This window comes from Culicoides brevitarsis, chromosome 3, assembly GCF_036172545.1.
Source record: "Culicoides brevitarsis isolate CSIRO-B50_1 chromosome 3, AGI_CSIRO_Cbre_v1, whole genome shotgun sequence".
In the NCBI taxonomy this organism is placed as follows: domain Eukaryota; kingdom Metazoa; phylum Arthropoda; class Insecta; order Diptera; family Ceratopogonidae; genus Culicoides; species Culicoides brevitarsis.
This window is the reverse complement of record NC_087087.1, coordinates 5,140,992-5,255,791: the sequence shown is the minus strand read 5'-3', so window position 1 is coordinate 5,255,791 and position 114,800 is coordinate 5,140,992. Positions and strand designations below refer to the sequence as shown.

The following is a 114,800-nucleotide window of genomic DNA, read 5'->3' as shown; positions in this document are numbered from 1 at the left end:
AACCAATTTTTTATATTTAGAAAAAAAAATCAACAAGCGACATTTTCTTCCTCTCTCTCCTCTTTTCATGCTCTTCATATTTTTTTAACATGCACTTTTTACCTCAAATCATATTTAATTCCCAATTAAATAAAAAAAAGGTTAAATTGTCGTTCTACATTTTATCGAATGTACTTTATTTTTTTTTGCATTTTGTGTGATTTATTGCCGTCTCCCCGTATTTTTTCCCATTCCTCACAACTACTCGGGAACAATCAACAATGCCGTAATAGGATTAAAATTAATTTGAATATAATAAAGTTCATTTTTATTTATTTTTCGGGTGTTTAAAAAATAAATAAATAAAATAAAACTAAAACCCGAAAAGTACTTAAATACCGATAAAGACATTATTATTAAAAAATTATTAAGGAAAAAAATTACGATGTATAAAATTTATTATTTAGTGTGTCATAATTCCTTGACTTGCGTACTTTTTTTATGTAATACTTTGACATGAAAAAAAAAAAATATTTTTTAAAAATTTCGCATGCAAAACACCTGTTACCATTCAAAAGTCCTCAAAAAAGTGATCATCAACGTTCTTTGCACCTAATTAAACCGATAATTGCCACGTTTCATTCAAATAAAGTCAACCACATGATACTCTCGACGTTTTTTTTCGACGTCGTTTCCATTTCGCGTATGGTGTTTTATTTAATTTTTAATAAATTTCTTGACATGCAAGCCGTTTCGTGGTAAAAAATGACGAAAAAAACGTCTTTCATGAGTCAATCCATCATTTCGACGAAAAATTTCTCCTTCTGTTTGAAGAATCAACCGACAAATCAATCAAAATTTTATTACAACTCTATCCTCAAATATTTTTTTTATGAAAAAAAGGAGTTCACACACAATGCAACCTAATTACGAGTTGTCCTTGAATTTATTTGAAAACGACAAAAAAAGAGAGATCGCACTTCGTCGAACATTCAAAGTGCATTTTTGTGTGCAATTGATCGTATTTCTGGGAATTTTGCATTATTCGGGGATAATAAAAAAAGTGCAGTAAATTTCATTCATTCTCGCTTTTGTTCTCGGTTCGCAATGCATGCAGGACGAAAAAAGAGACGAAGGACGGGAGAGCAAAAAATAAACACGAAAATGCGTTTTTATCTATTCATTTCCGTACAAATTTCTAGTTAAAAAATTATTTTTGTGTGCACGCAGTGGTAGGTATAAATTACAGAGAAATCGTAATAAGCCGACAGTTTATATTTTTATTTTTTTTTATTGTTATGCAGGCACATTTTTTGTTGTCATGTTGTAAAATGGTGACATTGAAGTTTTTTTCATTTTTTTGATGGATTATGGATCCTTTTTTGGGCGAAATTTGCTTTGCATAACACGAAAAAGACGCTTTTTGTGAGTGAAAGACAGCGTGAGTCGGCAGTTTTTCGGTGATTGACGACCAAAACTAATGAAGAAATGTGCAAATGTGGGACAAAGAGTCAAGCTGTTGGCAAGAAATTTTGTCTCAAAGGACACTTTTTGATTGTTTAAATTTGGTAAAGTTGATTTTTTGGGCGAAAAAGTCTCTTGAGATATTAAAATCTATGAGAAAAGTTAAAATTTTTCATTTAAATTTAAAAAAAATTAATGAAAAATATTTTATTCTTGGTTTGGATTAAAAAAATAATTTTTAAAAATTAAAATTTCTTCTATTTGAACCTGAAAAATAAAAATAATAAATATTAAAAAAATAAAATATTAGAAAAATGTCAAGTTCATTTTTTAAAATTTATTTAAATTAACGTTAAAGTTTAATAAAAAAATAATAAACAAAAATAATAAAAAAAAATTATGGCTCTAAATAAATATGTATATTTAAATATTTACCAAATTAAAGTAAACTGAATTTTTTTTAACAAAAAAAAATTAATGCCATATTTTTATTAATATTGTTCAAATTTTTTTAATTAAAATTTAACGTGAATTTTCAATTCTATAAAATTTATTTATTTTTTATTAATTTAAACTTTTTTATTTTTATTTTTTATTTATTTAATTTTTAAATTAAAATTTTTTAATTTAAATTAAATTAATATTTTTATTTAAATTTAAATAAAATTTTATTTTAAATATTTTTTAATTTTTAATTAATTTTTTATTAAATTTAATTAAGCTTTTTTTGATAGAATTTCACAAAAAAAAAATACATTTAAAAAAAAAATTAAAAAAAAATTAAAATAAATAAATAAAAAAAAAAAAATAGAAAAATGTCAAGTACAGCAGTTATTTTTCTTTTAAAATAAATTATTTAAAACGTAATAAAAAAAATCTTACCAATAATTATCACTCCATCAAAATGTCTGAAGCTCCTTCATTAACCTGACACTTGAAGTGAAAATTTGCATCGATTTAATTTTTTCACTTTCCCATATAAAAACCCATCAACACTTCCAATATTCATCAGTTTCTATTAAAAAAGTGAATAAAAATGATAAAAATAAAGAAAAAAATAACTTTTTACCGCATTTCTGAAGTTCTCGAGGACTTCAGTAAATCCGCAGGAGTTTCTTCTCTCCTAAAATTATATCAAAATCGCAATTTTTCATCATTAACTCGTTCAGAGAAATTTCTCGCTTTAAAATTTCCAACTGTAGTTATTTTAATCGCACTTTTCTTCGTTTCAACTCTTATCGTGACGAACTTTAAACTAATTTACGTCATTTTTTCTTGCACAATTAGCATCAATGCTTGCATAATTTTCATCGGAGTTGGAAAATGTGCCTTAAAAATGGAAAATTTGCTGAATTGGTGTTCGGATTTTTACGACATCGAGGGAAAATATTTTGGCGATTTGATGGAAAGGAAAAGTTTGGTTCGTCGCAAAACGCTGAAGATGCTGAAATGGACCAAAAAATGTATTTCGTTACAACTTTTTGTTTGTTCCGTGGGATTTACTTTGATTGCAGCTTTTTTACCGGATAAAATTATTCCGAAATATACTTTGCCGATACCTTTATTGCTGCCATTTGAGGATCAACATGAACCTGTAGCTTTTTGGACAACTGCTGCTCTTCAAACTTTGCTCTTAGTTTGTGCCGCTCCTTTATTTATTTACTTTTTTGGATATTTTTTGGCGGTAATTTTTCATATTTTTGCATTTTTGGACCTAATTGCCGCAGCTGCGAACGAAATGAAGCAAGATTTGAAGAAAAATCCCGTGGATTGCGTGAAAATTCTCACCGACCTGATTTGTGAAGCGAGTTTTGTGGTTTTGGCAGTCAATGAAAAGTTTAAAGATTTTTTCTTGGATCTCGAAATCGCTACTTTGGGCACTTATTTTTCCTCTGGAATGATAATTTTGATATTAAAAGAGCAATATTTATTTGCAATCAGCATCAATATCATCGGAGGCACTCTTTTTTCGTGTTGCTTCATCAACGACAAGATTTTGGAAAAGTTTGAAAACATTCAAAGTGCAATTTATGACTTGCCATGGTACGAGTTGGAAGTTAAACATCAGAAAATGTTCCTGATTTTGTTGAATTGTGACAAAATTAATCGAGGATTTACCGCAGGAGGCTTTCATTCCTTGAGTTTGGCCCGATTTGCGACAATTTGTCACGCTGGATACTCGAATTTTTTGGTTTTGAGAGATTTGGTGTTGAAACAAAAATAATTTTTTTGCAGGTTATGGAAGAAAAATGGCGGGAAAAATAAAAAAAAATATTTCACTTAAATATTCAATGTAAAAAGCACCTTGATGTCTATTTTTAATCAATAAAAAAAATATATGTGAAAAAAAATTATTATTTTTTCTCACCTGTTAAATATCCCACGAAGTCTTCATTTTAATTTTTTTTCAAACCTGAAAAAAAATTTAAAAAAAATCAGTTAAAAAATAATTTAAAATAAAAACTGCTTACATACTGCTTTCACTTAAACTAAGCTGTAAGCAAATCCCTTAACGCATGTCTATCGAACGATCCTCTTCATACAACACACGAACGATCGCACAAAAGCAAAAAATTTACGCGCGACTTAAATCTTGTCAAAACATACAAAATAAAAGGCAAGAAGCGACAAAAAACATGAACTATGTTAAAAAGTGCATTCAAACAATGCAATAATGCAACCCTTTTTTAATTGTTTACATCAAATTGACTCGCGAATGTTTAACAACCGAAAAAATCACGAGGGGCGCTAAAACGTCAAAATCCATCGACCGAATTATGAAGAGGATCAAAATTAACATAAACTCTTTTTTTTTTGTTGTTACTTATAAAAAAATAATATTTAATAATAATAATCATAAAGAATGAATGAAAAAAAAGGTAAATCACAACAAACAATGATAATTACTGAAATCCATGAATGGGATTATTTTCTACAGGTTTAGAGTTCTTTTGTGAGAGAAAAGGAAAAAATCTTTAAATATTAACAAGATAATTGTAGTTTTGTTTTCAGGCAAAAATGAGATATCATTTAAGGGGTTTTGAGAGTTCAAGAATTTAATTTCGGAAATTTTATTTTTTTTATTTTCTTTAAATTTTAAAGTTTTAAAAAATATTTTTTTTATTTAATTTTTTAATATTAAATTTTATGCCATAAATAAAATGCAAAAAAAAATAATATAAAATTTTTAATAAAATTATTTTAAAAATTATATTTTTTAATTTTTTTAGAAAATTAATTATTTTTTTTAATTAATTATTTATTTTATTTTAATTAATTTAATTAATTTTAGAAAAAAAAATACTATTATTAAATAATTTTTTAATTTATAAAATTACAAATTAATAAATAAAATTAATTAAAAAAAAAAAAATAAAATTAAATAATTAATTAAAATAAATAAAATTAAATTAATTTTATTTATTAAATTTAAAAATTAAAAAAAAAATATTTTAATTATTATTTTGATAAATTTAATTTTTTTTATTTCTAAAAATTTATTTAATTAATAAAAATTAATTATTAATTTATTTTTTTTATTTTGAAAATAATTAATTTTAAATATCACAAAAAATGAACTAAAAAGTATGAAACAAGATATTTTGATCAAAGCTATTAAAATTTTATCTTTATAAAATTATATAAAAAAATTTATGAAATTTGAAGTTTATTTTTCATAATTAAGCACAAAAACTATAATTTTTGTATAAATTTTTGCCTTGTTTTATACTTTTTAGGTTAATTTCTTTTGAAATATTTTTAATTATTTTTTTTTTATTTAAAGTTAAAATAAAAATTATTTAAATTTTTAATTTATTTCAAAGGATTTTAATTTTATTTTTTTTTTACATTAATTATATTATTTATTTGATTTTTTTTCTATTTTTTTTAATTAATTGAAATTTCTTATACCATAAATTTTTTTCAATTTTTTAAAAAATAATAATTAATTTTAATTAAAATTTAATTAGAAAAAATTAAATATAAAAATATTTTTTTCTAAAACAAATTATTTTTTTAATTTTAATTTTTTAAAAATAAATTTAGAAGAGAAATTTAAAAAAATGTAAATCTTACAAAAAATTGGAAAAATAACTTAAACTTGATCTCGAAGTTCATTAAATCGATCTCCAACATTGGAAACTCTCATTTCAGGCAGAGGATCTCAAAAGTTTTGACATTTAAGAGAGATGAGAGAAAATGGAAATGACAACCATGATGGTCTACTTTTTCTGAGAACCAAATTGAAGCAGAAGAAGACGAAGAGGAACAAACAAAGACGATAGGTACATCACTTCTCCAGCATTTTGATAGGATATGACTTGGATAGGATGCTTTTTAAAAGGTAAGACAAGGATGATAGGTGGTCAGGTGGCATGTGTTCTCTCTCCCCTCGCCTTGCCTCATCCGCTCGGTACATAAGAAGAAAATTTGTATACTGCATGTCTTTTATCATTATTATTATATTTCGTTGTTGTTGTTGTTGTAGCAAAAGGGTCAGCTTATGTTTTGTTAGCGTAGCTACGAAAATTTTGGAGCGTCGTCGTCGTCATTTTCGTGATACATAGAAACTTTGTGAAAATCGCTTCTTCTGGCAGTCTTTATTGCGCTACGTGTTTGTCTTCTTGTACGACGCCGCCTGAACATTATTTCTATTCATTTCGTTTAAACAAACGCAAAATTTCTAAAATTGGACTATTTCTGTGTCCGGTTCGTCTCGTATCTACGTGCCGTGCAGAGAAACGGTCAAAAGTAGGCGAAATATTATTTTATCGAGAATTTGTGGAGTGGGAAAAACAGAATCCTTTTGGTTTTAAAATAAACGTAGCAACATCTCTCTACACAAAATTTCTCTCGTTTGCCTTGACGTTGCCTTGCCTTGCCTTGTGTTCTGCCAAACTGGACAACGACGTTCGATGCCCGGCTCGCTGCACGACTCGTATGCAGGTAGCACATAAATTTATCCTCTATCTTTGAAATTGAGGCAAGTAAGCGAGGCGAGCGTCGTCGTCGTCGTCGTAGATGTTGTTGCTAAAGTTATGAAGATGTGTGAATGCTAAATAGAAAATGTTGGATTTATTTGCATGGCGTTCGAGTACTTTTCTCTCCTCATGGCGGCGATGTGAATTTTTCGAAAGGGAATGGAGTGAGAGGATGAACGGTGAGTTGAACTAATTTTCATTATAATTGCTTTCAAAAGAGAATTAAAAAAATATTGAGTTTCGATTCAACAGAAGATTTTGTTAAAAAAAAATTTTTCTTAAAAAATTTACTAATTTAAAAAAAATAATTTAAAAAAAATTTTTTATAGTAAAAAAAATAATTTTTGCCATTTTGAAATAAATTCAAGACAAATTATACACAATTTTTATAAATTTAAATTTTTTTTTCAATTTTTTCTTTTTTATTTAAAAAATTTAAATTTATTATTTTATTTTAATTTATTTTTAAAATTGTCTTTTGAAGATAAAAAAAATTAATTAAAATCGTTGTTTTTAACAAAATTCTAAGATTTGAGAGCAAAAAAATTTTTTTTTGTTTTTTTTATGTTAAATCAATTTAGAATAAAATATTTAATAAAAAAGAATAGAAATAAAAAATAATTTTAAAAAAATTAATAAGCAGGTAATAAAATATTTTTAAAAAAATTTTCTGGATTTAATTTTTTTTATTCAAATGTTAATTTTTTAATGAAAACTGATAATTTTAAGACTAAAAAAAATATTTTTTGCTTTTTTCGAAGTAAAATTATTTGTAAAAATTATTCAAAAATTTTTATTCAAATTTTTATAAAAGTAAAAATTATTTTATTCAGAAAATCAATTTATCTGAAATTCAATTAATTGATAAATCAAGAGAAAAATTTTAATAAATTTAAATAATTAAATGAAAAAAAATTTATTCAATTTATTTTAAATAAAATAAAAATATTTTGAATAAATAACTAAAATATAATTTTTAAAATAATTTATTTCAAAAATTGTATAAAAATGTTTTAAAAAATTAAAATTGAAAAAATAAAAGAATTTATTAAAATTTTAATTTAAAAATTAATTGATATAAATTAATTTTATTTAATTATCAAAAAATTAAAATTTGAGAAAAATGGTAAAAATTTACTATAGAATAATATTTTTTAATTTGTTTTTGAATTTTTTTAAGTAAAAAAAATATTTCTATTTATTTTCAATAAAAATTTCTAAATTATGATTACAAAAGTAATAAAACATTAGAATAAATTAATTATCAATAAATATTAATGTAACTCTTTTTACTTAACAATTTTTCAAAAATCAAGTAAAAAAAATAAAAAAAAAATCAAGTAAAAATAATTTTTTGAATTTTTAACAATTACTTTTATTTTAATTTTTATTAATATTAATTTATTTTAATAATTATTTTTTTTTTCAGGAAAAGCTTCGAAACATCAAATTTAGCTGGATATCTTATCATTAGACAATATGGGAAAATATTAATAATTTTAAACTATATTTAAATTTTAAAATTTTAGAAAATTTTTCTTAATTAAAATAATTTAAAATTAATTTTTTATCGCTTAAAATTAAAATTCAACCAAATATTACAAAACATCTTAATATTAAATTCCTCTAATTCGCATCAATTAACTAATCAGCTTGAAATTAACCGCAATCCTGTTAATTTAAACAAACACTTTCATTACTCACAGTGACAAAATCTCGCAAAATCTAATTAAATCCCCAATTTTCATAAAATTCCTCTCATTTTATCCACAAATCAATTTCAAGTCAACTTACTTGATTGAAATGTGCGAAAAACGAAAGCAAGAGGAAAAAAAATCGAAGAAACCATCAATAAAGCCAAACTGCCACGACAAATAAAATCCATTTCGCATTTCTCACACCATTCGTCGTTCGTCCGCCAACAAACAACGGATCGCCGCCGAGGATGAGTGAAAATTTTGCCTGACCGGCAACAGCAGCAGCAGCAACATGACGGTGTCACCACCCTCCATTTCAACTCCTTGAAAATCCATTAACAATACAAAGAGAGAGCGAGAGCGTCGTCGCTCGTATGAAATTTTCTGATACGTTTGCGTCTTTCACGTCGTCGTCGTCGTCGTACGGCACATCTCCAAGAGTGGACATCCGCAATATTCTGAATAATATCTCGCTCTCGTATGTAGATGATAAGCAAAAGGAATAGCCAACAACAGGCACACATCTCACGTCACATGCGTTGTGTATGAATCTTCCTTTTGAGTTGTACGCAATATGTCGTCGTGCTTACTTGGCACAATAATAATAATAATAATAAAAGATGCCTAGCTAAATATAAACTGTGATGCCTTTATAATAAATTGTACATATTCATGGCGAAATAAGAGGCAAAGTATTGTACGTTCGACGCTCGTACACGGAAAATGTTGAATTATAAATTTGCTTTTCTCAAACAAATGAGAAAGTTTGTCTTTTTCAATTAATTCTACTGACCGTGCATATATTGTGGGATGACATGGGTTTATGTAAGTAAGATCTGAAATGTATATTATATTTTAAGCGTTCCTCCATTTAGAGCACTGTGCTGGAGGAGAGTGTGTTGCTTGGGTCAAGCAAGTGGGTTGAGGTTTTAAAGCCATGAGGGATGCATGGAACGGGGGATGGTAGTGTGCGTTCGTTGGAATGAGAAAAGTTATTATTTATTGTAATATAATGCGTGGTCACTACTTTATTTTACAAGGCATCTCTCTTTTCTACCGTACTCACTCGAAATTACTGCTCCAAGGCATTTTTTACCTTTTCCGAATAGAAAAGTTGGCTAAATTACGACGTATGGGTTTGTAAGTTTGAGTTGTTTGCTAAAAGTGCTTTTTACTTCGGTTTGGATTAAATGGAAAAGTTTTTCTTTGAGAGCTTTTGAATCAATTTATAATCAATTTCGAAAAATTTTAAGTCAACTTCGAAAAATTTTAATCAATTTCGAAAATTTTTAATTTAATTTCGAAAAAATTTGGAATTTTTAACTTCGAAAATTTTTGAATTAACTTCGAAAAATTTTAAGTTAACTTCGAAAAATTTTGAATTAACTTCGAAAATTTTTCAAATCAATTTAATGAAAAAATTGAAAAACTTTCGAAGATTGGGTTTAAATTTTTTTCTCATTCTCAAGAACTTTTTGTAAGACTTAAAATTTTCGAAATTTCATTAAAAAGTTCGAAGTTTCGAAAATTTTCCCAAAGATCCTTTAATTCATCAAAAAATTGTTTTTAAAAATCTTTCTCAAAAATCTCCGAATGTTTAAAATTATGAAAAATTTCGAAATTGTTCGAATTTAGACTTTTTAAATCAATTTTAGAAAATTAAAAAAAAAAAAATAAAAAAAAAACATTTTTTTTCATTTAAATAAATTTTTGACTTCAATTCAAATTCAAAAATTTGAAAGTCATTTTTAAGATTTTCGAAAATTAATTCTTAACATCTACAAATTTTCGAAAATTGATTTTTTTTTATGTTTAAGGATTTTGTTAGAAAATTTTCGAAAATTTGGAAATCTTCAAGTTATTTTCGAAAAATTTGAAGTTGTATGAGGTATATTTTGGAAATTTTAAAACTATTCGAAAATCTTATTATAAAATGCTAACTCTTTATTTCAAAAAAATTTATCAATTTTCGAAAATTCTTTTTTTAAAATTTTTTTCAAAATTTTATTTTCGAAAATTTCATTTTTAGAAAAGGTAATATTAGTAGATCATTAAAAGATCTGTAAGATTTTCAAACGTAAAAAATTTCAAAAAAATATTTTTTTACATCGATATGTTCGAAAAAATTCAATTTCGAAACGTGAAATTTTAAAAAAATTTATATTTTAAAATATCGAAGATGTTTATCAACATTTTCGAATTTTTCGAAAATTTGTATTTAATTTCGAATTTTCAAAAATTTTTAGATGTGAATCAATTTTCGATCTTAAATTTTCGAAAAAAAATAAAATTTGAAAAATTTTTTTTTAATATTTTTACAAAAAAAAAATTTCAATTTTTCGAATCGATTTTAAAAAGTTAAAATTTTCGAAAATTTGTGATGAAAAATAATTTAAAAAATTTCGAATTTTCGAAAATTTATTTATTTAAAAAAAATTGTTTAAAAAAAATTTAAAAATTGATAAAATTTTGATTTAAATTAAAATTTTAGATTAAATTTAAAGTTTTAAAAATTTTCTTATTTTCTACTTTTTAGGTCTTTTTCAACATAAAACCCAATTTTTCAAACAATTTCTTCCCATTTAACGAGACGACATGTAGCAGCAAGAAGAAAGAAAAAGAGATAGAATGGCGCAAATTTTCTATTTATTTAAAGCGTGCATACCTCTGTAACGACGAACCTCACGCTTGACCAAAGTAAAGTAGTTTACATGACGAGGCAAAGAAATATTCGATTCATTTACCCTTAAAAATGGTTTATATTACTTACATTTTATCCTAAATCCATCCCAAAAGCATACCAGTAACTTTTCTCCGCTCGCATGTACACATTATAAATCCCCAAACGCAAACACACACACACACACACAATGAAAATGTCAAAAGAAAAATGACCATTCGCTTATATTATATCAAACACACGTGTTACAATCGCCACTGTATATCTCCGTTTTTTTTTTGTGCGTTGCTCCCAACAACAAACTTTTTCTTCTTCGTCGCGGAAAAATTTCAATTTTTTTTTTCTTCTTCTTCCCTTCTACTTTTTTTTCGCCTCACACAGCGACACCCTCTCTTTTTGCCATGCATGCAAAACATCATCACGCTCCTCATATGTGTGCCATCATTCTTTTCTTTCTTAAATGTGCCCGTTGCTGGACAAATGACGACGACGTCGACGACGGTCTTGTTATTTTTCCTTCGGCGTGTGTGCGCGAGATTGCATTTATAATAAAAAAAGGACACGAACGACGTATTTTTCTACATATGGGAGGATGGTGTTTTTTAAATGTACAAAAAAAAATGTTGGAAAAGGAAAATTGACAACGAGGGGATAAAGTAATCGTCGCCGCGTTTAGCAAAAAAATAAAGAAAAATGGACAAGAGAGATTTTTTTTTGCTGTTGTTCGGTTTATTTGATAAGAAAGAATGAAGAGAGACGACAATGAACTGAAAATTTTGTTTTTTCTTAATTTTCTTGCGAAATTTCGATTTTTTTTATATGGAGATTCTATTTTTGTGTGAATCGAAGCAGATGTTGAGAAATAATTAATTAAGCGTTGACGTGTGTTTTTTCACACAATTTTTTATTGATTGCATTGATAATTTTTATAGTTTTAATAACTTTTATATTTTTTAAAATTTTTTTCTAATTTTTCTAATTTTTAAAATTTTTATAATTTTTATATTTTTTATATTTTTTATAATTTTTAAATTTTTTATTATTTTTTTTAAATTTTTATAAATTTTATATTTTTTATATTTTTATATTTTTATTATTTTTTTAAAATTTTTATAAATTTTATATTTTTTATATACATTTTCCTACAACTCACTACCGTAATTTTTGTCCGTAAATAGACATCGAAGTGCATTTTTTAACATTAATATTTTAATGATTTTACATTTTTTTTATATTTTTTAATTAAAATAATAATTTTATAATAATAATTTTAATAATTTTTATAATTTTTTAATTTTTTATAATTTAATTTTTATAATTTTTATATATAATTTTTAATAATTTTATATAAATTTTTATATTTTTTTTTATAATTTTTATAATTTTTATTTTTTTTTTTTAATTTTTATAATTTTTATAATTTTTATAATTTTTATTATAATTTTTTAAATTTTTATTTTTTTTAATTAATATTAATTTTTTTATTTTTTATAATTTTTATTATTTTTTTTAATTTTTATAATTTTTTTTTTTTATTTATTATTTTTTATATTTTTTATATTTTTATAATTTTTATATTTTTTTATATTTTTAAATAATTTTTTTTTTTTATATTTTTTTTTAATTTTTAAAAAAAATATATTTTTTTTTAAATTGTCAAAATCCTTCTATGAACTTCTTCCTAATTTTTTATAATTTTTTTTTTTATAATTTTTATATTTTTTATATTTTTTATATTTTATATTTTTATTATTTTTTTTTTAATTTTTATTTTTTATTTTTATATTTTTAATTTTTAATTTTTATAATTTTTATTTTTTTTATAATTTTTAATTTTTATAATTTTTATAATTTTTTATAATTTTTATAATTTTTATAATTTTTATATTTTTTTAATTTTTATATTTTTATATTTTTTATAATTTTTATAATTTTTATTTTAGCTTTTGGTAGAACGAAATTCACGGGTCCCTCAATTTACTTATATTTCAAAACCAAATCTCTCAAAACCAAAAAATTCGAGTATCCAGCGTGACAAATTGTCGCAAATCGGGCCAAACTCAAGGAATGAAAGCCTCCAGCGGTAAATCCTCGATTAATTTTGTCACAATTCAACAAAATCAGGAACATTTTCTGATGTTTAACTTCCAACTCGTACCATGGCAAGTCATAAATTGCACTTTGAATTTGTTCAAATTTGTTTAAAATCTTGTCGTTGACGTAACAGCATGAAAAATACATGAATCCAATGATGTTGATGCAAATTGCATAGAAATATTGCTCTTTCAAAATGAGAATTACCAATCCAGATAAAAAGAAAGTGCATAAAGTCCCGATTTCGAGATCCAAGAAAATGTCACGAAAAATCTTGTTGATAGCTGAAACGACGGAATTTACTTCGCAAATCATGTTGGTTAGAATTTTAATGCAATCCATGGGAGTTTTCTTCAAATCTTGCTTCATTTCGTGAGTTGAGTCTTTAATGAGATCCAAAAAGGCGAAAATATGCAAAATTAAGCATAAAAAGTGACCGAGAAAGTAAATGAGCAATGAACCGCCACAGCCTATCATCAACGTTTGAAGCGCCGCAGTTGTCCAAAAAGCTACAGGTTCATGTTGATCCTCAAAAGGCAACAATAACGGTATCGGTAAAGTATACTTCGGTACAATTTTGCCTGGAAAAAATGCTGTAATCAACGTGAATCCAGCAGTACAACCATAAGCTTGAAAAAATATGCTTATTCTCATCCAATTCAGCATTTTTAGAGTTTTGCGACGAACAAAACTTTTCCTTTTCATCAAATCGCCAAAATATTTTCCCTCGATGTCATAAAAATCTGAACACCAATTGAGCAAATTTTCGATTTTTAATGCTGTTTTTCCAACTCCGATGAAAATCATGCAAGCATCCATGCAAATTGTGCAAGAAAAGATGACGTAAATTAGCTTAAAATGCATCACAAAAAGGGTTGAAATGCAAAAAATCATAATAAAAGAAAATGCTATGGGAAATTTTAGAGCGAAAAATTTCTCTAAACGAGTAAGAGACGAAAAATTGCGAGTTTTCCAAAATTTGAGGAGTGAAGAAACTCCTGCAAGTTTACTGAAACCCTCAAGAATTTCAGCAATTTGGTAAAAAGTGATATTTTTCTTTAATTTTAACATTTTTATTCACTTTTTAATAGAAACTGATGAACATTCGAGGGTTTCAGAGGTTTTTATAGGAAAGAAAAAAAATATGGAATTTATGCTTCGATGGTCAGTTTAATGAAGGAGCTTCAGATATCGATGCAGCAGGTAAATTATTGGTAAGCATTTTATTTATTGCGTTTCAAAAAATTTTTTCAATAAAAAATGAACTGAAAAAATTTACATTTTAAAAAATGACATGAGATTTTTTTCCAAAAATAAAAAAAAATTAAATTAAATTAAATAAATAAAAAATTTCAAATAAATTCAAATAAAATATTAATTTTTTTTTTTAAATAACAAATTTCAAATAAATAAAAAAAAATATTAAATTTTTTTTTAAATAAAAAAATAATACATAATTAATAAACAATTTTTTTTTTTGAAAATTTAAATAAAAAATAATTCATTATATTTTTATTAAAAATTAATAATTATTTTTTTAATTTAAAAAAATGAATAAAAATTTTTAATTTAATTTATTTTGTTTTAAAAAATAAATAAAAATTTATAATTTAAAATTTATTTTGTTTAAACTACAAAAAACTTATTTTGTTTATTTTTTTATTTAATTTTTATTTAATTAATTTTTTATTTAACACAATTTATTTAAATATTTTTAATTCTTTAATTTTATTTCTACTTTTAAAAACCTATTTATTTTTTATTTTAATTTAAAAGTTTAAAAATTATATTTGTAATTTATTTAAAAATTTTTCATTATAAAAGTTTATTTTTTATAATTAATTAAAATTATTTTTTTTTTATTTTATGTAATTTTTTTTTTAAATTTCAATATTTTTCAGTTAATCCAAACCAAGCATAAAAATTTAACCAAATTACGTTTTTATTTTTAAACAAGGTCTTAATATTTTTATCATGAAAAAAAATCTTTCTTCGTGGTGAAAATATTTAGACCTCGTTCAAATTATCTTCAATTTGTGGGATTTTAAGCAGATGTTAAGACATAAGTAAGTAATTGTTGATGTGTTTTTTTTTCTCACATATTTTTATTGATCGATTAAAAAATAGACATCGAAGTGCATTTTTACATTAATATTTTAGTGATTTTACATTTCTTCATATTTTTTATGATTTTTTTTGCAATAATTTTCTATAAAAAAAATTAACAGGTAAATCCATACAAGCTTTGAAATGCAATAATTCAAATTCCGCTTCACGAATCTCTATACGAATTTTTAAAATTAATTTTTATGAACTTTAAGAAGGTTTCTGTGAAATAAAAATAAAAAAATTAAAGATAATTTTCTAAATAAAAAATTTCAAAGTCATTGCTTACCATTCAAAAGCTAAAATCAAATTTTTATTAAAAAATGTTAATTGCATAATTTTAGGACTCCAGCAAAAACATTTCTTTGGTAGAACGAAGTTCACGGGTCCCTAATTTACTTATATTTCAACACCAAATCTCTCAAAACCAAAAAATTCGAGTATCCCGAATGACAAATTGTTGTAAATCTCTCCAAACTCAAGGAATGAAAGCCTCCTGCGGTAAATCCTCGATTAATTTTGTCACAATTCAACAAAATCAGGAACATTTTCTGATGTTTAACTTCCAACTCGTACCATGGCAAGTCATAAATCGCTTCTTGAATGTTTTCAAATTTATCCAAAATTTTTTCGTTAATATAGCAGCACAATAATAAACAGACTCCGATGATATTGATACAAATTGCATAAAAATATTGTTCTCGCAAAATTAAAATAATCAATCCAGATGAAAAATAAGTTCCCAAAGTCCCAATTTCGAGATTCAAGAAAATGTCACTGAAAATCTTGTTGATCTCTGAAACGACAGAATTAACTTCACAAATCATGTCGTTGAGAATTTTCACGCAATCCACGGGATTTTTGACCAAATCTTTCTTCATTTCGTGGGCAGCGTCTTTGATGAGATCCAAAAATGCAAAAATATGCAAAATTAAGCACAAAAAATGCCCGCAAAAGTAGATGAACAAAGGAGCTGTTGTGAATAAGAATAAAGTTTGAAAGCTCATCGTTGTCCAAAAAGCAAACGTTTGACATTGATCCTCGAAAGGCAGAAATAAAGGCAAAGGCAAGGCATATCGCGGCAAAATACTTTCAGGTAAGAAAATTTTTGTTACTGTAAATCCCACGGAAATTAAAGAAGCTTCCAAATAAATTCCTTTTTGGAACCATTTTAGCATTTTAACAATTTTTCGTCGCAATTCAATTTTTCGATTTTTCAAGTCTCCAAAATATTTTCCTTCGATGTTGTAAAAGTCAGCACACCAATTTAGGAGATTTTTGATTTTTCGAGCGCATTTTTCGACTCCGACAAGAACGATACAAGCATCCAAGCAAATTGTTGAGCAAAAAATCACGTAAATTAACTTGAAGTTCGTCATGATGAGTGTTGAAACGAGAAAAAGTACCAATAAAATTATGAATATCGGTAAGTTGAAGGCGAAAAATTTCTCTGATCCAGTGAGAAATTTAAAATTTTTAGTTTTCCATAATTTTTGGAGGGAAAAAATTCCTGCTGTTTTGCTGAAGTTCTGAAGAATCTCAGCAATTTGGTAAAAAGTTATCTTTTTCTTTATTTTTATCATTTTTAATCACTTTTAAAGGTAAAACTAATGAACGTTCGAGAAGTTCGCGAGTTTTTATAGAAAAAATATTTTAAAAAAATGTAGAAAAAAAAGTGAAGTTATTAATTAAAAAAAAAGTGTTTGAAGTTTGTATTGATTGGTTGACGTGGCGATCAATTGACACTATTTAAATATTCAAAAAAGATGAGAAATTTTTTAAAATAGAAAATGACATTTTATTATTATGTGAAAAAGTAAAAAGTTAAAAAAAAATAAAATTGATCGAAAAAAAATCACAAAAATTCATGCATCGAAATTTATTTGAGATGAAATATCTTGGAGTTTTGATAGATGAGAAATTTTGCTTTTAAAATACTTTTGCAATAACAAAATAGCAAAAAGCAAAAATAAATTAACAAAAGTATAAAAAAAAGATAAAAAAAAAATTAAAATTTATTATTTAATTCAATAAGTCGCTTTTTTAATTCAAAATAATATGAAAGATAAATAAATAAAAATAAAAAAAAAAATTAAATTAAAAAAATTTTTTAAATAAAAAAAATTAAAGTAAATTTTAAAAAGTTTAAAAAAATGAAAAAAAAATAAAATATTAATTTTAAGTGAAAAAAATTATAAAAAATAATTATAACGGGTTTTAAAAAATTAATTTAATTTAATTTAATTACAGAAATAAATAAAAATTTAAAAAAGGAAAAAATATAAAAAATAAGAAAAATGTTCAAAGGTTATAAAAAAATTATAAATTTAAAGAAAATTAAAAATGAAAAAAATAAAAAAAAAACTAAGAAGAAAAATTAAAATAAATTTTAAAAAAATTTTTTTAAAAAAAATATTTAAAAAAAAACTAAAATAAAAAATTAAAAAAATTAAAAAAAATTAAAAAATAAAAAAATTAAAAATTTAAATAAATTAAAAATAAAAAAAAATTAAAAATATTAAAAAAAATTAAAAAAATTAAAAAAAAAATTTAAATAAATTAAAAAAATATATTTGAAAGAAATTAATAAAAAAAAATAAATTAAAAGGTTTAAAAAAAATGGAAAAAATTGAAAGAGAATTTTAAAGAAAATTTTAAAAAATTAATTTTAATTTTTAAAGAAAATTTAGAGCAAAAAATTTTAAAAGAATGTTTAAAATACAAAAAGGAAAATTTAATAAAAATAGAAAACAAAATTTATAGGTAATAAATTTAAAAAATAATTAACATAAAACATTATAATAAATTTACAAAAAAATATTTTAAAAAAATTAAAAGAAAATTAATAGAAGGTTAAAAAAATTTTTTAAAACAAAAAAGAATTTTATAAAAAATTTGAAAAAATAAAATATTTTTTTTTTCTTAAATTTTTTTAAAAGTATGATGAAAATTTTACAAATCACTTTGTACATTGAAAGTCAATATTTCAGGAGACAAAATTCACTTCCAATAATCCAAACCAAGCTAAAATTAAACGAACTCCCAAATTTTCTCCCCAAAACATCGCCCGATCCTCCGACAAGAAATTCCCATGTTTTCCATCAAAACATAACAAAATTTGAACAAACAATTAAGTAAGCATCGCATTGACTTTCTTCACAAAACAACGCGCTACTTCCACGCGTTTATAAAAGAACAAAAGCCGAGGCAGGAAAAAAACACGCTTTTCATCATGCTGACTTCGTTTAATGAAATGTAGCGAAGAAAAAGGGAAAACTCACACGAATTCACGGCTGAATAGAACAAAATTACAATAAATATCGCATGAATCTGATAGACAAAAGGATACGACACAAGAGGTACGCGGCATGCGGATATATTATTCGGCGAAGTCGCGTTGTTGTGGGCATTTCACATGTTTAATCCCGGCAGTATCACGTTACATGTCTGTGTGTGTCTTCTTGTCATCAACATTTGGAATGATGTCGCTGGCGAAAGAATGGAGAGGAGATTAGATGAGCAAACACGGCGACAGTGCGGTATATTAGAAAGGAAAACAAACTAAAATAATGAAATACATGAATATGATTGTCACGTACATTCGGTGTCTCTCTTTTGCGCGGCTTCGTCATCATCATTTTGCTCCGTTTATTAAAAGAAGGGGGGTTCGTAAGACAAGAATTGAAGGAAAAAAAAGAGTTAATCGCGGACCTTTTCTGATGACATGTGACGCCGTTTAAGGGTGAGTCGGACACAAAGGGGGAAGCAAAACTAATATCTTTCCGTCAATTCACGAAGAAGACGAAACATGAGTCCATACATGAAGAATTACATGAACGCGCGCGGAATGTGCCATTCGCCTCCCCACGTGAAAAACTGTGCGAGATGAGATCCATTTTAAGTAACAAATTATGTATATAAATGGGATATCATCCGGCAACAGCGACGCACGGAGCGAGAGATAATGAAATGGATATTACAGCGAGTTGTCATTATTATTTAACACACATGCGGACCGCAGTTCGTGTACTTAATCTTGTAACGTGAAGGCGAAGACGATTTAAAATTTTTCGGATCACCCAGAGGAAATTTAATTATAATGTATTGCGTAGCGTCGCTCGCTGCTCGATGAAATCTTTTAGCGAGTTGAGGCAAAAAAGGAGGAAATAATTGTCAAAACATTCGTTAATAATGATAGAATAAATGAAATGAGGAGCGGTTATGATTAGGGGTTTATTACAATCATAATTAAGAAATGTTGCAAATCTAATGGAAATGACGGGTTATTTATACGAATGATTTTATGAAAGGAGCAAATGTGGTCTCGAAGCAGTAGTAACAGCTTTATGAGCGACCAGAGTTGGGATAAATTTGATTTACGAAGCCTTTTGATGCTTTTTGGTTGTTAGCTGAGTGAGTAATAATTTTTTTTCTAAATTTATTTTAGTTCTTTTAATTAAATTTTTTCTATTAAAATTTTATGAAACGATATCATTTTTAAACATTTAAACCAAAAAATTGAAACTGAAAAAAAATTTTTCCTTTGACATAGTTTTGTTTTAAAAACTAAATCAAGAGCAAAAAAACTGTGTCAAAAACTGTGTCAAAGCAATTTTTGTCAAATTTTGCTCCAAATGGATAAAAATTTGTCAGGGGGCTCTAATTTATCATTTTTAATCATTTTATAACTCAAAACTGCCAAAAAATTGAAACTGAAAAAAAATTTTTCCTTTGACATAGTTTTGTTTTAAAAACTAAATCAAGAGCAAAAAAACTGTGTCAAAAACTGTGTCAAAGCAATTTTTGTCAAATTTTGCTCCAAATGGATAAAAATTTGTCAGAGGGCTCTAATTTATCATTTTTAATCATTTTATAACTCAAAACTGCCAAAAAATTGAAACTGAAAAAAAATTTTTTCTTTGACATAGTTTTGTTTTAAAAACTAAATCAAGAGCAAAAAAACTGTGTCAAAAACTGTGTCAAAGCAATTTTTGTCAAATTTTGCTCCAAATGGATAAAAATTTGTCAGAGGGCTCTAATTTATCATTTTTAATCATTTTATAACTCAAAACTGCCAAAAAATTGAAACTGAAAAAAAATTTTTCCTTTGACATAGTTTTGTTTTGAAAACTAAATCAAGAGAAAAACTAAATCAAAAACTGTGTCAAAAACTGTGTCAAAGCAATTTTTGTCAAATTTTGCTCCAAATGGATAAAAATTTGTCAGAGGGGCTCTAATTTATCATTTTTAATCATTTTATAACTCAAAACTGCCAAAAAATTGAAACTGAAAAAAAAACATAGTTTTGTTTTAAAAACTAAATCAAGAGCAAAAAAAAAAACTGTGTCAAAAACTGTGTCAAAGCAATTTTTGTCAAATTTTGCTCCAAATGGATAAAAATTTGTCAGAGGGGCTCTACTTTATCATTTTTAATCATTTTTAACTTTGAAAAAATTGAAACTGAAAAAAAAGAAATATAAATATTTTAAATTTAAATAAGGTTTAAAAAATTAAAATATTTAATTTTTTAAAAAATTTTAAATAATTAAATTAATTTTTTTTTACATATTTTTTTTTATCGTGAATTCTAAAAATATAATATTTTGAATAAAGAAATATAAAAAAAATTGAAAAAAAAAAAAAATATAAAAAAATAAAAAAAAAAATTACTAAAAATAAAAAAAAAATAAATAATTAAAACAATTAAAAAAATAAATTAATTAACTGTTAATTAAAGAGAATTAAAATTTAAAAAAATACTTAAGAAAAAATATTAATACTTTTCATAATTTACTGAAAAATTAAAGATTTTGTTTATTAAAACCTCTTTAAAAATATGTACAGAAAAATTATTTTTTTTAATAAAAAAAATTACTTTTTAATTAAAAATTGTTTACCAAATGAATTATTTTTAATCTTGAATGTATTTAAAAAATTTGGATTTTTTTTTTAAAAAAGTAAAAATTATTAGAAAACAAATTATCAATTTTATTCACTGAAATAAAAATTAATTTTTAATATTTAAAAGTTATTTTTTTTTATTTTATTTTTTTTTGACAAATAATAAAAAACTAAAATTAATTTAATAAATTATGATTTAAATTAAAATATTTAAAATAATTAAAAATTTCATTTAAATAATAAAAGAAAAATCATAAAAAATTACCTTATCAAATGAAACAAAATTAACTCACTTAATTTCCTTTTAACATTAAATCTCCATTCAAATCTCCCTCTCTGAAAGAAAAAAAAATTAAATGTACCTTCAATAAAACTTTTATTTTTTTTTACAAATACGATTAAAAACTTGAACTTGTCAACTTATTATTTATTATTTTTTCTGCTTCGCAACTTTTGATGTACATGCCTCCTCCTTTTTTGGTCTTAAACATCATAAAAGTCGAGGCACAGAGCAAAAAAAAAAAATCGGAGAACTGAAGGATGAAAGATGCGGTTAGTTATATAATATATTCTGGGACGAAAACTGGACTCGTTGTTATAAAATTATACAATTTTCTACAAAATCAAGTAGTACAAAGTAACACACGTACGAGAAATAATTTTGCATGGCAGCGTTTCTCTTGTCAGTGTTCTTCGAAGAGCTCTAGGTAACAACCACAAATCTATATGTACATATCTATCGAGCGTCGTCGTGTGTGCGAAAAAGGAAAATATATCGGACCAAGAGAAATTCTTGTGTACAACATCATGTTAAATATAAAGTATACAAAATAAATGCAAAGCAAAAGTTTAAGACGTGTATATATTATATTTTCATGTGCCATGATCATGTTAAAAAGGTGTACGAGAGGCGTACGGGAAAATTGTGAGATGACCGCAGCAGTAGAGCCATTTGAATATTGTTGCGATACTCTTCAATGGAGAAACGTTGGGAATATAATAATAAAAGTAGCAGAAATAACAACAACAACAACAACGTCGTACACTTCTTCTTCATCTTCTGCCTTGCTACTTGATATTATTTTGTTCACTGACCACACTGCCCTCCCATCTAACAATCCACCCAAATTTCAAAAGTAACTCCGACACACACACACATGAGAATGGACAATGTAAATTGGATGCGGCGGGGGGAGGGGGGGGGGGATGAGGTTGCATCGTCGTCGACGTCGTCCTCCGCTCCAGAGGACATAACAACGCGATTCTTATGTGCCAAGATGATATTTTATATTGGACGGTAAACGTGTCACATATGTGAATTTATATTACTTTAAAATTTGTCATCGTCGTTTTTCTTCTGCTCGTTGTTGTTTGTCGGAGGATGAAATGTGCAGGAGAAAGGGATTTATCGACCTAGATGGGCGACGTTGGAGCAATTGTTCGGTGGTTTAATGAAATTAATCAAGGAATAGCAGAAGATGAAGAAGGATTATGTCTTTGGCGAATGGAGACAATTTACTTTAACTTCGGAAATTGGTTACTGAAGATTTTTTTGGTTAAACGAGAATCAGAGCGAAAAATTTCAATTATAAAGAAGATTTATTGAGTTCTGAAAATTTTATGAAGGTATTTTAATTTTAAATTTTTTAATTGATTTTTATTATTTTTTCAAATTTTTTAAATAAATAATTATTTTAAATAAAATTTTATTTAAAAATTTAAATTAAATAAAAATTTATTTAAAATAATTATTAAAAATATTAAATAAGTCAAATTAAATTAAATAAAAAAATGGAGAGTTTCAAAAAAAAAAAAAAAAATTCATATCTTAACATATAAACGATTAAATTTTGTATTTGAAATTTTTCCATTATTTTTCATTTTTCAATAATTTTTTATTTATAATTAAATTTAATGTTTATATTTTAAATTTTAAAGTTTATTTTTTAACTTTAATTTTTTATTTTAATTTTAGAATTAATTTATTTTTAATATTTAATTGAAGATAATTAAACAAATTTTCAATCAAAATAAAAATAAAAATTTAAAAAATTAATTATATTTTTTTCATAATATTTTTTAATTAAAAATTAATATTCATTAAATTTAAATTTTATTATAATATTTAAAATTTTGAGCATTCTTTGTATAAAAATATTTTTAAATTAATTTTTACTTAGTTTACTTTTGAAAAATAATAAATTTGATTTTTTTAAAATAATTCGAATAAAAAAAAAATAGGTAGAATTATTTTTAAAAATATATATTAAAAATATCTTTTTAAACAAATTCATTTTTAGGTCGTTTTAACAAAATTTCTTTAAATTTTCATGTATTAACAATTTAACTTCACAAATTAAAAAAAAAATTTTAAAGAAATTTGAACAAAAATGAAATTAATTTTTTTAATTATCTTCACATTTGTTATATTTTTAAACTTTTGAATATTTTTCAGTTAATTTAATTTGAATTATTAAATTATTTTTTTATTGATAAATTATTCTAAATTCTTTTTATTAAATTAAATTCTTTTTTAACTTTTAATTTCTAAAGAATTTAATTTTTTAAAAGATTTTTTTAAAAAAAAAAAACAGAAAAATCAATTTAAAAAAGTAAAAAATTGTTTGAAAATAAAATTTAACGAAATACAATAAAAATTATTTTCGAACTATTAAATTAAATTAATTAAAATAAAATAAATAAAAAAAACAAAAAAATATTTTTTAAAAATTCCAACTGAAAAATTTTTAACTTTAATTAATTTTAAATAAAATATTAAAAGATTTATTTTAATTTAAATCTCCAATTAAAAACTCTTGATTCTAAAACCAATAAAATTTATAAAAAATCTTATTTTCCATCTCAAAAAAAAATTTAATAAATTTTCCTTCAAACCTTGACTTAAAAAAGTGTCATTGAACGCCATCTGTGTGTCCATTTTGCGATCGCCTGATGCGAGTTAGAAAATAATTTTAATATTTCTTGCAACAGTACACCTACGAAACTCATCAATTAGGGCTTGTCAAAAATCCTCCAAGCCAAGAAAAATTCTTCTTTCTTTCGTCACGTCGCTATTTCGATATCCTTAACTACCTCTGCGTACAGTTTCGTCGCATTTGAATGATATATTTAACAAAACGTGAAGTAATACAATGCACGAAGGCACGACATCTTGCTTCTTATGCATATTGAAAAGTACACGGGAAAGTAGCGAGCTACGGCTTGGTCATTCGTCGTCGTCGTCGTCGTGGAGAAGTAGATTCAGCGACAACGATATGCGAGAAGTGATGTGAGGTGACATGGAAAAAGGATGAGAAAATTTGTATATCTTCGTACGTAGGTCCATAGATACAGAGCGCCGTACGTTAGAAGCGAGCGCAGAAATTGAACGGAGAAGTTTGATATTCTTCCACGTTTTGTTTTCAGATATTCAACGAAACGGTCACTTGAGTGCACTAATATACCTACGTTTGTCGTCGTCGTCGTCCTCGTCGTGCGCTTGTACATTATCCTTTTTTGCCTATGGTCAACTAACTGTTTTCTCGAGCTGTATGCGTGCGAGAGTCCATTTGAAAGTTGCCTTACTTATAGCTCTTGCTTTATTTTAGAAAATTGGAGAATCGCACGTCGTCGTCGTACGATGCTTTTTGGGTACAAAAGATGGCTGCCGTCGCGCAAATACACAACACGCTGTGGGAGGATGGCGATATTTTGTACCTTTGGATATTTTATAATTCGCTTCTTCTTTCGTTTCATGCATAGAAAATATTTTTTGCTCTGAATATGGAAATGTACTTTTTTTTTGAACTGGACACACTTTGCGTAACAAAGACAACCATTTCTTCTTATTATTTGATATAGCAACGAACTTTCGTGTGACATGTGATGCTGATGTGAGTTTTTTGCTGCATGATATTTTTTATTGCCATGGGAATTTAAGTTTGGAGTGGATTTAAAAAGGAATTTTTGTTTTAATGAAGAGTCATTATTAACAAATTAACTGAAATTTTTAAATTTTAGTGCTTTGTGAATTTTTTAAATGTTCTTAACTGAAAAATATTTAAAAATTGAGAATAACGGAAATTTATCCTTATGAAATTTGAAATATTAAGCTTTTTGTATACAAGTTACTTGTACAAGTCGAATAAAGTTAGATAGGAAAAAAAGTTTGATATAAAAATTGCTTATTTATTTTTTTTTTAAGTTCACGTTGACAAACATTAAATTTTCGTTGATATTTAATATTTAAAAAAAAATAAATAAAAAATGCGAGTTTCAAAAAAATGGCGCCAAAATCATTAAACCCCAAGAAGAGGATTATTTTGAATAATTTTTCAAAAAATATTTTCTTACAACTATTTTTTTAAATATACAAATTTTTAAAATTCATTATATTTTTTTTTTATTTTAAATCTTTTGTATTTTAAAGAAGATCTTTATTTTGGCGCGAAAACTAAAAAATGGCGGATAAATATTTTTATTTTATTTTTATAAATTATTTAATTAAACATGAATAAATCAATAAAATCGAATTTGTTTTTAAAGTTATTTTTTTTTAATTTTTATTAATTTCGCTTACCATAATTAAAAAAATTATCCGCCAATTTTTAGTTTTTGCGCCAAAATAAAGATCTCCTTTAAAATACAAAAGATTTATAATCAAAAAAAAAATTATGAATTTTAAAAATTTATATTTTTATATAAATTTATATATTTTATGAAAAGTTATTCAAAATAAGCCTCTTTTTATTTTCCATCATTTTGGCGCCATTTTTGACAAAATCGCATAAATATGTAAATTTTATAAAAATTTTTACAATTTTTTTATGAGAATAATTGTTTTGAATATATTATATTAGATTTTTTTGTAAACTTTTTAAATTAAATTTAAAATTACAAATTTTTTTTTAAAAACAAAATAGTAAAAAATTGGCATCCAATTGTTTTGCAATTTTGTTGATATTGTATGGATTTCAAATTTTTGCAACAATATTGCAAATTTTTTTATTTAAAACATCCGTTGAAGCAAAATTAAAACATTTTTATTCATTTTTGTGTATTTTAAATTGCAAAAAAACCCCATTGTGATAAATTATTGCAAAAAATTTATTCTATTGAAAATATGCATTAAAATTTAATCAAATAATTTAAATGAAAATTTTCATATAATATTTATAAATTAATTTTTGAAAAGTAAAATATTTCATAAAAATTTTAAAAAAATGTTGAAAATATTTAAAATTCTTTAAAAATTAATTCAAATCTCAAATCAACTAAAAAAAAATATTTTTCCATCAAAATGTCACGAATGTTATTTATTTACGTTCTGCGACAATTTTTATCTAATACAAAACCCAAAAATAAAAACAAAATGTCAAAAAGGTTCACGTGAAGTGCTCCTTGTCTCACTCAATATTTCCCAATTCCCTTTACAGTCAAATACACTTAAAACTTTTTTTTTTTGGTTTTTTTTCTACTTCTCTTCAATTGATGCCATGAAGTGAAAATGTAACATTTTTCTTTAAAATAAATAAATAAAAAAAAATAGAAAATTTAAAGAAAAAATTTAAAGTTAATCCAAATTAATTACGATTCCCGTCAAAAAATAAATAAAGGATAAATAAACAAAAAAATACCCTTTAAAAATTTAACTGAAGAAATGATAACAAATTCTTTAAAAATTCATATAAAGACAAAAGCAGCTTAAAAATACGCTAATATTGCAATGCAGATATAAAATTTAATTTTCCTTCACAACTCATGTGCTGATGTTGCATTTTGCACTAAAAAGTCTGAAACACAACGCGAGCTATGAGAAAAGAAAGAACAGTAATAATAACTTTTGACGTGTTAGTCTACCCGGAGTCATTTATACGCCTCGAAAGTAGTTGTTTAAGAGTACATTTTGTTGATTAAACAAAAAGCTTTTGATGTGGTATATAGCTACTTTCTGAGCTCTTACATAACTGCCGCATGCACATTTGCATAACACGAGCTTATGGACATCGTCAACCGATGATGATGATCACGTTGTTGTTGCAGATAGATAAAAAGTCATGTCAGCACTTTAATAAACATCGCAATTGATTGAGCTGTTTCTTGCATTAGGCGCGCGCTAAAATTGACGTGCAGCGACCTAGATACGATGAGAAGAGGAACAGCTGCTGCATGAATGTCGAAAATTTCTCACCATTAACGCTTTTATTGCTGTTTCGCAGACGGAAAAGTTGTGTTGAAAAGAAAATGAGGCATGAAAAACCTTTTTTCACTAATTTTATCTTGTATTCACGTGATGCTTTTTTTTATAGGAAAATAGAAAATATCCGGAAATCGGGTCAAAAGTAACATAAATTTGCATTTGTTGGCTACTTACTGCCAATTTTTCGGTTCATCAGTTCGAATTTTTCTATAGAAATTTTTTTCTAAAGGAAAAATGTGTCATTTTCTCTTTTGTAAGTTCTTTATCTCATGAGATAATAATTTTTTGAAGTACTTTTTAAAGAGGCTTTTTATTGAATTTGGCATCAAAAAGTATTTGTGAGCTCTTGTTTGATTGTAAAACGTAATTTCCGTGAAAAGGCTGTTTTCGGTATTTTAGATGAAAATTCTAAGCTTTAGCTTAGTTTCGATAAATATTTATACTTACATATATTATTATTTTAATTTTTGATTCAAGTCAGATAACTGAAAAAAAATTAAATTTTAAGAATTTTTGAAAAATTAATTAAAAAAAAAAATTATTTAAAAAAAATAAAAAAAAAAAAAATAATAAAAAAAAAAAAAAAAAAAAAAAAAATAATTAAAATATATTTAATGAAAATTATTTTTTTTACATTTTTTTTTTTAATTTTTTTAAATATTTTTTTTTATTTTTATCTATCTAACATTTAAATTAAAAAATAAAGTTATACTTACTTTTCATCCTTTTTGATTTTTCTTTCTTTCGTTCAATTTTTTTTCTGCATTTTTTTCATTATTTTTTCAAAACCTGAAATTTTCTTGTTTCATAGTTTTTAGTTCGTTTTAAAAAAATGTTAATTTTTACTTTACTTACCTACTTTTTTTGTTTCTATTTTCTCCTAAAGTTGTTGTCTGTTGTTGTTTTATGTCCCTATAATTTTCCTTCCTTCTTTTTCCTCTTGCATTTCTTGTTTATTTTTACTCTTCGGCAGTTTTTCTTCGCACACACGAGCACGACGAGTCTTTCGAACAAAGGAGACACACAATAAAGTTTTTACTTTCTTCTGAGTGCTTCAGGAGACAGTGACATGACAAACGACAGACACAAACAATGCACTTTGGCAGTAAACAAAACAACAACCCGAGTTATTATGCAAAGACAATAACGATGCTCGAGGTGAGAAGGAAAAGGCTTGAAATATTAGTCACACATATTTCTCTCCGAGTTTTTGTTGTAAATAATTGTGACAATTTATTCCTTTTGTCATAACCTCGAAAGGATAAAAAGTTCATCCCAAAATCATTAATTTTCGTGGCTTCGATTCAATTTGCTGCCCATTGAAATGCATTGCCAGAGACAATAAGAGCATTCTCGTAATAGCTTTTTAATCGCCAGTTATTTCATTACACCGGAAACGTTTAAAGCCATTTATTTATCGGGAAAGCGAGAAGCGAAAGATAACAATGCATTGCTGAAATATCGCTGCGAAAAGGCTTCGATGCGCTATTATTGCTTGTTTATTTTGGCGTTTATTGTCGCAGCAATTGTTCGGTCGTTATCATCGGTAAACAAGCTAACCGTTCAATTTAGAAGCTATGTCGATGATGACAGGAGGAAAATAGTTTTGATCGAACAGTAATCGGATTATGAACCTCAACCAGTGGCTTTTTTGTATCAAATTTGAATTTTAGAGCTTTAGGTGAGTTTTGAATTATGAAACAATTTTAGCTATTTTTAGGATTTAATTAGCTTTCATAGACTTAATTTTTTTATTTTTAAAAGTTCTTTTGCATTTTTTTTTTTTTTTTAAAAATTTCTAAAAAAATTTTTTTAAAAAAAAAATTTTTAAAAAAAATCTTAAATATTTTAAATTTTATTAAAAAAAAATTTTTTATTTTTTAATTTTTTTTTTTATTTTTTTATTTTCTTCAAATTATTTAATTTTTTTTTTTATTTTTTTTTATTTAATTTAAATTTATTTTTTTTATTTTTTTTTCTTTAAATTTTTTTGATTTTTTTTAATTTTTTATTTTTTTAAATTTTATTTTTTAATTTTTTTTATTTAATTTTTTTTTTTTTTTTTATTAATTTTTAAATTAATTTTTATTTTTTTTAAAAATTTTTTTTTTTAATTTTTTTTATTTTTTAATTTTCTTTGAATTATGTTTTAATTAATTTTTTTTATTATTTTTTTTTTTAATTTACTTTAAACTAATTTTTTAATTTATTTTATTTTAATTTTTTTTAATTAAATTTATTTATTTATTTTAATTTTTTTAAATTTAATTAACTTCCAAAAACTTAATTACTTGAAAAATCATTAAAAATCCATTTTTTTTAGTATTTCAAAACCACTACTTGCCATATTTTCATTATTCCATCGTTTTACATTATTCACATCTAACACGCCATAAATCTGCGATAATGTAAAGTAAAACGATGTAACATGGTAATGTTCATGTTCTCTACTACCAATCGAGTTCACATTCATTTTTACAAAAATATCTGTGAAAATGTGCCGCCGCTACAAACCGCTTTGTTACAACATATTGGCAATGTACTGTCATTTGCAGCCTACGTAGTTAACGTGATTAATGTCGCTGTCGTGTAAAATTGCTAAAAGTGATATATTTTTGGATATTTTGTTGCGTTGTATTTATTTATTTTGCGAAAAGGTGTTTGCTGATTTATGCAAATTTTTGTAGTTTTCGAAAAATCATTAAAAATTGCTTTTCATGACCTATTTTTCAAGTAAGAAAAACAATAAGAAGAAGTTTTAAAGTTTTCGTCACATTTGCATCGTTTTACACGAAATTCTTTCATTTCACTTGATTTCACATGATTGCACTTTTCATTCATATATTATTTCTTTATTGCAGCATTCTTGGCATTTTAAACTACTTTTTTAAGTACTTTTGATGCTTTTCGTTACCAAAGCTCACCTTTTATATGTGCGAATTTTGCATATTTTTTCCGTTAAAATAAAGTTTTGTTTGTGCTCTCATGTGAAAGTTTAACTTTTTTTTACAAAATAAAAAAAAATTGCTACTTTGAAGTGTTTCATTGTCTGTCCGTGATTTCACATATTTTCATGGAAAAATAAAAAAAAATTTATTTTAATTATTTCTAAATAAATTATTTTTTTTATAATTAAATATTTTTAGTTAATTTTAATAAAATTTAATTTTAAAATATTTAAAAAAAAATTAAAAAATTAATTAAAAAAAGTAATATATAAAAAAAAAAAAAATATTTAAAAATATAAAAAAAAAAATTTAAAAAATTAAAGAAAATAATATTAAAAAAAAAAATATTAAATATTAAAAAATATTAAAAAAAAAATAAAAAATTAATTAAAATAAATAAAAAAAAAATAAAAAAAAAAAAAAAAAAAAAAAAAAAAAAAAAAAAAAATAAAATTTTTTAAAAAATTTGAAGATAATGAAAAAACAAAAATATTGTAAAAAAATAAATAAAAAATTAAAAAAAAATAATTTTATGAATATATATAAAAATAAATTAAAAAATTTAATTAAACAAAATTAAATAGAAAATTAAATAATTAATAAAAATTCATTAATTAAATAAAAAAATACACAAAATAATTTAAAAAAAAAATAGAAAATTTTCCATAATTTTTTCATTAGGTACAAAAAATACGCTTACGTTACAACGTCTAAAATTTATTTTGAAAAAAATCTTTCTTAATACAAATCATATAAAAGCATTTTCCCGGAAACGTGACAAAAGCAGATTAACTCAGTTAAGTATCTCCAAACTCTTCAGCTTTAAAACTTTCTGCGATACAAACAAAAACAAATACATGCAAATCCCCTTCTAAAAGTTATGTCACCTCTAAACTGCTCTAAATTAATGAAATCAATAATGTACCTGCGTCGACCTTTAATAAGGATAAACAACACTCTGACAAATGATCGGAGAGATAGTGCACGATGTTATCCGGCAGTGCGTTGACTATTCAACTCCTGTATCTCGTTTTATATCTCTCTTTTGCGCCTCTGAGTAAATGCAGACTAAACTAATTTCATTGCTCCCTTTAATCATCGAGCGTGGAGTGTTTTTGCAAAAATAGTCGAGTGCTTTGGAAACATCGTTAGCTTGGATAAATATTTTTTCTTTTTTTTTTAGAAAAAATAATTATTATTAGGCTTTTTTGTCGTCATTGTCGCAAATCGCCTTTTGTTTACTCTCGGTCTTTGGCAATTTTCCTCCGTTCTTTGTTATTAACGGATCCATGTGTAAACTAATGGATTTGTTTTTAGTCAAACTAACACTATTTGCCTGAAAGCTTATTTTTTTTTCTCTTTTTTAATTATTAAGCAGCAGTAATTTTTCTCTTTGCCTTCGTATTTGAGCCGAAACTCTGCCGTTGTATTTATAAATAATTACAAATATTTTATAGATAAATGGAAGTCATAAATTTACGTTTTGTAATAATAATAATAAAATAGTTGCTGAACCATATGGTTCTGAACTGAATGGACAAAGCAGTTTGATTAATTGTTATTTTCTTTTTCTTTTCAGATTTCCAAGCCTTGGAACAATATAATTTTTTATTTATGGGGTAAAAATATTTTCAACAATAATTTATTTTCCATAATTTTCTTAAACAACTATTTATTTACCATATTTTTTTTTAGAAAATTAGGCCGCTTCAAATGAAAATCAAAAATAAAGTCCGATGCCCCATTTTAAAAGTCGAAAATCCAATGGGGCAAAATAAAAAAAAAGTTAAAAATTTAACAAAAAATGACCGTTTTTCGGTGTATTTTCATAATTTTTCAAGATGTTTTTAGAAATTTTTTTAAAAAGTTTTAAATTTTTAAAAATTTTTGTTTAAAAAATCGTAATTTAACATAAATTTTCTTATTTAAATTTTTTTTTACAAAATTACTGAATTTTTTTGACAGATATTTTTTATGATTTTTTTTTTTATTTATAATATGAAATATTCTGAAATCTATTTTAAATTAGCAAATCTAAAATAAGATAATTAAAAAAAATAAATAAAAAATATTTAATACTCAAAAATAGTTAAAAATTTTGTCATTTTGTATGAAAATAGTATTTCAAATTTTTTTTTTTTATTTTGCCCCCCCCCCCATTTTATTTTCAAAAATTTTGACTTTATTTTTGATTTTCATTTGGAGCGGCCTTATTTATTTTCCATAATATTTTCGAATGAAAAATTATTTATTGCAATATATTGCAAAATATTGTCAATATTGAAATTTTTACTCGAATATTTTTTTAGAATTTTGATAAATTCAAAACATTTCTGGCAATTTTTAAGAAAATATTTGAAAAATATATGTGAAAGTGATTGAAAATTCAGTCAAATTTGCAGATTGACAACACAAAATATTTTTTCCATAATTGCCCCATAATTTTTCTCGACAATTATTTATTTTCCATAATTTTTTCGAACAATAATTTAATTATGGCAATAAATAGTATTGAACAATATTATTGTTCCAAGGCTTGCAGATTTCAATGGAGACGCCAGGTTCCTTTGATCTTTTTTTTTGTATCGTTTGGTAAGTATTCAAGCGTAATCGCAAGAAAAATCCAATTTGATCGGATTTACTGCCTTTTGCATACAATTCATTAAATTTCCACAAATCCGCGAGAAAATCGGCAAACATCATTATTTCCAATTTTTCAACAGTAAATTTGGCGGCGTTCAATTACTTTTTTTTTCGATACCAAATTCGATATTGTTCGATGACAATTTTTTTATCCGATACAGAAGACTTTTGCAAGTATATTTAAATTTATGCATCTTTTAATGCAATCCTTGTACCGAGTTTGATTTTCTATCGTTTGTCTTGCTTTCCGAGCTCGTTTCGCAGATGCGGATATAATTGTGCACACACGAATCAATTGGGTTGGAAAAGCAATATAAAAGGCATTCTTGCATAAAAAGGTAATACAAATATTCTTCTTCGTTTCTTTTCTTCTTTCTCTTTCATTTCAGGAGAAACTTTAATTCTTTTTTTAGCCTTTTTCATGTTTTACGTGTTTTGTGGTTGGAAATCTGATATTTATTTTCTATTTAAGTTATTTCGATACATCATGCTTTGGTAAAAGGAAAAATCCTTGTCCCATATAAAAGTTTGTATTGTAAGTGCATTTCTTCTTTATACAAAGACACGTTTTAAATAAGAATTTAGAGCTGAGGTGAATGACTTTCATGTTCAATAAATTTGAACACATTTGAATGAATTTTGTATAAAGGTAAAAAGAAAGAATTTTATCCTCAAATTAACATTTTTCAAAAAAAAAGGTCAAAATCGTGAGAAAATGTAAAAATAGAAAGGACCTTGATACTTTCTAGACTTGAAAATTTCGCAAGAAATTATTAAAAATAATCATTTTCAGCACGAAACAGCTAATTATAAAAAATTAATAAAACATACCTTTGTGTCCTTATATATAGAGCAGAATATATGCTACTGGATCATTATCACGATGCATTTCCAAAAGAACATTATCATTGGAATACTTGGAGCTATCGTTTTTATTTTCTTCAGTTATGCAATTTATCCTAAAATTGTGAAATTTATTTTAATCAGAGTAAGTTTAAATTTTCCAATGGAAAATCTTATCTTTTAGAATTTTTTGTTCAGAAAGTATGGCTCAAAAAAGGAAGCTTCATGAGACGAATTTACGATGATATGCCATTTCCCATAGACTTCAACGTTTACTTATTCAATATCACAAATCCAGATGAAGTTGCTTCAGGAGAACTTCCAAAGCTACAGGAAGTTGGACCTTATAGATTTAGAGAATGGAAAAAGCGAATCGATCAGTCAGAAGATAATGCTGAGGATTCTCTTACTTATACTTTGATCGATAGGTTTGAACTAATAGATTCAAATGGGTTGACAGGGCAGGAAACTATCGTGATGCCTCATATGATTATCATGAGCACCCTTGTCCTTATCAAAAAAGATCGTGAACCAATGTTACCTCTTGTATCGAAAGCATTGGAAACGATCTTCAAGGATCCCAATATGATCTTCATGACAGCGACAGCGATGGATATTATGTTCAATGGGCTACTGATCAAATGTGACAGTGAAGATTTTGGCGCGAAAGCGTTTTGTGTAGCTTTGGAGACAGAAGCTAAGGGTCTTGAAATGTTAGGCGATAGGAAGTTTGCTTTTTCATTATTTGGTTTGGTAAGTAGTTCCTTTACATTTTTTTTTTATCTTTTTATCGAAAAAAATATGGCATGAGATTTTTTGATGGTTTTGAGTTAGTTAAGCCTAAATTAATCGAAAAAACTTAAATTCAAAATTCTGGAACGAGATTTTAGACATTTTTTATTAGATTTTAGTAGAAATTGGCTAAAAATGTTGAAACTCGTTCCAGAAGTTTGAATTTAGGTTTTTCGATTACCGTAATGTAGATAATTCTTATGGAAAAAAATCCGTTACAAATTCAAAAAATGTTAATAATTAATGGAACATCAATTTTGAAGAACAATATTTTTTCATAAATTTTTTGATTTTTTTTAACAAATATTTAGAAAAAAATTAAATCATTTCTCATAAAATTAAAAAATAAATTAATTAATATTAATCAAAATTATAAAATCTCAAAAATTTTGTTAAAAATATTGAAAAATTTAAAATTTCGTTAAAAATTCGAAAGTTTAACGTAAAAATGTTAATAGAACGAATTTTAAAACCTATTTTCGTTAATAGAACGGATTATTTTTTTTCCATAAGAATTATCTACATTACGGTAGTTTAGGCTTAACTAACTCAAAACCATCAAAAAATCTCATGTCATATTTTTTTCGATGAAATGATGAAATCTCATATGTAATTCAAATTTTAAACCAAAAAATCCTTAAAGAAAAATCGAACTGATAGCGGAGTTTATAGCGTGAAACGTGGCATAAAAAACATTAAAGAATTGGGAAAAATTATAACCTATAATGAAGAGTCAGAAATGGATACTTACGATGGCGATAGTTGTAATGAGATTCGAGGAACTGATGCTACTATTTTCCCTCCGATGTTATCTAAAACTGATAAGTTATGGTCTTTTACTCCAGGTTTGAAATTCTTTACTAACATTCTATTTAGATGCTAACAACTTGTATGGTAATAGATATTTGTCGAAGTCTTGGACCTCATTACTTGAGAAAATCTAAAGTAACGGGAATACCAACAGGACTCTATTCTGTAGACTTTACAATTGATAAGGTAAGTTACTTTTTATTAAGAACTTAAGAAAAAAAATTAAAATTTTGTTTCAGAACAACTCTGAGGAATTGTGTTACTGTAGCGATCCTCCTGATGAATGCCCGGGTAATATATATTGAAATTATTTTTTAATATTAACTTTTGAACTTAATATCAAACTTCTATTTCAAAAAGAGGATGGAACAATGGATCTTCAACCATGTTTAAATGCTCCAATTGTAGCTACAAAACCTTACTTTTTGGGAGCTCCTGAGTCGTACAGTTCGAAGATGAATTTGAATCCATTGCCTCATAAACATGACATTATTGTTCATTTGGATCCAGTTTGTTTCTTTACAATCAATTTCAAACAAAAAATTTAATTTTAAAGTTTATTTTAGGTTTCAGGCATACCCTTAGATGCCATAAAACGCATCCAACTAAACCTTGAATTTTTACCGGTTGATACTTATGTTGGAGCAAATAACTTACAGGAAATGTTAGTTCCATTATTTTGGATCGAAGAAGGAATTGTGTTGAAGAAACCTTATACTAACATGTTGAAATATCAACTTCATTTGTAAGTTTATATTTTTTAATAAATTCATTAAAAATTATCAAATTTTTTTCAGGGGAATGAAATTCAACACTTTTTTGAAGATAGTATCAATTATGTCACTTATAGGTGCCATAATCTACGCTGCCTTTATTATAGGCATGCAAATGAAGAACAAATCTGAAGCTGATAAAAAATAATTCTATTTTTAGATTTTAAGTAATAATTTTAATCAGACTGTTTTTATTATTATTAATATTTGAGCAATAAAGAAAGAAAAAAAATCTATAAAAAGTATTTTTAGAAAAAAAATATTTTTTTATATATTTTTTTTTATTTAACACAACTAACAAACTCGTATTTTTATTGACAGATGAAAAAATTTTATACAGCGTTCATGGTTCCTTAATGATCATGATCGTGCTTTTTATGACCTCCCTTTCTGTGTTTGCGTTCAATGACTTCATATCCAGCTGCCTTTGTGCAGAAGAATCCCTTGAATGCCCACAAACAATGATCAGCTTTGTATTGTTCAACTTCCTCCGCACAATGAACAATCTTGGGACGAACAACTTCTTCAGTTTCGTGATTGGCAGCTACAACTTGAGCCACGTAGTTGTCAATTGCCATTCCGTGTTCATCATCAAAGACGCCCAACTTTTTGGCGACGCAATGAATATGGCAGTGCGTTTGATGATCATCTTCGTACTTTTGCTTCTTGTATTTCGCCAAAGTATCAGCTGGAATGTTATGTTCCGTAGCACATTCGTCGTGATAGTGCATCAAGTCATCGAAATGCTTGATTTTGTATTCAGCGGCGACCTATTGAAAAAAATTTGTCAGTTTTTGTTGAATTTTGTTAAAGAATGAAATACTTACGAAACCGACGACGAACAAAAGAATAAAAACTTTCATGGTAAGGCCTTGTTTCGATGAAATTTGAAACAAAAATGTCTCTGTTACGTCAAAATCTCTTATTTTTATACCTTTTGATAAGAGTTTATGACATAATTCTCATGTTTTTGTTTACACTTTTTTTCTTCTTGTTTGCTATGATAGCACAGTGACCCTAATTAGCAAAGTTAAAACACAAAAGTGATGAAATATATGCGAAGGAGATAATACGAGATTTGCATATTTTGTAGAATAAGGTGCCTGCCAAAATGTCGGGATGTTAGACGAACCACAACGAATATAATTATAAATCAGGATATAATTGAACAAAGCTTGCTTTACATTTTCATTTATCTCAACTCGATGGTTTAAAAAATGGTAAGATTTAAACTTTTTCTATCAATTTTTTTTACAAAAGCATTTTTAATGATTGAAATCGTACTCAAATACCGTAATGTAGATAATGCTAAGAGAAAAAAATAAACTGTTAATATTCAAATGAAACGAAAAAATTTAGATAAATTAAGAAAAGGATAATTTCGAAGTTAAAAATAATTTTTCTTAAATTTTTTACGCTTTTTTTTTAATTTTTTTTTAAATAAAATTAATTTTTTAAAAAAGTAAATAATTAGATAAATAATTAAAAAATTAAATAAAATTAAAATTAATTAAAATAAATTTTAAAAAATTAAATCAATTTAAAATATTAAAAATAAAAAAAAAAATGAAAATTTCAAAATAAAAATATGAGTAATATAACAAAATGAGTAAAATTTTCAATTAATTTTTAAAAAAATAATAATTAAATAAAATTAAAATTAATTAAAATAAATTTTAAAAAAATTAAATTAATTCAAAATATTTTTTAAAAAATGAAAATTTCAAAATTATTATTAAAAATACAAATGAGTAAAATTTTCTAAAGTTCAAAATTTTTAATAATTAAATAAATAATAAAAAAAAATTAAATAAAATTAAAATAAATTTTAAAAAAATTAAATTAATGTAAAATATTTTTTTAAAAAACAAAAATTTGAAAAATATATAAAATTGAAATAAAAAATATTAAAATAAAGAGTTTTGACATGTATTTTCGAAAAAATTTTTAAATATTCTTAAAATTATTTAAAATACGGTAATAAATTTAGTATCGAATTCGAACTCTAATTAAAAGAGTTAAAGACAAATTTAAAAAAAATTAAAAATATCAAAAAGTCAAATTTGGATTTGGGAAAATGTAAAAAAAACTTTAAATCCGAAAAGAAGCTTCAAAAATCTCATTTGCAAATTTTCAGTTTTCTTATAGAGGAAACCAAGGTCAATTCAAGGTCATTCGTTCAAATACATCGAAAAATGATTTAGAAGGAAGCAAATTTTCTGTGATGAAGAGTAATTAAGATTTCTTAAATAAAACAGAGCCTTCTATTGGATGTAGAATAAACTTTTAGTAAATTACCTAATAAAATTTAAACTTGTAAAAAAAATTAAAATTCATACAAATTAATCTTAAAAGCTTCTTTTGTTAAAAAAAATTAAAACTTGTCAATTTAATAAATTTTCTTACCACAGCAACTTTAAACCATCGCATCCAACCTATTTATCGTAGCCAATTATTAGACAGACAGATTCATGTAAGTTGTTCCATAGTTAGTTGGCGTGCATTCTGTTGACATCAGGATAAACCAAACAACTTTTACAAGTTACTCATGTTGTTTTCCCAAAATGTACTCAATATGCATAGAGGTACAGGAAACAACAACTAATGAATATTTGCTGCAGCAAAATATTTGTTGTCATCAGTTGGTTTACATCGCTTTCGATACGTGGCGATTCGACGTGGGAGAAACTTTTATCCCGATCCATCATCAGCAGCAAAGTTGCTCGGTCGAATAGTAATTAAATGTGTTAAAATTTCTCAAATAACGAATGAGCGGCGTAATGATAGAGAAAAACGTCGTACTTAGCGAGTAATAAATGACATTTTTTTCTCTTTCAAGGAAGTTTCTTTTTCGAGGAACGGGCGTGCGAGGAAGTAATCAATCAATGTCTCGAGGACTCGTTTGAATCTCAACAGATGTTTTGTGGCTTGTTTGACGCGTTTTTTTGTGTCTTGTACGAAAATTTGTCTCGAGTACAAGAAAAACTATTTTAATATATGTAACAGCTTGTTTATTTGTCCGCAAAAAGTTTAGTTGTTATTCTTCGTGTTTTGTCTCCCATTGTTCGTGAACCATAAGCTGAAAAGTCGTAATTAATGGTCAAGTGAGGAGGTTACGATCTGAGATGAAACTTTTATGTGACATTGAAACCTGGATCGATTTTTTTTTTCTTAAATTTTTTTCCTCAAACATTTTTTTTGTTATTTTTCTTTAGATGATAAAAAAGAAAAAAAATTCCCACGCATTTTTTTATCATCATTCGTCAACGTAATGTAAAAATATTTTTTTGTCACTTCTCCCAAAAAAAAATTTTTTTTTCTTTTCACAAATAAATGAGAGATTCAAAAAGATATTTTTCTTACCGCGACAGCAGAGAAAATGATATCCATTGTCATGATGTTTAGTTAAAATATTATGAAATTTCGGTCTTCGTTTATTTATCACCGACAATTATCCTTGTTCCTTTAGTGTCTTTTAATGTGCTTCTTAATTGCTTAACAAAAAATTCGTGAACTTGTTTGAAAGGCGGAATGACATCAAAAAGTTTGTCTTTTTAAGGAGATGATAATATCGGCGACGAGGTTTCTAGTCTGAAAAGGAATTAAAAAGAACTTTTAGGATAATTGTTCAGTATTGAGAGTGCAATTAAAATCATATTGGTTTTTATGGTTTTCCATTGTTGAAGCATTTTAATGGGGTTTGAGTTTTTTCTTATCACGCAATGTCGATATTAATTTTTTCTTGCTAAATATTTATTTATTGCCAAGTGTGTTCATTGATTTTTTTGTTGAAGGTTATATTTTTTATGATTTTCGAGAAAAATTAAATAATTAAGGTATGAATTAAAATTAAAAAAATCGGAGAATTTCAACTTAAAATTATTTTTTTTTAATTAAATTAAAATTTTCTTTAATATTTAAGACAAAAAATCCAAAAAAATTTTTAATTTGAAAAAAATTCAGAAAATTTTAAATAAAAATTAAAAAGAAAATAAAATATTTAAAAATTAAGAAAAAAAAAATATTTAATAAAAAAAAAATTATCAAAATTAATGAAAAAATTAAAATAATAATTTTACAAAAAAAAAAATTAATAAAAATATAAATTAAATTTATAAAAAAAAATTAAGATTTTCGTTGCTATTTAAGACAATAAATCCAAACATAAATTAAAATTTTTATTTTATAAAATTCAGAAAATATTGATTATAAATTAAAATAAAAAATTAAATGAAAAAAAAAATTTTTTAAAAAAAATTATAAAAATTATTTAAAAAATTTAAAATAATAAGTTTACAAAAAAAAATAAATTAAAAAAAAATAAAAAAAAAAATTTAATTAAAATAAAAAAATTAATTTAAAAAAAATATTTTTTTTAAAAATAAGATAAAAATTAAAAATAAATTTTAATAAAATTGAACACAAAAATAAATTTTAAATAAAAAGAAATTTCTTGACTTTTTGATACAAAATTCTAAACATTTTTGAAAATTTCTTTAAAAATAATTCATTTTTCAAAACTGAACTATTTTCTCGAGAAATCATAAAAATAAAAAAAAATAATTGGGTTACTTCAATTAGTTCATTAGTTTTTTTTCGCAACTGTTTTTGCTTCATTAAGTTTTTCTTATTGAAAGCTTTTAACATAAACTCTTTATTAACTATAAATACTTGTAAAGCCCTTACTAACGGCGTCATTTAATTCTTTTAAATCCGTGAAGTTACTCAAAAAAATTAAAAAATAAAAAATGGTTCCTTTAAAATTCTTTCCCGAAGAAACCTCCTCAATTTGTACCTATTTCAAAATTTTCGGCTTTTTTCCTCATGCCTCTTCTCGCGCTACTCAAACTTTCCTTTACATAACTTCTTTCCTTTCCATCCTTCTTGGACCCATCATTATCCTCAACCTCCTCTTGTACATCCGTGAAACCGAACACGAAAGTAACATCGACATAACCGCGGAATACTTCATGTTAGTTGGATACGTCGTTGGTCAACTAATCACAAATTGTCAAGCTCTCTTAACAAAAAAGGTTCAACGAAAGATCTTTAAAATTTTCAACGGGATCGATTACCTGATCTTACGTTTGGATAACTTACGGGACTATACCTCAGATCGATCTTGGATGATCTTCAAGATGGCGGTGATCTCAGTGATCAGTGTTGCTGTTCCAATTGTTCAACTTTTGATGTCAAAAAATCTGGATGTTGAGAAAATTATTTCGCTTCTGATCTTTTTGCCTCTTTTGAGGTTGAGATGCGCTCAATTCATTTTTTACACAGATAGCGTCAAGATCAAATTAAGTGCTTTGAATGAATATATTTCGAAGATCAATTTGAAGAACTCGGAAGCTGAAAGAACTGTCGTTACTTCGGATTACTTCAACGAGAAAAAGTCTGTGGATTATTTCTTGGGAAGGATGTACGTTATGAAGAGTATTCATTCGAAAATTTGGAAAGTAGCTTCGACCATCAATGATTGCTTTGGGTTATCTTTACTTTTCATCATTTCACATTGCTTTGCGACTTTAACTGTTGAAGCTTATTGGTGTTATTTTTCGTTCTTTGGCAATAATCCTATCAGCAAAGCGATTGGTAAGAAATATTTTCCTTTAAAAAAATTTTTTTACAAAATATCTTGAATTTCAGACTCTTTAAGTACTGCGATCCCGGATATTTTTATCTTGATCTTCATTGCTAATTCTTGTAGCGGTTGCAGTGATTTAGTAACTTTTCCATTTTTTCTTAATTTTATAATTTAATTCTAAAAAAAATCTTTCAGTGTACGACAATCAACTCGAGCATCCACAAAATCGAGAACAATTACGAAGATTTTCGTTTCAACGCAATGGTAAGAAAATCCTTCGAACAATTTAACGATAATAATTTAATTATATTTCAGATAAATGATTTTGCATCTCAAGTATTTCAACTGAAAGTTACGTACACGGCAAATGGCTTCTTTACAATTGATTATTCGCTTTTAGGTTCGGTGAGTATTAAATGACATTTAATTATTGCTTGGTTTGGATTAATTACGAATTGCTTCATTTCAGATGGTTATTGCTATAATTGGGTAATTATTTGATAAATTTATTGAAAGTTTTTGATATATTTTGAGAAATTTTTTTAGGTATATGGTTATTTTGGTGCAATTTCATCAGGAAATTTAAAATTAAAAAAAAAATTAAATTTAAAGAAAAAAATTTTTTTGTGGTTTGAAAAAATGCACTTGATGAATTTTTTCGAGTGTTAAAATTTGCACATCAAAAAATAATTTTGAAAAAAAAATTTTTAAAATAATTTTTAAAATATTTTTTTCAATATTTTTTTTAAATAATTTTTTTTTTTTTTTTTTTTTTTTTTTTTTTTAATGTTTTATTTTTAAAAAAAATTTATTTAATTTTGAATTAAAAATAAATTTTAATAATTTTTGATAATTAAAAATTTTTAAATTAAAATAAATTTTAATTATTTTTTTTTAATTAAAATATTTTTTAAATTAATTTCTTAAAATTTTTTTTATTAATTTAATGATTTTTTTTAATGAATTAAAAAAAAATAATTTAAATTTTAAAATTAATTAAATAAAAATAATTTAAATTTTTCAAAAATTATTTTTAAAAAATAAATTAATTTTAATTTTAAAAAAATTAATATTTTAAAAATTAAAATTAATATTTTTAAAATAAAAATTAATTATTAATAATTAAATAAAAATTTATTTTTAGATTAAAATAATTTTTTTAAAATTATTTTTTTTTTTATCATTTTTTTTTCTAAAACTTTATTTTATAATTTGTAAAAGAAATTTAAAATTTTTTTTAAATTAAGAAAATTTATGTACAATTTAAAACAAAAATTAAGGTAGTAAAAAAGCACTTAAAAAATTCAAGAATGCAGTAATTTTTGATATTTTTCAGAAATTCTCTAATAAAGTGTGGTTTGCTTACTAAAAATGTCTGTTCTATGTCTAACCAAAAACATCCATCATATCAAATCATCTCATCACAACAACAGCAGCAAAAAATCCTTCATATCCAATCCATTTCAATTTCATTTCACTCGCAACAGACGAAACCGCAATTCCATAAAAATCATCCTTTCACAGAAAAAAAAATCCGTTCATGACATTTGTTACCGTTTTTTTCCTGCCTGCCGTCGCGTTCTATTTACCTGCATCCCATATCTCATGTACCTTTTGTTAACTTCGCAACACAAAAGCCTGAAACTGACATTGAAACAAACGTTCGCATAAATCAAAATTGCTACATGATTCGTAATTAATTGATTCTAATACCGAGATACGGAAATACAGACAAACTTGTTCGAGATGAAATCTGTGGTTATGACAGAAACATTTTTGCTTCACGTGAGAGCTTAAAATAGGATTTTGTTCAAGCCAAATTTGCTTTTATGACGAAAATGATGAATTCCAGCCCTGAATTGATTCAATATTTACAAATTTATGGAGGGAAATCGGAAGTTTATGCCCTTCAACTTTATGAATTATTCGTTGTTTGGTTAGTAAATTGTGAGGATTTCGGATGTAAACCGATTAGAAATGGAATTTTTGTTCAATTGGTTAAACGAGAAATGATCCGATCCTATTATTTTATCGTAAAATGTTGGAATTTTTATCATGGGATTTGATTGGAATTCAATAAAATTTGCATAAGTACGGGTAAGTTCGTAAAAAATGTTTACAATAAAAAATTATTACAGTTCTATTTTTTTTATTTTCATAAAATATCAAATTTTCAATATTTTTAAAAATATTTTTTTATTAATTATTTTATTAATTAAATTAATTGTCAAAAAAATTATTTTAATAATATTTTTTTTAATTTTTTATAATTTTAAAAATAAAAATTAATAATTAATTTAAAAAAAATAATAATTTTTTTAAATTTTAAAATTATAATAATTTAATTAAAAAATTTTAATAAAAAAATAAATTTAAATTAAAATTAAAAATTAATTTAACAAAAATATTCTGAATTTTTTCAAAAATTTTTTTAACAATTTTAAAATTATTTTTTTAAATGTATTTAATTTTTTTTAAATAATTTTTTGATAATTTCAAAATTATTTTTTAAGTTATTCATACTTTTAGTAAAATAAAAACACAAAATTTAATAATAAAAAAATTAAATTAAAAAAAATTAATTAATTTAAAAAAATAATTTAAATTAAAAAACTTTTGTATTTTAAATATAAATTATAATTTTATTAAAATAAAACATAAATAATTAATAATTTAAAATTATATTTTATTTAAAATTTTTCAATTATTTATTTAAACATTATTTTTAATGTCAAAAAATTGTATTAAATATTTTTAAATTAAAAAAAAAATATTAAAAAAATAAAATTATTTTTTTATTTATAAAAATAAATTTTTATTGTACCAAAATAAAAAAATAAACATTTTAATTAATTTTTTTTTATTTTATGAATTTTCAATATAAAATTTTTTAAAATAATTTTTTAAATTATTTTATATTGTTTTTAACTTCATAAAAAGCAACTCAAATTAATTTTGAACAAATGTTAAATAACTCAACAACAAAACAAGCAAGTATCATTTCCATCTCTCCTCTTCATATTTGCACTAATTTAATCTCGCAACTTGTTAAAATTAAATTCAATTTGCACACAAGTTGCTCCTTCATCTAATTTACTTAGGATACAATGAAGGCACCTCTCCGGAGAACATTCTCGTATCGATTCGCTCAACATGGTCGGAGAACAATCCCAAAACAACTTATAAATTATTCCAACTCATAATTCCATGCGCTCGAGCAATTTTGACCCAAAAAATCCTCCGTGTACAACTTTTCATCATCATCGCAAAACAAACAGCTGCAACTCACAACCACAACACAGTGAATTTATAAATAGTTTTCATGCTTATTCAACTTGCATAAAACATTTGGCTTTTTTGATCAACTTCAACTGACAGCCGCTGATTTTCGCTCTGACGACGATGAAATGATGAAAATTTTCGGAATGAAATATTATTACAAAATAATAAAATTCCGAGCGAAATTTCGGTTTCAAAATGAAATGCAAGAGGGACATTAATCTTGTAAAACGTAAATTTAATTTATCATGTCGGTTTTTTGTGTGACGGCGGCATAAAAATGACTTTTTCCATACAAAAAAGATACAAACCGAACGTAACCACTCGAGATCAAGCAATTTTTGTAACCAAGAGAAAAAAATGAATGAGGATTACATCTCTGATTAGACAAAAATGGGCGGAAAAATTTACAAATTTGTCGCAATGCTGAGAACACGTGAGCTTTTTGATGGATGAAAGGACATGGAAATTAAGATAAATGGCGAAATTACTCATTAATGGACTCAGGTTTGGATTTTTTTTATGGAATTGAGTTGTAGAATGTATAATTACAGATAAATGCAAAAATTGACCTAATTTTGACATGCAGTTTGAAGTAGATGAATGTTTAATTCCAATTTACATCACATGAGGGGATTAGTTGGTTAGGTAAGTAAAATTTTGGAAAATATTTTACATAACTGAACGAAAAACTGATGATTAGAGGCTTTCTTGAAATTTTTCAAAATAAAAATTTCAGAAAAAAAAAAATTGAATTAGCAAAAATGCGATTTTCAAATTTTTTTAACGGTCATTTTTTGAATTGACATTTACAAATTTTTAATTCAAATAATTGAACTGAAAACTGAAGAGCATAACTTTTTTCTAAAAAATCATTTAAGAGCTTAATCATAAGAAAAAAGTTTTGACATTTAATTAAATTGACAGCTGTCATAAATTTGATTTTTTTTCAAAATGTCAAAATCTTTCGTAAAATTTTTATTTTAAATTCTATTTATAAAAATTATTTTATACCTAAATTAATTCTTTTCAGCTTTTTATTTATTTTGTGTAATTTATAATTTTATTTAATAATTTTTAAATGTCAATTCAAAAAATTTTTAAAAATTTGAAAATTGCATTTTCGCTAATTCAAACTTTTTTTTGTTAATTTTTTAAGAACGAATGTATTTGAAAAATTATATTAAAAATAATTAAAAAAAAAATTATTTTATAATTTTATTAAAATTATTTTAGAATTTTTTTAAATTTTTAAAAATTATTTTAAAATTATTTTGAAATTTTTTAAAATTTATTAAAATAATTTTTTTTTATTTAATTATCAAAAAAAATATTAAAAATTTAATTAATTTTTTTTTAATTTATTTATTTTTAATTAAATTTATTCAAAATTTTTTTGTTTATTTTAATTTTTTTATTTCTTTTTATTTTTTTGAATTAAAAAAAAATCTAAAATTTATCTCAAAAATTTTTTATAATGAAAATATTTTTTTCTGATCCTCTTAATAAAACATTTAAATCCAATCGATTCGAAACAGCATAAAATTTTAATATCTCAACCAACAATACATTTAAACACGTGTTTTATTTTATTGCTTTCCACAATTTGTCAGAAAAGTTCCATTTGACGGATTGCTAACATTTGATGTTGTCACAACAAATTGACTTTTTGATACTTTTTTCCGCATTTTTCTTCCTCATCTGCCTTCCGTGCTGTTTCCATGCCGTTTTTCTCACAATAAATTACCAGACTTAGGCAAAAAATTGTCTATTTCGCATTTTTATATTTATCTCTCTTTCTTGGTTTTCTTGTATCGCAAAAGTTTCGACAGAGACGATATCTTTATCATCGTTGTCTCGTGAAGCTCTGAGTTAGTCTATGACTTATGCATTAAACATGACCAAACATAGAATGTAATATTTTTCCGTTTTTTTTTGTCTTTCTTTTCCTTCTTCTTCTTCCTTTTGATAAATCAACATTTTACGTGAAGAGAAAGACAACAAAAAAAAATTGGGAGCTTTGAAACGAGTGACATGCATGAAATTTATCAAATGGAGTTGTCTGGTCACTTTCGAAAAATTTATTTGCATAATAATAACTCGGAATTTATTAAGTGAACATAACTTTCTCTGTTTGCGATATCATCTGGTCATATATTTCAATTTATTATCAGTACTTTAAAAGCAATTAGGATTCAATATAATTCGCAATAATTTGCATAAATATCGAAACTTTGTATCTCGATTCGGCATGCGGTTCAAATTATGACTCCACTCTGACAAATTAGTGAAATTGATTGTCGAATTTATGTTTTGACACAGATTGGAAATTATTGCGCTGTGAAATATTTTTCTTTTCTTTCGAATCTTTTGCTTGAACAAAAGGTAAATTCCTTCCATTTAATTTGAAGCAAAAATAGAAACAATATTTTTTTTTTGTAGGAAATTAAATAGAAAAATTTAATATGATGGAAAATTTTTGAAATAGTTCATAAAAATATTTTATTGAATGAAAGAATTTTTCGCATTGTTACAAAAATTATTAAAATGTTTCGAGTTCATTAAAGAAGATATTTCGATACCAAAAAAAAATGAAAGAAAATAAATAAGGAAGAAGAAAGATAAATATAAAAGTTAAAGTTGAGGTTAAGAAAGCCACAAAAATTTTTGTGTAAAATATTAATTTATGTAAGAATTGTTTTTGTTACAAAATTTATCTATAGCCAAAAATAGATAAGAAAAATATTTGTCTTTAAAATAATTTTCTTTTATTAGAAAATAATAAAAAAAAATATTATTAAAAAATAATTAATTAAATTTTTAAAAAATATTTGACTTTTTTGAATTTTAAAACTTTAAGTTATTTTTTTGTTAGAATAATTTTTTCGATTTTTTTATTAATTTTTTTTATCATATCTCTATTGAAAAAAAAAAATAAATTAAATAAATTAAAATAAAATTAAAAATAATATAAAAATTAATTTTAATTTATTTTTTTTATTATAAAAAAAAAATTTAATTTTTTTTCGTCAAGTCAAAATTTTTTTTTTGTTTGAAAAAATTGAAAAAAAAATTTATAAAACATTTAAGAATTTTTTTTATTTTTCTTTAAAGTTGAAGTTACTTTTTTGTTAGATTTATTTTTCAATTAAAAAGATTTTTTTAATTAATCAATATATATTATGTATATCAATAATAATAAAATTCAAAATATACTTTAAATATAAATTAATTTATTAATTTTAAATAATTTTTTATTTTAATTTTTCATTATTTAAGTTTGATTATTAATTATTTTTCTTAAAAAAATAAATTTTATTATTTAATTTGATTAAATAAAATTTTTAAATTATTTAGTTAATTTATTTAGATATTTATTTTATTTTATTTATTATTTTTTTGAATATTTAATATTATAATAATTTTTATGTAAAATATTTTTAATTATTTAATTGATTTAAATTTAAAAAAAAATTAAAATTAAACTTTTAAACAAAAATACAAAATATTATAAAAAATTCAAAAAAAAAAATTTTTAATATTTTCCGTTGTCAATTATTCAAAAAAATCCCTTTCATCCTTTTTCAAAAATTCCCTTCGCGATGTCCCCGTTTTCTCCTTTTTGATAAATTCCCCATAATAATTTATTTTCCGCCACAAAATGCTTTCTATTCCTATCGCAACTCGTCACTTGCGATAAAAACACATCCCATATTTTTTTTTAAATTCAGAGCGCCTCCAAAGTGAATAAACATGTAGAATTTTTACGAGTTATAGACACGATTATGATATATGGCAGCATGACATAATCTGTCTACTTCCATAAATTTCGTTTACCACACATTTTCAATGCGGAGGAAAAAGGGAGTAAAATATTGCTAAAAAGTATCTTTGACACATGAGTTGGAGGTGACATTGCAAGTCCTGCGGGAAATTCCGCTCATGCGAAAAAGGGTTTCCTTCGAAAATGGAATTTTTTTTACTACCAACTGTGAATTGCCCGAAATATCGAATAAAATTTGCAATTGGCAGTAATTTATCGATGAATGTTTTAGTTGTTCAATTTTTTCTATGTTGAGTAAGGTCAGTTGAAAAAAATTATCGAGATGTTGAAAAATTGTCTTTAAGAAGGCCTTGAATGAAGGACAAATCTTTAAATAAGAAGCTAATTGTTAATTTTCGTCACGTAAACCGATAAAAATTAATTACCATGCAAGTCGTTCTTTCGATATTTTTTCTTTCTCCTTCGCAAAATCTCTCGGGATTTATTTAAAAAAATATTTTCTTCATTTTTCTTATTTTTTTCCCATAGAATTTTCGCCTTGTCATGGTAAAAGTGCAGAAAAAGCCACATCCATATATTCGAAATTGGAATAAATGCACTTAATTCACATCTTTAATCCCATTAAACTGTCTGTAATTTTCAATTTCTATTCAATAAAAAATATTCTCCTCTTTTTATCTTTCAATAGATCTTCTTTCTATTTGTTTCACCGCATGAATTCACGTCTCTTCTCTTTTTTTATTTTTTTTTTTTTGCAATTTTGCAAGGCAAACAACGTTCGCTGATGATGAGACGATGAAGAGAAGATTGAAAATTCTAATTATTTTTTAAGTGGTTTTCTTCGAAAAAAAATTTCGCTGTCGCTGACGAACGATGACGAAAAAGTGTTCACTGAACTGTAATTAATGTAAATGGTCCCTTCAAAAAAATATTAATTATCATTTTTTTTGCATGTTTTCGCAATCAGATGCAGACCTGAGAGGAGAAATCCATCAAAATCATTTATTTTGAATTGACAATCAGTCAAAAATGGTGACATTTGTCATTCAATGGATTTCCGGAATGCATGAATGGATTGTTCAGAGTAATGTTTTTGAGATTTACAAGAGATACAGCAGTTTACAGCTGTTTGAGTGAACGAGTGGATATGTGAAGAGATTTGTTGGGACAAGGGTGACTGACAAATGTGATCTAAATGGATCAATTGTGACAAGTTTTGGAATTTTGTTGATAAATGCTTGGTTTGAAGTAATTGGAATAGATTTGCTTAAACTACTGAACTTACTGAAGCTACTTTTTTCAAACTACGATAGATGGCGCTTTAATAATCTTCATTTTGAAACTAATTTCTATCTTTTAAAGATAAAAATTAGAAAAACTCTCTTCAGAAGTTGTACAGCTTTAAAGTTTGACGTCCTTAAGTTGATATGCTTAATTTTAATTAATTAGATTCTTGAAATAAGATTCTTGAAATAAAATTCCCGCCATAAAGTTAAAGATGTCTTCCGTTAGATAGATGGCGCTTTAATTGATAATCTTCTTTCTAAAACTAATTTCTCTCTCTTGAAGATGAAAATATATAAAAAAAATCACTTCAAAAGAGATAAAAAAAATTAATTTATGACTTATTAAATGCTTGATTTAAATTAGTTAAATTGCTGAATTAAAAAAAAAATCGTTAGAGGGCGCTCTAATTTTAGAAAATTGAGATTTGATGTTTCAAAGTTATTAACTTGGTTTAAATCAATTGGCAAAATTAATTGGAGTCTTGAAAAAAATCCCGCCTTAAAGTAAAAGATTTCTTCCGATAGAGGGCGCTTCAGTTAAAAATTTTCTTTTTAACCCAAATCCATCCCTTGAAGATAATTTTCGATAAATCTCTTTAGAAAATATAAAAATTTGATTATTTGACGTCGTAATTTTTTTATATGCTTGGTTTGAATTATTAAAAATAATTAGGTTCCTGAAATAATAAAAAATCGTTAGATGGCGCTTTAATTGAAATTAAACTCCATCCTTTGATAATAAAAATTTGAGAAATTATTTTCGGAAAAGATATTTGATAATGAAATCTGGCTTGGTTGGAATAAGTTGAAATAATTCCTTAAATAAAAATTTTTAACTTAAAAGTTAATTAATTATTCCGCCAGAGGGCGCTTAAACATTTTATTTTTATTAAATTGAATTCTTTTAAGATCCAAATTAGAAAAAAAAGTTCGTATTTATTTTCTTTGAGTAAATATGCTTGGTTTGAACTAATTGAATTTTTGATAAAATAATAATGATTTTATCCGATAGATGGCGCTTCTTCTAAAAATCTTCTAAAATTTCAATCTTAAAAAAATAAAAATAAAAATAAAAATAAAAATAAAAATAAAAATAAAAATAAAAATAAAAATAAAAATAAAAATAAAAATAAAAATAAAAATAAAAATAAAAATAAAAATAAAAATAAAAATAAAAAAAATAAAAATAAAAATTCTGAAAAATTAAAAATAAAAAATAGAAAATATACATACCTCGAGTCACCTTATTCTTACTTCCATTCAAAAACCTTCGTACGAAAAATTTCTCTTTCAGAATTTAAAATAAATCAAATTCAAATACTTACCACGTTGCATCCCTAAAAACAACGAAGGACAATTTTACACATAAAATTGCCTATTGATGCAAAATTTCGCTCCCTTTATACAAAAAGCCAAACGATACAAAAATATATGTGTGACTTACTGACTTTTGTATCCTTTATTCTGTATTTTTTTGTTGCTTACAAAAATGTGCATCGTAAGTGGCTTTTCGCTTGTTTTCTGAAAAGAAAATGGAATTTATATGAAAAATTATCTCTTGTATTTTTGTAAATAAATTTACGTCCTGTAACATTTTTTTTAAATTTAATTGCTTACTGCAAGAAAAAAAAACAGTAAATAATCGAATGAAAGCCAAATTAAAGTTCGAAACTCCTGAGGCGTTAAATATCCTCTTTTCACTGTCTCACATCTCTGAACTGATTTTTTTTTTACTTTATGGGCTTTTGTATACGTAACCGGATGAGCAGCATAAATAAATATTTTTTGTGTCGTCTTTTTATCTGCGAATTTTGGTTGCACAATTTTTCTTGTGTGCAATTTTTTTTTTGCTCGTCTCTCTCTGTGGAAATAAATCGCAGCGAAGAAAGAAAAACGACAATCTGTAGTAAAAAAAAGGAGGGCAGAGCAGCTTCATAATGTGAATTTTAAATTATATTTTTCATGCATTGGCAAACGAACGAAGGGACGAAATTTAAATGGCATAGTTTTTCATTTTTCAATTTTAGATCTGTTCTTCGCACACAAATTGACGTTATTTTTTACGTTCAGCCAAACGTTAAACGGGCATAAACAAGGCATATATTGTTGAATAAACGAGTTTATTTTATTTTTTTCTCTCTCTCGCAGTGATTATGTTGTGTATGGTCGGAATATTATTTTATAAATAAACTGAGTTAAAATGTGTTTGTAACGGTAGGCAAAAAAAAGGGAAAGGAAGTCAAAAGGGAAATAGCAAGTGGATATTAAAGTTATGAATAGAGTGAACGTGAGATAATATTTATTTAAGATTTTTTTTGTGAGAATTTTTCTCACATTTTGAGTAATAAATGGCGATAATGGCTTATTAACGAGACTCGTGTTATGAATGGCTTCAATAATTTTGATTTTATGCTCGAACTGGTTAGCGTATCGGCGAATTTCGAACCATTGGAGAGAATATTTTGGTTCAATGAGCAGCAAGGACATTGCTTAGCGACGAAAATTTTTGAATTATTGGTAATTATTTTGACACTATATTTCATATTTTAGCTTTTTTCACGATAAAAATGACTTAAAAAGGTATTTTTGGAGAAAAAATTAAACATAACCTCAAATTTTCTTATAAAACGTTGAAAATTTGAGGTTATGTTTATTATTTTTTCAAACAAAACTATTTGGCGCCAAATTTTAAACAAAAATGGCGCGAAATTTTTATATTACATATTTTTGGATCTAATTTCACTCTTAAAAAATTTAAAATTGATCTTTAAAATTTCCCGCCATTTTTTGGCGCCAAATTCAAGATCTCTTTAATTTCCTTTGAAATCGCGCCATCCTCTTCAATTGTTCTCATAATCCGTGCAGTTCTATTTTTTAAGGATTTCCTCGTGAGATCGGACGAGAAAATCTTTTTTTGCATTTCCCTCGAACAATTTTATACCATTTTAACATGATAAACACACAATCTCTCTATTTTCTCTCTTACTCGTTAAGCAAACAAAAATACAGACACACACACAAACATGAGTCATAAACACTCATTCTTCGCCTCGTGGTATGTTAGTCAGGACAAAATAGAATGAAAAAAATAAACAAATTGCATGAGAGACCGAAAAATGTATTAAATAGCGAGACATATAGCAGCAGTCCTGAACAAATTTGTACCGAAAAACGGAACATTTAATTTATTTAGGTTATTTCCTATTTTTTGTAGTCCATTTGACGACAAATATTTGGGATTATTTGAGGAATTATTTAGAGACATTTAAAGTTGTTTATTTTATAAAAAAAAATCTGAGTAAAAAAATTATGGATGTTTCAAATAAAAAATTGACGGATAAAAAAATGTCAAAAATAATTTGTCATAAAAATTTTAAATTTAAATATTTAATTGATTAAATTAATTTTTTTAAAAATTAATTAATTTTTTCGAATTCATTTAAAAATTATCATTTGTTAAAATTTATTAATTTTTAAATTTATTTTTAAAGAAAAATTAATAAAAATTTTATTTAAAGATCAAACAAAAAATGGTTAAATTTTAAAAAATTCAATTGTCAAATTTTAGAAAAAAATTTTTACAGTTGACGTACGTCAAATTTTTTACAAAAATTTTATTTTATTAGTGAGATTTTATAATTTTTTTAGAACAATTAATTTAAATTCTAAAAATTTTAACTAAATTAAATTTTATAAAAATATATTTGACAGCTGTCATTATTTCAAATATCAATAAATAAAAAAATAAAAAAAAACAAATATAAAAAAATTAAAAATAAAATTTTAAAAATTTTAAAATAAAAAAAAGTTTTAAAATAAATAAATTTATAAATAAATAAATTTAAAAAAAAAATAAATAAAAAAAATAATTTAAAAAAATAAATAAATTTAAATTAAAAAAAAATAAAAAAATAAATAAAAAAAAAATAAAAATTTTAAAAAAAAAAAAAAAAATTAAATAAAAAAAAATAAAAATAAATAAATTCAAAAATGAATTCAAAAATTATTAAATTTTAAAAAATTAAAAAAATAATAATTAAATTAAATTTTTGACAAAATTTAAATTCCTCTATCTTTAAAATTCCTTTAAAATTGTCTCATGTTCGAACGAGCCAATGACATTTGTTCTTAAATCGATGTTTAAACAACTAAAATTTTACCACTTTTTGCTGTGAATAAAATGCAATTCAATTTCAAACAAAAATCAATAATAAATTGACCAAAAATTGTTTCCATGACATTTCAATTAAAAAAAAAATCTTCTTGAATTCTCATTTTCTCAACACTAACCCCGAGTGACGTCAGAAAATGCTCACACGTGCTTGTTATGCAAACCACGTGCATTGTTACAATCGCCAAATAAAACGTCATAGTAACCTATATTTTGTTTTTATGCTATTAACATGTTGCTTAAACAACGACGACGACGTGCACTTGGCGACGTGTATCACAATTTTCCCTTTGAATCGTTGTTTATTTGCGCTCGACGTGTGTTTGTGACGGTTGCTTAGGAGAACTAATTACCAAAACAAACCGAAACAACTGATTTTTACACAGAAACGTGATGACTTTTGTACTTTTCTAACAGACCTCGAGTGATGCAAGTGCAATAAAAACCCGAAAAATGGCTTTTCGTGATGTTAGAGGTGAGTTTTTAACCAAAAATTGAGAAAAATATTTAAAAAATTTTTTTTGTTAGATCTCACGGAACAATTAAAAATCCTCGGATTCACGGAAAATATCCCAATTTCGCTTTTAAACACGAGTTACGGCAGTTTAGAGAGCTTCAAGGCGTACGCAAACATCCTTCAATGGCTCGTGAGTCGTTTGGAGCCCGGAGCAACTGTTCCTTCAAATGTCAACACAGAACACGATCGCATAATTTTCATTCGATCCGTTTCAGAATTTTTAGTACGAGTTATCGATTTTTTTTTTCATATGACACAAAAAATTAAATTTTATTAATAATTCAGGTCATCAAGGCGGGCATCAAGGTGAATCCGAGAAAACTTTACGCAAGTTCAGCTGCGACAGCGAAGGAAATTTTGAAAATTACCTCAGTTCTTGTAATTTCGCCCGAAGATGGCGCAAAAGACGACGAGGAGATCCAAAGTTTGCAAGAAATTGATTTGTCGGATAAAATTGACGATTTGCGAAGAGCACGAGAATTGAGTTCGGAATTGACTAAGAGAGGCGCTGTGTTGTACGATTTGTTGTCAAAGGAGCAAATTAATAAGGAAATTAGAAGTACGCAAGCAAGTCGACCTTTGGAGTTGTCGTCTGTGGAAAGAACACTCAAAAATGCCATTACGAGTGTCGAGAATAAAGTTGCGAGTAGTCAAACGTATTTGGAGACGAGTCGAACGGAGAAAAATAATTTGAATGCCAAATTACAGAGGAAGTCGGCGGAATTGGATCGGTCGAAGCAAAGGTTGCAAGCGCTGCAAAAAGTTCGGTAAGAGTTGAAATTTTATTTTTTTGAACTGGAAAAAAAATAAATTGAAAAAATATTTGAATTTTGTAAATATTTTATTTATTTTTTTTTAAATTTTATTAATTATTTTTTTAATATAATTTATTTTTTTTATTATAAAATTTTCTATTTATTTTATTTTTTTTAATTATATAAAAAAAAATATTTAAATTTTTAAAAAATTATTATTAATTTCATTTAAAATTTTTTTAATTTTTTAAAAATTTTTTCTAATGTTTTAATTATTAAATATCCTATTTTTATTTCAATAAATTAAAAAATATTTAATTTATAATAATTTTTTTGTAATATTTAATTTTTTTTTTTTTATTTCAATATTTTTGTCGAAAAAAAATAATTTTAATTTTTTAATATTTTTTATTAATTGAAATTTGTTAATTTTATTCAATTTTTTTAATCTTTTAATTTACGTTTTACTTAAACTATATTTTTTGTATGTTTAAATTTTGTAATTTTTCATATCTTTTTATTTTTATTTGATTTTTTAAAAATAAAATTTATGAAAAATTAAAAAAAAAATAAATTCATTTTTAATTAATTATTAAATTTAAATTCTTATTTTATTTTTTTTTAATTCCGATATTTTTTTTAAATATAATTTATAATTTTTTTAATTTTTGGAATTTTTTTAAATCAAAAAAATAAAATTTATTTTTTTAATTTTTTATTTAAATTATTTAAATTTATTTTTTTAATTTTTTAATTAATTTTTTTTAAAAATTTTAAATTTAATTTCTTTAAAATTATTTTTTTCTAAATTTTTGAAGTTTATTTTTTTACGATTTTTGAAAAAATAAAATAAAAATATTTTTTTCATTAAAATTTTTTAATTTTATTTAAAATTATTTATTTAAAATAAAATTTTATTATTTTTTTTTAAATTTTAATTAAATCTATTTTTTTTATTGTAAAAATTTTGATAATTTTTTTTTATTAATTTTTTAAAATATTTTGAATTTAATTTATTTTTTATATATTTTTTTTTTAATTTTTAAAAAATTTCTTAAGTTTTAATTTTTTTAAATTTAAAAAAAAAATAAAAATATTAAAAAATAATTTTTAATCAAAATTTCCTTTTTCAGTCCCGCTTTCCTCGAAGAATTCGAAAAACTCGAGCAAGAACTAAAATCCCTGTACGAACAATACATCATCCGCATCCGTTGCGTCGACGCTCTCAAAGCCCAACTCGCAGCACGTGAATCTGCAGCAGCAGCTGGTCGAAATTCGCCAATCGCTAAAATAACCGACGGCTCAATGACAATGCTTCCAGAGGGTCTCATCGACTCTGATGACGACGAAGACGAAGATCAAATGGAGAACAACGCTTTAAACCTCAAGGAAGACCTCGAAACGAGCAAACCCGCAAATCGCGAAGAACTTTTACATCGAGCTCGATCTTCAACTCGCCTTCGAGGACGAACTGGAGTTGCTGTTCGAGGCGGCGATGCCCGCGTAATTGGCGGCATGACAGATAACGCGGATCTGGATAACTTGGATAGCTCGCTCGGGTCCGACGACAGCGAAAGTGAGTTGGATTTGAATGGCGGCGACTTGGGAAATCTCGGGAGTTTGCATTCCGACGACGAGAGTTTGGCGAAATTGTCGCGCGAGAATAATTTGAACATGAATCATCGCGGTTCGAAACTCGATTTGAGCGATGAGGACTTTTAAGGGAGTTTTTAGTGACATTTATTGAGAAATAAATCGAAAATAATTCAATTTGAGGGAAAAATTATCAATCAAAGCGCTGTTTGAACATTAAAAACGGAGATAAAATTTAATGGATCATAAAAAAATATCCAGAGAGACAATAAAATGGTCTCTTCCGACAGCTTTCAGTGCCATTTATTATTAATGGTGCGCAACATTTTATCTCACATACGATTTTTTTTGCTAAAAAATCCTCCTTGACCTTCGTTTTTGATGAAAAATTGAAAAAAAATGCAATTTTTCTCCCGCTGTTACTTTTATGAGCATTTCCAGCCATTTTTCATTAAAACTGCATCTCGAATTTATTTTTTTTTATTATCACAGCAAAAAACGCACACTTATTTACTCAATATAAATAGATACCGAACACCGTGACGATGCAAAATAACGACTGCGAATTAAAAGTAGCTGAGGTTTGGTTGTCCGTTTCCGAGTCCCAGCGACATCGAGCGATATATTTGGCGCCGGCGCCCGTTTGTTGCCCCAAAACCACTTGAACGACGTGCTTGTAGCGATCCATCGAGAGTTCTTTCACTTTGACGCCGACCGTATTGGAAATTGTTCGAGTCCATTCCTCCGCCAACTTTGGTTCGTATTGTTTCCCGGTCAGAGTTTGACTTAAAATGTTCTGAACAATGTCTTTAATTTCGCTCGTTTTGAAGGAATTATCCAAACTTGGCTTCATTTGGAATTGTTTGCCCGTGAAAAGGAGCGAAGAATCTTTTTCCGTCATTTTTTTTATTTAATTTTTAATTAAAATTATTTTTTTTATTTAATTTAATTTTTTTTTTAAAAAAGAACGAATTCTTTATTCGGCGCCTTGTTTTGTTTACAATTTTTTTTTGCTTAGCAACGATTTTTTTTCACGCTCCGGATGACTTTTGTTAATGCACTCCGCTTGGATGCTCAAAAAAATCGTTTTATGAATTTAAAAATTTTTTTTTTTTTAATATTTTTCAAAAAAAAAAAAGTTTTCGTGTGCTTTTTTAACTTTTGTCACACTTTTGATAAAAAATCATGAAATTATATAAGAAAATGTGTCGCATTTGTGACAACACAATTACCTAAAAATGAAAAGAAGATGAACAAAAAGTGCATAATAATGGATTTTTTCCTTAGTTGAGATGCAACGAAATTATTTTTGCTTGACGTGTTTTTCATGATGGCACAGATTTTTTGAAGCGATTTTGCATTTTTTTCTTTTTTTTTAATCAACTAATCGTAAAGTATCAGAGTCGCATACGGAAGAAGAGGAAAAGTTTTTAATGTCTTCCGTAAATTTGTGTCATATTAGAAATTTGTGCTGAAAAAGACGTTTGAGGTAAGATGTTCTTATAAGATTTTTTTTTCTTAATTTTTTTAATGTGTTGGTATTATTGGATTTTGTGTCAAAAGAATAAATTCGTTTATTTGGTAATTTTTTTAGATTAATTTTTTAAGAAAAAAAATATTAAAAATTAAATAATTTTAAAATTTATTCAATAAATTCATAAAAAAACAATTTAAATTGAAAAATATTTAATTTAAAAATTAAATTTAATTTTTTTTTAATTTTTAAATATGTGCTTTGATAAATTTAATTTTTTTATGATTAATTAAATTTATTTTAAATAATTAATTAATAAAATTATTTTTTAAAAATTTTATTTTTTTTAAATATTCTAAAATTAATGAAATAAATTCATAAAAAATAATTTTAAATAAAAATATAAATTTTTCTTAATTAATTTTTTTTTACATTTTTTAAATGTATTTAAATTAATTGATTTATTAATTAAATTTATTTTTAAAATTTAGTAATTAATTTAAAATTTAAGTTTTTTTTTTTCTAATTTTTTTTTAAATTTTAAAATTTTTAAAATTTATTTAATTTTGAAAAATATCATAAGAACCTAAAAAAATTATTATAAATTAAAAAAAAATACTATTTTATTTATTAAATATTATTTTAATATTATTGTTATAGTGAAATAACTAAATTAATTTTATTATGAATAATTATTGGTTAATAAAAAAATATTTTTAAATTAAAATTTAGTTAAAAATTTATTTCACAATTTTTTAAAAAAATTACTCTGTAATTTTTTTTATTTATTAAAAATTTACAAATTTATTAAATTAATTAGAAATTCATTTTAAATATTCTTGAAATTTATTTATTAAAAAATTAAAATTTATTTTAAATTTCTCATAAAATTTATTTTTAAAAATATTATTCATAAAAAAAATTTTAGTAAATTTTTTAATTTATTTTTTTATAAATTAATTAAATTTATTAATAGAATTAAAATATTATGAAAAATATTATTTTCTTAAAAAAAAAGCGAAGCAAAAAAAATTCAAATTATTCTTGAAATGGAATATTTTATCAAAATTTTACCTTACCTGATGAAAATTCCTTGCACAAAAAAAAAATTATATCACTTTCATCCTCATTTGGGACGGTAAACCCAATTAGCGGCTCATGAAATTAACCTCATAAAATACCAAATTTGCCTTTTTAAACTTTTTTTTTGGTTTAAATTCCCCTTGTAATAAATGTCCAAAACCGCACTTCATGCCACTCCAATCATAAATAATTTATCACACTCGAGAACGAAAATTTCTTCATCCGCTTGTTATAAAAAGCCACATTATTTCATGTTCATAATAATTTTTAATTTTCGTGTCACTTTATTCTCAACTTTATACTTACGTCAACAGAAAAAAAATTCTCGCATATGTCCCCATTGCGCACTTGATTTTTTATGTTAAAAGGGACCTTTTTAACGGTTTCGCTCATAAAAAGACATCAGGCTTCGTCATTTTTATTTCGCTTTTTTTTCGTTGCTTCTTTGTATTGCATGCCGCGCGCCAAATTTATCGTCTCGATTGGGACGCGACATTAAAGTATCTTTTTTATTAACGACATTTCTCCTTGCTTTTTATTCTTCTTGCGCTCATTTACGGGAGATTTTTCTCGGCTATTTATTTAATTTTATTGTTTGACACCGATTTTTATTATTATTAGAATGAACAACAATGCTTCGTTGAAAAAAAAAGGAAAGAGGAGCGAAAAAAATAAGATTTTTATTATTATTATATTTTTACACTTTTTTTCGGTGTTTGTCATCACATTGGTTGTTTATGTGACATTTACCGCAATTTTTGGTCTCGCTGTGTGAAACCCCTTTTTTTGTATTTTTTTTTTTATTATTTATCGAGTTACCTTTTTAACGAAAAATTTTTGTACAATATTTTATGTGAGAAAATGAGAAAATACTGTTTTAGCACGTGGAACAAGCTTTTCGCTTAAAAAAACCAAAAGGAAGGTGTTAAAGATGCCGTTGCAGCAAAATTTCTGATTTGATTTCATTTTTCGTGTTGGATGTTTTTTGAATGCGAATTCGTTATTTTTTTTTATCCTAAAATGTTCGCAAAGCCCAGAAGAAAAATGATACGATGACGCCGTAATATATATTTAAATTAAATAAGAATACGTTGATACATTTCTAACACAAAGATTTTGGTTTTATGTTTATCACGAAAAAATACGAAAAAAATACAAGAAAAGGAAGTAGGAGAAAAAAAAAGAATGAACCGTCATGAATAAAAAAAAGTTTGCTGCTAGAAGGTATCGCACAATAATGTTTTTGGTGAGATATTTTCATTTTTTTTTTTTTTTTGCTTTTTTCTTTCAGACGATGACTTACATTACAGTGCGAAGAAGTACAAATTGCTCGTTCGAGGAATGGATTAACCTTATACTGCGTTTTATGCGTTCTCAAGGGATTTTCTTTGAAAATATGGGATTCGATGGTTTTTAAATGTCTGTCTGTGAGATTTGAGGAGTTCAAAATTGATGGTAAGTTATATTTTTTGAAAATTATTTTAATTCAAGTTAACTAAGTCAAAAACAATTTATTTTATTTCATATTTCATTTTGAACATTTGAATCTTCAAACGAAGTAAAAATAGATTTTAGGAAAAATTTAAATTTTCGTCTAGACCTGTAACCTAATACGATATCTACAACAGACTGAAGCTTTATAGAAAAGACGTTTAGATCAAAACTTGAACTTAAACCACGATATTGGTTTCAATACAAAAATATTTTTTTCAACGTGTGGAATGTACTGGACCTCTAAACTCAAAGTCTTATCTTAAGTAAACTTAATTTTTTACTGAAGCTGAATGATATACTAAATACCTCAAAATCAAGGAACAATGGTAAAACATGTAAGACGGTAATATGGGTTTCAAATGTAACAAAAAATACAATAGCATAACAGAAAACGTACCTGCTTTAAAAATGATCTATATGGAAAACTTTATTTACAGAATGGAACTACTTTCAGACGACAAAAAAAACTTTCTTCTTTAGAACATCCAATATATGACTCATATAAAATAGAAAGGAGACATTTGAAAATCTTTTAGATAATTAACAACTAACATTTAGTGAGCAAAATTACTTAACATAAATGCAAATATAAGCCAAAGATAAAGGCAGAAATTTCTTAAACCCTTTAAGAGTATTTACTAAGCTCGTTACTTTGTTTTTAAGAAATTCGTTATTTATTAGTTTCCTTACAGTTAAAGATTTTTTCAAAATATTTAAAATTTTCTTATACAAAAATAATATCAAAATTTCAACTTACGAATTTTTATTAAATTAGAAAATACGCTCAAATCAAGTTTTATGATTTTTCAAATTTTTATTAAAAAAAATAATTTTTTAATTTATAATTAATTTAATTATAATTAAAATTTTTTATATTAATTAATTTTTTTATTTTTTAAATTTTTTTTTTATCAAAAATTCATTAACTCAAGAATTTTTTATAAAACATGAAAAATACGCTCAAGCCAAATTTTTTTTTTCACCAAAACTCAAGTTTTAAAATTTTCACTCTTTTTTTTTTTTTTTCATTCTTGCCATTTCGTCGTTCTTTCAATTGAACTTTTCTACCGAGAATCGACACAAACACGCCTTGCCATAAGATCATGTGCTATTTACCAAAAATGAAAAAAAAAATGTTAATAATGAAAAATGTTTTTTCTTCATGATTCTCTCGTTTGTTTACTCTAACTAAAAACATGAAGCAACTTTAAATTGTACAAAACCAACAAAATAAACCGCAGTAGTTTGGAGTTACTTGCTCGTTCATTGCCTGAAGCCAAAAAACCACGCTCTCATATACTCGGGAGATCATTGTAAATTTAATAAAATTTTATTTGCAAATTTTCTTGTTGATTATAAGTTTTTTTTTTATTTAAACAACCAAAACTGGTCAACATGGAAAAAAAATGCAAAGTATTGTAATGAAAAAAGTTTTTTTTTAACTTTCAATTTTTTTTAAAGATAGTTCTTGTTAAAAAAAAATATAAATATCACAAAGTTTTTCAAGTGAAATGGAATATTTTCACATGTTTTACAAAATTCCATAAATATTTCTCGAACATCACGTTCAGATAAAGAAATTTACTTTTAGAGAACATGCAAGTCCTTCGATCGCAGCCGCATCACGTGACTCGAGTTTTCAATACAATTTTTTTTTTCAATTGAAAAAAGTTTCCGGGAAGTCGTAAAGTTTTGTTGACACAGTCATTGCTCGGGGGTAATTTAAACGAAAATCAGAGTGATAATTTACACAATCGCATGATAATGATGTTTTAATTATTCCCCAGTGAGGAGAATTCGCTGTGAATTTGTATCAAATTTCGTGTATCGGCATCGATCTAAATGTAAAATTCATCATGATGGAACATTTTAAGTGCGAGAATAAACAACAAAGTCAATAAAATTATACACAATTGTTACACAAACATAAATCTCTCTCGCTTTCGGTTCTCTACCAGATACTAATAATGATAAAAATGGATTTTCATGTTTTATTAAAAAGGTATGAGCAAATAATGCATGTGGGCATCCACAAATGCCTCAAAACAAACATTCGCCCCGAATATAATAAAAAGCCACTAAAATAATTTGGCTACATGCCCATTTTATGACTTTATGGGGTTGAATAGAAGGTGTTTGCGTTCCAAAGGGATGCGTTTCGAGTGAAAAATCTCAGATTTCTCTCGGAAAATTTAATTCACGAACAACCCTTTGCCATTTTTTTTGCGCATAAACTTGCCACAATAATGTAAAAATGTGTGATAATGTACTTTTACTCGGAAGTGTGTTTTCGCAATTTATATCAGCTGCGACTATCCAGCTGATGTTATGTCGGTCCATATGACATAAATACACGCATTATTACATAATTGTTATAATATTTGTTGCCTTTTATTTTTATTTGACGAAAATTCTCATTGATTGACTGAGAGAGGCGCTCGTTACATTTTACGATGGCGGCAGCACCCGAAATGAGCTTATGGCGGACAATGGAATTAATTCTGTCGAGGTTAATGCGAAATATAATAATATTGATTTATTTACAAGCATTTTGTGGTAACGGGCTGTCGCTCGGTCGGTATTTGCGGTTGATGCTGAGCACATGCTTGAACATTGGAATTAATGTGTTAATATCGTTTTGATTGAAAATGATCTCGTTATCGATATGGTTATTGGGGGTGATATTGTTGATGGCGATGGAATTTCGGTTTGTGTTTATGGGAAATGGAAACAGGTGAAAATTATTTTGTATTTTTTTTTAATAAAAATTTATTTTGAAAAATTTTAGTTTTTTTCAGAATGAAATAAAATAAATATTTTTCAAAAAATCAAGCAATTTTTTATAAAAAAAAAAAATTTAAATTATGAATTATTTAATTTTTTTTTAAATTTCTATCAATAAAATTATATTATTATTTTTTATTTTATGAATTATAATTAATTAATTAATTTTTTTTTTAATTTATTAATTTAAAAATATTGTTAAAATATTAATTAATTTATGCAATTTATTAAATTAATTTTCAAAATAAAAAAAAGATTTTAATTTAATTAAAATTAATTTAAAAAATATTTTTTTTTATTTTATGAGGTAAAAATTTTTATTTTTTTAATTTAATTGAAATTAATAATTTTAAATTAAAATTAATATAAAAAATATTATTAAAAATTTAATTAATTTAAAATAATTTAAATAAATTTTATTGAAAAAAAAATAATTTAATTTTAAATATTTTTTTAATAAAAAAAAATTAATTTTACAAAATTATTAAAATTTTGAATAATTTAAAATAATTTTATTAAATAAAATAAAAATAAATTTTAATTTAAACGAATTTTAAAAAAATAATTAACATTTTTAATAAGTTTTAAAATAAAATTGAATTTTAATTAAATTTTAATTTAAATTATTTTTTTAAATATTTTTTTTTATTTTAACATTTTTATTAAATGTAAATTTTTTTTAAAGTTTTGAATTTATTTTAAAAATAAAATTTTAAACCACAAAATTTCTAAATTTAAATTTGTCAACTGTCAAATTAATTTTCTTGACTTTTCCTGTTATAAATTTTCTAAAATTACTTCCTTTGCTGACTAAAAATAAATTTATAAATAAAACTCTTAAACAATTCAGAAGCACTTTACGATATATCTTGCACGTCAATATGCTTTCAATTCCCGCAAATGTGAGATGATGATGCAAAATTCATGTAAAAAATTTGAAATTGCTTGAAAATAAATTTACCAAAGGTAAAAACGAAGTTGAAAAGATGAATGTGCAATTTGAGTTAAATTTGGTCCATTCACGTCTCTTCATGTCTTTTCTACTTCCATCCTCGCTTCCATCTCAAGAAAGAAAAAATGATAATATTTACCTCAAATGTCTACAAAAGTAATCGATATTTTTTTTCTGTAAAACCAACAATTTTTCTACATTAAATTTTATGTACTAACCTTCTTCGTCTTTTTCTCATTTTCTCGAGTAACGTCGATGAAAGTTATAAATTTGTTGAATTAGCATTAGCTATAGACTTATTTCGGGTAAAATCGCTTCTAATATCCATAAGTGGCAGAAATTATGCAAAAAACAGTGGATTTTATGGGCATAATTTGGAGTGAATGTTTAGGACATAAACATCAAATTTAGCCAAGGGATCTACTGAAAATATCAATTTATGGTACAATCACATTAAAAATGTACTCGAGGCGGTCCCTTTCGTGATTTTTTTATTTCAATTTAAGAATTTAAAAAAAAAATTCTTTTAAAATTTTTTTCTTTAAAATTATTTTTTTTTTATTATTTTAAAATAATTATTTTTATTTTTGTTAATTACATTTTTAATTATTTTATTTAAATTATTTTAATAATTAAAAATTTAATAGAAAAAAATAATAATTCTAAATTTTTCATATTCTAAAAAATTCTAAATTTTGTCTCATATACTTAAAAAATTATTTTAATTTTTTTTATAATTTTATTCTTTAAAAATTAAATTTATTTAAATTTTATCTTTTAATCTAAAATTTATTAAAAAAATAAAATTAATTTTATTTCTTATTTTTAGAATTATTTTTTTTTTGCTTATTGATTTTAAAATATTTTCTTTCAAATTTACTCAAAAATTTTTTTTCAATAACTTTTTAATGTTTAAAAATAAAATTTAATTTAAAATTAATTAATTTTTAATTTAATTAATTAATTTAAAATTTTTTAATTATTTAAAAATAATTTTTTTTATCATTAAAAAAATTAATAAAAAATTTTAATTAATTTTTTAATTTAATTTAATTTTAATTATTTTTTTTTTTAATATTTTTTAATAATTTTTTTATAAATTTTATTTTTTTACGAAAAGTCTCGCGAAAGGTTTTTACACCCACAAAATTGACGGTCAATGTCGAATAGAAAATAAATTTCCAACTCCCTTCAGCAAGAATAAAAAATCGTACAAATAAATGCCATTTAAATATGATTTACATTTATGATCGGCAAAAAATTTTTTTATCCGAATCATAGTCGAGAGCAATAAAAAAACTCGTCTATACTCCAACAATCATCTATTGGGAAACAGTTATTGATGTACTTTTAAACTCCATTGTCTGTAAATAAATTCCGATTTTTTTCTTTTTTTTTGTATTTGGCAACTTCTGTTTTTTTACAGATAACTTGTGTGAAGTGTACTGAATTGGCTCGAAACAAGAAATAGAGAAAAAAAATATGAAGAGCAAAAAAAATCATCGATGTGAAATTAAGTGATTGTTTTGCGAGTCAAATCTAGAATTATTTGAATATCGATCATTTTTTGTTTTTTCGACGAGATTTTCCTTTAATGAATTTTTAAAGAAAAAAAAAATCTCATAAATATCAATTTTCTTAATTCGTTCCCTTTACCGGGTCTTCTACTTAATAAATCTCCGATATTAATGTGTACATTAATTTCTCATTCTCTCGTTTTCTCTCGTTTCTTTGAAAGGAAAAGCTTCACATTTAATCTTTCTTTAAAACGCATAACCCATAACTTTAGTCTTCAAAGCACACACATTCATGTCTATTTAAAACAAATAGCGACAGACAAGAAATTCATGACGATGTGCAGAAAAATCCAAAAGAGAAGCATGAAAAGAGAACATTAGCGTGACAGGCGTGTGTCAGTGAAGATTTTCAGTAAAAAAAAAATAAAAAATCGTCAGATTTTTTTTTGTATTTAAAGGGATTTGAAAGCAAAAATTTTTGACCGAAAAGTTCGAGACGTGATTTTTTTCGTGCGTTTCGCAAAAAGTGTTTGAGAAATATTCATGAGAAAAGTCAACGAAACGTATTGTTTGTTAAATAATAAAATACAATAAAATAAAAAAAAGAAGAAAACTTGAAGCGAAAACTTAATGATGTGTTAAAATTAGTATCGTTTGGTATTTGTTTAAATTTGTACGTGTCAACATTGCTTTTCGTTTTTTGTTTGAGGTTCAAGTCATGAATGAAAAATGAAATTGTTTGAGATTATTTTCAGTAAATTTTCGTTTTTTGAAAGGTTTTAAGTAGATTTTAGTAGAAAATATGGTATTTTAACATTGTTAGATGCTAATTTAACACCTCAAAAGGTTATTTAGAATTAAAAAAAAAAAAATATAAAAAAATTAAATAAATAAAAATAAAAAATTAAAATAATTAAATTAAAAATTAATTAAAAAATTAAAATAAAAAATTTTAAAATAAAATTTACTTTCTAAAGGCATAATTTTACCTTTTAAGGCATTAAATTAATTTTTAAAAACTTATTTTAACACTAAAAGGTGTTAAATTAGCACCTCGAATGTTATTTTAGCATCTATTGACATTTTTTAAATTAGATAAAATTTTTTCAGAAATAAAATTTACGTTTCCGAAGCCATATTTAGATTTAAATGTATTAAAATAATTTTTTTAAAAATTTTAAATTTTTTTAAAAATTATTTTAAAACCTAAAGACGGTAAATTAGCATATTGAGAGGTTATTTTACATCTTTAATTGTAAAATTATTCAATATTTATTTTTTAAAATTTTCTTTTTAATTATTTAACAAATTTTTAAAATTAAATTTAAGAATTTGTTTTACAAGTTTTAAAATTAAATTTATTTCAATTTTATAATTTTTTTAAAATTAATTTTACTTTAATTTAAATAAAATAATTAATTAACTAATTTTATTTTATTTATACACTTAAGTTTTAATAATATGAAATAAAATTAATTTAAAATAATTAAATAAATAAAATAATTTTTTTTAATTTTAAAATAAATAAATTTAAAATTAGATCAATTTTTTTTAATTTTATTTAAATTAAAATATTTTGAATTTATACAAAATTTATACTTAAACAGATTAAATCATTTTTTTTTCATTCATTATATTTATTTTTTATTTATATTATATTTTTCATTATATAAAAAAAAAATTTTTTTTTATATAAATTAAATTAAAATTTCAAAAACATCATAAAATTTTTGAAATTTTAAAAAATCAGAAGAAAAAAAAATACAAAAATGAATTAAACTTACTACTTTTCAATCAGTAGAGCGAATAACATCTAATAAACCAAATCGTCTTTTGATATTTCCCTCGGAGGCAGTCGAACAAAGTGTCAAAGATACGGAACATTGAAGACGATGCCAAAAGACAAAAACGTCTTCTCAACTACTCTTCCGTGAAAGTTTCTTCCCTTTTTCTTCCTCATGCACGAAAAGTGGATCATGCTCAACAAAAAGTGTAGTGAGTGTGTCAACAGCAAATACTCCCTTCCAATGATGCGCAAATGCGATAAGAAAAGAGTTCATTCCTTCATATTTTTGGGTTAAAGAATTTTCCTTTGAACTTTCCCAAAATATGTTTCTCCCTTTTCTTATCTCGATTTTTTACAAAACCATCAAAATATGATATATGACAAATTCGAAGGCACGTTATTTGGGACGATATTCAAAGCCTTTAAGCAGTTTAGTTTACTTGTCTCTCTTTTGGTAGTCCCTTCGACGCAAATTTATGAAACGAGATAAACTTAGAGAGAGGAATCGTGTGACATGTTAATTGTGGAATAATGAAGGAACGACAGGCAAAAGTTTCCATAGTAATAGTTCATGAAGCTGTTGGTAGCAGTAATTTAGCTTGTTTTGCTACTTTTTTTTATTAAGCGGTGTAATTAAGGTTTTGTCATTATTTTAAAACTATGTGCGAGTTATGGTAATTAATTGGCGGGTTGAGGCAGATTTAAACATCGTTTATTTCTTAATCTGTGTCGTGAAGCATTTTTTTTTTGTTTTAGAGATTTTTAATGAAATTTGATATTTTTCAAAAAAAAAAAATTTGTAAAATAAAATATTTTTAAAATATTAAATTTTTATTTATTTAAATTTAATTTTTTTTTTATTTTTAAAATTATTTAAATATATTTTTTTTAATTTAAATCAAATTCAAGTTCGAAAAAAATATTATAAAATTTTTTTAATGAAGAAAATTTATGAATTTAATTTTAAAATTAATTAAATTAAATTTAAAAAATAATTAAAAAATTTTAAATTTTATTAAATTTTAAATTATAATTATTTTTTTTATTATTTTCAAATTTAAATTTTAAATTTTTTTTTAATTAAATTTAATTATTTTAAATTAATTTTTAATTTAATTTATTAAATTTTAAATAATAATTTTTATCAATTTTTTAAATTTTTAATTTTATTTATTTAATTTAAATTTAATTTAATAATTATAAAAAAAAAAAATTAAAAAAATAATTTTTTAAAATTTTTAAATTTAAATTTAAAATTTTTAAAATTTAATTTAAATTAAATTAAACAAACAAATAAATTAAATAAATTTAAATTTATTTAAAAAAAAAAATAAATAATTAAAAAAAATTTAAAAATTAATTTAATTAAATTAATAAATTTAAAATTACAAATAATTATTAAAAAATAAATTAATAATTAAATAAACATTTTTAATAATTTTTTTTATAATTTTTTCGAAACAAAAAATAAAATTAATTAATTTTTTTTATAAAATTAAAATCTTTAAAATAAGTATAAAAAATTAAAAATTAAAATTAAAAAAAAATTTAAAAACAAAAAAAAACTTACAATAATTTGTATTCACATCCCCAAACTATATTTCCCGTCAATTTCTCCCATAACTATTACCATTATTCACTGATGTTCCAACCGAACAAAAAACGGCGTAGTTGTTAAACACACATTTTGCATTGCGGCTTCACATTATTGATGTGTGTCACATCAGTGTCATTTATTAAACCAAAAATTATGTACAACCGAAACAATGAAGAATGTTCTGCATTTTCCCAACAACGCAAAAAAAATTTTTATACACTCGAATATATATATTTTGATACAATTTCGCATGGAAGCAGATGTTTCAACAAAAATTTATTACTTTTTTTTGCTCGTTCGCTGCTTGAATTGCAACTGCAGTGAAAAAAAAACCACCCATGCAAGTTTTTTTGGGGTTTTATAAAAAAAAAATATGAGAAACAGAGATGATTTTTGTGGCTTTGATTTATTGTGATTGGTAACTTATGATGATTAAACTTACTTTTATTCCGTTCATCACGTTGAAACGTTATTAATCTTGTAACTTTTGCACTTCATCACACTTTATTTAATTTAATGGTCGTAAAAGTGTGATTGCCTCAGGATGTTAACCGCTCTCCAAATAACACAAAAAATAACAGAAAAAAATTTTTCCCATCATATTTCATTCCGGTATCCGTTACCGATGAAAATTTATGAAACTATTTATTACGAGGAAAATTTATTTTTTTTTATTTTGTAAATATGAAGCACGTTTCCCATGTTGGAAGGAAGTATCTAAATACTGAATTTTGCTACCAACATGAATGTTTTTTATTTTTTTTTTAAATTTATGGCAAATACGAAACATAATAAAAAAGTTATAAGTGCGAATAATATCTGAAAAAAATATTAAGAATTTTATTATTTTTATTTAAATAAAAAATTAAATTTTTAAAAAAAATTATTAAATAAAATTAAATATAAAAAAAATTAAAATTAATTAATAATTTAATAACAAATGATTGTTTTTTTTTTATTTTATTATTTATTTATATATTTATTTTTTGAATAACATTTAAATAAAATAAATAAATTTTATAAATTATTTTTATTAATTAAATTAAATTTTGAATAGAAATTTTTAAATAGAAATATTTTATTTTTTTTATTTACCTATTTATTTTTTATTTTTTAATTATTTTTTATTTTTTTTTAATAAAATTTAATTTAATTTTAAGAAATTTAATTAAAAAAAAATAATTTAATAAAATTTAATTTAATTAATAAAAATTAATTATAAAATTTATTTATAGAAAATACGAAACAAAAAAAAAAAAGTGCGTAAAACATCTAAAAAAAATTTTTTAAAAATAAAAAAACAATTTTTTGACTTTTATTGATAATATACCTTTATTTGTTTATTTAAATGATTTTTTTAATTATAATAATTAAATTATTATTTTTTTTTTATTAATTATTGAGTAATTGGCAATTTATTAATAATAATATAATAATTATATATGTATGTTGTAGAATTAACGGCATTTATTATTTTATTTAATTTTTTATATAGAAATATTATTTTTTTTTTATTTTACAGAGCACTACTTTATTAATTTGTATTATATATATAATTATTTTTAACATTGAAAAATATAAATTAAATTTGAGCTGAATTGATTTTTTTTTTTGAGTTAAAAATAAAATGTTATCTACAATAATTTTCATGTAAGTTTATTATTATTTTTGTATACAATTAACGGGTTTTGTCATAAATTATATTAAATCTTAATGATAATAATTACCACAGTTATTTATTTATGTTTTGTATTGTTTTAAATAATTACTATTAATGTTCGGTTATGTTAAAATAAATATAATAAAAATTGAATATGTGTCAAAGTTCGTCATTATTATTATTTTGGAATTTATTTATTTATTTTAAACAAAAAAAAATAAATAACAAATAATTGTATATGATTAAACATAAATTAATAGTAATGTATAAAAAAATAAAATATGTTGTTATTCTCATTGATAATACATAAATAATAAATAATTCGTTGGACTGCGTAATTTTTCAGGATTTAATTTTTTAATATATTTTATTTATTTATTTATAAAATTAACGCAATATTTTTATTTATTATTTTTTTTATTTAATTTTTTTTTAATTTTTTTTATATAAGTTTATATATGATGTTTTAGGATAAGCACTTAGAGTTCTAAGATTTAGAATATAATTTAATATACATTTAAGGTGTTTTTTGTATTTTTTTTCTACTTTTAATTTTTTTTATTATTTTAATGAATTTCATTAAATTATAATTCCTTTATAGTTTCTAAGCATTCTGCAAACAAAAAAATAATTTTTATGCAAATATTTTTTTTTTATATTTTCTTTTTCTAACTAACGAACAAACAAACGAAAATTTAATTTTCCCAACAAAACAAGAAAAATCCAATGTAGTGTTTTGTTATGGTTCTTATGATGATGTTTAACATTATAATTAAAATGTTAAATATGTATTTTTCTCCTTTTTCTTTTCATTTATTTTATAGTATAAAGTTTTTCGCTTACTTACATCCTTTTTCTCGAAAAACACAACGTCAATTTTTCTCCGTGTTGTTGTTTTTTTTTCGAATAATTTTAAAAGGTCTACATTCCCATATTTAAATTTATTTTTTTTTCTTTAAATATTTATTATTTCTTTTTTATGCTTATTATTTCACATTTGTTACTTTGAAGAGCTTCTATAAGAACGACAGAGAATTTCATGTAAATGATGTACTAATTTAGGGCGTTTCGTACATCAAATAACATGAAAAAAAATATTTAAATTGCAAAACTTTATATGTTGTTTGTTTTGTGTGCAAAAAAAAAATTAACATACCAAAAAAACCGCAAGTGCACTTTTTCAATTGCTTCCTGCTTTTGATGGTTTTTTTCTTTGGTTTTGATTTTTTTTAATTAGATTTTATTTTTATTATTTCATTTATTTTTAAGTTAATTAATTTAAAATTATTTTTAAAAATTAATTAAATTTTAAAATTAAATTGTTTTATTAAAAAAAAATAAATTAATTTTTTTAATTTAAAAAAAAAAAATAGAAAAAATTAATTAAATTTTTAATTTAATAAAATTTAATTAAATAAATTTTTTAAATAAAAAAATAAATTTAATTTATTATTCAAAAAATTTTATTTAATTAAAATTTTTTTTTTATTAAAAAAAAAATTATTAAATTAAATTTTTTAATTTTTTTAAAAAAAAAAATTTTAATTTAAATAATTATTTTTAAATAATAAAAAATAATTTTTAATTAAATAAAATTTTTAAATAAAATAAATTTAATTTTTTAAATTAATTTTTTTTAAAATTAATTAATTTTTTTTAAAAATTTTTATTTAATTTTTTATTTAAAAAAAATAATTTAATTAAATTAATTTATTTTATTAAATATAAAATTTAATTTAATTTATTTTTTTCTATTATTCAAAAATTTATTTATTACACAAGCAAATTGCCGCATTTGGCCAACAAATTTCATTTTTGTTGCGTGAAATGAAAACGAAACTTTGCCAGATGTGAAAATTTGCATTAAAGCAACGAACAAAAGATCAGAAGTTTATTAACTTTTTTGCTCCTCTCTAAATAAGGATGATGATAATAAATGTTGAGATAGACAAAACAACGAGCAAATTATTTATCACGTAGTAAAACTTTTTTTTTTTGTACAGAAATAAATATCTTTTATTTGATACTACTAAACTTTGTTTGTTGGAATGTTTCTCGACAGGATGCCAAACCAAAAAAAAAAAAATAGAGAGTTAATTAATAGAAAAAAAAATATTTTTGGCTTTTATTCAAATTTTTTTTTAGTTTCAATGATTTTTGTTTTTAAATAATTTTTGTGAAAAAAAAATTATTCACTTTAAAAAAAATGACTTTTCACATTTTTTTTTGTGGACAATAAATAATTGAATAAAGTTGAACGAAAAAAAAACTTTCGGATCGGGGTGAAAATTGGTCTGTTAAAAAAGTTTATTTCCTGCTTGGATAGTTTTTCGCATGTGAATTGGGTTAGACGCATGAATTATGGCGTGAACTGAACACGACAGAAAACATATTTTTTAGGAAAAAAAATAAATTATGTTCAAAAAAAAAAAGGTTGAGTCTCAATAATTCAAATAAAAACTTAATTTTTTCCTTTTCACTTTTTTTTTGTGTTTTTCAGACACAACTTTGGACGACAACATTGTTTTTAATTTCATAGGTCGTTAGTTTTTGCACTAGATTGCATTAATTTTAATTGAGTGAAAAACAGCAGATGTCAATTTAATTTTTTTTCTGTTTTCCTATTTTCGACCTTGTACATTTTTTTTTGTTCAATTCCCATGAGCGAAACGCGAAAAATTGTCCAAAACAGATAATAAATATTTTTCGCATGAACAACATCCAAAAATTTTTTAACCGTTCTTTATAATAATTATAATTATTTCATTTTTTTTATTCATTCATTTTTTGTGAAAAAATTTTTTTTTCTCCTCTCTAAAAAAATAAACTTTTTTTGATGAGATGCCAAACAACGTAAATTACAAAAAATTTCGTTTACGGAAAAGTGCATCTTCTTCATTCTTCACAATGTACATAATGATCCTTAATTTAAACGTTAATTACTTAATAATTCACTATTATGCAGTGTCTGCGCGTTTTCAAGCACTTTACCTTCTGCTACGTTCATTATAAAACAATCATTTACGGCATGAAATTTAACATCTTCTCTCTTTAAAATTATATAATGAATAGTTTCTCGGTTCAAGTTAATTTACCTTTTTGACTTTAGTTATACTTTTTATACAAATTTAATTTTTTTGTAAAAAAAATGTTGAAAATTTAATAAAAGTTAAAAATTAAATATAACAAAAAAAATATACATTACCATTAAAAATTCCTTGGGCATGTTTTAATATTTTTTTTTTTAATTTTATTTAAAATAATTATTTTCTTTAATTTTTAATTTATTTTTTATATTATTAATTAATTATGAAAATTTATCGATAAATTTAAATTATTATTTTTAAAAATTTATTTTATTAATTATTTCAGTTAAGAAAAATTTAATTTAAATTTAATTATTTTCTAAATTAATTAATTATTAAATTTAAAAAAAAAAATTTTTTAAAATTTTTTTTTTTTAAATTATTAATTTATTTTAATTAATTAATTAAATTAATTTTTTAAAAATATTTAACGATAAAATTTTAATTTATTTTTTTTAATTTTTTTATTTATTTTATTTTAAATAAATTATTAATTAATTTATTTGTGAAACAAATTTAAAAAAAAAATATTTAAATAAAAATTAGTTTTTTTTTCATTTTAAATATTTATTATTTATATTAATTGTATATGCGGAATAAATATTTATGGTAGTAGTTTAGAATGTTTAGTATAGGTAATCATTTTCGCTAAAAATGTTTTTTGGTGTCGTACTTTTGATAGTGCGTATATTGCTATGCTTTTTATTGGGTGAATATTGCGGGAGAGCAGCGCATCTAAGTACATAATTAATTGTTTGCATTGAATTTGGCATTTTTTTTTGTTAAAAAATATATTTATTTATAATTTTCTATGATAGACAACAATTTTTTTCTTCTATATAATAATTAATTAATTTTTAACTTATTTATTGTGTAAAGTTTAATTGGTTCGTGGAATTTTGTGTTGTTTAACATTTTTAGAGTGTGTCTTCCTTATCGTTTATTAAAATTCATATTTTTGTATTCTATCGATTTTATATTCAAATAATTTTAAAATATTTGTTTAACTTTTTATTAAAAATAAAATAATTAATATTAAATAAAATTAATTAAAATTATTTAAATTTTTAAAATTTTATTTATTTAAAATAAATTAATTAATAAATTAAAATTAAATAATAATTATATTGATAATAATAATTGATTATTTAATTTTATAATAATTCTTTAATAATTAATATAAATATTTAAATCTTAAAAATAATTAAAAAATAATTTATTTTTTTAATTTTATTAAAACATTAAAAAAAATTATGTTAAAATTTAAGAAAAAAATATTGTAAAAATTTTAATTATTAAAAAATAATATAAAAAAAAAATTCTCAATTTTTTTCAGCTACAAAGCTTTTTTTCTAATTTTTAATAATAATAATAGGTTAATATTATAATTTTTTTTTTATTTTAAAAATATTTTTTTTTTTTTTGAATTTCAATTTTATAATTATTGTAACTTTTTAAATTTAATTTTTTTTTCATTTATTTTTTTTTTATATTAAAAAGTACCTGAAAAGTTAGCGGAATATATATTTAATTATAATCATAATAATAATATTTAATAAAGGGAAGATTCAGGATATATTTTTTCTGTCTCTACGTGAATATCATAAAATACGTCTTTTGTGAATATTTTAATAATAATAAAAAATAATGTTTTATTTATAAGCTTTTTTTTGTTAGTAAAGTTCATACACGGAGAAAATTGTATTATAAAAATTTATATATTTTTTTCATTTTTTGTAAATAATTTAAAATTAAACTTTTTTTCTGTATATATTTTTTTACGATGGTTTTTTTGTCTTTTTTAATGATAATAATTATAAATGAGATAATCCGTTACACTTTTTTAATTCCATAAAACTGACCTTTTTTACACGGCAGAGAATCTACTTCCTTGCAGCATTACAAAGAGCGAATATGCGATTGCGGGAATGACTAACAAGGGGATTATCGAAGGCGGCGGCGTTATTGTGTGAGGTCCCGCATTGCAGCCATTCTCATTGCAGCAGAACGTTTTTGATTGCCAGACCTCTGTAAGTACAAAAGAATTTAATTTAACTCAAAAAAATCAAATATTGATACTGAAATTCGTTCATGTTGAAAAGTTACGAGGAATTTTCTTGTTTAACTTTTGCAAGTAATATAAAACAAACAAACATTATTATTACATTATATCATATGATGTTGCTTTTAAAAATGTAGAGCATTAAAATTTTACGTCTGTTCGTTTTTTTTTTCCTTTCATGATTGGATACAAATGGCTGTTTTCAATCAACTTTTTGCCAAAGCTCTTTTCGCGTCGTGCGAAAAAGATAAAAAAAAGCCATAAAAAGATAAAGAGAAACACGAAATGAGGAAAAAATAAACAAATTTAACAACGCGGATGAATAATGACTTGAGCGATATGAGGAACTACAAGAAAAAAAATGTTGAGGAATAAAACTTACCTTTTTCCACGCACGATTCAACACAATCTCTTACGACTGATAACTCGCTCACGTATTTCTGAAAAAAAAAGAAAAAAAAGTTTTTTTTTAGTATTTCTTCAAATTAGCAAGACGAAGCTAAAGAATAAAAATGCGGTTGACCACTGTCACGTTTGGCGAATTAAAAAGGTCTCTTCTGTGGTTAAATATTTTTTTCGAGAGGATCATTTTCTTTCGTTGTTTCAAAAGCCACGTTTTTTGTTGTCACTTTGATGGAAATTTAACTCAGACAGTTTTTGTTAAACATAAAAAGAGCTTGAAGAAAAAAAAAGTCCTGAGGTAGTCCAAAAAAAAAAATTTTTTTTTTCATAATGTATGCACGTCAGACATACAAACATGGGCTTTACGTGTTGTGAGTACCAAATCAGATGATGATGATGACGACGATGACTCTAATGTGCATGAATGAATAATTTACTCAGTTTCTCTTTCGCTTTCTGTGTTCTGATTATTATATGATTTTCGGTGCGCTGAAGGTACACTGTTAAATTTATCAAAACTTATTAAGTCAAAAAATTTTTTTTAACTTATGACTTAAGCTTAACTTAAGTTACGATTTTTTTTTTAATTTTTCAAAAAAATGTTTTTTCTTAAAATTTTATTAAAAATTTAAAAATATTTGACTTTTGATTTATTTCAACATTTTCTTAAACTTACTTTTAAAATTTAAAATTCTTTTGAGCCAAAAAAAAAAAAAATTTTGTTGTCTTAAGTTTAATTCATAATATTTTCTAAAGTCCTTTATAAAATTGTAAGTTTTAAAATTTTTATTATTTTTTTTTTTTCAGAAACAAAAGCATGGCTTAAAGATTCGAAACAAAACTGATGAAAGCAAAATGTCGATTCCTCAAACTCGAAGCTTTACAAAGAAAAAAAATTTAACAGTAGAACATCTAATAAGCCCTTATAATTGTAGAGTATGAACAAGTACTTGCTCAAGTATACTTAAAGTTTTCTTGATCTTCTACGATCTTCTCAAGAAGAGAAAAAGAACTGAACCATAACCTATACTGACTAAACTCTATGACCTCAAATCATTCAATGTAAATATAAAAATAACTTAGACCTGAAAAAAGAAACTAAAGCTGGTATCACACAATTATAAAAACATAAAACCAAATATTCAAGTTCGAAAATCTATGAACAGCAAGCAGCAAAAGGCAAAGTAATCCATAGCTTCGTTGTTCAGAAGTTAGAAGTAGAACCATCTCATCGATCTCATGACTTACTAAAGCAAAAAATTATCGCATTCGATGGCATTTTCAAAACTTCTTTGGAGCTTTAAACCATTCTGAACAGGTTAAACAAACAAATTCCAACAAAGCTATATTATTGAAGAGAATAATATTCAAGTGATTTGAACAGCAGCTAATATCGAATCGGAAACTAATTAATATCATGAATTGAACTTATCGCAGCTGACATAAGGAAACTCTTAAATCTCTTATAGTTTTAGTAACAAGAAAAAAATTCATGTAGCTCAAAAAAAAAGCAGGGATAAAGTCGAACATACGCTAAGTCAAAAGAAAACTTGATGTTTTGGTTTGGGAATAACTCAAAATTTTTAAATTTTTCTCCAAAAGTCAATCGAAAAAGCTCAAAGAGCTTAATAAAATTTCCTTGAGTTAAAGTTTTAAGTAAAAATTAATTGAATTAAGTTCAATTTTTTTATATTTTTTTTAAATATTAAAAAATTTAAAAATAAATCAAAATAGTCAAACTAGATTCTTTTAATCCAAAGCTTAGAGTTTAAACAATCTAAAACCTAAATATTTATTTTTCACAAACTCCTTAATTGACGTAAACCCTTAAAAATTTTTTTAACAGTGTACCAAAAATGTGACAGCACAAAAGAAATGGTAAGCACATTATGCTATACGTTACAACATTATTCATGATTAAATGTGTGTCGCTGATGCTGTCTGCGTGGCAAATATGGCAAAGCAGATCTCCCTTGAGCTAACAAATAAGTGACAGAATTTAACACCTCTTGAATTTGTTTGTCTTGTTCCGTCATGAAATTGGATAACAATCGTTGGGTATTAACGTGACACTTGAATCTAAATTCTTGCTGATTACAAAAAAAAATTTAAACCAGAAAACAAACATTTTTCTAAAACAAATAGTTTCATGGTCGATTTCTTTCTTTAAAGTTGCTGAGTTGCTTTGAAGCAAATAAAACTTTTATGTGTGTCTTTTAATAATTTATCACAAACTTTTATATATTTGGACTTCATTAAAATTTTTATGGAAAAGTTCATTTCTTTTACTCCATTATTTTTTTGTTATTATTGTTCAAGTGTTGGCAGCCTTTTTTCACGGAACACTGGATGGCAAATTGTGATAATAATTTAATATAAAAAGTTTTTCAAGTAAAAAAAAATTTTTTCAGGAAATTGCAATCTATAAGTCTTCTTAGTTTACAAAAGAAATAGACGCCAAATATGAAGGAAAACAACTTTTTTCTGGATTGGTCGACAATATTTACAAATAAGATAATTTATCAACACTTTGTACAAAAATTGCAGTTTTTGTCATTTTTTGATTAATTTTGTGCAATTTAGTTGATCTCAACTCAAATTGTACTTTTTACATCAAAAATTTAGCAAATCAATAATTCAAATCAACTTTTTATTAATATTCAGTTTGCGTTTTTTAAATTATGATTATAATTCAATTGAATTGCAATAAAAAATGGAAATTGTTTCCCGTTTTTATGATTATTTTATAGAAAATTTTTGCATTCATTATCTTGTTCAATACGGAATTGGTTGCCAACAAAGTACTTTTTGTGCGTCTTTCAGCACTTCAATTTTCAAGAAAAATTGTAGAAAAGTATTGAGATGAAATTTATTTGAGTTTTTCTGGTGTTTAATGCAAGATAAATGTTTTCTCATGCAATTTTAGTTTGAACAACGAAAATTTGCTTCGACGAACAATAAATAGAGAAAAATCGACGGAAATGAATGAGAATCAACTCAAACCAAAGCACGTTCGACACAAATTCAGAACTTTCGTTTTTTTTTATTTGAATCGATCAATGATGATTTTGTGGATTATTGAGGAAATCTGAGACGAAATGGAGACGACTGGTTTTTTTCCTTCATAAAGATGATAAATTTATTTTTTCATAAAAAAATATGTTCAACTCTTCCGAAATCAAATCAAATTATGACATTTGTATGAAAGTTCAATAATATTTATTTTTGTATTCATAGGACGATATTCTATGAATGTTTGCTTATCCTCCCCTAACAGATTGAAAGTAATAACAATGCGAAATAAATACGATTATCTTTTCATATCAATTGTCTCTCATCTCGTCTCTGTGTGTTTCGAGCTACGGAGAAAAATGTATGTCATTTGATGGGATTTGTTTCGCTTTGCTTCGTGCTTGAGGATTTCTCTCGTCTGTAATTTAAAAAACGTCTGTGATACTTAGACAATATGAAGGTTGACGTGAGCGGCTTATGTTAATATGTTGAGATGCGGAAATTAAAGTCAAATGTTTTGTTGGAGATTTTTTTAAATAAAAAGATGCTTTGGAGAGAGTCGATTTAAATTTTTAAAAGAGAGGCTATAACAATTTTTGTTAAAATTTTGAACTGAAATTAATTAACTTAATTTTTAATTTTTTAAAGATATGCAATGAATTTTACATTTCAAATTTTCAATTTTTTCCAAATTTTCACAGGTTTTCAAATTTTTTTTATAAATTTTTTAGCTCAAAAACCTTCTTAAAGCTAAGATAAATGCTTTAAAAAAATTTTAAAAATATTTTAAAAAATTAAAACTTGAGTTAATTCGTTACAAAAATGGTATGGATTAAAAAATTATTCAAAAAATAATTAAATTAAGAAAATTTATTTATTAAAAATATTCAAAAAATTGTAAAACGGTCTTTGAATTTTTTAAGACATTTTTAGCATCAATAAAAAATAATTATAAAAATAAAAATTAATTAATTAAATAATTAAATAATAATAAAATAAATAAATAAATAAAAATAAATAATAATTAAATAAATAATTAATTAATAATTAAAAATTGTTAAAAAAATAAAAAAAATCATTAAAAAGTACAATAATTATTTTATTAATTTTTTTTATTATTTTTTTATTATTATTATTTTTTCATTTTTTAAATATTATTTAATAAAATAAAGTTAAAATATTTTTTTTAGATTAAATTTTTGTATTTAAAAAATTACAATAAAAGCCATTTTTCACATATCTCTTAAAGTTCATTAAAATCGATAAATTTTCACACACGTTCAAAAATAAATATCAAAAACGTGCTCACGTGACTTGTTTTAATGTCAAATCAGTGCAATGTAAGGCATTTACAATTTTCGTACCTTTCCGCTCGAAAATTGAAATTAATTCAATTTATCACTTTTTTCACATCGCAACTGCATATCACTTGATTCACAAACACGAACATCATGCCACATCTCCCATGAGTTTGTTTATCTGTTTTTTGAAAAATAATTCAATAAATCGCTTTAAAAATAAATTTATCGAAGTCACGATGTACTAAAAGTGCTTTTATTTAATTCCCCGAAAAAAAAATCGATCAAAAAATAAACAAGTTCGTTCATGTTTTACACGACAAACAAAAAATATTTGAAATTGAGTCGAATTGATTGATTGAATTGTTTTTCAATTAATTTTTCGGAGAGACCTTTTCTTGTCATTTTTCCGCTGTTTCCTGTTCCGCTAAATTATTCATCCTAATTAAAAGTGATGCAAATTTAATAAAAAAAAAAGTTGATCCTTCTCTTGAGATCTAATTATAGTTCATGCTTTTAATTATAATGAAGCAAGAGATAAACAAGAGAATTTTAATTAAAAATAATTTTTATAAATATTTAAATTTTTAATTAATTAATTTCGATAGAACTTTAAAAATTTGGTAAAAAAAAATTAATTGAGTCACGAAATATTAATTTTTATTAATTTTTGGCTTTAATTTTACCTTTGACAATAATTTAAGAAAATTATCTCAGCATTTCTTAGCTTTTTAGATAAGAAGAAGAAAGTCAAACAGAGACAAGAAAATAAATAATGTCTCAGTTGTACGAGCTTCTCATTATTATTATTATTTGTATTATTTTGTTATAATCTTGCCAAAGTGTGTTGCTTCTCCTCTTCATCCTCCATCTTCATCATCATCAACGTTATTTTATCATAAAAAAATGTTTGTGCTTTAAATGAAAAAAATGAAATAAAAATATTTAAAAAGAAGTCAAGAAGTTATAAAAGAAATTCCTGATATATTAAATAAAATAATTTGAGCGTATTTTAAACTTATTTTTTTTAAACTATAATTTTTTTTTTTTTTAAAAATTTTTTTAAAAATTTTTTAAAAATAATTTTTAATTAATTTTTATTAACCGTAAAATTAATTTAAAAAATTAAATTTATTAAAAATAAATAAAATAAAATTAAATTAAATAAAAAAAATTAAAATTTAATAAAAAAATTTTTTATAATTAAAAAATTAAAAAATTTAATTGGTAAAATTTTTGATAATAAAATTTAATTAAATATTTTTTTATGTTAATTATAAAAAATATTTTTTCCAATTTTTAGATTTTTTATTAATTTTTTTTATTAATTTAAAAAAAATATTAAAAATATAATTTATTTTTTAATTAATTATTAATTTATTTAATTAATAATAATTTTAATTTAAATTTATTTTTTAAACTAATTTTGCTAAAAAAAAAATTTTTTATTTTTTGTAATTAAATTGATATTTAAAAAATAATTAAAATTAAAAAAAAAAAATATGATTTAAATTGATAATTTATATTAAAATTCAATTTAAAAATTTTTATATTTTTCTAAATTTTCTTATTTTATTAAAATTTACTTATAAAATTTTAAAAATATTTTTTTAAAAATTTTCAATAATTTTTAAACATTTAAAAAAATTAATTTTTTAAAAAAATAAAATTAATTAATTTTTTTAAAAAAATATTTATTAATTAATTTAAAATAAAAAAAATTTTTTTTAAATGTTTAAAATTTAATGAAAATTTTTTTCAGACAGACAGCATAAAATTTTTTTTTTCAAAATCTTCAAAAATAAAAATAGAAACGCGCGATAAGACGAAGTAGATAAATCCAAGTGCAATAAGAAGAGCACTCTTACTAAGAGCTCGTGTTGCATCCAATTTCAAAGAAGCAAAAAAAAAGGAAGTAAAAATACGTGCGTTTTTGTATTACATTTTATTTTATGTTTTACATAAATACGACCTCTTCAATAAAAATTAGCTCACTCACTCGAAGCATTTTTTTTCTTTGTTTTTTATTTAACAAAAAATAAATGAAGAAGATGGAAACACACAAATTGGCTTGCCGCAATCGGATTTCTGGAAGCGCAATTGCAATAATGAAGATTGCCATTGGAATTTTAATGAATTCCGAAAAAAAAATAAAAAGTAACAGGCGTCTCCATTTAAGTAAATCCCCCCGATGAATTGCCGAAAAAAAATTCTTAATTACATTACTTCGTTTCATCTTTGTCGAAATTAGTAGGAAATTTAGTTTTCTTGTGGTTTTTCGGGGACACATGACAAACTTTTCTCCGTAATTCTTCGTAAAATTATCTTTATTTGTCTTTTCAACTGTTCAAATATATTCCGTAACCAACTAATGGACGAGATACGGGGGAATTTTCATCACAAAATTTATGTTAATGGAATTAATTTTTTTTTTTTTACAATCGATGAAAATAACAGAAATTCATCAAATTTTGCCACATTTGTCAGAAAAACGAGTTGTTTTTGATAATTTATGCAAACGCCTTGGTTTCACTGGAAAATCTTGCCAGACTGCCAAAAAGAGAGAATTAATGAAGCGTAGTTGTTACAAGCTGCCTTTTACGTCTCCTCTCCATGGTCTGGCATGGCAGCGATGTATTGTGCATGTCAAACAAGATGACATGACGTGACAGTGAGTGATTTAAATTCACAAAATTTAATTCCTTTATGATTAGTCTATTAAATATTTATGCTTTTGGCACACAAAGGAAGAAGAAGCGTGAAGCTAGACGAAGCGAAACGAGGATTACACGAGGGATTTTGTGGCGGTAGAATGTGATTATTAGTTTGATTACGTAAAAATGAGGTAATTTGACGTTTTGAACATATTTTTGGCGGAGAAAGATGATTATGATGTCTTTGAAGAAAATTTCATTAAATTCTAATTTAATTAAATTTTAATGATTTTTTTTTCAAAGAATTAATAATTTATTTTATTTTAAAATAATTTTTAAAAAAATTTAATTAATCTTAAAAAATACAATTTAGTTTAAAAAATAATAAATAAAAAAAAAATTAAATTAAATAATCTATAAAAATAAAATTTTTAAATTTATAAAAAATTAATTTTAAAAAATTAAAATTAATCTGATTTAAATAAAATTTTTATAAATTTCTTAAAAATTATAAAAAAAATCTTTCAAATATTTAAATTATAAAAATATTTTAATTTGATACAAAAAAAATTTTTGATAATTATTTTTTTTTAAATAAGATTTTTATTTATTTTATTAATTAAATTAAAAATTAATTATTTATGTAATTTTTTTAAATGATTTAAATATCAAAATTATTTTTTTAAGATTAAAAATTCTTAAAAATTTTAAGAGTAAAAATTAAATTTAAAAAATATTAAATGTCAATTAAAATTCAATTTGAACTTATAATATTTATATTAATTTTCTCTAAATATTTTTTTGAATGTCAATATGAACACAATTTGAATTTATAATAATTTTTAATATTTTTTTTCCTATTTTTTTTTATTAAACTATTTTTTTTTATTTTTTTTTTAATTTTTTAAAATTAAATTTTTTTATTTAAATTTTTTTTTATTAATTTTTTAAAAATTTTATTATTCTAATATTTTTTATTATTCTTTTTATTAATAAATTTTATTAATTTTTAATTAATTCAATAATTTAAGTATAAATATTATTTTTTTTTAATTTTTCAAAAATTTATTTTTTTTTTTCAATTTTAATTTATTAAATAAATGAAAAAAATTTATTAATTTTTGTCTTTTTCATTTTTGCTCTTCAAAAAAAAAATAACGAAAACAAATCGAAAAAATATTTATGAATTCAAGTTCTCACCAAAAACAAAAATTTTCCTATAATTAACTTTCACCAAATAAATAATTCCTTCTCAAACAGACATCAATCATAAAAGTGCAAAAAAACAAAATTTATTCATTAATTCTGTCAATAACATCCAAAAAACGCATAAAACCTTAGATTTTATGACATTCCATTCCCTGAAATCAACGCAAAACATCTAATCCAATTTTTTTCTGTGATTGTGAGAGAGAAAATTGGTAAAAATTTGTTGTTAAGTAACAAGCAATAAAACCACTTTTCTTATTATTATTATCATGATTGTGATCCCGTTCTCCCCAATCGACAATTTTTTTTTCTTTAACTCCATAAAAACGAAAGAAACCCCAAAAAAATCGTCTAATGTAATTTGTCGCATCATTGAATATTGATGTGCAATTTTTTCTGTGACTGAAAAAAAGTCAAGAATTTTTTTTCTTCAGATTTTTTGAATAAAATTTGAATTCAATGAAAGAAAAAAAATATGTGTCAAAATATGTTTTTGTGTATTTCTTGAGGGTCCCGTAAATATTTGTCACGCAAAAAAAAAATCGTAAAAAAAAGTAAATTTACATCAATAATAAATAAGTAGAACAGTAAATATAATTTCCATCGTTTCAAAAGTTTTGATCGATGAGACTTTTTTTTTGTTGTTCTTGCGTAACATTTTTTTTTAAAGAAATTTATTTTTCGTTCAATTGTCGAGCAGGAAATAAACAAGGAAGCAAGGAATGTTTATGAGGATTAAATTACATGAAAAAGCGAAGCGTTCGTAAATAAACAAGCATTTAGCAGGAAAAACAAAGGAATTTTTTCTCTTTGATGTCATTTTAACTCGTTCTCGTTGGAAGTTGATTTTCCACAGAGACACAGAGAGGCAGAGAGAAGTATAAATAAGCCGCTGTTCAAACAACAGAAACTAATCCAATTATATAATTAAAATTGTGCGACTGACGACAAACAAGAGAGAGAAGTACGTCACTCTTCGTGAAATTGATATAAATATTTATCCCTTCAAAAGTTCACTTTAATTGTTAATTTTAATGTGAAATTATTAAAAGTTTTCGTCTTCGACAATGTTTGAATTTCCTTCTGGGGGATTTCTTAATTTCCCTTGTCGATTATATTCAAAGTTTTTGGGAGGTAGCGTTATTTGCGGTAGTTGGAAAAGTGATGATTTTTAGCTTTTGAAGAGTTAAAAGGCTGTTTTTGGTATTAAAAAGCAGATAAGGTGTTAAATTAACAACTTTTGAGTATTAAATGTTTTCTTTTTTGAAGTTAATTTTATCATTTTAGAAGTCATAAAAATACTTTTTTAGAAAAAAATTTATTAAAAGGTCAATTATAGCAACTTTTGGTACTCAAAAATAATTTGAGGGCTAAATTAACAACTCACAAGGCTTAAATTACAACTTTTGTATTATTTTATATTAATTTGAAGTAAATTAAAATACCTTGAAATATTATTTTAAAGATTTGAGTTAAAAAATTTAAACCTGAAGTAAAATTTTTATTTATTTTACGTTAAAATTTACATCCATGGTGTTAATTTAACATCCTTTAGAATTAAAATTTGTCATAATTGTTCAGATTTTTGATGTTTAAAGATTAATATTATCATTTCAAAGGTAATTTTTGCATTCAATTATGAAATTGTGAAAAAATTTTACAATTTTTATTGATTTAAAGAAGTTAAGGGCTTAAATTAACACCCATATGGGTTAAATTTACAACTTTTACTATAACTGCCATTTTTAAGAGTTTCTTGGAGTACCTTGAAATATTATTTTATACTTTTGAATTCATAAATTTAAGTCTTGAAGTCATTATTTTATCGCAAAAATTTACATCAAAAGTGTTAATTTAACATCTTTTTTTTGTAGAAATTCGTTTCAATTATTTTGAATCAATTTTAGTTAAAAAATTATTTTATAAATTAAATTTATTAAAAATCTATTTCATTCAATTTATTAAAAAAAATTATTATTATTTTATTTTTTTTAATTAATTAATTTAAATAATAAAAAATATTTTTTTAATAAAATAAATAAAATTATTTTTGTTAAATTAATTTAATTAAGTTTAATTTTTTTGTTAAATTTATTTTAAAAAAAAAGTAATCTTAAGAATTTATTGTATTTAAAAAAATGTATAAAAATTTAAAAAATTATCATTTTAATACTTTTATTTGAAATTGTTAATTTTTAGACCTCTAACGATATTTAATTTAAAAATTTGGATGTTAATTTAAACCCCAATAAATTTTTTAATATTCAAAAACTTGTCTCGAGAAGCTAATGACGGATTAATTTAATATCTAAAAAAATATTTAGAATGACAAAAAATTTTAAAATAGCACTTCAAGTACTAAAATTAACCCATTTTTAACCCGCAGTGCATTGAAAAATTAAAATGTTGGCAACACCTGACAAGCCTTACCCCAAAAATCTAACGATAATTAAAAGTTTTTGATTTCTATTTCATTTTAATTCATCGCAAAGGGATTATTTGTGAAATAAAGCATTAATCAATAAGACTTAACCTTCGTTAAAAGTATTTTATTTGTAATAATTTCCCTAAAACAAAATAATATTAAAATAATCCCATAAAGCAAAATTAACTTTGACAAGATATTTTATTATTGGTCAGACAAGGGTTTTGGCTTTTTTTTCAATTTTTTGTTGAAAAAAGGGATTTTTGAGAGGATTTTATTTATTTTTATTTGTATTAAGATGTTCATACTGAATTTACACTATTTTATTTTTTTTGTCTTTAAAAAAAAATGTTTGTCTCTTTTCAACATTTTATTTTTTTATTTCAAGAGGGATGTTTACCACATTTTCCTTTTTTTTTGCTCTGCGTGTCAAGGAGTTAATGGATAAAATATTGTGACTTTTAGTTTTCTTTTTTTTTATTACAAAAGGATATTGAGTTAAAAGGGATACGGAGTTAAGTAAGAGATTAATAGCGAAAATCCGATTTAGTCGTCCGGAAATGGTTTAAAATGAGGGTTGAGATGTTTTTCAATATTTTTTTTTATTTTTAAAGAGGTTAATGATGATGATGGGGTTAAGATGTCTGGATCGGATAATGGATGAAAAAACTAAAAAATTTAAGATTTTGTGAATTTAATATATTTAAAAATTTTAACAAAAAAAAATAAGATTTAAAAAAATTAAGAAAATCACAGATGAAATTGCATAAAAAATTCAATTAAATACTTAAAATTTTTAACCATTTTTAAATTAATTTAATTTAAATTAATTAAAAATTTAAAAAAAATATTTAAAAAATAAAAAAAAGTAAAAAAAAAATTAATATTAATTATTTAAATTAATTTTAAAATAATAAATTATTTTTTAAAAAATTAAATTTTATTAAATTAATTAAACAAAAATTATTAAACTAAATTTAAATTATTTTATTTATTTTTATAAAAAAATTATTATTTAAAAATTTAATTTTTTCTTTTAAATAAATAATTTAAAAATTTATAATTAAATTATTATTATTATTTTAATTAAAAAAATTAAATAATTTTTTAATTAATTAAATTTAATTTAATAACTTTTTAAATAATTTTAATAAAATCAAATACTTTTTTTTTTTTAAATTAAAAAAAATTAATTAATAAAAATAAAATAAATTTTTCAAATAATTAAATAATTTAATTTTTTTTTTTAAAATAAAATGAAATTATTTTTTAAAAATTAAATTTAAAAATTTAATTTATTTTTTTAAATTTAAAAATTTTATTTTTTCAAAACAAAAAAATAATTTTACTTTTTTTAAATTAAACAAATTTTGACAATATTTCGTACAAAATCTTTAATTTCTTTTGATTTTCTAACCCAATTAATACAAAAAATAAAATAATCAGCTTTTTTTCTTTGAGCAAAAAAAAACTCATTCCAACTTAATCCGCATTTAATGAGAATTTATTTGAATACAAAAACGCCCAAACAATCACTTTTTTTGGCACACGAGTTGTCTTTATGTCTCTAATCAACTAGTTATCGCCACAAAAAAGCCTCTTACAAAGAAAATCTCAACAAAGCAAGAAATAGATGAAGAAAAAAATCAACTTACAATGCAAAACTTGTCTGTCTTCCGCGGACACTCCTTCAGATGTAAATGTGCCAAATTTGCGGAATAATTAAGGCAGGGTGTGATTGATCCCACGCCATCGTTATATTGGCCACAAACGTAGCATTGCAGGGCATTTGTGCCGAGCGTGATGCTGAAAATGACGAAAACGATTGCGACTAAGCAGTTCATTGATGAGAAAGATGCCATCGCTTGACCCGAATTTTTCTCCTTTTTTTTCTCTTCTTTGGCGAAGACGACTGTAAAAGACACTTTAAGAGGTCGTTAAAATAAATTAGTTTATTTTTTTTTTGTTGCTCTGCAGGCAATTTTATGTTGTTCGGACCGTTTTTTTTTTCTTATCACGATTCGCGCCTTTTTTATTTATTTTTTTTTTTGTTTATCACTTTTTCAAAAAAAAAATTTTTTTTAATTTTTTTTTGTTTTAATCCACGAGCGCGATTTTTCTTTGAAAAAAGGGACTTCAATTAACGATAATAATTTATTTAGTTCACTAAGCGTGTAATTATTATTGTTCTCTTCAGCATCTGTTCCCTTTTTTTGGTTTTAATAATTTTTTAATTAAATTATTAAATTTTGTAATTTTTGATCTCCAATTTTTTTTTTACTTTCCTTTTTTAAATTTTTTTTCAGCTCTCGAGTTTTTCAACCGTTTCGTTTGAAGTTTCAGATGATACTGAAGCGTGTTTTCATCTGGTCACAATGTTTTTCCCACGGTGTGTCGTATATCGGGCTCTATTGTGTCTGTGTATCATTTTCATGCACGTTTTGTATGCGAGGGTAGAACATGTGTAGTAGGTAGGCAATATAAATGTAAAATTTGAAGGAAAATTGTTAACAGTTGGTTTGAATGAGGGTTAGAAAGGATATTTTGCGAGTTTTGAGGATTGGGGCAATAGATAGCGCTTTAAAGTGTTGAGGAATTAGAAATTTAAAGGAAAAAAATGATTTTTTATGGTTTGAAGGAAAATATTTGTTTTAATTTAGATCGGTCTGAAAAAGAAGAAGTTTTTTAGACAAAAATTATAAATATTTTTTTTTAATAATTTAATTTAATTAATAGTTTAATTTAATAAGTTAATTTCTTTTGTAAATTAATTTTTCAAAAATATTTTATTTTTCAATGTTTTCAGAAATTCTAAAAATGAGAAAATCTACAAATAATAAATATTATTTTTTTTAAATACATTCTTAACAAAAAAAAATTTCTTCTAAAGAAAGGTTAAATTATTTATTTAATTTTTAATTATTTATTAATTTTAAAAAAATTATTTCCTTACAATTAATTTTTTTTATTTATTTTGCTAATTTATTTTATTAAGTTTTTTTTAAACATTATCCTTTTTTGTTTTCAAAAATATAATAATTTTTTTATTAAATTAAAACAACTTACAAAAAAATTTTTTTTTCATATATTTAATTTTTTTTTTTTATATCCTTTTTTTGATATAAGAAAATTTTTGTTAACTTGAAATTAGAAGTTAAAAAAATTTTTCTTCTTAAAAATAATTTTGGTTCAAAATTTATCCTTCGCACCATCAAGTTACAAAACCATTCGAACTTCAAAGTTCGAAACCACTAAAAATTTTTTATCAATTTCATGAACCATTATCCTTTTTTCGAACTCGATTCAAGGAAAAAGGACATGAACCTTTTCGAAGGATTCGATGGTTCAATTTTCATATTAAAATGGGAAATTTTTCAGAGTTTTCCCATTTTCAGTGAATGCTCAAACCAGAAAATAGCGGGTGAAGGACTTTGATTAGTTTAAGTTTTTGTTTTTATTTGGCGATGTTCTTGCAAATGTTAAGCTTAAAAAATGTTGAATGATTTCAAACTTTTTGTTTCATATTCAACTTTGGTAGGTAACGATTGATAAAAATTAAAATTAATAAAATGTATTAAAAAATTGAGAATTTTAAATTATAAAATTTAATTTAATTTTAAATTATTATTTAATTAATTTGAATTGGTTTAAAATTATAAAAAAAAAATTAATGTGAAAAATAAATTAAAATTAATTAATTTTTAAATTTTTGATGAAAATTTTTAAAAATAAAAACAAGAAAAAATAAAATAATAATTCTATCAAAAAATAATAAAAAAAAATAAAATTATTATTAATTTTTCTCCTTGAATTAATCGACAATATAGAACACACAAAAAAATTTAACTTTATTTTAACCTTGTTCACAATTTTCTTATCAGTCTAAGTTTATTAAAGTATAATAAACAACTAATTAATTTTTCAATAAATGATTCAGTGATAAGACCTTACAAAGAATTCATTCAAAAGAAAGTATTTCGAACGTCATTTTGCGTTAGATTCATCGTAAATGTCAAGAACATGAGAATTTCAAAGCATTTGAACGTTCGAAATTCTTATATTCAGTCAAAACAAAATACTTTAAACAAATCCAAAGGACAGGGTATTTGTCGAAATATTTATTTAAAAATTCGAATATTTGATTATTTCTCAAAAAATAAAATCTGATAGTTTTCGATTGTCCTTTTTTCTAACATTTTCAATTTTTATTGTTAATGTCCTGAATGAAACCTGTACTAAAAACCATTCGAAAATCAAATGTGTGAAAATTTTTTCATGAACCAAATATCCTTTTTTCGATATCGAAAACATAAAAGGACATGAACCTGTCAGTTTTAGTACTAAAAATAAATTTTCTTCATTTCACTTGAATTTTCTCTTGTTCTTGTATTGGCTTTAGATTTTTTCGAAAATCAATTGTCCTTTTGGTTTTTGGTGTAGATGTGAAAAAGTATAACAAAAAATTCAAATACGATGAGTTCATTTACCATAACACATGCAGCCCTTGTCTATTTTTTCTTATTCTATAAAAAATGAAGTTTTGGTTTCAAATAAAAAAAAATCAAATTTTTGTATTTAACTTTTTTAAATTAAATAAAATGATATTCTTCCAACATAATAAAAATTAAGTTATTTCCGGTATTTCTGAAAATTTTTGTTATTTTTAGCAAAATTATTTCTCAAATCATTTTTCCATAGAAAATTATTCGTCAACTAACATTTACGTCAGAAGAGATAATTTTATGTTTTATGCTTTACTGAATTTATTTTTGAAATTTTTGTTAAAAGTTATTTAAAAAAAAATTATAATACTAAAAAATAGAGAAAGTAGTCGTCTAAAGAACGACATACTATACCGCATTTCGATGTTGTATATCTACGCTTTTTTGTACTTCTCATTTTACAATTTCGTACTCCTCAAGTTACATTTTTATACTTCTCATTTCACATTTTTGTACTCCTTGACCCTTTTGTAATTTCTTACACTTTCAAAACAAAACCATGTCAAAGGAAATTTTTTGGCAGTTTTGAGTTATAAAATGATTAAAAATGATAAATTAGAGTAAAAATTGCTTTGACACAGTTTTTGACACAGTTTTTTTGCTTGAATATAATTTTTTCAGTTTCAATTTTTTGGCAGTTTTGAGTTATAAAATGTAAAAATGATAAATTAGACATTTTTTTTTTTGGCAGTTTTGAGTTATCAAATGATTAAAAATGATAAATTAGAGCCCTCTGACAAATTAATAAGATTTGACAAAAATTTTTGACACAGTTTTTTTTTATTTATTTTTGCTATTGATTTAGTTTTTAAAACAAAACTATGTCAAAGGAAAAAAATTTTTTCAGTTTCAATTTTTTGGCAGTTTTGAGTTATAAAATGATTAAAAATGATAAATTAGAGTCCTCTGACAAATTTCAATCCATTTGGAGCAAGATTTGAATTTTTGACACAGTTTTTTTGCTCTTGATTTAGTTTTTAAAACAAAACTATGTCAAAGGAAAAAAATTTTTTCAGTTTCAAAATAAAATTTAAAAATGATAAATTAGAGTCTTTTTGGAGCAAAAAAATAGTTTTTGACACAGTTTTTTTTTTTTGCTCTTGATTTAGTTTTTAAAACAAAACTATGTCAAAGGAATTTTTTTTTTCAGTTTCAATTTTTTGGCAGTTTTGAGTTATAAAATGATTAAAAATGATAAATTAGAGCCCTCTGACAAAATTTTATCCATTTGGAGCAAGATTTGACAAAAATTGCTTTGACACGGTTTTTGACACAGTTTTTTTTGCTCTTGATTTAGTTTTTAAAACAAACTCAATTTTTTGACAGTTTTGAGTTGCAAAATGATTAAAAATGATAAATTAGAGCCCCTATTTTTATCAATTTGAAGCAAGATTTGACATAAATTGCTTTGACACAGTTTTTGACACAGTTTTTTTGTTCTTGATTTAGTTTTCAAAACAAAACTATGTCAATTTTTCAATTTTTTGGCAGTTTTGAGTTATAAAATGATTAAAAATGATAAATTAGAGCCCTCTGACAAATTTTTATCCATTTGGAGCAAGATTTGACAAAAATTGCTTTGACACAGTTTTTGACAAGTTTTTTTCAATTGATTTTGAGTTTTCAAAAAGTTTTTTTTTTTGGCTTTTGAAAAAATTTAAAAATGATAATTTTGGAGCAACAATTTGACAAAAATTGCTTTGACACAGTTTTTGAACAGTAAGTTTTCAAAACAAAACTAATTTGTTATTTCATGATTTTCGACAAAATATTAGGAATTTTTAAAAATTTTTGTTTCATTCTTCATTCATAATTTGTTTTTTGGCAGTTTTGAGTTATAAAATGATTAAAAATGATAAATTAGAGCCCTCTGAAAAATTTGACAAAAATTGCTTTGAATTTTTGAAATTTTTTTATGAATGATTAAAAATGATAAATTAGAGCCCTCTGATTTTTATTTTTATTTTTGAACAGTTTTTTTGCTTATATGTCAACAGTTTCAAGTTTTGAGTTATAAAATGATTAAAAATGATAAATTAGAGCGCTCTGATAAATTTTTATCCATTTGGAGCAAAATTTGACAAAAATTGCTTTGACACAGTTTTTCTCTTGATTTAGTTTTCAAAACAAAACTATGTCAAAGGAAAAAATTTTTTTCAGTTTCAATTTTTTGCCAGTTTTAAGTTACAAAATGGTTAAAAATGATAAATTAGAGCCCTCTGACAAATTTTTATCCATTTGGAGCAAAATTTTTGCTTTGACACAGTTTTTGACACAGTTTTTTTCTTGATTTATAAACAAAACTATTTTGTCAAAGGAAAAAAAAATTTTTTGTAGTTTCAATTTTTTGGCAGTTTTGAGTTATAAAATGATTAAAAATGATAAATTAGAGCCCTCTGACAAATTTTTATCCATTTGGAGCAAGATTTGACAAAAATTGCTTTGACACAGTTTTTGACACAGTTTTTTTCTTGATTTAGTTTTCAAAACAAAACTATGTCAAAGGAAAAAAAATTTTTCAGTTTCAATTTTTTGGCAGTTTTGAATGATTAAAAATGATAAATTAGAGCCCTCTGACAAATTTTTATCCATTTGGAGCAAAATTTGACAAAAATTGCTTTGACACAGTTTTTGACACAGTTTTTTTCTCTTGATTTAGTTTTTAAAACAAAACTATGTCAAAGGAAAAAATTTTTTTCAGTTTCAATTTTTTGGCAGTTTTGAGTTATAAAATGATTAAAAATGATAAATTAGAGCCCTCTGACAAATTTTTATCCATTTGGAGCAAAATTTGACAAAAATTGCTTTGACACTGACACAGTTTTTTTGCTCTTGATTTAGTTTTCAAAACAAAACTATGTCAAAGGAAAAAATTTTTTTCAGTTTCAATTTTTTGGCAGTTTTGAGTTATAAAATGATTAAAAATGATAAATGAGAGCCCTCTGACAAATTTTTATCCATTTGGAGCAAAATTTGACAAAAATTGCTTTGAAACAGTTTTTGACACAGTTTTTTTGCTCTTGATTTAGTTTTTAAAACAAAACTATGTCAAAGGAAAAAATTTTTTTCAGTTTCAATTTTTTGGCAGTTTTGAGTTATAAAATGATTAAAAATGATAAATTAGAGCCTCTGACAAATTTTTATCCATTTGGAGCAAAATTTGACAAAAATTGCTTTGACACAGTTTTTGACACAGTTTTTTTGCTCTTGATTTAGTTTTCAAAACAAAACTATGTCAAAGGAAAAAATTTTTTTCAGTTTCAATTTTTTGGCAGTTTTGAGTTATAAAATGATTAAAAATGATAAATTAGAGCCCTCTGACAAATTTTTATCCATTTGGAGCAAGATTTGACAAAAATTGCTTTGACACAGTTTTTGACACAGTTTTTTTGCTCTTGATTTAGTTTTTAAAACAAAACTATGTCAAAGGAAAAAATTTTTTTCAGTTTCAATTTTTTGGCAGTTTTGAGTTATAAAATGATTAAAAATGATAAATTAGAGCCCTCTGACAAATTTTTATCCATTTGGAGCAAGATTTGACAAAAATTGCTTTGACACAGTTTTTGACACAGTTTTTTTGCTCTTGATTTAGTTTTCAAAACAAAACTATGTCAAAGAAAAAATTTTTTTTCAGTTTCAATTTTTTGGCAGTTTTGAGTTATAAAATGATTAAAAATGATAACTTAAAGCCCTCTGACAAATTTTTATCCATTTGGAGCAAGATTTGACAAAAATTGCTTTGACACAGTTTTTGACACAGTTTTTTTGCTCTTGATTTAGTTTTCAAAACAAAACCATGTCAAAGGATTTTTTTTTTCAATTTTTTTGAATTACTTACAAAAATAGTTTTTAAAACAAAACATGTCAAAGAAAAAAAATTTTTTAGCAGTTTTGAGTTAAAAATTGATTAAAAATGATAAATTAGAGTTTTTTCTTCGAAATGCTAAAAAATAAAATTTTTTTTAACCATTTCAAAAAGCAAAATGTTTTTTCGAATACAATAAATTTTTTTTTAAATATTAAAAAATAAAAAAATTATTTTAAAAAAATAAAAATAAATTTAAAAAAACAAACGATGAAAAAAAAAATAAAATTAATCATGAAAAGTCGAATTCTTCAAATGAAAACTATTCTAACTTTAACTAACTAACTTTTCTACCATCTTTGATCATGAAAATTAAACCTTAACAAAAAAAAATCATTTTTCATACTTCATATTTTTCCATCTCCTTGACGTTCTTAAATTTTTTCAAATTTAACCGTTACAATATCTGCCCTATAATACGTTATAACGGTCAAATTTTCCCTTTTAATTTTCCCGCTCATTCAAATTCAGCAAATTTCCCCTAATTTTCTCCTTAAATCTCCCCATTTTCCTTGTAAAATTTGAATTTTTAGTTCATCTACTCGCCATTTTTCACATTTTGTCGCTTTTTCTACTCACTTTTTCCCCAAAAATTCAAATTTCGATCAAATTTTCCCCCAACTCTCCATCACGCATGTCCTTCTTCCCCATTTTTTCGAAGACAGAAATCCACTTTCCCCCTCCAACTTTCGTTTTCGAAGATTATCGTCGTGTTTTCGATGAGTTCTCGCCACTCAAAATTTGCCTCGTCACTCATTTCACTTCAACATTTTATCTCTTTATTATTTTTCATGTTGTTTATTTTTATGATTTTTCGTTTACGCTCGTCCTAACTCGCTGGAAAAAGTGTTATTTAGGCAAAGGTGATGCATAGAGTAGAGAGCCGGGCGTTTAGTAACACATTTTTGAACTTTGCGCGCGCGAATAGGAGAAAATGTCATGCAAAGGGAAAATTTTTTGATATTTCATTTCTTGTTGCTGTTATTATGGCCTTTATTATTTATCATAATGGCACGTAATCTTTTATTATATAAATTATTTTATTTTTTCGTCTTTTATTCTTTTTTTTTTTTTTTTTTTGTAAGGCAAAAAACGAAAAAAAATTGCTTGTTGACAACATCCTTATTCCACTCCGAAACTTTGCTTCCATAACTTGACAGAAGATTTTTTTTTGTGAAAATCGCTGCGGCAAAAGATGATGTAAGAGAGAAAAAAGGAACATAACAAGCAAGCAAGCAAGCGAGAAAAAGTACAAGCATGTTGCAGTAGATGAAAAAAAAAGTTGGTACATTGCTCCTTGTACACGTCTCTCTTGTAGTTACTTGAAGGCATACACAACATCACAGAGGGTTACATTCAAGGGTAGCAGCGACAAAAAGTGCTCTTGACTCATCATCATCATCGTCGTCGTGCTCCTCTCATTTTGTGGAACAAAAAAAAATCTCACACGAGTATCTTACTTTGCTTTATTTTTTTTTTTTACTTTGTCCTTTCTTCGTTTTGTGTCTTTTTTCGACGTCGTCGACACGACAAGGATCGCTAACACAATATTTTTATCTGCTGTTACACTTTGTCTTCTCGGTGCAATTTGATATTAATGTGCAGCATGCATCGCTACATGCAAGAAGAAATTTAGTCAAGTACCGTATAATTGTATGAATGCTGATTTAATGAGATTTTTGCTTTTGAAACTGCAGCAACGTCTCGTTCGAGGAGAGGGTAGCTTATGTGATGATGGGAAATGGGGGGATTTTGACAGTTTTTGGGATTGAATTTAGTTTTTTTTTTTTTGAAGAAATTAAATGTTTATAATTTTTGCTTGGTTTGAATTAATTGGAATTAATTTGATTTTTTTTCTAAAAAAAAAATATTCTAAAACTAAATTAAAAATTTTTTTTTTACAAATTTTAATAGAAAATAAATTATTTTAAAAATTTAAAAAAATTCATGTTATTAAATTTTTTTCTTAAATAATTTCTTTAATAATCGAGTTTGTTCCTTTTTGTAAAAATTTTATTAAAAATTTTATTTTTTTTTTAATTTAAATTAAAATTTTAAATTGTTTTTTTAAATTTAAATTAAAATTTAAAAATATTTTTTTAATTTATATTATTTTTTTATTTAATTGAATTTTCAAGCTCTTGAAATAAAATTATTATTTTTTTGCAATTCTAATTAAAAATTTTTTATAAAATAAATAAAAAAAAATAGAAAATTTTAAAATGATTATTTTTTTAATTAATTTAATTGATTTTTATTAATTAATTTAATTAAATTATTTTATTTTATTAATTTATTAATTAATTATAAATTATTTTAAAATAATTTTAATTTCAAAAAAAAAAAAATTTTAGTGGTTTTATGATTAGTTTAATTTTTTTTATAATTTCATATTTTTTTTGAATTCAAAATTTTTTTATGAATTATTTATTTTTTTTTTTTTTTTTTTGTAATTATACCTTGATTTGAACTAATTAGAATAAATTTGATTTTTTTTTTTTTTTAAAAAAAATATTTTTTTTATATTTTAATTTAATTTATTTATTTTTTAATTTAATTTTCGAACTTTCGAATTTTTATTATTTTTTTTTATTTTAATTTAATTTATTTAAATTAATTTTCAAATTTTTAAAATTAATTTAAAAAATTAAAAAAAAATAAAAAAAAATTAAATGAATTATTTTCTTAATTTTCATTTGATTTGGATAAAATTAATTTTTATTTAATTTTTTTTTTGAATTTATATTTAAAATTAATTATTTTAATGTTTTATTCCAATAATTTTAAAATTGTTTAAAAAAAAATATAAAATTTTTAAAAATAATATAATATAAAATAATGACTTACCTCTAAAAAAGTGATAAAATAACCTCCTTTTAATCCACAATGCACAATGCGTTATGAGTGCACCTGAAAAAAAAATCATAGAGTATCAAAGTTCTTTTTTTTATAGGTCAAAGGACGACTAAAAAGACACTTAAGGGGACTTTTAATGCTTTTTATGCGGCTTTTCTTCAACAAAACATTTTTTGAGGCTCGTTTTTTGGTAAAATTATATTTAAAAAAAAATTTCTTTGTGAATTATGAAAATCATTTTCACAGACATTTAACTATCTGACGTCTTTCTGCTTGTCTACCCACTCTTGCTAACAAGAGAGAGAGAAACTTGAAACATGAATGCATAAACTTGTCAAGCTTGGTTAAACTTTATTTGATGTGAATTCTTTTAATTTTTCGACACGAAAAAAAAATATTACTTGTAATAAAAATGCTAATAATAATTTTTTGCGTTAACTTCTTGACATAACGAGAAAAATTTAACTCTTGTACGTCTCGAAGGCAAAACGGCAGTGAAAGTTGCTCAAATTTGATTTAAACTTTTTTTTTCAGTAAAACTTTTTTTTTAATTTTATTTCATTTCAAATGACGACTGCTGAAGTTTTATTCTGAAGAAAATTCTGAATTTTTAATGTAAATATTGTGCATTTTTGCGGTGCAACGTACTTTCGAGACATTTTTCTTTTTTTTTATTAAAAGAAGATGAAAAAAGTAGAAAAATCTTCTCTAATTATGGGATGATTTGATAAAAATTTCTTCGTTTCTGCCTGAATAGATGTCATCATTTCGTATCGCAAGCGATGAAGGATATCGGATTCGATCAGTGAAACATTAAATTATATTTTTTTTTTCATTTCATCATAAATAAGAATAATAATGCATCGAGAGACGCAATTTCATCTCTCCATTGGTTTGTATAATGCGAGGTACGGATCAGAGTTTCACGATAATAATATTATTATATTCAAGCATATCAAATGCAATTCATCTTCATATTGGATGTTAAGGACATTTTTGTGAAGAAAATTGAATTTTTGCTCGAAAATGATGTCTGTTAAAAATATTTTGAAAGAAAACCATTCTTTTTAGTTAATTTTTTTTAAATTTTAATAAAAAAAAATAAATTTAATTTTTTTTTTAACAAAATTTAATTAATTTTTCAATAAAATTATTATTTTTTAATTTAATAAATTAATGTACGACAAAAATTAAAATAAAAATTGAATTCTATTGTCAAAAGACAAATTTTGATAAAAATTTTGAAATTTCGGTCAAAAATATGTTTTTAAATTATTGAAACATAATTTTAATTTTTAATAATTTTTAATTTTTCAATTACAAAAAAAAATAAATAAATTTTATTAAATTCAATAAATTAATTTAAGGTTAAATAAAAAATTAATTTAATATAAATTATTAAAGTTAAGTCAAAAAAATTTTTTTATAAAGAAAATAATTAATTAAAAATTATTTTAAAAAATTTTCAATACTAAAAAAAATTAAAATCTAATAAAAAAATTATATCTTTACCTACATTTCAAAAATTAATAAAAAATAGTAAATTTAATAAATTTTAAGTTCTTAGCAAAAATTTTTAAATTTTTATTTAATTTTTTAAAAATAAAACCAAATAATAAAATAAAAATTATTTTTAAATTTTGGATATATTTTATTATAAGTTTTTAAAATTTAATATTAAATTAACAAAAAAAAGTCATAATTTTAAAATTTTCTCTCAAATAATATTTTAGACAAAAAAAATTAAAAATATCATTTTAAAAAATCAATTAAAATTAAATTAATAAAAAATTTATTAAATTAATTTAGTTAAAAAAAAATTTTTAATTTAAATTATTCAATTTATTTTTAATTTAAATTAATTTAATTTATTTTTTATTAATTATTTTTAATTAATTAATAAAATATTTATGATTTTTTTCAAATTTTTATCTCTAAAAATAATATTTAGGCCTAAAATACGCTTAAATCTTCATAAAAATTTTTTTTCAACCACAAAATTCCTTTTCAATAGTTCAATATTACAAAACGAACCCGCCGCCGAGTGAACGAATGACGACATTATCTTCAACGTGCAACAATATTAAGAAGAATAGACAACACAAAAATGATTATGCCTCCATATAAAAAAAAAATTTCTTTTTGTGCGATATGAATAGACGTTTTATGATTGAACCGATAGATATCCGAAGTCGATACATTTTTCTCGGCGTCGCAGAAATCCAGTCGGCGTCGTCGTCGTCGTCGTTGTGCAAGAAGACAAGAAAATAGACAGATATTGAAAAGCACAGGGAATATTACATGATGATGATAATAACAGACACACACACACGATAATATTGAGTGCAATGAACATGTCTTGGGATTAAATATGCCAATCAAAAGTAAAAATATTTAGTTTCTCATGTAGGATTTCTCACACACACATTTATTAAATGACATGACATATCAAAGTCGATCCAACGCCTGCCATGAACATTTTTCGTATACATCCTCACAAAACTGCTGAGGTGCATAAAGCAACTCAATTTTCGCCGAACTCCAGCCAGCAGAACATGAAAATGTTATTTTTGCCTCGGAATCTCTCTAAAAATAAATTGCGAAGAGAAATGTTATTTTTGCGGAATTGACATCTTCGGACATCATTCACATTTATTGGTGTCTCCATGTTGAGCAAATATTTGATGAGCTGTCAAAAGGCACAGCAGAAAAGGTCGTCCTTGACCTTCTTTTGTGAAGTGAAATGATGCTCTTGTTACCGCTTTTTAATAAATAATTATTACGGAAGTCATCTGTCTGGGAGGAGATCTGAGAAAAAAAAATGGAAAAGTGAATGAAAAAATTTGTAGGAATTTTTTTTTTGTTGAGGAAAAGAAAAATTAACGGAAGTCTGTTGAATTAAAAATTAAAATGCGCAATATTTAAGACGAAAAAAAAATGTCTGGAAGTGAGAAAGGTAAAAATTATTTCAATTAATTAATTTTTTCGTGAGAAGGACTTTTTTGTACATTTTTTTTAAGATGAACTTGAAAAAAAAAATTTATAAATTTTTTTAAATTTTTTTTAAATTTATTTTAAAAATATTTAATTTATTTTTTTAATGTTTAAATTATTTTTTTTAATATTTAATTTAATTTTTTTTAAATATTTAATTTTAATTTTTTTTTTTAATATTTAATTTTATTTTTTTTTAAATATTAATTTTATTTTTTTTTAATTATTTAATTTAATTTTTTTTAATTAAATTTTAATAATTTAAAATTTAACGCCCTCTTGCGGCAAAAAAAATTAAAATTGATAATTTTTGAAAAATTAAATTTTCTTGCATTTTTCTTTAATTTTAATTTTAAGATCCTCAAAGAAATAAAATTAAAATTAGAGAAAAGAAAAAAAATTATTTTAAATTAAAATTATTTTTCTCGCCAGAGGGCGCTAAATTTTAAAATATTTATTTGATGAATTTTTTTAATTGAAAATATTTTTTTTTTCAAAATTATTTGATAGAAATTAAATACTAATTTTTACAGAATTTAAGCAATTAAATACCATTTAAAGCATCTTAAAGCATTTAAAGTTTATAAAGCGCCCTCTAGCGGCAATTTTTTTTAATTGATTTTTTTAATGGAAAATTCCATAATATAAAATTTTTGTTATTTTTCACTCTTTTGTTTACAATAAAAATTACGATAAAATAATTTTCATGGAATTCCAAATTTCTTAGAAGGACCTTAATTGATTGGTTAAAAAAGGATAAGTTATGAAAGATTTATGTCAGCAAAACCACTTTTTCATTAAATTCTATATGAAATTTTCTCTATTTTCCTCTTTTTGAGTTTGAAGCTTCAAAAAACAAATTTTCATAAAACCCCAAAAACTTGCTTCAATCAATTTTTTGGTTTCAAATCCGATTCATTTTCAGCTCTAAAAATTTTACTGTTCATTCTTCGACACAAGCCAAAAATTTCATAATCAAACATGGCTAAATAATTCCAAAAACTTTCGAAAGTAACAATTCCATAGGTATTGCTAATAAATAAGATCAACACTTTGCCTGTCGCTTTGCCTACTTGGGTGTTCAACAGTATTGACAAATCATGTTTAAAATTTAATACCGTCGTCGTCGAACAAGGCAACAATATAATTTTGAAACAATAAAACTCAAACAATTGTTACAAAATATATTCTTGTTAATTATCCTGTTGTTGTTGTTGTTGTTATTTGCCGACGTGGGTTGCTTGTTATAAACCTTTACGAGGCATTATCATTAAGCAGCTTGTTCAAAAGTTTTGTATCCGATTATGTTATCTCCGAACAATGTTTTGATATACACAGAGCAATATAGAGGATAGTAAATGAATGATTTTTGTATCAACTTTTCAACGCACAGTGGGGTGAAATTATTTAAAATAATCGTAAAAATTTTTTAAAATTTTTTCATGGAAAATTTGAAAACCAAAAGAAAGTTTATTTTAATTAAAATCAGATTTCTTTTGGTTTTCGAAGATTCAATGAAGGCTCATAAGGTTCAAAATTTTTACGATTGGTTAAAAAAAAATCAGCCCATAGTGCGTAATTTTTTATGAGGTATACTAATTAAAAGATTTTTGTAGAAATTTTAATCTAAAAAGTCCTTCGATTTCCATAAAAAATTTCATTCGATTTTAAAAAAGAATTTTAACCCCTGAAAGTAGGCAATGAATATTAAATGAAATAATTGTCTGAAAAATGGCTTTCTCGAAAGACTATCAAGCTGAAATTTTGTACAAATACTTTTCTTACTGAAATACATTTTTGTACAAAATTTCAGCTTGTTTGTCTTTCCAGAACTCCATTTTTAGCCAATTATTTCATTTAATATTCATTGCCTACTTTCAGGGGTCAAAATTTTTTTTACTCTATATCGAATGAAATTTCTTTTAGAAATCGAAGGACTTTTTAGATCAAATTTTCTACAAATTTTAAAGAATTTCATCCCACTGTGCCTCGTACAACTCGTAAGAAATTCCGAATCGAGTCATGATATAACGAGCGGCAAAGGTGCATGATGATGTTAAAACCGCAAAAACCAAAGAGAGCACTTTATATAATTGTGAATGGCCTCTCTTGCGAAGGAATGTGTATGTGGATGTGATGAAACTCTCAGATAGATGATGAAGGATGATGATGAGTTAAAATAATAGTGAATACTTGTTAAATCTATCCATAACTCCTTTGCTTGTTATAACATTGTTAGGATAATTACGTCTTTTGAGTAAACTTCGTTTCTTATAGTGCGAGAGTATGGAGTATATGCCACAAACACACCTTTAATAATAATATTCCTAAATTTCTGTTTACACAATTTCTTCCATCATTTTCAGATTGTTGCCTTGAATCGTCTTCATCTCTCCTCCTCCTCCTTCTTCACTAACCTCAAAAAACTTATCTCAAAACTTTTGTGTTTTTATCGAGTTATGGTGTCAGACTCTAAGGAGCAATTCAAACAAACAACACCTCAATGCTCCCGTTCTGTGAGGAGTTTCATGAAAATATCTCGAAGCGAATTGAAAAATTGAATTTTTAATTGAACGAAGGAAGACGATCAAAAGAACGAGAGAGAGACTGACAGTTGACAAGTAATTATCCTCAATTCTTGTTAATTTTCGTGACATATCAAAGACTTGTCTCTCTCATCATCGTCAAATTATTTTTCATTTTTTTTTTTTGCTTCTTTTTTAGTCTCAAATTCAGCCGATGGGAAAATCTGCAAAAAAAAAAAAAATAATGAGATGGTCATTAACGTACCAATAATTTTTTGTTGTCGATATGGTTTGATGATGTTCAATGAACTGACGACGGCGAATTTGTTGATTCGATGGACCTGTTATTAATGAATTTTTATGGCTTTTTATGGGAGAATGGGAGGTAATTATATTTGTTTTGAACTTTGGGAAGATTTTTGATGAAAGAAACAAAGAAAAGTTGAATTAATGATAAAAGAAATTAAGAATAAGGAAAAAAATTAAAAATAAAGCGCCCTCTTGCGGATATTTTTTTTTTATTTATTTAATTGATTAATGATAAAATAAAATTATTTTTAATTGATTTTTTAGTAAAGTTGTTTTTAATTAAAATATCAAAATATTTATTAAAAAAAATAATTAAAATAATTTTAAAAATTTTGTCAAAAGAGGGCGCTTTATCTTTAAAAGTATAAAAATTAAAAAGTTTTTGAATATTTTTCAAATTTTTTGCATGAAAATATTTTCAAAATCTTCTCGAAATATTTTTTAGAAAAAAAAATTAGTTTTAGCTGCTTTCAATAATAATGTAAAGCGCCATCTAACGACAAAAATTAGTCGATTTTTTTTCAAATACTGTTTAATTTATTTTTATCGAAATATGGAAAAAATTAAATTTAAAAAAAAATAAATTTTTGTCACAAGAGGGCGCTTTATTTCAAAAAGCTTTGAATTTTACGAATTTCTTAATATTTTAAGTTTATTTTATAATGAAAAAAAATTTTCAGAAGCGTCTCGAAGGATTTTTCAGTAAAAAATATTCAGTTTCAACTGTTCTTAATATTTATATAAAGCGCCATCTAACGTCAAAAATTTATTTTTATTTAAAAAATTAATTAAATCAAATTTTTTAAAGAAAAAAATTAATATTTAAACGAAATTTTATTCAAAAATTCTAAAATTTAATTTCATGAAGCTTTTTAAGCAAAATTTTCAACTAAAAAAAATTTTTCAAAAATAATTTGAAACCCCGAGAAACGAACAAAGCAATGCTTCAACTATTTATTTTCTTTGTTCCTGTGAAATATTATTTTAATTTTCAAAACTCACCTACATACCAGAGAGAAGAAAACGAAAAGTTCATCCCTCTTATCCAAGTTAAAAGTAATGGCTTTCTCGACTTAATAATTTTAATCAACCAGCTTTGAACTTTTTGCATGCTGGCACTCCATTTCGCATTCAAGTAAGCGCAACACAATAACAATTTCCCTCTATCCTTTAACAAGCCATATAATAAATACCAAAACTCTACATAAATTTAATAAACTTAAAACTCGAACGAACGAAACTTTTGTTCCCGTTTTGTGTTATTTGTTCTTCTTATTTTTTTTTTTTTTTTTTTTTTTTTTTTTGAACGAAACACGGACAGAAAAAAAAGAAGAAACTGTAAATTTTTTCATCATTATTATTATGTTTTTTTAAAAAAAATATTTCCCTCATCATAACACGCCGCGCCGTGAAGCAGCCCGCCGAGTAAAATAATATTGCATAATTGTATTTACTTTAAAAATACAACATTAAAAGTGTATGAATAATGAATTAGGATGGATAAGTTTTTGCTAAAATAATACCTACATTTTATCACTGTACAGAAAAAAAACGCGGGAAAATGGGACGCCATTTGCATTTTCACAAAAAAAATGACTTTAAAAAACATTTTCTGATACAACATTTGTAATTAATGGTCTACAAGTAGGATTAACCCCTTTTCAAAGACAGGCAATTAAAAATCAAGAAGTTCAGTGAATTTTTTTAAAATGATTATTCAACCGCAAAAACGCGCTCATTTAAGAAATTCCCGCCAAAAATGATAAGCCATCAAATTTTGAATTTTTGAATAAAATGAAAAGAGGAAAAAAATTTAAAGAGTGCTGCCCTAATTAAGATTGAAATTACCCATTTAACACTTGACGTATTTCGTGAACGGTAGTCAGTCAAAAATGCGGTGCGTGTACGAAGGATGGTAAAAATAGACAAAATAACATAAATAAAAGCGGGTATAAAAGAGATTATCTCGCTCGTTTCGTCTTCTTCTTCATATAATAGCCATTAATTGGGATTCATCAATGTGTAAATGGCAACAATGGATAACGGTAACACAATTAAAAAGGGTCTTTAGTTCAAGGTTAAACAGTGATTTAAAATAATTTTTACTTTTTAATTGAAAATTTAAAATTTTTGACGGTAGATGGCGCTTTATATTAAAATTTAAAATTAACTTAAATCAAAAATTTCTTTTGAAAGTTTTTTTAAAATTATTTTCTTTTATATGATTTAATTAATTTAATTTTAATTTAGTTTAATTTTTGAATTTTAATTTAAATTAATGAAAAATTTAAATTTTGACGTTAGATGGCGCTTTATATAAAAATTCAAAATTAATTTAAATCGAAAAAATTTTTTAAAAATATATTGTAAGTTTTATTAAAAATGATTTTCATGAGAAAATTCTCTAAAATTATTTAGAAATATGGAAATTTTTAACATTTTTTAAAATAAAGCGCCATCTTGTGACAAAAATTTTAATTTTTTTAATATTTCTGCCTATAACCTGTCGTTATGAAGGATTTTAACCGCAAAAATGCATGAGAGCTGCCTCCCAGAGAGTGAAATGTAGATTTTGGTTGAACGACATCAAGCCCAAACGAACACACACACGTAACATCTGGAAAACCACATTGTCACACTCAATCATTTACAAGAAAATTGTAAATTTCATGTTCTAAGGTGACATTTCAATTTACGCAAAATATTTATCCATAGAGTTCTTGAATTGAATGAAGGAGATGTCTTCTGCGACAGAAGAAGTGAGTTAATTTGGAATCAGATTCATCGTTATAATGAATGGGTTTTGTGTAAAAGTGTGTCAGGCGTGCCTTGAATGAAATGTGTCACTAAAGTTTTTGGTTAGATTTCCGTGGTTTTGGATTTCCAACTTTATTAAAAGATATGAGATATCGTGCAAATCTAAAGTTACGTAAGAATATAAGGGGATTGTACGCGAAAATGAAGTTTTGGTGTTCAGTATTTGAATAGTAATTGAAATTTGGTAAGTGCAAAACCGAACAAGAAATTGAATAATTTACCTTTGTGTCTTAAAGGAAAATGAGGTCATTAGTAAGGAGATTGAAGAACAAGAGGAAATTTTAAGAGGTAAGCATTTTTTTTTTTTTTTTTTTTTGAATAATTTTAACTCAGAAAATATTATTTGGAGAAATTTTAAAAAATATTATAAAATTTTATAAAATATTAAAAATATTAAAAGTTAAAAAAAAAAATTAAAATAATTCATGACAAAATTTATATTTAAAAACCAGAAGTAAAAAATATTCTGATTAAAATTCATAAAAATGTTCATTTAACATATAGAGACTTTTAAAAAAACTTTCTTTTGTTAAAAAAAATTTTTTTTTTTAATTTTTATGAAATTTAATGTTTTTGTAATCTCAATAGAACTTCATTGACAAAACCACAGTTAATAAAAATTCATACATTTTTATACTCTTATAAGAAAACTGATCTTCTGATAGAGACGCCATCTTAAACATAACCTCAAATTTAAGAGGTAAGCAGTTTGTAAGCATTTTGCAAAATGTTGAAAGTTATATTGTTAGAAGTAATTTTGGGTTCAAAATAAAATGAAAATACAAGATTACATTCACAACTTACATTCTTATTCAACTTCTCTTCAGAAAAAAAATATTAAAAAAATTTCGTAAAAAAAAATTAAAGAAATTTTAAATTTCTTAAAATTAAGTTAAATTAAGAAAATAAAATTAATTATAAAATTTCTTAAATTAAGAAAATTTAAATTTAAGAAATTTTTAAAAAGTATTTAAAAAATTTGTGATTAATTTTTTTTTAAAAAAATTAAAAAATAAAATTTAAATTATTTTTTAATTTTATTTTTAATTAATTATTATTTATTTTAATTTTAAATTATTATTTTTTTTTTAATTAATATTTTCCTGATAAAATTCAAAAATTGACCTTTACAAACCAAAAATAATTTGTCCTTGTGGGAACAAAATTTTGTTAACTCTTCCTCTTATATAATTTATATTCAAAAGTAACATTTATCGATAAAATATATCGTGGTGAATAAATCATTAAGCATCTTAATTGGATTCAAAACTCCATTTATTGTACGATTTACAGCCGATAACGAAATCTAACTGCTTTCCAATCCAGTTTTCACACAAAATTTATAAAATATGTATTCAGAAAAGTTTTTCTTGTAAACTTTACAAGAAAGTATTCACAAAGTAGGCATCTACTCACACACATGTCTGTATGACGTCGTAGTGTCAACATTAATTTGAAACTGTTGTAACAACTAAATGTACAGAAAATTTTAAACGGCTCATTATCCTTATTAGCTCTATTGTTTAAATTTGTTCAACACGTTCCATGTAAACATATGTACACTTTGCCTTGTACGAGAAATAAAGAGAGGAAAGCTTTACATTACATGAACTTATTACTATAGATGTCAAAACATATTTGAACTAAAATTAGGAACAATAAACTTTTACTACATTACTCCATTTTCTTATGGATTTTCTTCCTTTTCTTCTTCTTCAACATATTTTTTTCTTTTCTTTAAAGTTCATGAAAAAAAACGAAAAAAAAAGTTTTAACAGTTGTTTTAACTGTCTGGCAAATTTGAATTACATGTGTTCCCAATACCATGAAAAGTTCGGATTTGACACATTTCTCAATTTATTTCTGCGACTTTTGTGGGAGGTCAATTTCTTCGAGCTATCGAAAAAGTTCTCAACGCTCTCCATGATACCCATTTATCTTGTAAAAAAAATTAAAATCTCGGAATAGTTTGACTATTTTTCATCATAATTCAAAAGTTAGCTGAAAAAACTTTTCAGGCGAACACGAATTTTGTGAAGCGGAATGCATTTGAATGAGCGTGAACGTTTAGCATTCATTACGATGGATTTCGCAAGAAGTCCTTGAGCGAAAGTTTTTTTCCGTACGTACAAAACTCTTTTAAAGGAATCATAAAATATTAGACGTCTGTTAATAAATTACGTTTTGTACGACGACACGCATGCTATACGAACGACGATGGATGTCCGCAACGAGCACTTTACGTGAATTACCTTGTGGAAATGATTATTTAAATAGTATTAATCATAATACATTTCTTTATTATTTTATTATGAATGCAAAGTACGAGAGAGGGTTAAAGAAGGTCAGGAGGAAAATTTTTGTGGAATAATTAACAGGTAAGTTTTTTTTATTGATAGTAAGCTTTTAGATTCAATTTTAAAGTTTTAAGATCTTCAAGAAAAATTTTCAGCTCTCATTAAAAATTTTTTTAGGTCTTCAAGAAAATTTTCAGCTTTCATTAAAAAATTTTTTAGGTCTTCAAGAAAAATCTTTAGCTTTTATTAAAAATTTTTTTAGGTCTTCAAGAAAAATTTTCAGGTTTCATTAAAAATTTTTTCAGGTCTTCAAGAAAAATTTTCAGCTTTCATTAAAAATTTTTTTAGGTCTTCAGAAAAATTTTCAGCTTTCATTAAAATTTTTTTAGGTCTTCAAGAAAAATTTTCAGCTTTCATTAAAAATTTTTTCAGTTCTCAAGAAAAATTTTCAGCTTTCATTAAAAGATTTTTCAGGTCTTTAGGAAAAGTTTCAGCTTTCATTCAAAATTATTTTAGGTCTTCAGGAAAAGTTTCAGCTTTCATTAAAAATTATTTTAGGTCTTCAAGAAAAATTTTCAGCTTTTATTAAAAATTATTTTATGTGTTCAGGAAAAGTTTCAGCTCTCGTTAGAAAGTTTTCAGGTCTTCAGGAAAAGTTTCAGCTTTCATTAAAATTTTTTTCAGGTCTTCAGGAAAAATCTTCAGCTTTCACTAAAAAATTTTTCAGGTCTTCAAGAAAAAGTTTCAGCTTTCATTAAAATTTTTTCAGGTCTTCAAGAAAAATTTTCAGCTTTCATTAAAATTTTTTTAGGTCTTCAAGAAAAATTTTCAGCTTTTATTAAAAAAAAGCTTATTTTTCATGTGTTTTTTTCAGGTCTTCAAAAAAAATTTTCAGCTTTCATTAAAAATTATTTTAGGTCTTCAGGAAAAAATTTTTAGCTTTCATTATTTTTTTTAGGTCTTTAAGAAAAGCTTTCAGCTCCCATTACAAAATTTTCAGGACTTCAAGAAAAATTTTCAGCTTTCATAAAATTTTTTTTCAGGTCTTCAAGAAAAATGTTCAGCTTTCATTAAAAATTTTTTCAGGTCTTCAAGAAAAATTTTCAGCTTTCATTAAAAATTTGTTCAGGTCTTCAAGAAAAATTTTAATTTTTCATAAAAAAATATTTCAGGTCTTCAAAAAAAATTTTCAGCTTTCATTAAAAATTATTTTAGGTCTTCAAGAAAAATTTTCAGCTTTCATTAAAATTTTTTTAGGTCTTCAAGAAAAATTTTCAGCTTTTATTAAAAATTATTTTCAGGTCTTCAGGAAAAAGCTTCAGCTTTCACTAGAAACTTTTAAGTTTTTGAAAAATAAGTCAGTTTTTAATTTTTCACAAAAAAATCTAACCCACACTAATTGCGATATTATTTTACATATTCCATTACTTGTTCACAAAAAAAAAACGAAGAAAAAGTAAGTAGAAAGTTTCTTACCTTGGCAAAAGATAAATTTATCATAATAAACTGATGAAAACTGCTGTAACAAAAACGATGAAAAACGTACTAAATGGACAAATGCGACGAGGAGAAACTTTCGTTCGTTTCATAAAAGGCCTTATGGTGCTTTTCCCACATCATAATTTGGTCAGTAAAACTCTTATTGCCGCACGTTGGAGTGAAGTTGAAGGTAATTTGCTGCTTTTTAACTTTTTCTTCTTTCTTTATTATTTATTCTAAAGGAAAAATGAGAAAACTTCAATCGTCGTTTTTTCTTTTCTTTTTCATCCAAAACAACAGCTGGGTATCGCATATCATTTTCTTCTGTTCTCCCCTAAAGTCACCCAGCGTTGCAAAGACAAAAAGAAATGCAAATACTCATAAATTCGAGATGGAAACTCGAGACATCATAAGTGACCGCCATTTCTTCTTATTATTATTACTTTTGAGCAAGATGCCAAAGACCGAACGCTGTTAGGAGTTGAAAGGTTAAACAACGGAGATATTTAAATAAATTTACAAGGAGCAAGGTGTTCATGAGAGCGAGTGCCCATGAAGAATGAAAGTAGATGATATTTACATTTTTTTTTGTTCAAAAGTTTTCTGTTAAGATATTTAAGTTATGGAAAAAAATGGAAGCATGTTGGTGCAATATCAGCAGCTGTTGTTATACTTAGGTGAGTGAATCATTAGTTGAGATGATGCTCGTTAATGAAGGAGATTTTTCTTCACTTTTTTTTTTGTCAGATGAAGAAGTAAGTTTAGAGTAAAAGGAAAAAAATGAGAGAAAGAAATTTAATTTATATGGTAATGCAGATCAGAATACGCGAGATTGGATTGATGAACTTTTTTAAAGTTTTTTTTTTGTCTTTTCAGATGACAATTGCTGAAGTGTCTGGATTTGATCTTTGAAGATTAAAATTAAAATTAAAATTAAAATTAAAATGAAAATGAAAATTAAAATTAAAATTAAAATTAAAATTAAAATTAAAATTAAAATTAAAATTAAAATTAAAATTAAAATTAAAATTAAAATTAAAATTAAAATTAAAATTAAAATTAAAATTAAAATTAAAATTAAAATTAAAATTAAAATTAAAATTAAAATTAAAATTAAAATTAAAATTAAAATTAAAATTAAAATTAAAATTAAAATTATTAAAATTAAAATTAAAATTAAAATTAAAATTAAAATTAAAATTAAAATTAAAATTAAAATTAAAATTAAAAAATTAAAAATTAATAAAATTAAAATTAAAATTAAAATTAAAAATTAAAATTAAAATTAAAATTAAAATTAAAATTAAAATTAAAATTATTAAAATTATTAAAATTATTAAAATTATTAAAATTATTAAAATTATTAAAATTATTAAAATTATTAAAATTATTAAAATTATTAAAATTATTAAAATTATTAAAATTATTAAAATTATTAAAATTATTAAAATTATTAAAATTATTAAAATTATTAAAATTATTAAAATTATTAAAATTATTAAAATTATTAAAATTATTAAAATTATTAAAATTATTAAAATTATTAAAATTATTAAAATTATTAAAATTATTAAAATTATTAAAATTATTAAAATTATTAAAATTATTAAAATTATTAAAATTATTAAAATTATTAAAATTATTAAAATTATTAAAATTATTAAAATTATTAAAATTATTAAAATTATTAAAATTATTAAAATTAAAAATTATTAAAATTATTAAAATTATTAAAATTATTAAAATTATTAAAATTATTAAAATTATTAAAATTATTAAAATTATTAAAATTATTAAAATTATTAAAATTATTAAAATTAAAATTATATTAAGTTAATAATTTTAATTAATTTAAATTTTATTTAAATTTAATTTATTAAATTTGTCCAAAAACGTTAACTAATCCATCAATATCCAATAATTATTTCTTAATTAATTTTCTTGTATAAAATTTGTCTCTTGTTTCGACATGAATATAATTAATTTTAATTAATGCTCAAACTACTAATAAAATTTCAGGACCCTCTTCGAAAATCAACTTTGAACGAAAATTCCAATAACTATTCCAACTAATTCAAACCAAGCAAAAACTCAATGGAAAATGTAATTTTATTCTATTACGAACACCACTTAGAGTTCAATTTATTAAATTTCCAAACAGAACATCGAGAACAAGCAAAATGTTCAAACAAGTGTGTTTGTTCAATTTTCGCAAGGAATCCGTATCACAGCATCTTCCCTCCTGCCTACAGACTGTTCATTGCATTTTCGGAAAAACTTGCGTTACGATCAAACATGTGCATTAGAAAATTTTCTCTCGTTACATGTTTGAAGCTACGGCGCGTACAGAAGAAGTACATTTTAATTAAAATTTAATTGAAATTATATACATTCCTAAAACAAAGTGAAATGATTGCAGATTGCATTATAATGGTTGTGTAAAGGTAGTTAGGTAGGTTTCTCCGAAGGAGGATGTCAATGCACGTTACTTCGATAATCTGCTGAGAAACCTACCTACCTATCCCGAAAATGTAAATTAGTAGAAGAGGTAGAAGTAGAAGAAGAAGAAGAGGAAATAAGGTTCAAATATCTGCCAGGCAAATATCTTTAATCACACGGTGTGCCTTTGCATTTGCACAAACTACATGCCAAAATAGAGTTGTAATAATATGATATTAATTTTAGTGTGCAACATCCTATTTAGCATCTTCCTCGAGTATTTAAATCTGAGGAATTTCCTCTTTTTCACGAAGAATTTGCATTTTAGAAAGAACTTTTGGAGGAGCGCACATACAACATAATACTTGATTAATTTTGAGATTTCTTCCTTGTTATTTTACGTGCGAGAAGGAGAGTGAATGAACACGTGTTCCCATAAAAAGGAAGCTATTCTAAATTGCTTTTTTAGTTAGACGTCGTCTCACTACTGCAAAAAGTTGAAGGACAGATTTGTGATAAGGAACGTGATGTATGGCGAAGAATTAATTTCATTTTAAGAAAGCAAGCTGCGAGAAATCAATATGGATGCTTTTTCAATCGTGCCAAGGCTGGAACAAAACACGAAAGATAAAGAAAATTTTAATTAATGAACAAAAACTAAATATTTGCATACAGAGCTTATACCTTACCTCGTAGATGATGTTCTCTGATGATCATTATAAATATTTGAACGGAAGGATGTGTTGTAGAGACTAAACTAAATATACCAAAGATTTATATGTGAAAGGTAGTTATCAGCAGGGTCGAAAATACTTCAAGTCAAAAAAAAACTTTTACTTTTAAATAAAAGTCAAAATTAAGTTGATTTGTGAATTTAAGTGTAAAAAAACTAATTAAGCTATTTTACTTAAGTCAAAGTTTTAAGTCAATTAAGTCAAAAATATTTTAAAAATATTTTTTTTCATGAAAATTTCTTCGGAATTCGAAAAAGCTAAAATTTTTTTCAAAAATCATAATGTTTTCGAATTTCGAACAATTTTTCATGAAAAAATTTAAATTTATAGAAAAAATAAAGTTTAATTTTGACTTAAAATTTTAACTTTTTAGTAAAAGTTAATAAGCTTAATATTTTTTTTGCATTTTAGGCCGCTTAAAATTTTTTTTTTTGAACTTTTTGTCCCACGCCCCATTTCAAAAGTCGAAAATCCAATGTAGCAAATTAAAAAAATTAAAATTTCATCAAAATTGGCCTTTTTTTTCATATTTATTCAAAGAATTTCCCAAAATTTTTAAAAAAATTTAAATTTTTAAGAATTTTTGTATTAAAAGTCGTATTTTA

The 114,800-nt window shown here is 23.5% G+C and overlaps 8 protein-coding genes across 8 annotated transcripts; 3 read left to right on the top strand and 5 right to left on the bottom strand.

The window, feature by feature from the left end:
* Nucleotides 1–12,779: 12,779 nt before the first annotated feature.
* On the bottom strand, nucleotides 12,780–13,562 carry LOC134833740 (uncharacterized). The gene has a single exon (XM_063848172.1). The coding sequence runs from the start codon at nucleotides 13,560–13,562 to the stop codon at nucleotides 12,780–12,782; it is 783 nt and encodes a 260-aa protein (XP_063704242.1).
* A 1,835-nt stretch (nucleotides 13,563–15,397) lies between these two features.
* LOC134833736 (uncharacterized) lies at nucleotides 15,398–16,381 on the bottom strand. Its single transcript, XM_063848164.1, has one exon. It carries the CDS (start codon nucleotides 16,379–16,381, stop codon nucleotides 15,398–15,400), a length of 984 nt encoding a protein of 327 aa, XP_063704234.1.
* An 11,813-nt stretch (nucleotides 16,382–28,194) lies between these two features.
* Nucleotides 28,195–35,686, top strand: LOC134833734 (sensory neuron membrane protein 1-like). The gene is made up of 5 exons (XM_063848162.1): nucleotides 28,195–28,260; nucleotides 33,735–34,289; nucleotides 35,205–35,324; nucleotides 35,378–35,429; nucleotides 35,499–35,686. The coding sequence occupies exons 1-5, from the start codon at nucleotides 28,195–28,197 to the stop codon at nucleotides 35,684–35,686; spliced, it is 981 nt and encodes a 326-aa protein (XP_063704232.1).
* A 561-nt stretch (nucleotides 35,687–36,247) lies between these two features.
* LOC134835575 (general odorant-binding protein 99a-like) lies at nucleotides 36,248–36,792 on the bottom strand. The gene is made up of 2 exons (XM_063850454.1): nucleotides 36,739–36,792; nucleotides 36,248–36,681 (listed from the first exon to the last, which is right to left on the bottom strand). The coding sequence occupies exons 1-2, from the start codon at nucleotides 36,772–36,774 to the stop codon at nucleotides 36,265–36,267; spliced, it is 453 nt and encodes a 150-aa protein (XP_063706524.1). The 5' UTR covers nucleotides 36,775–36,792; the 3' UTR covers nucleotides 36,248–36,264.
* A 3,867-nt stretch (nucleotides 36,793–40,659) lies between these two features.
* On the top strand, nucleotides 40,660–42,084 carry LOC134833725 (putative gustatory receptor 2a). The gene is made up of 6 exons (XM_063848150.1): nucleotides 40,660–41,506; nucleotides 41,561–41,637; nucleotides 41,694–41,762; nucleotides 41,814–41,903; nucleotides 41,968–41,987; nucleotides 42,045–42,084. Exons 1-6 carry the CDS (start codon nucleotides 40,660–40,662, stop codon nucleotides 42,082–42,084), a joined length of 1,143 nt encoding a protein of 380 aa, XP_063704220.1.
* Nucleotides 42,085–54,471: 12,387 nt separating this feature from the next.
* Nucleotides 54,472–57,012, top strand: LOC134835601 (clusterin-associated protein 1). Its single transcript, XM_063850486.1, has 4 exons — nucleotides 54,472–54,493; nucleotides 54,547–54,758; nucleotides 54,821–55,302; nucleotides 56,424–57,012. The coding sequence occupies exons 1-4, from the start codon at nucleotides 54,472–54,474 to the stop codon at nucleotides 57,010–57,012; spliced, it is 1,305 nt and encodes a 434-aa protein (XP_063706556.1).
* A 211-nt stretch (nucleotides 57,013–57,223) lies between these two features.
* Nucleotides 57,224–57,883, bottom strand: LOC134834915 (dynein light chain Tctex-type protein 2B-like). Its single transcript, XM_063849721.1, has one exon. It carries the CDS (start codon nucleotides 57,782–57,784, stop codon nucleotides 57,398–57,400), a length of 387 nt encoding a protein of 128 aa, XP_063705791.1. The 5' UTR covers nucleotides 57,785–57,883; the 3' UTR covers nucleotides 57,224–57,397.
* An 18,220-nt stretch (nucleotides 57,884–76,103) lies between these two features.
* On the bottom strand, nucleotides 76,104–89,931 carry LOC134835082 (uncharacterized). Its single transcript, XM_063849938.1, has 3 exons — nucleotides 89,034–89,931; nucleotides 76,761–76,818; nucleotides 76,104–76,344 (listed from the first exon to the last, which is right to left on the bottom strand). Exons 1-3 carry the CDS (start codon nucleotides 89,238–89,240, stop codon nucleotides 76,184–76,186), a joined length of 426 nt encoding a protein of 141 aa, XP_063706008.1. The 5' UTR covers nucleotides 89,241–89,931; the 3' UTR covers nucleotides 76,104–76,183.
* Nucleotides 89,932–114,800: the final 24,869 nt, after the last annotated feature.

Coding starts and splice junctions, on each gene's coding strand:
- LOC134833740 (XM_063848172.1), bottom strand. CDS start 13,562: ATGCTGAATTGGATGAGAATAAGCATATTTTTTCAAGCTTATGGTTGT.
- LOC134833736 (XM_063848164.1), bottom strand. CDS start 16,381: ATGACGAACTTCAAGTTAATTTACGTGATTTTTTGCTCAACAATTTGC.
- LOC134833734 (XM_063848162.1), top strand. CDS start 28,195: ATGCACTTTGGCAGTAAACAAAACAACAACCCGAGTTATTATGCAAAG. Junction 28,261..33,734: donor AGACAATAACGATGCTCGAG/GTGAGAAGGAAA, acceptor TTTTTTGTTCAG/AAAGTATGGCTCAAAAAAGG. Junction 34,290..35,204: donor CTTTTTCATTATTTGGTTTG/GTAAGTAGTTCC, acceptor CATTCTATTTAG/ATGCTAACAACTTGTATGGT.
- LOC134835575 (XM_063850454.1), bottom strand. CDS start 36,774: ATGAAAGTTTTTATTCTTTTGTTCGTCGTCGGTTTC. Junction 36,682..36,738: donor TTTTGTTCGTCGTCGGTTTC/GTAAGTATTTCA, acceptor TTTTTTCAATAG/GTCGCCGCTGAATACAAAAT.
- LOC134833725 (XM_063848150.1), top strand. CDS start 40,660: ATGGTTCCTTTAAAATTCTTTCCCGAAGAAACCTCCTCAATTTGTACC. Junction 41,507..41,560: donor TCCTATCAGCAAAGCGATTG/GTAAGAAATATT, acceptor CTTGAATTTCAG/ACTCTTTAAGTACTGCGATC. Junction 41,904..41,967: donor ATTATTCGCTTTTAGGTTCG/GTGAGTATTAAA, acceptor GCTTCATTTCAG/ATGGTTATTGCTATAATTGG.
- LOC134835601 (XM_063850486.1), top strand. CDS start 54,472: ATGGCTTTTCGTGATGTTAGAG. Junction 54,759..54,820: donor GATCCGTTTCAGAATTTTTA/GTACGAGTTATC, acceptor TTAATAATTCAG/GTCATCAAGGCGGGCATCAA. Junction 55,303..56,423: donor CAAGCGCTGCAAAAAGTTCG/GTAAGAGTTGAA, acceptor TTCCTTTTTCAG/TCCCGCTTTCCTCGAAGAAT.
- LOC134834915 (XM_063849721.1), bottom strand. CDS start 57,784: ATGACGGAAAAAGATTCTTCGCTCCTTTTCACGGGCAAACAATTCCAA.
- LOC134835082 (XM_063849938.1), bottom strand. CDS start 89,240: ATGGCATCTTTCTCATCAATGAACTGCTTAGTCGCAATCGTTTTCGTC. Junction 76,819..89,033: donor AGACAGACAAGTTTTGCATT/GTAAGTTGATTT, acceptor TTTTTTTTTCAG/AAATACGTGAGCGAGTTATC. Junction 76,345..76,760: donor TGAATCGTGCGTGGAAAAAG/GTAAGTTTTATT, acceptor TTGTACTTACAG/AGGTCTGGCAATCAAAAACG.